The sequence below is a fragment of the Heptranchias perlo genome, chromosome 18, assembly GCF_035084215.1.
Source record: "Heptranchias perlo isolate sHepPer1 chromosome 18, sHepPer1.hap1, whole genome shotgun sequence".
NCBI classification, from domain to species: domain Eukaryota; kingdom Metazoa; phylum Chordata; class Chondrichthyes; order Hexanchiformes; family Hexanchidae; genus Heptranchias; species Heptranchias perlo.
In genome coordinates, this window is record NC_090342.1 from 38,826,902 (window position 1) to 38,928,338 (window position 101,437).

The 101,437-nt window shown below is 41.6% G+C and overlaps 1 protein-coding gene across 2 annotated transcripts; it reads right to left on the reverse strand.

The window, feature by feature from the left end:
- Positions 1–2,514: 2,514 nt before the first annotated feature.
- LOC137334773 (protein Wnt-7b) lies at positions 2,515–91,713 on the reverse strand. Of its 2 annotated transcripts, XR_010966232.1 has the most exons (5): positions 91,135–91,713; positions 81,430–81,656; positions 17,658–17,929; positions 7,424–8,976; positions 2,515–2,807 (listed from the first exon to the last, which is right to left on the reverse strand). XR_010966232.1 is itself a non-coding variant. In XM_067999742.1 (4 exons), the coding sequence occupies exons 1-4, from the start codon at positions 91,203–91,205 to the stop codon at positions 8,497–8,499; spliced, it is 1,050 nt and encodes a 349-aa protein (XP_067855843.1). In that variant the 5' UTR covers positions 91,206–91,713; the 3' UTR covers positions 7,302–8,496. The 2 variants fall into 2 exon arrangements, 1 of the variants encoding a protein (XP_067855843.1); XM_067999742.1 differs by lacking the exon at positions 2,515–2,807 and having other exon boundaries at positions 7,302–8,976.
- Between the last annotated feature and the right edge of the window lie 9,724 nt (positions 91,714–101,437).

Here is a 101,437-nt window from a genome sequence, read left to right on the forward strand (position 1 = left end):
CCCACAATGTGTTACCGACCTTTCACTCAGTGTAGATCATGTTACCTTTTCCAATATTTAAAGACGTAACAGGATAATTTAGTTTTTTTTTAAAAATGAGAAGTTCATTGTTTTATGTTCATAATTGAATTCCTGTAATTAAAATATTCTGTGAGGTTAGGCAGTTTTAACATTATTGTTGCATGGTTATTAAAATTCAGCTCTTCTGTCATGAGTTAAGCTGACATGCGATCCTAGGATGCTGGCCCCTGGCTCTATGATCAAGATGAACTTGCATTGCCGGTTCAGTGCTGGTGGAATTTGCAACTTGAGCTGCTCAGGTAAAATCTTGATTCCCCCCACAGAGAAATTCAAATACTGTATCGCAGAACCAATTGTGTGACGGACAATTATTGTCGGGGGGTGGGGGAAGTAACCATTGGGAATCTCCTGTTTAAACCTTCTGTGATGGAATTTATAAGGAGCCTTATCTTTCAAGGACTATTGCCTTTAATTCTTTCAACATTTTTCCTCTCCTCTCCTAAATGTTCCATGGGTACTAAAAGCCTTCTTTTACCTTCCACAAATGATCATAATTAATCTGTAAGCCTACATTTTTAAAATTAATTCTTGAGATGTGGGCATCCCTGGCAAGGTTGGCATTTATTGCCCATCCCTCGTTGCCCCGAGAAGGTGGTGGTGGTGGGCCCCCATATTGAAGTGGTTTGGTACAACAGTAGCTTGCTAGGCCACTTCAGAGAGCAGTTAAGAGTCAACCACGCTGATGTGGGGCTGGAGTCACGTGTGGGCCAGACTGGGTAAGGACGGCAGGTTTACTTACCTAAAGGATATTAGTGAACCAGTTGAGTTTTTAATACAATCTGACAGCTTCATGGTCACTTTTACTGATACTAGCTTTTATTTCTAGATTTTAAAATAAAACAATTCAAATTCACAAACTGCAATGGTGGTATTTTAACTCATGTTCTCTGGATTATTAGTCCAGTAACAAACACTACACTACCGTACTGTTAAATGATGTCCAGTTTATTTTACCACAAAGGGAACAGCTCAGCTGAGACCTTTCCTGATCTGACCCATTGTCCACAAACACATTTTCCAGCAGGGATCACTGGGTAGCTATCGGTAACTATTTTTCCCTTCCTAATCCAGGGACACTGAGTAAATAGGTAACACCCCTAATATATCAGTTTGTTCTGATGATAGCCTTCACATCTCTGGGTCAGAAGATTGTGAGTTCAAGCTTCTTACCAGAGCATGTAATCTGTGCTGATACTCTCGAGCAGTATTGAGGGAATGCTGTATTGATGCTATCAATACAGAAGCTATCCTTCAGATGAAATGTTAACCTGTCTGCTTGTTCCACTGATTGAGGTGAATGATAAAGACCTATGTCACTATCTGAAGAACTGTAGGGGAGTTCCCCACTGGATGACATTCCTTCTTCAACCAATACCACCTAATTGGCTGCTCCTTCATCTCATGGCTCCTTGTGGCACATTGCTGGTGCAGAATAGTTGCCTTGTTTGCCTAGATAATAATCACTGTGCTTCAAAAGTAATTCATCACATGAAGTGTTCTGATATGATACTGTATAAAGACAACTATATCATTATCCCCACTCTGGTTGAGAGCAGCTAACTCAGCACAAACCAGGTATCCTACCTGGGATTGTTGCTTGTCTGTATGGTGCAGTACCTCACAATTCAGTGCATTAACACTCTCAGCCATCGAAAGAGTTGTTCTTTAACTTGCTTAGGAACAAGTCCCAGTTTGGATATTCAGCTCACTTGATTTCAAATTGACCAAAACCTATCAAACATGAAGCTCGAACTAAACCACCAAAACCTCCTGTGATCTCCTCAGTTGTAAAGTGGAAATCCATTGATTAAACAATTCCACTGTTTTAAAAAGCCGATGTTTGCATGTCCAATGAGTCATTTCATAACCAGGCAGGTTCTACCTGTAGTCTGTGTCTGATTATTGAGTCAACAAACTTCACATTCCTTTGTCTTTTTAGTCTGGGCTAATACTTGTTCCTCTTTTTAAATGTGTGCAAGAGGAATTTTGCTCCAGGGACTGAGTGTATTTTCATATTTGCTTCAGACAGATACCTTTGGGATGCACTCAAAACAAACATGAATAGGGTTAGAGGCGTATTGTGAACATGGGACACGAACAGTAGTGAATTCCCTCATGGCAATGTTTGGGGAACAAAGGGGTTAAGGGAAAGGGGGATTTTGAGGGGGTTAATTGCACTTGTGCAGGGATGAGAGATTACTGTAGCTCCCTGGCTGGGAGAGCAGTGATTCTGTGTTTCACCACTCCTGTCACTTTTAGCCCTTTTTTTCACTCTCTCTTTTCAGTCTGGGTTTTATTTAAGCAGCAGACACGTTGTCCCCGCGGTGAATTAGACCAGAAGCATTAGCTTGCAGAATATATGCCAATGAGCTAATGATTCTGACACTTTGACAATACTAGCCTTACAGCAAAGTACCCACACAGCAAAGCCTGTTTTTGTATCTCATATTTTTTTTAATGGTGAAATGTTTGTCAGAAAGAAACGGATTTATTTTCTGTCAATCCAGGCTATAATATCAGGGGTTATCCGGTTCCGGTCCTCAGGGCTTCAGACAACTAACAAAACACATCTTATTTCTGCTCCGATAGTTCCCTGTTATGCCTTTCAGATACAGGAAAAGTAGTGAAAGCATAAACCAGTTGAATGTGGCAGTGCCGTCTGCCATTCATTGCTTATGAAGCACCACGTGATAGGCCTTCATTTTCGAACAAAAATAAAAGTGTACCTGCAAAAATGGGAATAACAATTTTAAGAAAAACAAGTTACAAAGAGGTACGTGGTTATTTGCAAGTATATAAATAAAAACATCAAATAGAAAAATATTCTCTTTGAAAATATATACTTAGTTGGGTTTCTAAATGGAGGGAACATGCATTGCCGAAAAGCAATGAGAAACTTTTACATGCCAGGCAAAGTGCTGCTGTTCAAACAAACTGCTTTGGATCTGAGTTAGCAGAATGCTGGAGTATCTCTTGGTTGGTCTATATGTGAGACTGAATTTTATCATCACTAAATACACACAGATCCAAAATGCATGATGCTAGCCTTTCAATCGTTGCCAAAAATATCTTTTTTTAAAATCCTAAAAGAACCATCACACATCTTAGCCAGAACTTGCAAACCTTATCGACCAATTAGGTGGTGTTTGCATTTTATTCTAGAGGGTTCCAGCCGGGAATATGAGTGTTCCTTCCCTTTATGATATCATGAACTTCAATGAGAGACTGTCCCCTCCCCCGGATTATTTTAATCAACAGAAATTGCTGAAATGATCAGCAGACTTAAAGCAGGATATTTGTGTCAAATTCTTTTTGGTAAATATATTTTATATATTTCTTTTTTCTAGGTCGTCTTCTGCTAGTTTCACCCAGTTTAAATGGCAGGCAAGCAGGGAACTCGTTCCCAGACCTGTGGCTCCAACAAGTAACCAGCCTCTAAAGGATATAATTGGAGTGACTTGTGCACAGATTTTTTTTCTTCCTCTGGGGGGAAGCCCAGGCCACTCCTGAGCACTTATTCCATCCAACAGTATGGCCAAGATTGGCAGCTCACTGTGTGATGAATTGTGTCCTACCACACTATGGAACTGTCCAGTGGTGATGTAATTGTAAATGTTAAATAGTCCACACTAGTTCTGACTGACGTCTATGGGGCTACCTTAACATCTGTGAAATTTGGGAATTAACACCTCGGGAGCTGTGTTAAGTAACTTATTCCTTTTTGCTTCTCAGTTAAATATTGAAAATAAGAAAAAGATCTGGCCGCCCTTAATAGATTCCAAACCCATAAAAACTAAGTGTCTGAGCTTAAAGCAGGTCCAAAAAGTTAAGTCTGTTTCCCAATAAATCCTACTGTTAAAACTGAGAGTTATGTACAGTCCCGCAGCAAGAACTCCTGTAGAGCTTTGTGCATACTCAGAGAAGCAAGGCAGCCTTCCCATTGTCACTGAGCAGCACATCAACACTATACTCTAGTTAGGTAATTTTCAATATTAAACAAATTACAAAAGAAAAGTTACAATTTGCGTCCAGAATGCACCATATTTTAGTGACTTTATAACAACTTTTTGAAAGGGGTATGAGTCGTCAGAAGCGTTGCAACATGAGACTTTAAAGCAACTGACAGGTATCCAGTGGGAGTATTTGTCAGTATACCAATGTCCTAAGCCATGGGTTAACTGTCTGTGAATTCCCACAGGATGAACGTCAGATGGTATGTCTCACCTCCCAGTGTCTTGTTGCAGAGAAATATTGGCAGAGGCCTTGGAGTAGGTCCCATCAGCTCTACCCTGTCAAAGTGAGAATAACCTGTGCTGCGTGAACCTATAAGAGGGTGGGAAAAGTGAACAACAGGATAGAGAAGCTGGAGGAGGCCATGTTGGATTTTTGTTTCAATATAAAGCAGTGACTGATGCAGTCAATATTGGGCCTATTGAATGTTCCTAGTTTAATAGTGGGGGCCCTAGTTTAATTTCTTCCCCAAACAAATTATATTAAAACAATCATGAGTTTCAACTGACAGGAGATGGGGAGAAGGAATTAAAATGGATTGAGAGATTATTTCAGCTCTAAAGCATAACTTTGAAGCAACCTCCCAACTTGATGAATAACCTTAGTACCAAGACATTTGATAAAACACACCTACTGACAATCCCAATAACATTCCAGTGCGGAGTTACAAGGACAGCTGTCTCTTATTTAAATATTTCTGGTGTACCATCAGTGTCCACAGGACATTCTCTGTCTCGATGGATGTAAATAGGGAGATTTATTTTTACAGTGTTGCTGCTGCTCCATTCTCCTCAGCGTTAAAAATGCAAGTAAATCACTTAAAATTTGAATGAATTATGTAGCAGTTATTTCCATTTTTTTCCAAGGGTAACCTCCACCCTCTAATGGTAAACACATGCAATGCAGCATGGGCCTTGATGTACAGCCTGAGCTACATTTATTCTGTTCCTGTTCTGATTTGAATTTTCTACTGGCAATAATTGTGATGATTTTAAGCTGTTCTGTTTGCAAGAAGGTGCAAAGTAAACCCCATCATTAAGTGCACAAGTACAGGAAAATATTGGTAAAGTAAGAACTCATGTCTCGTTGCAGTGTTGTTCAACTGTTTTGAACCAACACTGATCCAGCTGCACTAGGAATATACAGGCACAACACTAGCACAGGACCAGGGTCCACAGGACTGAGTTGTTCGTTCCACCCCAAACTTCCCCCTCCCTTCACTCTTCTTGAGATGATGACTCATGCTAGGATATAGTACCTTGGGTGTTCGATATCCACCGGCACTTCACCCAAGTAGCCGTTCCTCTTACGTGAGCCTAGGCAGTGGGTTTCGGCCGGCAATTTGGCCATGGTGGACACCACGGCAGAGCCCGTTCCTGATCTCACTTGACACACTTTCTAGCTGGAGTTTTTTCTCTACCTGAGGGCACTGAAGACAATTGTAATACCCCTATTTCTGCTCCAGCTGCCATCAGCAAACTTAGATCACAACCTCCCGTATGTTTAGATGATCCTTGTACCATATGATACATTTATCCTTGAGCAAGCAGGGATTTTTTACACAAATATTCACTGTGGGTTAATTCTGAAGATTTACAGATTATTGCAATCTCCAGAGTAAATGGGGCCACATATATCTGAACTGAGTTATTTTTAATGAACAAGCTACCCATTTCAGTGTCTCTGTGGTACTGGAAACAGACCACAAACTACTTATAATTCATCTGTGCTGGAAAAATGTATTTAAACTAGATTTGGTCCAATATTATCATCCTCTGATGTGTAGCGTTTGATTTTTCAAACATCCAAAAACTTTATACATTTCACCTGTTGAGGATGTGACACAGACAACATATCTCACACTTCTAGTATGTTAATACAGAAAGGCCTGAATTCAAACAAGTTCAGTCGAAAGCTAATGAAGTTTTAACATCTCCTCCAATCATGCTCTCAATCTTAAAGGTTCTTTGAAGGCTGTTTGACACTCTAGGCACTGTGTCATAGTACTAAGTCTATGCAGTGTTGGGGTCAACTTGGCACTTAATGTTTCCTTTTTTAAGTTTTTGTTTTGATTGATTAATTGAAAGGATTGAATTGTGAAAGAGATAGCTGTAGTGGCAGAACTCTGGATGCCTACAATGGTGAAATGGGTATCAATACAGCCTCGACTGGTGTCCATAATGAGAAAATGCGACTCGCTTTTAGAAGAGTAACAGTGGAAGCAGTCTTCCTGTCAGCCGACACAGGGTGACACTGACATCAACTGTGCCGCCATCCACAGTCAAGACTATACCACAACTAGGTGAAGGACAGTGTCAAAGCAGGAAGGTACCAGAGACAGTAATATAAAAGGAAGGAATGTCATTTTCAAAATCAGGGTTGGACAATGCTTACAGTTGGTTATTGATGTAAATGTTCCAGTGTGGAAACTGTATGCACCAAGAGAGGAGGAATTGTTGGCAGATATTCACTTGAAGACAACTGTAGCAATTATGAGTCATCTCATTTCTATTTCTCAGGCATGCCGTTGTGCACAGCAGGGCTCTCAGACGTGGCTTTGATGCTCTGGAGATGGTTTCCCAGAGGGCACCAAGTTCAATTCCCAGCCTTGCCTAGAAATGTTAACTCAAGTGATTTCAATAGGGGAATGCCAACAGTTTCTCAGCATGGCTTGCCAGCTCTGTGGTGCTTTAAGTGCTCTGTGTCCCAGGGCAGAAAAATTAACAGGGTTTATCCTACTGCCTGAGCAACACATACCTTCCACTGGCCAATCCTGAAATGACAAATCTTTTCGTCTTCCTGACTGAAAAGGAGGCAAAGCAGCAGTGGGGACCTAAAAAGGGAACTTTGGGAAGGGAGAAAGAAATCTATCTCATCAAAGTCGTATGTATAAAGCATGTAGGACTTTAGAACTCAGGGTTAGTGTACCTGAACTCTCTGCTCCAATAATGGACCTCAGTTGGTCAGTCACACAATGTGGCACATCTTGCACAGCAGGTCAAATGAGAAAGCACCCACTAAAACCCACAATGCATTGCATTCCACTTAATGCAAGGGGCAGGGGAACAAAGCTACATATAGACCAACCAACGGTCAAATTGCATTACAGTCATTTAGTGAAATATAATACTTATAGCAATAACCAACAGAGCATAATTTCAGTCAAGATACCTATTCTAGGATGTCCCCATTCTGTAAAATGCAACACGACAAGAGACAACTGGAGAAGCAATACTAATCAAATTAAGTACCAATGTATTGTCCTGGGTAATAACATTTCCTTAACTATAAAAACATTCTTTTTTTTGTCAATAATTATGGTCAGCCATACCTGTAGCATATAATGTCCCTTTGTCCCAGCATTCAGGAACTTCCTTTCAAAATAAATTAATTTTTTTTACAGTATTTGAATCTATGAATATCTTGATGTAAATTTTAAAGTTAAACTGTTCATGAGTCCCTCTATATCATTCAAGCTGCGCTCCCTGTTAAACTATTGGTGTATATGCGGATTAGTGTCAGAAATATTTGGGGAAATATCCAAATGAACGTGTTATAAGTCAGGAAAGAATCTAACAAGTTTACATTAAAAAAAACATTACAATATTACTACCCGTTAGTGCTTAGTTTTTTTCATTCTATAACATAAATAAACATTTTTTTCTAGGTATCCAAACAGCTCCAGTGAGACTGGACAAGACAAATATTTAGTCATGTTCAAACAAAACAGCAGATTGATCTGCATGTCCTCCTGTTTTACTCTGAACCTCAGCACATCTTTTCTGGGATGATGCAGCTCAGTCATTTCCAGTTCTTAATAGCACTGAACTATATTTTTTTCCTTTGCCATGTGATGACTCTCCTAGTGCCCAGTTACTCACTCCAAGTGCTTCATGCACTTTTTTTTTTGCATGTGAAAGTATTGTTTTTGTTTTCTCAAAGCACAAGATTGTGCTGTAGTTGAGCAGAATTTCTTGTGGAGAATGTGAAAGTGGGGAGAGATCGTAAAGTGCATGCTATTCTGGGAGTTGTAGCTTGTTCACCCACTACTTGCCGTACAGATGTCAATAATACTGCCCATAAGAATGGACTGCAGCTCCCAGAGTGCATTGCAATTGTTGCAGACTTGCACTGGCACCAGTATGTTAAATTGCATCTGACGCTTGTTTTATGATGATCATGAGGTGGAAACATCAGCCAATCAACCTGCAACATCCTTTCAAGCAAAGAGTGGATTTTTGTGAAGAAAAATAGATGTGCAAAATGATGCTGTGGTGAGTTGATATTAAATTCCACTCTTTTTTTTGACTCCTTCTCATTTCTTTCCTCTCTTGTTTCTCTTTCGTTGTGTCTCTTTTCCCCCTAGGATGAAGTGTATGTCTTTTTTTCTGCCAGGGTAATTCCTCACTTGCAGGTGAACACTTCAGTCCTTTCGCTGCATGTGTTGCACTTGACGAAGCAGCACCAGTGGAACTTGCAGTTGCACTGCCACACTTTGGTATACTGGTGGGTATTATAACCTCGACCACAGCACATCAGGTCGCAGCCATCTCCATGATGAGAGGTGCGATTACATAACCGTCCCTGTGTGCCCACACTCCCCGTTGAGCTGTCCTCCTCGCAGTAATTCGGCGATCGCTCTATATAAACTAGATCTGTGTCCATGGGCTTTCGATAGGTCCTGGGCTTCTTGATTTTAAGAAAGGTGGGCTGTCGTAGTCTGGTGGCCCTTACCGCTTCAACATGAACAGCCTCGCTGTACTTTTCTTTCAAGATGTATCCAATTTCTCGGAATTTGGGAAGAGTTGTCCAACACGTCTTGGTTGTGCACGAACCAGAAACACCGTGACATTTGCATTCCAACTTCATTCTTTCTTCCAGAATCTATTGAAATTGAAGAATAACAAGTGTTACACGTAAATATTAAACCACTGACACTGTGTCCTTTTTCGATGTCTTGACTTCAGTTTTGCTTTATTTGAGATTTGATCAGTGCATGTGAGATGATATCCCCGGTTGCTCTGTCGCTAGTATTGGGGACGCTATTCTTTGACTCAGAAGCAACATTTGCATCATTTGCTTGCTTGTAATGTAGAAATGTAAAACGTTTGTTAGTTGACATATTTGAGTAGGTCGGCTCTGCCACTGGAAGGGGGTTGTTTTACCTGATGCTTTGACTTTTTGTTCAAAAAAAACTCCCATAAACTTTGTCTTTTTCAGCTAATTTTGCAGGATTTGCAGGGAGAACAACTACTTAAGAACCAGGATGCTAACCAATTGGATAGATGAAGTGTTCCACTGTGGGCTCTGCAATAAGAGTTTGGCGTCTGACTATGGGCCCACGTCCAGAATGTTAACCTGTCTTTCTCTATTCAGAAGTTAATGGACCTGAATTTTCTGTTTTTATTTAAGATTTTGGTCTGCTTTAAATAGATGAGATTGAGTTGAACCCACTCATTAAATGAGACACCGGTTACCACAAGTTTTCTCCTACTGATTGATTCCTTCAGTTTCTCTGTTCCTTCGTCACTTTACACAACCGTTTCTGTGCCTTTTTTTCCCTCCTGACCACCCCCTTCCCCCCCTTTATTGTATAATCACTTGGTCCCTGAATTTCCCTTGTTACTATCTTGCACACTTGTTTCCTCTTCTTTATGTTTGTTACATTTGAATTGGCAAATTGTATATAGTGAACTCAGAAGCCATCTTAATGTACATTGTCATTTCCCAGTGAGGGACCATCTAAAAAGTCTCGGCAAGTCCTTTAAACTAATTTCTTTTAATGGTTGGTTAATTTTGATACCTTACTTTTTAAAGTTGTTTGACTTGCTGCACCCAATGGCAACACCAAGCACTCCTGGGTCAGATGTACCACGGCTCAGCTACAGAGTAAAGCTTGGTCTCCTCTCCCCAACCTGTGAACAGCATTCCTTACTGCACTAATGGGAATGGTTCAGTTTCCCACACTAGTTTGCCCTCCATGTTTGAGGTACTTGTACACCGGCGATTGCTAAGTTTGCATTCTAGGGGACCAGCATCAGTACATCGACTGCTAAATCACATTCCCTTATACCAGCAACAGAATCATAGATCCATTAAAAAAAAACTGGGTCTAAGATTCTGCCACTGGAGGCCCCTTTAGCAGTCGATACAGATTTCCCAGAATCTAAACTAAACAAGCTCTACAAACTGTCTCGTGGTAAATTGTGTTGGTGCTGGAATTGATCCTTTAAATCTCAGGTGTGTTGAGGTGGATTACAACTAGTGAGAAAAAGCAGGTTCTTGTAAGGCTGTAGTGAATTCACAAACTTCTAGGCTACACTGAGAGACAGAAAGCTAATTAAAGCATGCGCTGAGTTTTTCAATTGGACCGACTTACACTCTCACATCACAAACCTGTGTCTTTAACATGAGGTTCAGGATGAGCCAGTTTTCCCATTTACTTCAGCTAACTAGCTTCCGTCTGCTTTCCAACCCCTTCCCCTGTTGACAGTTAAGAAGTTTCAATTGGTTTTCAGAATGTTTTTTTTGTTTCTGCTTCTTTCGGTTGATAGTCAGGAATGTGGGATATGCCTTGAGGAATGTGAGTTGTTTTTTGCTCTGTTATTTTATTGCTGTTTAAGAATCGGTTCTTCAACCCACTCATCTCTTTGGTCATCCAGGGGTCATTAATTCCTGGCAATCAGTGGACTCCAAACATTACATTAATATGACCTAATACTATGCACATTTGAACAGGAAATAGTTTGGCATCTGAAACATTGGGATAATAAGTTGATAATGACCACAAATTGGTTAGATAATAAGCAGGTTGCAATGTATTCCTTCTCTTTTTTTAAATATATTTTTCGATTGTTTTACAACCCAGAAGCTGCCTATGATACAGTACCATCCAAACTAAATAAATCCCACCCCAAATAAATACAATAGTCAAGTACCCACCATAAAATTATACATGACCAGTCTGTAATGGGTGTGTAAAAATTGTATTTTTAGCTCTTTAAGTACTAGGTGGGAATGTTCATACTTACATGCACTTAGCTGACACAGCAAAGTTTAAACAAACATCTGGACTTCGGCAAATTGTAATTACAAAATTATGTCACAGATCACTTCTCCTGTAACAGATACTGACATTCTGAAAGTTTGATTAAAAAAATGGAAGGGTTTGGTTCCATGCTCCTGCTATGGTGTGTCCATTAAAGGCAGGCCAAAATTCACTTTGTACGTGGCTCTTAATGCCACACTCACTAGCCAGCCAGCTGCGAGTTACGTTAGCTGACGGATTGACTAGCCAAACCAAAAGTGTACAAGCCAAATTCCTGCAGAATCAATGGTACTAATCTCATCCCATGTTTTACTTCTATAGCCAGTGGTGAGAAAACCCATAGCCACAGTGCAGACTGCCAGCAAATAGCAGTAGTGTAGAGTTCTGTTAGAGTTCATGCATCTTTCTTCAGAAAGTATTTTCAGATGAGCACACCTTTCATTGAAATTTCCATGTTAACATGTCTTCTGCTTTATACTGCAACTGCTAACTAATGCATATTTTGTGTAAGATTTGCTTTTGCCCTTTTTTCTTTCATATCCTGTGCCTCTGCATTGTTTCCACCTTCACTTGTTCTTCCTTGAGACAGAACAGAGTGGGACTTACACTTCTCCACTGGCACTGTTCATGTTACTCTAACAGCTAACAGAAGACTTGCATTGTGGGGCCCAATCTTTTCTTCCCCCACACTCCCTTTAACCATTCGGGGTGGGCGGAGTGCTGCACACACTTGAGGCGAGTTCTCTAGTTATGCTGCTGAAAACTGCCAAAGCAAAACTGAAACCTGAGTGCCAGCTTAGCTAAGTTATAGCACACTCACCTCTGCATCAGAAGGTTGTGGGTTCAAGCTCATTTCACAACCAGAGGACATAATGTAGGCTGACACTTCAAGTGGACTTTAAAGCTCCCATGTCACTATTAGAAGAACAGCAGGGAGTTCTCTCTATGTCCTGATCAACATTCCGTCCTCAAGTAACATCATCCAAAAAAAAATTAACTCATTGTGGGATTTTGCTGTGCACAAAATGGCTGTCATGTTCAGCTACATAACAACAGTGACTGCACTTCAAAAGTAATTTACTAAGTGTGAAGTGCTTTGGGGTGTTTCTGAGACACATGATAAGGTACTATATAAATACAAGTTCTTTCTTTGAGATTCAAACCCCAGCCCCTCAATTCCTGAATTGGGTCCAAACCCCTATTAGTGGAGCTGTCTGCTGAGTGAGTATATTCATATATTAAAATTCTATTGTATTAAGTTAAGCAGTTTAGTAGCACAGTACTACCTTTATGACCCAGAGATCACAGGTTCTAATCCCAGGTTAGCCTGACAATCAAGTCTGCCTATCTTAGCTGTGACAATAGTCAGCTCTTGGTGCACTGTTTGTATGGTGTTACATGATAATGGGGCATCCCTTCATGTGAGGAGGTGTGAAAGACTGAGCAAACTTGGCACGACAAATGGCCTTTTACCGCTCCATGCTGTGGAAGAGTCCTCATTCTAGCAACTTAGCTCAGAATTGGGGAAACTTGCTTAATGAGAGCAGTGAATTTAAATGTTGGTTGCAGCTGGCTTTTGAATGAAGTTTCACTGGACTGATTGTCCAACACCTCATCCACACTGAGGATCAAATCATACCCAACACCTTATAAGTAGCAGTATAGATTTATAAGTACAGTGCTGCAAACTGATGGCATAATGGTTACGAACATACAAATTAAGAACCGGAGTAGGCCATTTGGCCCCTCAAGCCTGCTCTGCTATTTGATAAGGTCATGGCTGATCTGATTGTGACCTCAACCCTACTTTCCCATCTACCTACTATAACCTTTGACTCCCTTGTTAATCAGGAATCTATCTAACTCAGCCTTAAAAATATTCAATGACCCTGCCTCCACCGCTCTCTGGGGAAGGAGTTCCACAGACTCACGACCCTCTGAGAGAAAAAATTTCTCCTCATCTCTGTCTTAAATGGGAGACCCCTTATTTTTAAACTGTGGCCCCTAGTCTTTCCCACAAGGGGAAACACCCTCTCAGCATCTACCCCTTCAAGTCCCCTCAAGATCTTATATGTTTCAATAAGATCACCTCTCATTCTTCTAAACTCCAATGTATACAGGCCCAACTTGTCCGACCTTTCCTCATAAGATAACCCCCTCATCCCAGGAATCAGTCGAGTGAACCTTCTCTGAACCGCCTCCAAAGCAGTTATGTCCTTTCTTAAATAAGGAGACCAAAACTGCAGTATTCTAGATGTGGTCTCACCAATGCCCTGTACAACAGTAGCAAAACATCTCTACTTTTATATTCCATTCCCCTTGCAATAAATGACAACATTCCATTTGCCTTCCTAATCACTTGCTGTACCTGCATACTAACTTTTTGTGATTTATGTACTAGGATACCCAGATCCCTCTGTACCTCAGAGTTCTGCAATCTCACTCCATTTAAATAATATACCTTTGTGTCATCAGCAAATTTAGCAACTATACATTCGGTCCCTTCATCCAAGTCACTGATATAAATTGTAAATAGTTGAGGCCCCAGCACTGATCCATGTGGCACTCCACTCGTTACATCTTGCCAACCTGAAAATGACCCATTTATGCCTACTCTCTGTTTCCTGTTAGCTAACCAATCCTTTATCCATGCTAATATGTTACCCCCTATATCATGAACTCTTATTTTGTGTAGTAGCCTTTGATGTGGCACCTTGTCAAAAGCCTTCTGGAAATCCAAGTACACCACATCCACAGGATCTCCTTTATCTACGTTGCTTGTTACTGCCTCAAACAACTCTAATAAATTAGACAAACACGATTTCCCTTTCACAAAGCTGTGTTGACTGCCTGATTGCATTGAGGTTTTCTAAGTGCTCTGCTATAACCCCTTTAATAATAGATTCCATCATTTTCCCTGTGTCAGATGTTAAGCTAACTGACCTGTAGTTTCCTGCTTTCTGTCTCCCTCCTTTCTTGAATAGAGGAGTTACATTTGCTATTTTCCAATCTGATGGGACCCTTCCAGAATCTAGGGAATTTTGGAAAATTAATACCAATGCATCTACTATGTCTGTAGCCACTTCTTTTAAGACCCTAGGATGAAGTCTGTCAGGACCTGGGGACTTGTCAGCTTTTAGTTCTAATATTTTTTTCCGAACCTTTTCCCTGGTGATTGGAAATGTTTTAAGTTCCTCCCTCCCTTTCACCTCTTGATTCACAATTATTTCTGGCATGTTCTTTGTATCCTCTACAGTGAAGACGGACACAAAATATCTGTTCAGTTCATCTGCTATTTCCTTATTCTCCATTATTAATTCCCAGACTCACTCTCTAGAGGACCAATGCTCACTTTACTTACTCTTTTCCTTTTTAAATGCCTGTAGAAGTTCTTACTATCTGTTTTTATATTTCTAGCTAGATTTCTCTCGTACTCTAATTTCTCTCTCATTATTCTTTTAGTCATTCTTTGCTGTTTTTTATACTCTGTCCAATCTTCTGACCTGCCACTAATCTTCGCGGAATTGTATGCATTTTCTTTCAATTTGATACTATCTTTAACTTCCTTAGTTAGCCACGGATGGCATGTCCTTCCCCTAGAGTCTTTCTTTCTCACTGGAATGTATCTTTGCTGAGTGTTATGAAATATCTCATTAAATGTCTGCCGCTGCATCTCTACTGACCTGTCCCTTAACCTAATTTCCCAGTTCACTTTAGCCAGCTCTGTCTTCATGCCCTCATAATTGCCCTTATTTAAGTTTAAAACACTAGTCTCAGACTTACTCTTCTCTCCCTCAAACTGAATGTGAAATTCAATCATATTGTGATCACTGCTACCTAGAGGCTCCTTTACAATGAGGTCATTAATTAATCCTGTCTCATTACACATTACCAGATCTAGAATAACCTGTTCTCTGGTTGGCTCTAGAATGTGCTGCTCTAAGAAACTGTCCCAAAAGCACTCTATGAACTCATCTTCCAGGCTACCTTTGCCAATCAGATTCTTCCAATCTATTTTTAGATTAAAATCCCCCATGATTATCGCTGTTCCTTTCTCACAAGTCCCCATTATTTCTTCCTGTATATCCTGTCCTACAGTGTGGTTACTGTTGGGTGGCCTATAAACTACTCCCACAGCGACTTCTTGCCTTTACTATTTCTTATCTCTACCCAAACTGATTCTACATCTTGGTCTTTAGAACTAAGGTAATTTCTCTCTATTATACTTATGTCATCCTTAATTAACAGAGCTACTGCCCCTCCACTTTTTCCTAGCTTTCTGTCCTTCCGAAATGTTGCCTAAAGCAGGGTGCCCTAAACAATATGGTGTGTGATGCACTTCTGGTGCAGACTGAGCACGCACACAGGCACCACACCATATTGGGCCCTGCTGTGCCATTTTGCGCCCGATAAATGGGCGCTGCGCAATCAAATTTCTAGGCTAATATGTTCTGGTGGTATTAGTTGAGGGACGAATATTGGCCAGAACACACTGCTCTTCTTTAAATTGTACCATGTGATCTTTTACATTGAGCTGAACAGGCAGCCGGAGCCTTGGTTTAATATCTCATCCAGAAGAAGGCCCCTCCAACAGTGTAATGCTCCCTCAGTACTGCACTGAGGTGTCAGCCTGTATTATGTACTCAAGTCTCTGAAGTTGGGCTTCAATATGCACCTCTGGTTCAGAGGAAAGTGTGCCATTGAGCCAGGCTAATTAGTTTTAAATCAGTAAGATTGGCTGAAATTTGGGATAAAATTGTTCTGATTTTAGGTTTAATAATCAGAAGTAAATTCACTGTTTAAGAGTTAGGTTCAATGTTGCAATTTAAGCAATCCCAATTTTAATCCATGGTATTTGTGTAGCAAATCACAAAATTCCCAGAGAAATCTATGACTTCATTTAAAAAAAACCTGTAACCTCAGCCATCCTTCCAGAGCATGCCACCTCCGTCAGTGGACGAGCGGGCGCCTCCGTCAGTGGACGAGCGGGCGCCTCCGTCAGTGGACGAGCGGGCGCCTCCGTCAGTGGACGAGCGGGCGCCTCCGTCAGTGGACGAGCGGGCGCCTCCGTCAGTGGACGAGCGGGCGCCTCCGTCAGTGGACGAGCGGGCGCCTCCGTCAGTGAACGAGCGGGCGCCTCCGTCAGTGAACAAGCGCCCGCATCCTTTATAGACAGAAGTCAAACACCCAACGTTTGCACAAACGCACAATTCCATTTTGTGCGACACTGATTTCATTTTCTCAAAATCTTGTTCTTGCAATTTTTCTAATTTTAAAGGGAATCAAACTAAGATTTCCTTAACTATGATAGGGTGCCAACTGGACTCAGTTGGTTATACTCTCATCGCTGCGTCAGAAGTTTGTGTGTTCAAGCCCCACTCCAGCACTTAAAACACAGAATCTAGACACAGTCCAGTAGAGATTTTGAAGGATTGCCGTATTGTTGGAGGTGCTGATCTCCAGGTGAGATTTTGATCCAAGGTCCCATCTGCTTGTTTCAGTGGTTGAGGCAGACATTAAAATTTCCTTGGCACTCTTTGAAGTAGTGCAGAGAGTTTCCCTGATGCCCTGGCTAACATTCACCTTTCAACCAACACCAAAAAAGATGAACTGATTATTAATCTCAGTTCTGTTTGTAGAGCTAAAATAGCTGCTATCTGTGCGCTTTAAAGTAGTTCATTGTATGTGAGGTACTTTGAGATGTTTCTGGGAGATGTGATAAGGCACCGTATAAATGCAAGTCTTTCTTTTCTTCTAGCTGTCTTCAAATATCAGGTTTGTAACCTGAGTAGGTGCTCCCTCCATCCCCATGATTAAATTACATGTCTTTTCTATTTTCACATTTCTGCTCCTTCCTTGGCCAAGTGCCATATGCCCTTCCCTAGCTGAGTGTGTGGGCAGGTGACCTGCCCTCTTTGACAATCTGCTGAGAATTGTATGGAGGTGGCAAGCAATGTGTTACCCTCTGATATTCCTGCTTACCTCATGTTGAAGCACCTGCTCTCACCAGTGGTTTCAGTTTAAATATTTAGCAGCGACTTTTTTTTTGCGGGGGGTGGGGGTGGACATTTTTTCCTGTTTTGTTCAGATCCAGCACAGATTAACAGAGCTCATGTCTCTCAAACACACACTGAAAGTACTAAGTAGAACAACTCTAGAAATTCTTAGCCTAGTTCCTGTCGAGCCTGAGTCTACAGTGTAATTCTGTCCTTAAAGTTGCTGCAATTGAGACTAATGCTGGGCAGTCTCACTAAGAGAGGGCATAAAGATGGCAATGTGGGAATCCTGGTGTATAGAACTTGACGTCGTTACAAAAGCTTGAGGGGGCTCTGAACTTTATTTAACCCATGCTTTACTGGCATTGAGAGTGCTTGAGATGGACGTGGAGTGCAAAGAAAAAAGAATTCCACCTTCCAGCACCTCACTGATGAGAACAAATACACACAAGAAAAAAAAGTCTACATATTCATCATACGGATTGGAATTGAAGTTTTCCCTGCCCTAGATACACAGATACCTTTCTCCCAGCCTCATTATTATGCAGATTCATCAGCCTCCTGGCATTTTTTTTGATCTCCCTCGCATCTACGAATTTCCTTGAGAACTCGATTCCATATTTGATGTCTGCAGAGCAGCCTCCCCATTTCCAGCCTTCCTCCTGGTTGTAGTAGCCCTGCTTCTCTCGGTCACAGCCACAGTTGCTCAGGTTTCCTTGACTGCAGGCAGCAGTCACTGCATGAGCGACACCAGCTGCGGTAATGGCATAAGTGAATGCTGCTTCTCGGCTACCTGCAGACACAGGATGGCAACCATTAGGATGTCAGGTACCTGTGTTTTTTAAAAATCTATAAAACTTTTAAAGCATTAATGAAACAGTGCATGGTTGATAGTTCATTTAATCACAGAATATCAGACAATCAAACACACTGAATGACAATAGGATATTCTCGCTCTGTTCTTGTGGAGACCATTCGCTGAAGTTCTTCGAATGTTTGAAACCCTGGAATGGAAAGTAATCACAGTGCATCATCTCAAATGAAAAGAAACTCTCCTATCATTAGAAGCAAGAGCAAGCTTTCATTCATCCATCTATCTATCTAATCTATCTAATCTATCGAATCTATTTAAATGAAACAGGCTGGCAGCAAGAGCAATTGTGGCTGAGATGATTACGTTCTTTAATTGGAGATGGATAAATAAATGTTGGGAAAAGGATAGGTGGTTCTAGGGATAGGTATAGACTCAGATGATCATTCCATGGATTTAATGATTCCTGTGCTGTGGGCAGGGGGTGCCCAGAGGACAGCAGACCACTGTTGATAATTGGAGTTGTAAAGATGGATCAATATCCTAGAGGTTTTTTTTTGTTATTATCTTTGAAGCTCGGGGAATTTTCATGCAGAATTTCCCCTCTGGAGAATAAATGTTAGGGTCAGAATCCACAATAGGGTGTATTGTACCTGATGTATGGGAACACAGAGGAGTGAGCTTGATAGCTAATGGCTGTATTCTCTTTCCAAGTCAACAATGGAGATATTGGGATGGGTGATCAAAAGCTTGGGCAAGGAGGCGTGTTTGGTGAAGAGGTGGGGAGAGGTTTTGGGAGGGAATTTCAAAGCATGGGGTTCAACTTGGAAGCAATTGGAAGGAGTATTTAAAAACTAGTAACATTCAAAACAAGTGTGTTTACAGGCCTTCAATCATGGCTGACTAAAACCCTACAATAATTCTGAAACCTCAAGTCATGTTTAAGCATTCTCCACTCCCCTAGTTGGTGGTACAGTATTAAATCAATGGGAGTCTGTTTCTCACACTATTGCTACTGGAACACCATGGAAAATACCAACAGGTTTTATAATCTCTCAATCTATTGAAATGTTGCAGAGTGCTGTCACAGTGCACATGGCTTCAAAGGAAACCTTGGCTAAACACAATGCACTGACACAGCCCTGCCAATAAGACACTGAAGTTAGTTTGGACTGCAGTAAACTTAATTTTGTCTGGACACTATGGTCATTGCTGGCAGTAAATCTCACACCCTGTATTATTGACAGTAACAACCCAAAAATGCCTGGAATGAGAAAAGGCTATTCAGCCCATCAAGACAAGTTGCCCTACAATGGACTCAACCCTGCCTATTCAAGTTGCCGAGCGAAAGTTTGCATCAGGAAAATGACAACAACGTGAAAGACATCCCATGGTATAAATCACAGCCCTGGTTGCTCTGCTTTACCTCTGGCAAAACATCCTCAAACTGGAATTCACATCCTCTGTGTACAACATTGTTTCTTGAAGGAAAAAAACAAACCTGACTCATGCAGAAGTCTTGTGTCTTATCAAACTCAAAAGGAGAATTTTTCTAAAGGAGAGTTTTTCTGTGGGAAGTGCTTATAGATAAATCGTGCACCCCAGCCCGTGATTTACTATCCATTAACTTTAATGCCAGGCACACACAAGTGACAAATTTACCCTTAAGAAAAGGCCTGTTAAAAGGCATATAAACCCCTAGTGAATTGCTTCTGTATTTATTCTTTTTTTTAAAGTATTGCACTTCCTCTGACTTACTGCTCCTATGTCTTATCCAACCTATAAAATGTGACTAGGGTAGTTTTAGTTGGTATCCATTGGACTAGTGATGTGTTATTTTTCACCTTTTGGGAGTGAGAGGGGAATGTGGTTAGTATCCTACATATTCTCCAGTGATTGATGTACCTTTCATGGCTGATTGTTAAAACTTGGCGCCCTAACCCTTACACAACAATACAAGAGCCCAGTGTAGGGAGTCTCTGCCCCGGCACCCTCCCCAGAATCACTGGCCTTGTAACGGGCACGCAGCGGTTCTGTCCCCTTACAAGGCCAACCCGAAAATCCCGGAAGCAGCAAAGACCCAGCGAGACCTGCTGTTTCCCAGTGGGTTTTACCGGACTGTCATCCGTTATGGAGAGACTCCTGCGGAGCCCCCGAGGAAATGAAAACTGGCTTTTAGCCATCGACAGAGAACAAATGTCTTAGGAAAAAATCCCCCCGCCCCACCCCCACCTGCTGTAGCAATGTACAACCCAGGCTATCCTCATGCTTTAAGTAGCATGTTAAAGAGTAACCTGCAAAGAATTCCTTTGCTGTGGTCTTGGCCGAGAAACATTGTGTAATATGAAGGAAAAAAAAATCAAACACGGGCAAATAAAATATAAATATAAGATTTGTTCTACGTGCTTATGTAGCAGTGATCATAGACTTTGCTGCAGAGAGAACAAAGCCTGTTTCGCTAAAGATGGTCTTGGCTGCATTCTCACCATAGGGCACGATTTCAAAGAAACCTCCTAGCATGTCCGCAGTTACAGAAGGTCTGTGTAAAAGGAGAATTCTCACAAGCCAGACAAACACCAGCTATGACATAGTGTTTTCTACCCTGCTGACTCCAGGACTTCATTGTGAGAATACTAATTATGTTCAAAAGTTGGGGAGCCTCGGCTGGGCTGAAGAAAAAGCAGGTCATCATAAAACACAGAACAATATACGTGGGGGGGAAGCATAAAATATCTAGTTTGTACAAAAAAAAACCTCCTCCTCTTTGAGAAGGCGATTCCAAGACAGTAATCAAATCTCAGGATTCAAATCTCGTCTTGAGCTCTGAATACAAATTCTGATTCGCTTATCATCACCTGAACTCCAGATTCAGGTTCAGATTGTAATTTCCCCTCCAGGTATATTTTTTTAATGTATTTCTATTTTTTGGATGTGCTGCCTTGCTGTGTCATGTGTGCCAAGAGCAGTTCATAAAATCATTATTTTAAATGGGAGATTCACCATTTGCACCTTTCTTTAAAAAATAAATCTGTATGGACAGTTAGATAAAGTTAGCAACAAAAACAAAAATGCTGGAAACACTCAGCAGGTCAGGTAGCATCTGTGGAGAGAGTAGCCCAGGACGTTTCTGGTATTGGCCCTTCCTCAGAACTGTAATGTCTTGCCTGTTCTCTCTAAAGATGCTGCCTGACCCGAGTGTTTCCACCATTTTATATTTTTGTTTCAGATTTGCAGCATCTGCAGTATTTTTCTTTTTGTAAATAAAGTTAGAATTCATTAGTTAAATGGCTTGTGTTTTTGTTCTATTTCTTTCCTTCTACGAATGATGTTGAAATAGCTAAGGATGAAGTTGAAAGAGACTTAGGAGTTTTAGTAGTCTTACGCTCAACGTGTCCAATCAATGCAGAGCAACGATCAACAAAGCCAATGGAATGTTGAACTATGTAGCCAAAAAAATAGGATACATTTCAGAGGAAATCATGATCAGACCGTACAGTGCTCTGGTCAGGCCACGTCTAGAGTACTGTGTCCAGTTCTGGTCATTGAGATGCAGGCGAGACATTCAAGCAGTGGAGGCAATGCAAAGAACAACCACAAGGCTGATCCCTAGTTTTAAAGGTCTGTGTTATGATGAATGAATGAAGAGATTTGGGCCTTTCAACCTGGAAAAGAGGTGCCTGAAAAGTGATCGCATAGAGATATTTTTGGTAGTTAATGGAATGGAAAAGGTAAATCTGGTGATAATATTTTTTAAATAAATTGTAAGAGTGGGACAGAGGAACACAGGTTCAAACTAGTAAAAGGTAAATTTAGAACAGATATCAGGAATAATTCTTCACACAAAGAGTGATTAAGACTTGGAATTGATTCCCAGATAGAGTAGTAGAGATGGAAACCCGGGAATCATTTAAGAATTGAATGGATGCTGTAATGGGGCAGATGTTTTAGGGTCTTTCTGGATGAATGAATTAATATGGGCCAAATGGCCTTCCTTATCTATGATTATCTTTCGATTTTGTGTTTTTGAATATTGTTTCAAGGATGGGCACCAGTGATTTCAGTGGGAGAACTACTTGGAAGGACTTACTGAACTCAACAGGCTGAGGGAGCTGAATTATTATAGAAAGGTAAGGACATTAATGCAGAGAACCAACTGGCAGCAGTTACTGAGTCCAATAGATAAGTTAGTAACACAGGATACTAGCTGGAAGTAGTTACAGAACATGACTATATGAACGAGTTGAATTAACACTGGGAGGTGGTCATTCACAAAGGAGCTGGCTTAACACCCCATTTCTGGTTGAAAGACTATCTGCAAGTGATGATTCAGTTCCCGTACAATGTTGGGCCCAATAACTCTTCCCTTCTAGGCCCTCCTGATACTGTCAACTCTCCAGTTTAAAAGGTATCATTGAGCTGTAAAATGTAGTTGACAACATTTTCTTAAGTGTCTAAACGTATAATAGATTATATAATTTGCATCAAAGATCGTTATCAAGTTGGCTGTATCTTTTGATACTGCACATCAGAAAGCACTTCTGCACTTAAGACTGGGTTTTTGGTGAGTACCATCAACTGACTTCTGTGTATTATTCTCTCATGTTGATAGTGTCCTGTGTATCTGATCTCCTGTAGGCTTGTTGGAGGTTGGAGAAAATCAGCTTCCAGAGGGCCAATAGGAGAGAAGTGCAGGAGAATCTAAACATTCTTCAATTGTTTTTAAAAAAACAAGTCATTGGCCTGTGAATAGAATGCTAATCCAGCCCAATTTTACCTTACAATGCAAATGCATTAAACTGGCTCGGTGTGTTTAGAAGGCCATCAAGGAAGGTTGGAATTGCAGTTGAAATCAGGGTACCCACAAAAAAGTAGGTCTCTGTTGCAATTGGTCCTATAAAGGCTGATCAATTTGCCAGCACTACAGTAATGTAATAGCACCTATATTCATTCACCCACCCTCTGCAAAACAGCAGCAATACCCCTTTCAGATATAAATTCCTACCCGCCCCCCCCCCCCCTACAAAATAATCATATTTTTATAGAAACAAGTAAATTGATATTAATCACCATCCTTAAATGTCTCTAAATCACCTTTTCTCTTTGTTGGAAAGATACCGGCTTCCCTTTGTAGAATTTTAATCTTACACATATAAAAGTGCTTTTCTAGAGTACTACACACCCCAGTGCCAGTTTTGTATGGACATCACATGGATACTGGTCGTTGCAGTACATTCGCTGCTCACAAACAAGATAAATGTGGTGTATGTATATTTTAGTCTGTTGGCAATGCACCACATCCTCGGCTGAGAGGCTGGGGTCTCCTCCCCCATGTTGCTCAAGAGATGGTTGCTTGTTGGAGTGTAACAGCCACCTGGGGTGGTTCCTCTTCCAGTTTCCTTTCTCCTTTGCCTGGTTTCACTGGACACCTGCCCCCCCCCCCTGCCTCCACCCAAAACTGATCCTACATCTAATATAAGGGATCATTAACAATAATTTGCTGTTGCAGTTTATCCTCTAATTTTTTTTACTTAGGTTACTACCTTGTAACTCACTATCCTCCATATAAATTGTGCTTCAGCCATTTCTTATTATGTGTCTATCTGGATCTTTACAGTCCAGATTGAGGGCAGTTTGTAGACTAAATAAAATTTAAATTAGTCCTTCAACTTGCTGCTAGATATCTATTCTTTATCTAATGTACAATCTGTACATTTTTGTAACTCCAGTGGAATGTTGCAGATCCACCCTGCCCCATTATTCTCCAAACCCACACGCTGACAGACACACACACACACACACACACACACACTGCTGTAATATCCATTGTTTCAATCATAGATGTCAAAACTTTATACTATTCTTTTCTATCCAAACTTGTTATGTAGCCACTCAAACCTTAGTGCTGGGAGGCTAAGACATATCATGCTGCAATGTATCCTCCTCCATGATCCCTGCAGAGGAGAGGCGGGGAGTGGTGGAAGAGAAGAGGGATTTGTGGAGTGCTAGATCTAAATTTGTGAACACCATTCTACATTCATTGAAAAATGTCTTCCCAGCACTTAGCTGTAGCTGGGGTAGATTTTCCAATCTATTTTGTAATAATCTTCTGGTCTCTTCAACTGCCTTGAATAACCGGTTCTTTACTCCTAACATCGTGAAATGTTGTCATGGCAATAATACTTTGCAAAAAGAGGATTCCATTCCACATCATAGTTTATTCTTCCTCATTCTCTTTGCTTGAATCTGATTTCCATCTGGAGATACAGGAACTTGATTTCCTGAAGTTTTTACTTTTTAAATATTATGAAGTTCTGACTTGGTGCTTGAGTTGATGCTTTAATTTTGCAGATTTTATTACACGATGAAAATTAAAGGAAACAACGTACAATGTCAGTGTTGCTGTGGCTTAGCATACTTCCCTCTCCCCTTCTGATCTGTATTAGAATCCAGCTTAGATGAGCTGTAATGGTCCCAAATAAAATAAGTTGGGCAGTTTCAACCCAATACCTTTTATAGCTGCGGGTTCACAAAACAAAGTTACCCACAATTCAGACCAATTAGTAATCTTATTCGGGGAATACAGGTTAGCTGGTATGGAAAATTAAAATGTCCCACTAACAAACTGATTAGAAATTTAAGAGGGTGTTTTACTCTGCATCCAGTCTAAACTGTTCCTGATCCAGGCATGCTAGATGCTGACACTAGGTGGGAAAAAGAATAATTCTATTCCCTGTTATTGGAATCTGTCATCTCATCGAGCATTAAAAAAATCACCAAACAACAGAGTTTGTTCTGTGCAAATGGAAATGAGTTTATGCCCAGATTGAAAAATATTCTTCATCCAAGCCCATTGTGTACATTAACTGGAACAAGACCCAGCGTGGTCACTATTGCCAACATGTGGTTCAGAGGCACAGTGGGCCTGAACATACTATTCAGTCCACTGACCCTGAGCCTTTCAGCAGAACATGCAATACTTTCAATGTCTTAAGGAGGTGATAAAGCACAGGCAAAACTTCCAAGAGCTAACTCTGTGGAATTTCTCAAAAACTGATCAAGCAAAACTCAAGGGTGTTAATCCAGCACAGAGGAGAATTCCATGGCTCTTATTCAGTAGAATTTGTGAACACCATTCTATAGTCATAGACAAATGTTTTCCCAGCACTTAGCAGTAAAGGGGTAGATATTCTGATCATTCAATTTGTTATAATGTTTGGTCTCCTCAATGTGTGTCTATACGTCTACGTATCCTTATGCTTATCCTTGTAATGTCCAGATGTCATCTTTTCTTTAAAGGCGTTTGAAGCATTAATTGCTTCTGATGGGAGTCTATCTATCTACTACTCCATTTGAGAAGGGAGAAACTTCAAATATCAGCTCTTGCTTGAGACTTGCTGGTTTTGTGCTTGTGGCCACTATTTTTGGGAGCAAGTTTAATTTAAATTACCTGCTCACAGATAGATGGTATTTATTCCAGAATAATAATACTTGGGAGGCGTCAGTGGACAAGGGTGAGGTACCAGTGGATTGGAACAGGCCAACACGGTGCTCACGTTTAAGAGTGACAAAACAGATACAGGCAATTACAAATCCATTAGTCTTACTTCAATATTTTGTAAAATAATGGAATTGTTATCAGGAGTAAACTAGATGATTATCTGTACAATAATAACCATGTAAAAATCAATATAGATCCTGGAAAGGATGATCCTGCCTGACCAATCTCCTTGACTTACTTGAGGAAGTGACAATTCAAGTGCACTACGATAAGCCCTACAATGTGATTTTCAGGATAAATCTTGACAATGGATAAGAAATTGGCTGATAAGAACATAGAGGGTGCTGAAGAGATTTACTAGAATGGTGCCAGGGATGAGGGACTTCAGTTATGTAGAGAAGCTGGGGTTATTCTCCTTAGAACAGAGAGGGTTAAGGGGAGATTTGATAGAGGTGTTCAAAATCATGAACGGTTTTGATAGAGTAAATAAGGAGAAAATGTTTCCAGTGGCAGAAGGGTCAGTAACCAGAGGACACAGATTTAAGGTGATTGGCAAAAGAACCAGAGGCGACATGATGAAACATTTTTTTAGGCAGCGAGTTGTAATGATCTGGAATGCACTGCCTGAAAGTGTGGTGGAAGCAGATTCAACAGTAACTTTCAAAAGGGAATTGGATAAATACTTGAAGGAAAAAAATTACAGAGCTATGGGGAGTGAGCAGGGGAATGGGACTAATTGGATAGCTCTTTTAAAAAGCCGGAACAGGCACGGTAGGCCGAATGGCTGCCTCCTGCACTGTACCTACTATGATACTATGATAACATAAGAAATAGGAACAGGAGTAACCATATGGTCCCTCGAGTCTGCTCCATCATTCAATAAGATCATGGCTGATTTTGTACCTCAACTCCACTTTCCCACCCTATCCCCACATCCCTTAGTACCCTTAGTATCCAAAAATCTATTGATCTCAGTCTTGAACGTATTCAATGACTGAGCATCCACAGCCCTCTGGGGTAGAGAATTCCAAAGATTCACAACCCTGAGTGAAGAAATCTTTCCTCATCTCGGTCCTAAATGGTCAACTCCCTTATCTTGAGACTATGACCACTAGTTCTAGACTCTCCAGCCAGGGGAAACAGCCTTTCAGCACGTACCCTGTCAAGCCCTCTAAGAATTTTATACCTTTTCATGAGATCACCTCTCATTCTTCTAAACTCCAGAGAATATAGGCCCATTCTACTCAATCTCGCCTCATAGGACAACCCTCTCATCTCAGGAATCAATCTAGTGAACCTTCGTTGCACCCCCTCTAAGGCAAGTATATCCTTCCTTAGATAAGGCGACCAAAACTGTGCACAGTAGTCCAGGTGTGGTGTCACCAGAGCCTGATATAATTAATGCAAGACCTCTTTACTCTTATACTCTAACCCTCTTGCAATAAAAGCTAACATACCATGGTATACCATGATGCGTGGAATACAGTGGGTACTTGTTACATGAATTATTTCAGGATCGGGGAAGTAGTGAGTGAGGTTTCTCAGGGCTTGGTGCTGGGACCATCACTGTTTCTAATTTGCATCAATGATTTGTATTTTGAAACTCAATGCAAAATGGCTAAATTTGCAGATGATACAAAATTATGAGGGGCAATTGATTCTGAGGAGGCAGTTCAGAAATACAAAATGAGTTGGACAAAATATGTAAGTGAGTGGAATAATGGCAGATGAAATATAATACAGACAAGTTTGAAGTACTGCACCTAGGAAGGAAAAATGGGCAACACACATACTCTGTGAATGGTGTCAAAATAGCTACGAATGAAGTTGAAAGAGATCTAGGTGTCATAGCAGATTTGACACTGAACATGTCAACCGCTGCAGGGCAGCAATTAACAAAGCCGCTGGAATGTTGAACTGTACAGTCTAAACAGTAGAATACGAGTCATAGAAAATCATACTCAAACTGTTTAGTGCATTGGTCAAATCACATCTTGAATACTGTGTCTATATCAGATCATCATAGGGGTGACATTCAGTTGCTGGAAGCATAACAGGGAAGAGCTCTAGCATCAGATGTCTGAGCTGAGGAAAAACTCAAATAAAGTGGCCATTTGGCCTTGAAAGCAGACAATTGGAAGGTGATCTTATAAAGGCATATAAAATAGTGAATGGCAGTTAAAGTAACTCTGGAACATTATTTCAAACTGAATTGCAAGAGTACGACCAGGGGCAACAGGTTCAAACGAATGAAAGGTAAATTTAGGATAGATATCAGGAAATTATTCTCACACAAAAAGTGACCAACATATTGAATAGATATCCAAATAGAATAGTGGAGGCAATAACCCTGGAATTATTTAATATGCAATTGGATGCTGCAATGAGTGAACTATATGGTCTTAATGGACGATGAATTTAGATGGGCCAAATTATCTTCTTTATTTGTATTTACCTTGTGATCTTTTGGTGGTATCTGTGCCGTTAACTATTTTAGAGACCTGGATCTTATCCCTTCTCAGTCTTCTCCAAAGTTTGAATTCAGTTAAACTCTTCTCTTAATTAAGTTCTAATTCCTGGAATTATCCTTACCATTCTTCTCTGAACCCTCTCCAATGTAGGATGAAAGTAGAATGCTCAAAATTTCCCATAATATCTCAAGTATGATCTCATTAAAAAGTTATTCTAGATTAAAATAACATTTGACTTACAATCAGAAATCCTTGCAATTCGCCTGTTTAGTCATTGCTTCACACAGACTGGACTTTTTCAGTGAACAATCAAAGAGGCACAGACAATGTGAGATGTGTCAGAGTTTGTAACATGAGAAGTAAACTGACCAGAATAATAGCATCAAAAAGTTGTTCCAGACTTCAGAGGTTTCTTACCACATATTAGTCATGTAGAGATGCTAATTAAGAAGAAGAACATATATTTATACAGTGCTTTAGCAACTCCTCAGGACAAATCAAAGTTATTCACAACCAATGAATTCTTATTGAAGTTCAACCACTGTTATTACATTGGTAAATATGGCAGCCTTAGAACTATAGTTTACCGCACAGAAGGAGACCTTTGGCCCATCATTTTGAGTGACCAATTGCACACAAGGTCTCACAAAAAGCAAATGAGGTGGATCTTTTGTTGGTGATGTTGGTTGAGGGAGGAATGTTGGCCAAAACACTGAGAGAGCTCTCTACCTTTCTTAAAAAAAATGCCATGGAATTTTTTTTATGTCTACCCGAACAGATGGATCGAGCCATTGTTTAAAGTCTAATCCAAAAGATGGCATTTTCAACAATGCAGCATTCTGTCAGTACTGCACTGAGTTATCAACTTAGATTATGTTTTGAAGTTGTGGAGCGGACATGAACTCACAACCTCCTGACTCAGAGGCGAGATGCGGCAAACTAAGCTAAGCTGACGCTTAAATGCCTCTCCGGAAGTTCTGGATTTACAAAATTCTAAAGTGTAAGTCAGGTTAGTAACATTCTGAAATTAGAGCTGATTTCAAAAAGCAATATAGACTGTATACGTTATTTTCAAAAATCATTTTACAAGATGGGGCTCTCCGAACAGTCACTCTCCTGGAAAGCAAGGTTTTGAAGGTTATGATGTTATTAAAGGACCTGTCTCCTCGGGTATTGAGTGAAGTCAGCCAGTCCTGTGAAAGAGCATGCTCCTACAGGAGAGTTCCTTGATGTTGCCATGGTAACGTGTTCAGCATTAGACAAGAATGACAGCAGAGAAATCAAATCTGATGTGATTGAATAGACTCGAAAATAGGATCTTGCATGAATCCAGGGAAGACTGAGACTATTCTTAGTAGGATTCTTGTAAACTCCATCAAACCTATAACAATCCAATATTCTGATTGGCTCTTCTCTGAATGTTTTCAAATCATAGTGTCCATCACCATCCTGAAAGATATTGGGCACAAACAACCAAATGTGGATCAGGTTTACTTCGCTGATCTTGAGCTGTAGTATCTTTTCACCAATTGAAAGTATATTTGTGGTTATGTTTATCCTTTTATTTTTTGCAGGGGAAGGTTGGATGTAGGTTGGTGGAAGAACTGAGTGATGATGAGACATGGCTTGTATTCTATTCTCTATACAATCTCCGTGGTGGCATAATACTGAGTAGGTGCTGGGCATTTTCTGACAGAGAGGAACAGGGAATGTGATAGAACATAAGTATTGGCACACTCACACATTTCCCAGCAGAAGGTTTCAAAGCACCACTGGGAACTTCTGGGATCTTTGAGGCTTGAGGATCAAGAATTGCTATGGTAATAGGAGTGGTCAGGTGTTCTGTTTGTGGCATGTAACATTCTTTGACATTTGACCTGCAGAACCTATCCTAACTACTAATTGCTATTCCAAGAGTGGAGCCAGTGTGGCAGAAAAGGTTATGGAAGCTCAGCAGCAGTGATTAGTGTTGTGAGGGAGACAGTAACTTTAACAGATCAAATCCATGAAATGCTAAAATGGTATCCTCTATACATTAGTATTAGCTGTTGAATACTCTGTGCCTACAGTATGCAAACTGGATGGACAGTAGTGATCTCATCAGTCAGTGATCATTCAGAGTTGATTATAGTCTGTAAAATATCCTACAGGGGAGGTGGATGTGTTCATAGCAACTGCACACAACAGTCTGAACAGTTGCTGTAACTCCAGTGGGAGTCATTACAGCAGTCAAATATTCCAACAGTGAGCTGTTTCTCTTATTACCTTCCTCTCTTTTTCTTGAATTACTTTGCACTTGCTCAGCTCCTCCTTCTTTAGTTGAGGTACTCTCTCCTCAAACTTCTTGGGACGCTGTGTCAATTCTTTCTTGTTTGCAATTATGGGTAAATAATGACACTCACAGTTCTGTGTGAAGACAGCTATATGATATTTTTAAATTTAATTGGTAAAACTAAAGCCACGGGCCATTGTTAGATAGGAAAAGCAATTAATTTGTTGTATCTGTAACAAAATCTACCCACGTGAGCAAAATGTGCTCGGAGTGGAAGAACAGCTTAGTATCATTCACAGTATTTAAATGGCAAAAAGAGCAATGATGTAACTCAATGCCTGACTCCAAAACAAAGATAACACGACTAACTTCATGCTGCAAATTGTTCATTTGCACACTGGAAGGAATTTATGATGCTGTTCTTATGCACCAAAGTGCCTACAAATTCCTGATTATTTAAAAAAATGGGAATGCAGGCAGCTTCTGGGTGGGAATGAGTTAAAGATCTGCAAGTCTTTTGCTGCAACATCTAATAATTCTGGAATGCAAACACAAGCAACAGATAGTCATCAATGCTGATACCATCACCCCAGGCATCGCACAAGGTGCAAGATTGCAGATAAATCACTGGTTTGAAAAACACTTTGAATTTTAAATTCCAAAATAACCCCTGAATGACCAAAATCTAAAATATAACAAGATGAATTCCATTACGCTATATAACTCTGAGTATTAGACAAGTAATAGACAAGAGGAGAAGAATAAGCCAGGAAAATAGATGATAATTAGGTTTACCTCAGTTGTTGGTAAACTTGTAGAATCCATAATACAAGATGAAATTAGTGAGCACTTAGAAAGGTGTGGGTTAATCAGCAGCAGTCATCATGGATTTGTAAAGGACAGGTCGTGCTTGAATAATTTAACTGACTGTTTTGAAAAAATCGTAGTGTATAGATGAAGAGAATCTGGTGAATGTTGTATATTTTGGTAAAGTGCCACATAAGAGACTTATTATGAAAATTAAAACACTGGTATTAAAGTGACAGGGATAAAAGGGATTGTGAGGTACCAAAGCAAGGAATTAGGGGTAAATGGGTGTTTTTTGGATTGATGTAATGTGCCCCCCAGGGAAATGTTACAAAAACATCACAAGACTCTATGTGAAGTCCCAGCTGTTTTTTTGGATTAAAACTTTCTCTTGACTGAAGTGTCAGCAAGTCAATGAAAAAGAGGAAGGTGTGGAGGTTTCACAATGCCTTATTAGCACCAGACTGATTTCTAATAACATGTTCAAAAAGGCTGTCAGAGGGAGATACTTGCAGTACAAATGATCTCCCCCCTACCCCCCTATCTCCATGTTGAAGGTCTGAATCTTAGATTTTTTTGGAGATACCATCATTTTGATTGTGAATTTAGCCCCAATTCAAAGCGCCCCTTGTGCCAGTGAGCAGTTCTGACGATGTAAGTTATTGGTGTGTCAAGCAGCAATTGTATACAGACACCAGACACATCTGGTACCCTTGTCAACTTGTGCACAGCAAGGTCCTATAAACAGTCATTGAGATGAATGATGAGTTAATCTGTTTTGGTGGTGTTGGTTGAGGGAAGTTCACCAGGAGAACTCCCTGTTTTTCTTCAAATAGCACCAAGGGATTTTTTTATATCCACCTGAATAGCCCTGACATGCAGCAGGCATTCAAATTTCTATTAATGAGTGTTCCATGGCAACATAGGGCACTGAGTGGCACAGTGGGTTGGGACATTTTAGCCAGATTGAAATGAGGACAGTCCTTCTCACAACCAAATGGGTCCTAAAGAAATGAGTTTGGGTAATGACAACCCAGTGTCTCATGGCATTGAATCAACAACAAAAAACTGCCCCACGTCAGCATCAAATAGGAGTAAACTGGCCATCTCAAAGAGGCTATGAATACAGCAGATGAAGGAAATGGGAATGTTGCACTGCTACAATTTAATTATGTTAATAATGGATACCTAGGTGGTAATTAGAAGGCATTAATCTAAATGAGGTGTTCAAATGATTAATATATATATATATATATATATATAGAATTTAATGGATACCCGGGAGTGAGTTAAAGGCTGGAATGTAAATGAGGAATTCAGATGGTTTATTTATGGAATAATGGATACCTGAGATTAAAATTCAGGGTCAAACCTAATCAAGAGATTCAGTTGATCAATGTATAGAATAATAATAGGTATCCAGGTTGGATTCTGATCAAAGGGCTCTTATAAGCTGATGTATAAAATAATGCTTATCTGGCAATGAGTTACAGGCTGGAATTCGATCAAAGGAATTAAATATATAACAATAATAGATACCGGGGTGAATTTAATCAAGGGATTCAGACAGTTTTTGTTTGGAATCATGAATACATGGGAGTGAGTTATAGGCTATAGTAATGGATGCTTAGAAGTGAGTTGGAAGATCATCGAATCATAGAAATTACAGCACAGCAGGAGGCCATTGAATCTATCGCATCTGTGCTGGAGCTAGCTCTTCAACAGGAGCTATCTACTGTAATCCCATTGCCCTGCTCTTTCTTTTATCCCATTTTCTTTTAGATTTTTCCTTTTGAAATACTTATTCAATTCCATTTGAATGATGTTATAGTATTTGTCTCCGTAGAAAGTTGTGATAAAGCATTCATTGTTCGAATAACTATTTCTGGAAAAAAAAATCTTCTGCTTTTCCCCTACATTCAGTGATAATCCTCAATCAGTGATACTTGTTATTAATTCACCAACTAATGGAAACAACTTTTTCTACTTACCCTCTCAAAACCATTCAAACCTTTAAAAACCTCAATTCCAACCTCAACAACAATAACTTGCATTTATGTAGTAGCCTATACTATAGGAAAATGTCCCAAGGCGCTTCACAGGAGCATAATCAGACCAAAATTGACATCGAGCCAAAGAAGGAGATATTAGGATGCGTGACTAAAAGCTTGGTTAAAGAGATAGGATTTATGGAGGGGTCTTAAAGGAGGAAAGAGAGGTGGAGAAGTTTAGGGGGGGAATTCCAGTGCTTACGACCTATACGGCTGAAGGCACAGTCACCAATGGTGGGGCGAAGGGATTGGGGGATGGGTAAGGAACCACTATCCTTAACTTTTTCCAATTCATGAAAAAAGCCCAATTTTTGAAACCTTTGTATATAACTATGACTTTTCATTCCTGGTATCATTCTAGTGAATCTTCACTGTAGCCTTTCCATGGCTCTCATGTCCTTCCCTATAATAGTGCCCAGAACTACACGCAATACACCAACCGTGGCCTCACCAATGTCTTGTACAAATTCAGCTTCACTTCCCTGCTTTTATATTCAGTGCCCCTTTGTATAGAACCCAGAATCCTATTTTCCTTTTTTGTGGCTTTTGTACCTGCAATCCTACCTTTAAAGATCTATTCATGTGGTTTTCCGCTTTTACGTTCAGAAAGATATCTTAACCTAGTTTTCAATAGCAATAAGCGTTAGTCTATTCTCTATAAACAATTTCCATTTACTCTATTTCTCAGGGATTTCTGCCTATCGTCCACTGGTTACAGCAGGAGAGTGGAACAACCTCTACAAAAGTGTCAGTGTACATTATATTGCAGGATATTCACCAGGTAACTGTAAACATGCTGTGCTTATCTTTTAATTAAGAAACACACCCAATAAGTCACAAGGGGGAAACCTTGATACTTGAGTTCTCCCATGTTGAAAATGTCATTCCCACTTCTGAGTCAGAAGGTTGTGGGTTTAAGCACCACTACAGACTTGAGCATATATCTAGGCTGACACTTCAATGCAGTACTAAAAGTGCTGTATTGTTGGAGGTGCTGTTCTTTGGATGAGACATTAAATCAAGGTCTCCAAAAACAGATCAACTGGTTATTCATTAATTTACTGTTTGTGGGACCTTGCTTAGTGGAAATTGGTTGCTTCATTTGCCTACATAACAAGAGTGACTACACTTCACAAATAATTCATTGGTTGTAAAGCACGTTGAGATATCCTGAGGATGTGGTTTGGTGCTGTATAAGTAATAGTTCTTTCTTTATACAACAACTTAAGTGAACCAGTTTAAACTGTTGGCATCCTGGCATTTGTTAGACAGTCAGAGCTGCTGGTAGTTTTAGCCTTATGATTGACAGGCTCTTGAAAAATGTATGACCACCAATTGAAAGTGAGTTCTATGCTTCACCATAACTGCTGTTCATACTGGCAAAGGCATGTCCTCTGATGCGTGCATGACAGGTCTCACTGATAATTTCATGGCTGACAATGCCAGTGTTCATATTTCATTGTGAAATGAAGAACTTGCTATTGATGCATATTGGCACATATTTCGAGTGCTTATCCATAAGTTACTTAATTTCACCTGCTCCTTGATCAACATTTTTTTTGTAAGTGAATGAATAATGCCATCCCCTCCAGGATCTCCTCTTCCATTACATTGATGACTGTATGGTGCTACTTCTTGGTCTCGCTCTAATCTTGGGCATTTCATTAGCTATGCTTCCAATTTCAACCAATCCTTCACCTTCTTGGCCTCTGTGACTCCTCCTCTTCCTAAAGTTTTCTCTCTCTATCTCTGGTGATGTGCTTTCCGCAGACATCTTACAAACCCACTGACTCCTAGAATACCTGGTGTATGCTGCTTCCCACCCCGCTTCCTCTAAGGACTCCACCCTGTTCTTGCAGTTTCTCAATCTGAGTCACATCTACTCTGATGACTCTCCCATCCCCACCAGGGCTTCTAAATGTTTCCTCAGCCAAGGATTCCCTTTTGCATTGGTCAACAGGGCTCTTGACTGGATCTGTTCCATTTCCCTTGCTTCTACTCTCATTCTTTCCTCCTCCTCTCTCAACCATGACAGAGTTTCCCCCTTGGTCCTCACCTTCTACTCCACCGGCTTCTATATTCGCCAGTTCATTTACCACCATTTCTGCCATCAACAACATGATCCCATGACCAAACACATCTTCCCTTCCTCTCCCCTCGTATCTTTATTTTACCCACACAATGTATAGCTGTGTGTATGATATACAGAGGATAAAAGACAATGGATTGCGCAAACAGGTTAGAGAAGAATGCAGCAGGGTGAAAAGGAGGCGGAGTGGTAGCTAAATGGAAAAAGGCTTCAAAAGGTTATTGAGAGGGCAGTGGCTGGATGTATAACTTGGAATTGTAGGAAGGATAGAAGTTGGACAGTTTGGATGACGGGGAAGGTAACAAGCAATAGAGATAAAGGAAAAGAACTCCAATGTTATCAGTTGTCTGGAGATGTGGGTAGTATAAATCAGTATAAGGAGAAATTAAGAGAATGTAAAAGGGCTGTTAAAAGACCAAAGTGAGTATATTAAATTAGAATAGCTAAAGAAATTAATAGAAATGGGAAAACAAATAAATACTTTGGTGGGGGGGAGTTAAACACCAGAGTATTGAGACACTGGCTACAGAAACAAGAGTCATGACTGATGAAAATATGGACATGGGCAAAACGTTAAAGAAGTTCTTCAGTTCAGTATTGATAAGTGAAAAAGCTATATAGGGACCAAAGCAAAATGGAAGTACCAAGAGACAGATTGAGGTGTGCAATGGAATGAACTTTACTATGATAAAAAGGAAAAACTACAAATTTTGGAAATCTGAAATAAAAATAGGATATACACAGCAAGTCAGTCAGCATCTATGAAAAGAAAAAAAGCAGGTTATGATGACTCAAGTCGATATTCTTCATTGATATTGAAGACTGAAAGATAGATAAACATTTTAGTAAAGCTGGAAGAAAAATTTAAATGGAAAAAAAAGTGATGTCCATACAAACAAAGGAAGAAAAAATAGTGAAAGAGAGAAAATGCAAAAGCAGCAGATCTGAAATTTAAAATAAAAATGCAATTGAAACATGGTGGATCCACCAGTGGCAAAGAGAAAAAAACAGATCCACACAACAAGCTCAGAACACTGCCAGGATTAACGTTACTACTGAACTGGTAGCTGGATACTTGAATAGGATCCAAGTAATTAAATAGCCTGGGCCAGATGGGATACACTCAAGAGTTCTAAAGACAAACTAGCAACAACACTAGCAGGGACATATTTAGGGATTGGCTCTAAAGAGGAATAATACTAGAGCATTGATAAATGGCACATATATTGCCCTTATTTGAAAAAGAAACTAGAGGATATAGCCCAACTATGGAGCAATTTATCTGACATCAAAATTCTGGAATCAATTATCAAGGACAAGGTAGTAGAGCACTTAAAAGTATTAAAAAAATGGAAAGAGCTAACATGGATTTACAAAAGAAAAGTCAAGCCAAAGCAATTGAAGGAAATGTTTTTGATAAAATAACAAAAGATCTGGATAAGGGCAAGAATGTAGATGTAATATATTTGGATTTTGATAACGTTCTTGATAAGGTGCCTCATAGAAAGCCAGTACACAAAATCAGTGCTCATGTTATCGGTGGAAGTATACCAAGATAGATTGAAAATTGGCTGGGTAAGAGGGAACAGAGTGTCTGTGTGAATGGGAAGTGATCTGGACAGAGAGGAGTGATAAGTGGAGTCCCATGGGACTCGGTGCTTTGACTGGTATTCCAGATATTTGTAAGTAACCTGCAAGAGGTTACCAGTAACTACATCTCAAAACTTGCAGATAATTCTAAAATAGTACGGTGGTGGATGGGAAGAAGCTACCGAATGACCTAGATTGTTTGGAGGAATGGGCAGACATTTGACAAAGTCAATTTAATGTGGATAAATGTAAAGTAATGGATTTAGGGACAAGGAATAGACAGAATGATTATACAACTAGTGGGAAAATACCAACTAAAGTCATAATAGATCCCTCAAAGCAATATCTGGCAGCTGTCAAAAGAAATATGGGGTGTTGGGCTGCCTAAAAGAGGAATGTAGATCAAAGGAAGTGATTTACTATCATATGGAGCATTGGTCAGGCCCCACCTAGAGTACTGTGTGCAGTTTTAGAACCTATGCCACAGAAAGGATGTAGCTGAGCTGGGGAGGTATAAAATAGAGCTATTAAGATAATAAGGGGACTGGAGACTAAAACATAGACTGAAGGATATGGGATTATTCTTGTTGGAAATGAGAATGTGGGTGCGGATTATACGATTGAGGTATTCTAAATAGTAAGGCTCAGAAATAAAAGAGCAGTCCGGGTTATTTGTATTGGCATGAGACAGCTGAAAGAAGGGGTGAGTTTAGGCCAAGCAGCGTTATATTCAGGCGGCTTATAAGGGAACATTAGTTTCCTGACAGGGTAGCTGGTTATAGCTGAATGAGGCAGGTTGTGGAGGAAAGTAGTTTAGATATCGTCAAGGCAAAAGTGGACATGTGCCTTGATGAGAAACACGTTCTCAGATACAACAGCTAGGACAGTAGGTGGAGCTATGTCTTTTCCAGCCTTGAGCTTTCTCTATTTCTACGATAGCAAGAAAATGTTGCAAGGTGGCTAACAGAATATGGGAACTGCGTTGCATGGAGGTTAATGAAGAAGAGAAGATAATAGGAAGATCACATTGCATGGAAGATAATGGTGGGTCAGGAGGATGTTCAACAGAGGATAAGGGAAAGTTGGGGGTGCATCATACAGAGTCCACTAATCAGAGGCTAATGAGGAACAGGAATGTGTCCCATAGAGGATAATGGAGAGCTGGAGGTGGCTTACGCAGAGCATAGTATAGAGCTCTGAGCCCACAAAACAGGATAGTGGAGAGACCGGAGTGTGTCACGCAGCAGTTAAGAGACCAAGGAACCCATTGGATAGAGGATAATGGCAAACTGGGATTTTTACATTGAGGATAACTGACAGAGGGTTTAGGCAGAGGATATCAGAGAGCTGTGAGTGTTCTGCATGGAGAAGAACGAGGCAGTAACAGACAGTACAGATGATGCTGTCAAGTGTAAAAGGGAAGTTTGCTTATATTGGAATCCTAGATGTCTTACTATCTGGAAACATACCTGCACCATGTTGTTGTATGTTCTTTATGCAGAAATATTTACCTTCTTTATGAAAATCAATAGTGCTGGTAAGCAAGCAAGTTTTCTCATGAACAACTGTGCCACATAACTCATCTGGAGTTACATAATACCACACGACTCATATTGCAGTAATGTGGACATTTACAGAATATTACAGGAAATAACTTGGCTTCTCTAGTAATTGTATCAATCAAAGTGTGTTTAATTACTGCTCAAGTAGCTCACAAGGAAGGAGAAAAGTGTCTGAAAGATTACCAGAAGCTGGCTGGGTACTTTGCTTTGGACTGCCAGCAGAGGAGGAGCATGGCTGCAGGTATCATGTATCGCTGAATGGCACTGGTACAGTAATGCCACCAGCTGGCTGCTGCAGGCAGACCATTAGCGTCATAGAATCATATAATGTTACAGCACACAAACCGCCATTCAGCCTATCAAGCCTGTGCCGATGCTATCTCCATATGAGCCACCTAGTCTAAGCCCACTCTCCTGCTCGCTCCCTCATATCCTTCGATATTTCTCTTTTTTTTCAAGCAATTATCTAATTCCTTTTTAAAGGAATATATAGACTGCATCAACAATTGTTTGTTGCAGAGAATTCCATTCTACCAACCCACTGTGTAATTTTTTCTAAACTCCCTTCTTGTGATTTAAAAAAAAAATTGTGCCTTCTTGATCTCATCTCAGGGATCAGTGCAAATAATCTGTCACTATTTTAATCATAAGTCTTCATAAACTTGAAGACCATTATCGGATCATGCCTGTGACACTGCCACCTTGTGCACTTTATGTTGTATTCTTGCATGATCATTGCTTGAGTTCTTCTGTTCACATACTCATCTGAGAATTGATGAAATTCAAGTGATGAAAGTAACTGAGCAGCTCTCAAACTTCATCTCATGACCTTCTAGTTGAGAGCCAAGCACTTGTACTTTATGTGAAATTGCATTTGGAAAACTCCAGCAGGCAGCGGGCCCTAAGGCCAGCAGCTGGGAATACAGACTGTACCAGAAGTTGGTCTTCATTTGGGGGCACTAGACCCTGCCAGGGGGGAGGGCCTTTGCCAAGGGTGATCCCAGGCCAGGTGCTCTAGTGACTGGGCAGGCACAGCACAGTTCACATGTGCTGTTCTTGTCTCACACCAAGAGAGAGGCCCAAACAAATCTGCCTCAAACGCTTTTATTTAAAGGGGATCGCTGCATGAAAAGAAGGAGGTAAGTAATGGTTTTGTCATCATCCAATGCTAGTGATACAATTTGCAGCAGTTTAGATCATTTACTGGCATGTTTATGAACACATGTAAAAAGATTTATCAGACACTGATTCCCAGCATGTGATTTCTCCATGGTCCAAGAAGGACATAACTCTCGTATTCTGTGTAGATATTCTTACAGCCTTCCATCTATTTTTAACCAGTCCCTTATCCAGCTCTTTATTGGATGTGTTAATTGATAATACATTAGTTTTACTGTAATTTTATTCTACGTTGGAGCGGAGGGAAGAGAGGAAATTGTCGTCAAAACTTTAGTTTGCATGAGGTGTTCACGGTGGAGTGCTAGGGTGCCAGCTTGATTCTCCCACATCAATGAATTCCTGATCTGAGCCACATAGCTATAAAAATGTTGACTAGCAGCCAGGTGCTTCCCGAAGTGAATGGAGGAGCTGTCTGTTGGGCTCCTCTCTTGTATATTCTGACAATATTTTTAGACTATTAGAATCACCTGCCCAGCTTAACTGCTGTTGTGCAATGCCTGGAGAGATAAATTAGCTAAATGGAGATGGCTTGCTATGCTTCATGAAAATGGCATTGATCCGGATAGAAGCTCAATGCCATTCGCCCATATAGCAGAATTTCAGAGGAGCCTGGTACCACTCTCCTGTATATTGTTGAATGTACAGGGAAATGGTACTGAGTTACTCTGATATACTGGTATATACAGAGCATATTCTATCATATTCTGGTCCACAGCAGCATGTCCTAATACTTCAGTTGATAGCATATTAGAGAAACTCAGTCCCATTCTCCTATATTAATACCAGCATATGAGAAACTCAGCGTTATTCTGGAGTGTATACCAGCATATCAGAGAAACCCAGTACCAGAATATTGGAGACACTCAGCATCATCAGAGCTGCCTAGACCCTAAGCTTTGGAATTCCCTCCCTAAACTTCTCTGCCTCTCTATCTCTCTCTCCTCCTTTAAGACACTCCTTAAAACTTACCTCTTTGACCAAGCTTTTGGTCACCTGTCCTAATATCTCCTTATGTGGCTCGTGTCAAATTTTGTTTGAAAATCACTCCTGTGAAGCACCTTGGGATGCTTTACCACGTTAAAGGCACTATATAAATGCAAGTTATTGTTGTTATTGTTATACATCAGAGTACAATCAAAACCTAGTATCATTCTACTCTGTAGATATCAGAATATCACAGAAACCAGTATCATGTGCTGATACATCGAAGAAGCACAGTTTCCTTTTCCTGTTTACCATACTATCAGAAACAGCTATTTTTGATTTAGTTACGAGTAATAAACCAGAAATAGTCAACGATCTGGTAGTAAAGGGGAATTTTGGGAATACTGTCCAGAATATGATTAAATTTACTATTAGGTTTGATGGGGATAAGGGAGGATCATAAACCAAGATTTATAGATTAACGAAGGCTAACTTTGAAAGTATGAGGGCAGAATTGACTACAACAGAGAAAGAAAAATTGTTAGTTGTTAAATCTATTGTCCAACAATAGAATCTATTGAAGATGGTAATTGTTGGATTACAAAACAAGTAAAAATGAAAGATGTGCTTCCGGGGAGATGCAGCCATGGTCTACAAGAGTGGTCACCAGGACAATATTAAACAAAGTAAGTTTTCTACAAGGGCGCAGATGAGGGACAAAAGGACGCTGAGAAATTAAGGAGGACAAAGAGGGAGAATGGAGAAGAAATCTTGCAGGGTAATAACAAAGGTTTTTTTTTGGAACAGCAAAAAAGAGAGATTGGTAAAGAAGGAAGTGGACCCATTAGAAGCAGGTTTAGATATGACGGTAGTAGAGAAGGGCATGGCAAACTGCTAAATGAATATTTTGGTTCAATCTTTACAGTGGAAAAGAAATATACTACACCAGAGGTACATGGGAGATTAGAGATTAGTGAAGGGGAGAAACTTACAGAAAAAAGGATACTGGATAAAATAATGGACTGAAGCCAAATAAACTTCCAGGTCCAGATAGTTTCTATCTGAGGATATTAAAACAAATAGACAAGGAAATTGGGGATGCATTATTAGAAATTATTTGAAGCTCACTGGATTTGGGGGTATCACTGGAGGATTGGAGAATTGTAAACATTACACCACTATTCAAAAAGGGAGGAAGGGACAAACAACGTAACTGCAGTCCAGGGAGTTTAACATCAGTGCTGGGGAAAATTGCAAAAATCCATTATCAGAGAGCATTTAGTAAAATATAAACAGATTAGGAAGAGTTAGCATTGTTTTGCGAAAGGTCGATTGTACCATTTCAGATACTAATAGTTTTTGTATGGGGAACAGGGGAATGTGATTAAGTGGATTGCTCTTTCAAAGTGCCAGCACAGGTACCATGAGCAAAATAGCTTTCTTCTGTGTTGTAAAATTCAATGATTCCATGTCCTTTTCTGGAGCAACTGAGGTGCTGGATAGAAGAGGATCAACGGATGTCTGTTGCAAAGTTAGCATCTGCCTTAGCTATCCTCTTGGGTCAGTCATGGCTCAGTGGTAGCACTTTCACCTCTGCGTAGGAAGGTTGTGGGCTCAATTCCCACTCCAGAGACTTGAGCACAAAATCTAGGCTGACACTGTTGGAGGTGCTGTCTTTCGGATGAGATGTTAAACCAAGGCTCCATCTGCCCTTAGGTGGACATAAAAGATCCCATGACACGACTTCGAAGAGGAGCAGGGGAGTTCTCCCTGGTGTCCTGGCCAACATTTATCCCTACACCAACGTGAAAGGCATTATATAAATGCAAATTCTTTCTTTTCTTTCTTTCTAATGGCATTGATCACTCCCGCAAGAGGACCCATGTCTTTGCATTCAGGACCTGTACTGCCCAATATCTAGTTTTATATGACAGTGTTACCATGGGATGTAACAATAAGACCCCATTATTCTGGTGCCATACCTGTGTTGGCAGTGGATTTGGACTCTGTATCATGCAATGTCTTGCATTCCCTCTCGGCACCATATCTAAGGCAAGCTCTGTGGTAATAGCTCCTGTTTGGTGATTGGATCCTTCAGCCACATCACATCTAAGTACCCAATGGGCTTTAAGGCAGCTGTGCAACAATATGGTAGGACTGCCAGCAATAGCTTAGAGCGTATCGTATGGTGATCTGTCGAATATTCTGCTTCTCACAAAGCTCTGGTGATTCTTGTATCCTGCACTTCATTCTGCCAGACAATCAATCACATGTTAACTCTTGGATCTATGAGACACCCTGGATGTTTTATACATGTCTGGCTGGCAGAAGACTGTGTTAGTGATAACCAGCTCATGCTCAATGTATTTTGTCATAAGGAGATCATTATTAATGGTTTTCTCGGCACCACTGACACAACTCCAAATGATAGCATCCTAGCAACCTGTTACCCATGATGATCAGTTTGTCTGGTGATGGTGTTGTAATAATCACTTCATCTGGATCACTATATCTCTGTCCCTTTGCCTCATCATTGTTCATCATCATTGGTGCACAGGCATTAATGCTAGTGGCATGGTGCTTCTATTTCATTGGTAATCTCACAGTCATCGAGTAGTGATTGATGCCTTTTGGCAGACTTTAATTTCATAGTAATGTGGCTCCACACTATAGGGAGGATGTTGAGGCAATATAGAGGGCACTGTTCAGGCTCACTGGGATGCTGCCTGGTATGAGGAAATACAAAGAAATGCTGGAAAAATTGGTTCTGTTTGTGTTAAAGGAGATAATGGGGTGATTTGTTAGAAATGTTTAAAAATACCATGATGGATGGACAGAGTGTGTAGAAGAAAGACATTTTCCAGTGGTTGAAGAGTCTAGTATGAAGGGGCTCAGATATAAGATTAAATGTAAGAGATTTATGGACGTTATGGGAGGTTAGGGAGGAAATTGCGGGTCCCCTAGCAGAGATATTTGAATCATCGACAGCTACAGGTGAGGTGCCTGAAGATTGGAGGGTAGCAAATGTTGTGCCTTTGTTTAAGAAGGGAGGCAGGGAAAAGCCTGGGAACTACAGACCAGTGAGCCTGACATCTGTAGTGGGTAAGTTGTTAGAGGGTATTCTGAGAGACAGGATCTACAGGCATTTGGAGAGGCAGGGACTGATTAGGAACAGTCAGCATGGTTTTGTGAGAGGAAAATCATGTCTCACAAATTTGATTGAGTTTTTTGAAGGGGCAACCAAGAAGATAGATGAGGGCTGTGCAGTAGACGTGGTCTCCATGGACTTTAGCAAAGCCTTTGACAAGGTACCGCATGGTAGGTTGTTACATAAGGTTAGATCTCACGGGATCCAAGGTGAGGTAGCCAATTGGATACAAAATTGGATTGATGACAGAAGACAGAGGATGGTTGTAGAGGGTTGTTTTTCAAACTGGAGGCCTGTGATCAGTGGTGTGCCTCAGGGATCGGTGCTGGGTCCGCTGTTATTTGTTATTTATATTAATGATTTGGATGAGAATTTAGGAGGCATGGTTAGTAAGTTTGAGATGACACCAAAATTGGTGGCATTGTGGACAGTGAAGAAGGTTATCTAGGATTGCAACGGGATCTTGATAAATTGGGCCAGTGGGCCGATGAATGGCAGATGGAGTTTAATTTAGATAAATGTGAGGTGATGCATTTTGGTAGATCGAATCGGGCCAGGACCTACTCCGTTAATGGTAGGGCGTTGGGGAGAGTTATAGAACAAAGAGATCTAGGAGTACAGGTTCATAGCTCCTTGAAAGTGGAGTCACAGGTGGATAGGGTGGTGAAGAAGGCATTCGGCATGCTTGGTTTCATTGGTCAGAACATTGAATACAGGAGTTGGGATGTCTTGTTGAAGTTGTACAAGACATTAGTAAGGCCACACTTGGAATACTGTGTACAGTTCTGGTCACCCTATTATAGAAAGGATATTCTTAAACTAGAAAGAGTGCAGAAAAGATTTACTAGGATGCTACCAGGACTTGATGGTTTGACTTATAGGGAGAGGTTGGATAGACTGAGAGTTTTTTCCCTGGAGAGTAGGAGGTTTAGGGGTGATCTTATAGAAGTCTATAAAATAATGAGGGGCATAGATAAGGTAGATAGTCAAAATCTTTTCCCAAAGGTAGGGGAGTCTATAACGAGGGGGCATAGATTTAAGGTGAGAGGAGAGAGATACAAAAGGGTCCAGAGGGGCAATTTTTTCACTCAAAGGGTGGTGAGTGTCTGGAACGAGCTGCCTGAGGCAGTAGTAGAGGCGGGTACAATTTTGTCTTTTAAAAAGCATTTGGACAGTTACATGGGTACGATGGGTATAGAGGGATATGAGCCAAGTGCAGGCAATTGGGACTAGCTTAGTGGTATAAACTGGGCGACATGGACATGTTGGGCCGAAGGGCCTGTTTCCATGTTATAAACTTCTATGATTCTATTTAGGAAAAAAGCAGGAGAACCCTTTTTACACAGGGTTGTGAGACTGGAACGCACTACCAGATTGAAGCAGAGACCGTGTTGACACTTAAGAATAGGTTAGATAGGTGGTTGAAGGAAAGGGAACTAAAGAGATACGGAAACAAAGCAGGCACTAATTAAGACTACTGCTCATATGGAGGGTAAACATTAACATGGACTGTTCGAACCGAACAACTTGTTTCCATGTTACAATTTCTATGTAGTTTTATGGTATGTCATTGTGAATCACAAATCAACCACAAGTACAATTTGCATTTATATAGTGCCTTTCATGCAGTAATATGTCCCAAGGCACTTCACCGGAGCGAAACCAGACAAAAATTGACACCGAGCCAAAGAATATTGGGACAGCTTGATCAAAGTGGTAGGTTTTAAGGAGCGTCTTAAAAGAGGAGAGCGAGGTTGAGAGGCAGAGAGGTTTACGGAGGGAATTCCAGAGCTCAGGGCCTAGACGGCTGAAGGCACAGCCGCCAATGGTGGGGTGAAGGAAGTGGGGGATGCACAAGAGACCAGATGAAGAAATGCAGAGTTCTTGGAGGGTTGTAGGGCTGGAGGAGATTACAGAGATAGGGATATGGCCATGGAGGGAATTGAACACAAGGATGAGAATTTTAAAATTGAGATGTTGGTGGTCCGGGAGCCAATGTAGGTCAATGAGGTGATGGTGAAAAGGACTTGGTGCATTAGGATACAGGCAGCGGAATTTTGGATGAGCTTAAGTTTATGGAGGGTAGTAGATGGGAGGGAGGCCGGCCAGGAGAGCATTCGAGTAGTTGAGTCTGGAGGTAACAAAAGCCAGGATGAGCGTTTCAGCTACAGATGGACTGAAGCATTGGCAGAGACGGGCGATATTACAGAGGTGGAAGCAAGTGGTCTTGGTGATAGAGAGGATTATGGAGTCAGAAGCTGAGCTCAGTGTCAAATAGGATGCACTCTTACGACTGGGTAGGTAAGAGTAGAACTGGGTGAGGGCAGACCCACTCAGCTGGACAACGAAGGAGAGGAGTTTGAAGAGGATGTTGTGGTCAACCGTGCAGACAGGTCAAGCAGGATGAGGAGACATAGTGCGCCACGGTCACGGTCACACGGAATGTGACTTTGATTAGGGCCATTTCAGAGCTGTGGTAAGGGTGGATACCTGATTGGAGATGTTCAAACATGGAGTTGCGGGAAAGATGGGCATGGAATTGGGAGGTGACAACATGTTCAAGGACAATAGGTTCAAATCCTACACCAGCAACATGCAACTCTTCATGTACCTGACCACTCTGGATGTAAATAGTGTCAGTATCATATGCAACCAACAGTCCCTCTCCAACCAGCAGTGCCGACGACATAGTGAGCCAGTTCTCATGCTACCAGCACATTTCTCTATTCTGGTCTTTCTGTATTTTGCCTGTCGAGAAGAGTTCTGCTGTTTTTTTGCTGCCTGTTTTATAAGAGTAAAGGGTGAACTACAAGCCATGGTTATCTGGTATGACTGTTGAGGGCCTGACACCTTTTCTAGTCTCCTCCTCATGTTGGGTGGACAGTGCGAACCCTCAGTAGAGCAGCTGAGTCATCTGGGGGATGGATGCTGCTGCCTCAAACAGCCAGCACTGAGCAAGAATGGTCCCAGACTGGCTGAGCGCAGGTCCACAGCTATGGTTCTGAGCATCACAACCCTCTGACACTTCACCGATTGCCTATTGCTGTAGGGGTTCTCTCTCTTCAAAATTTAATCCATGAGCATCCACAGAGAATGCTCAAGTGCTCTTCACCTTAAGCACTAGAGACCATTGTAGCTGCGATCCATGGTTTGCTCTTCCGGTAGTTCTAAATTCTCTATGTGGAATGGTCAGATTGTGCTTGGGTGTTAACCAAACTTCCCAGGAATTACTGTTATTTGCCTGTCCTCTACTTTGACTTTCCTAGCATGGGTGGTCCTATTGGTAGCAAGGCTACTGCTGGCATAGCTCTTCATGTTATGGAGACACACAAGGTCCTTCACCATGTTTAGGTTACAGACAAGAATGAGACAGCAGAATACCAAAGCCATCATACCTAGCACAAAGGAAGATGGTAGTGGTTGTTGGAAGCTAATCATCACAGCCCCAGGACATTGCTGCAGGAGTTCCTCAGGGCAGTGTCCTAGGCCCAACCATCTTCAGCTGCTTCATCAATGACCTTCCCTCCATCATAAAGTCAGAAATGGGGATGTTCGCTGATGATTGCACAGTGTTCAGTTCCATTCACAACCCCTCAGATAATGAAGCAGTCCGTGCCCGCATGCAGCAAGACCTGAACAACATCCAGGCTTGGGCTGGTAAGTGGCAAGTAACATTCGAGCCAGGCAATGACCACCTCCAACAAGAGAGAGTCTAACCACCTCACCTTGACATTTAAAGGCATTACCATTGCTAAATCCCCCACCATCAACATCCTGGGGGTCACCATTGACCAGAAACTTAACTGGACCAGCCACATAAATACTGTGGCTACAAGAGCAGGTAAGAGGCTGGGTATTCTGTGGCGAGTGACTCACCTCCTGACTCCCCAAAGCCTTTCCACCATCTACAAGGCACAAGTCAGGAGTGTGATGGAGTACTCTCCACTTGCCTGGATGAGTGCAGCTCCAACAACACTCAAGAAGCTCAACACCATCCAGGACACAGCAACCGCTTGATTGCCACCCCATCCACCACCCTAAACATTCACTCCCTTCACCACTGGCGCACCGTGGCTGCAGTGTGTACCATCCACGGGATGCACTGCAGCAACTCGCCAAAGCTTATTTGACAGCACCTCCCAAACCCGCAACCTCTGCCTCCTAGGAGGACAAGGACAGCAGGCACATGGGAACATCACCACCTGCACGTTCCCCTCCAAGTCACACACTATCCCGGCTTGGAAATATATCGCCGTTCCTTCATCGTCACTGGGTTAAAATCCTGGAACTCCCTACCTAACAGCAGTGTGGGAGAACCTTCACCGCATGGACTGCAGCGGTTCAAGAAGGCGGCTCACCACCACCTTCTCAAGGGCAATTAGGAATGGGCAATAAATGCTGGCCTTGCCAGCGACGCCCACATCCCATGAACGAATGAAAAAAGAGTATCATTTCCTGAATACCAGAATATATGGGCACAAACTATCCAGTTATAAAAATGAATAAACTCAATGCTATAAGTGCTTGCTATAAATTGAAGTGTCTCTAACCATGATGAATAAAACCCAGTGTGAAGGTGAACAATGGGGGTGATTTTAAACCCCAAGAACGGGTGGATTGGGGGCGGGTGAGAGTTGAAAATAGTTGTTTTTTTGAATCACAACCACAAAATTTTCAGACTTTGCATTCCCAATTTCCGCACCAACGTTAAACCTGGAAATAAAGCCGGGTTGCGGTCGCAACCCAAAAAACAACTATTCACCCCCAATGTGTTTGTTGGTAAATTTGCAAAATTCAGTATGAGCTGGGATGTGTACTTACAAGTATCAGCCTTGGATCAGTGGTGGTACTTGTGCCTCTGAGTCAGAAGATTATCACTTCAAGTCCCGCTCCAGAGGCTTGAGCACATAATCTAAGATGACACTTCCGTGCAGTGCTGAGGGAGTGCTGCACTGTTGAAGGTGCTGTATTTTAGATTGAGACGTTAAACTAAGACCCCATCTGCCCTCTCAGGTGGACATAAAAGATCGCATGACACTATTTTAAAAAGAGATCTACTGGTATCCTGGCCAATATCCTTCCCTTAAGCAACACTTAAACAGGTTATCTGGTCATTTATCTTATTGCTGTGTTGAAATTGGCTGCTGTGTTTGTCTGCATTACAACAGTGACTACACTTTAAAAATACTTTATTGGCTGTGAAGCACTTTGGGATGTCCTGATGATCTGATAGGCATTATATAAATGCTAGTTCTTTCTTTACCTCAACATTAATTGCCCAAAATCAACTCCTGTGAGTAATTCAGAATCAGAAATTGGTTTTCATTGACAGTGACCTCATCGTGGCACAAGCACCCCATAGCAACAATCAGAACCTCTGATTCACAGGAGCGCCCATGATATTTAACACAGAAATATGTTAACCAGGGAGGTTAAGATTTTAAATCTCTCGAGTTTTTTTAGGATAATGGAAATGAAAAAAGTTGGGCCAGAAGTTTACTTTCTGCCACTGGGTATCACTGATTCACTTGACGAGCACACTGGATCCTCAGGATATGTTATTGTTGGGAACCTTACAAAAAACATGGAAATGAACAATGTGCGACAGAGAATATTTTATATATAGTTTATATGGTTACCCTTCATTTGTGAGAGAACCACAATGTGTGCTCCATGATACTGAAATATATGCAGGAGTTTTAAAGAGATGGTGAAGGTGTTTGATTTCTCTGTTACTGAGGAAACTGCAATTGATGTGTGGTATACTGGAGTGTTACAGAAAATGTTAGTCTAGTTTCACTATTGCAGAGCTTTTGATGAAATCATTGTGTGAATAGACTATTCACCGCAACTCATTAATTCAGTGTTAGTCACTATTTTTTTGTTTGTCAAGGGTCACCACCCCAAGCAGCTTTTTGCTGGAGGACCACCCTCAGTAACACTCCTAAATGCTGCATTATACAGTGATGGGACCCAGGTCTGTGTCTGCAGCTTCCAACATGTTGAGCTATTCAACTCAGTTGCTGAGTGGAGGCCAAACACTTCTCCACAGAAACAGAGTAAAGAAAATAACAACCAACTCTAAAACCAGTTGTTTAAATGGAATGATTGGCTTTAACGTTGTAATGGGAGCCTTTCATTTGCTCTCTGGGTGTTTTCTCTTTGTTTTCTCTGGCTGAAGAGCAAGAGGAGAGGGAACAGCACTGAATTCAGTTTTGGTGATATCTCACATGGAGGCCCAAAGGTACATAGAGCAGCAAATCTGCCAATGGGCACAGGTGAAGGGGAGGGAAGCTGTAAGTGGCCCATGAGCTGTATTATGAGTATTGCTGCACTAATTATTTAGCTCCTCTAATAATGAGAGTGCGCGCACACACACACACACACACACACACACACACACACACACACACGTTCAATAGATTAATGTTTATTCAATAGAAATGTTAGGATTTTAAGAGCTTGGATTAAATTGTTATTTTATGCAAACAAGGGAATTTGATCTTATTGATCCACAGATTACAACTGTGTTATTTTTTTAAAAAAGGATCTAAGGTGAGAATCAAGGTTGCATTTTTAACTATTTAAAAAGTGTAATTCTAAAAGCACTTCCTAAAATAACCCTAACCAACTGTAAAAAGTTACTCAGTTAATAATCTGTTTTAATTACTTAGATGCTTTGACTCAGAGCTTCTTTTGTTTGTTTTTTTAAGGCTGTCAATCAATCATCACTGCATGGCCTGGACCACCTCCACCAGTCTGACAGCAGCCTGAGCTCCTGACTGCACCCACACGGTTGACTGATAGCTCTGAAGGTGAACAGTTCAAGCTGTTCAAAGCAATCACAGAATAAGGACTTCTATACTAGATGTGTTCAGAATAGGTCTTCACTGAGTTTTATTCCACCAATTGGAGGCTGATTTTTCCCTGAAGTTAGAGCTATTTTGAGGTGTGTTTAATGTTCTCTTTGTTTTCTAGAGTTGATTCAAAGCAGGGTTCTGTTATAGATGGAAAGCCGGTGCTGTGGAATCCACTCCTATATTCCGGGGGAGATTCCAGTGCAACAGACAAGCAACAGTTTCCTACCTCCGCAAGACCTTCCCGAGTTGCTGCCATAAGCAGAATTGTAGTAAATGGGTTTAGGAATTCCATTTGGAAAAACTAGTGTTCTCTAACCTGGATCGCTGCTTCTGAGAGAAATAAGGTGCCTTGTTTCATGTGTTCTTGGGGGTGGGGGTGGGCGGCAGGCAGCAATGATGCTACTTTGCTTTCACCTCTGAGACTGGGTGATGCAGGAGGTTAGTGCATAGTCCTTTCACCTCAGGGATCTGCACATAGCCCAGGCTAATGGGATGAAATTTTCTCCTTGATGCCTGTATGGTCCTAAGAGAAACAAGTCTGGACAGTCTCATCCAAGTTACTCAGGAATGACACCGCACTATAAAATTGCTCATAATCTGACAGTCTTGCTAAAGGCCACTGAAAGGGCTGCTGCAGGAAATGGGAATGTCACAGTGGTGCTCTGATAGGTGCTCTTCTGAGGCCTGGGAAGAGCAGAGGAGCTTTATCCTCTATCTAAACTGTGCTGCGCTGCACATGACTACGGAACATCTGATGATGATACACAGTGTTAAAACTGGAAACATTTTCCATGCCCAGTACAATCATCGCTCATCTTAAACAGAATATATATATATATATATATATATATGTGTGTGTGTTTTTAAAACCAATCATTCAGGTAGAGCATCATGGTAGTTGCAGTATTGTTTTATCCAGTCTCAGGATATAATATGGAAAAGTGCCAGTGGAAGCCTGACTGCAAAAACTGAATACTTAACCAAAGAACAAACCAGGGTTGCCTCCCCCTCATGTGCCTCTTCAGGTGTGAGTTCTGTGCCTGTTCACTCAAGAGAGAGAAAGTTACCGACTGAATTGTTTGGTACTTTCACTTAGTGCGATAGCAGTACGTTCAGGCTGTGACAGTATGCTCACGCCTCCAGTATAAATAGTTTGATGGCGTCACGGAGGAGTGTTGTTCAAACATAAATACAGGTTTGTGTTGGGGTAGAGCTGAAACCTACAATTACATTTTTTAGACATTAAAGATGCAGCTACTGAACTGAATGGAATTGTCTTAAACCGCAGCCTGAGTTTTTCCAGGTACGAATGCAAACAGTGCCGAACATTTGGGAATATTAAGGCTCTAGAGATAGAAGGCCCAGCTTCAAAGTCCTTTTTTTTCCCCTGAAGGCATTGCTGCTAAATGCACCACCCCATGAGGCACTGAGACATCCAGACTGGGAAAAGTTCAGATTCAATTCCCAGTCTGTGCTGAGTTAGCTGATTTCTGACAGGGTGGCAGTAGCGGGTGCTAGAATTGGCCTGCAGAAAAGTGGACATTGGGTGAGGCAGGATCCAGCTTGGCTGGGACATTCCCCCATGATTAAATAACCTGCTGATAGGTGCCGTATTGGATCCCATATGAAGAATGGCCACTTTTATCAGAAAGCAGCTAATTCAGCACAAACCAGGGATCGGACCTGGTCTAAAGGCTTAATGCCGTACTGGGCAGTGCGTTCACTAAATGGACCAATAGGGAACTTGGATTTCAACCCAAAGTTTGACTAAAGAGCCAGCAGCTAAAGATGACCACCAAGGATTAGATGTAATCCCTGCCTATTCCCATTGAGATCTGACATATACATGAGGCGAGTCGTGACAGAGATTGGACACAAACCCAATATTGGACTCTGTCAAAACACAGCCAAGATCAAATGCATAACCCTCACTCCCCTTCAGATCGGCAGGAAACAAGGTACAAACCAGTATGAATTTTTATCAAATAATTAAAACTCAGAAATGTGACATGCAGTTCTGCAGCTACTGAACAGGACAGTCACCAATGTCGGCCATGTTGCAAATGATTTTGGAAAATGAGTTGGTGAGGGTGCATATCGCTGCCAATTGACTCATTCAGCACTGCTCTTCCACTTAAAGAATTATTCATAGAGATGACTTATCCTTCTACACTATTATTCGTGCGCATTGTTGGGACTGTTGAGCATTGGCAATTAAAGGCCCCTATTACAGAATGTAATTTGCATTCTCCTGTACTGTAACCATTCACCGATAGATTACTGCTGTCCCTTTAAGAAAGTTCGAGCTAGCGCTTTAGAATTTGGAATTGAGTTCCCGAAACACAGTTGGAGATTAGCGCCTGTTGGCTAGCCAATTGCACCATTGGAATAGACTGTGTACAGCTATGGGAAAATACCATCACGGCTGAACAAACCAGTGAACGGATGGGTGTAAAAGGTCTGAAGTATTTAAAACCGGTTTTGCCACATTTATTTCAAACAAGTTTACCTCAACTTTAAATCAAACAAGGAAGTAGAAATTTGAAACAATGCCTTGCAGAGTGGCTACACTCCCTGGGACGCTTTGATCTTGTTCTGGCTTCACTGCTCAAGACTAAAAGTGTACGTCAGTTGTTCACCGCAGTACCAGTGCTTGGCTACTTTTCTAAATAAGGTATTTGCTCCCCTTCCTCCTTGTGTGGCTTTCTTGCACCAAACGCTATGCTCTGGGTGAGTGGATGACCTGCTCCCCAGCTCCCACCAATGGCTCCCCATAACAAGCCACGACACAACAGTGGCACACAATAGATCTTCTACCAGTTGAATACTTTCTCTGAGCTGTGCAGCTATGGGGAAGTAGTGGATTGAGGGCAGGCTCCAGACCATAAGAAGGACCCATCCCCCAACGCACGTCTCCCTTCGGTTGCTCCTAGACACCCAGGAATAGATCAACCCCAAGACCCCGTCACCACCCCTCCCCCCTCCCGTTCCCCAACTAGCGATGACGCGCGTCAGGCTTCAGGAAACGGGTAGCATGAAAGTGTCTTAACAAGAGTGAATCTTACCCAGTAACCTTCACAAAGACATGCTGGCCTTAAACTATCCTAAATGAAGCTGGTTATCAAGCATGCATTAGAATACGGTTCAAACTAAAAGCAAATGGCCCTGTAGCATTGTGAGAATAACAATTTCTCAAAAACACACTGATTCTAAATCACTCATCTGTAGCCCCGGGGACACAACAAGCTGATAAGCAACCACTCAACTGTAGCACCTAGAATATAACAACAGGCCGATTCTGAATCACTTGTTTGTGGCACTGAAAGTATAGTATTTAATAATCAAGCAGTGAGGTAATTTTCATATATCTGATTCTAGCGGGTGGGAAGCGGGAGTTGCATGTCCATCGCTGCTCACTGGCATCGGTGTTTCAGGGTCCGGCCTCATTGAAATTATTTTGTCGTGCTGGGGGAGAAGCAATCCTGGGGGAGGGCACAAGGGGACCAGCAGTGAGTGGGAAGATTTCTGTGGGCACAGGAGAAGCATTCATGCGTGAGTGTCACAGTGGGTGTTTGGAGCAGCTGGCACAAATCCCTTTATGAATGGCTGGTTCAGCCGTTCAATGCTCAGTTCCACTTGCTCACCCAGTGAGACACCAAAATTGCACCAGGGTCCTACATACGGTGTGGAAACCCTATTTGCATATTTAATAGGCTCCTGCCTATTTCAGGCGGGGGCACGACTCGCCTGTGTCCTCGCCCGCTCCAAAATAACGGCAGGCCTGGCGTCGGCAGGAGTGGGGGTGGTAAGGGCTCAGTAACACCCTGTTCCCACCTGAAAACAGGGACAAAAATTGGTACCACTGTTTCTAAACCAGTTATATATAACACTGAGAGTATAACACAGATTCACGACACCTGGAAACTAAACTATTTGTCTGGAATACTGAGTGTAGCACACTTCAAAACAACACACTGGGTATGAATTGCTCATCTGGAGTACTGTGGCTATAACAATGTGTCACCACATTGCACTGATTCTAAACCATGATCAGGATTTTCCACTGGAGTAAATCTGGCCTTCTAGCTTAACTCCAACGGATGAGTGTGGAAAATCTTTGGGAGCCATTTCACTGGGTCCTCAATCACCTTCAGTACTTGCCAGAAGTGACGGGGGATGAAGAATATATCAGGCTAATATAGGCTGACACGTTCAAAATAATGACAAATGACAGGAGTATGTCACATGACACATTTGCTGTGATTTGCACCCCAGTAAAGCTGGGCACTAGGAGCGACTCTGGGTTCCTGATGTGCAGGGTTGCTATGGTGCCGAGGGTGGGCTTTTAAAATTTGAAGACAGCTGCCAGTCTTTGTAATCAATCACAGGGTGACTGGTTACATGGGCTAAGGTGAGATTTTTTAAAATACTTATTAACACTTGGGTCCAGCCCCAGAGAGCACTAGCCACACTACACCATAGGCATCTGTGGCCTGCTGCTGGCATTTATCGCCCTCCCCCTCCCCCTCCCCCCAGCCAGCGGTGGGCTCCCCAATAAAGAGATGAATCCCACTGAATTTATACAAATTACCCTGACCCCAGAGAATCAGAAGGTGGAATACCCACCCTTCTGAAGTTGTACCAGGATCCCATCATAGCAGAAAATTGTGGCTAGTGTGTCTATAACACTGGAAGTGTAACAGGATTCACAGCAACACACTGATTGTAAACAATCATCTGTAGCACTGAGTGTGACAAGCTTCACAGAAGCACGCTGGTCCTAATCCACTAGTGTGTGGCATTCATAAGAGCACACTGATTGGAAACTAATGGCCAGTGACACTAAGAGTATAACACTTCACAACACACTGGGAACTAATGGCCAGTGACACTGGGAGTAAAACATGCTCAACAACAATCTGCTGACTATGATCCAATTGTCTGTTGCACTGTGAGTATAACACACCACAACATGATGTTAATCATGAAGCACTTGTTTGTGGCACTCAGGCTATAACATGCTTCACAGCAGCATGCTGGAGAACAACTGGGAAATAGTGAGCACAACATAGGTTCAAGGTGAAAATAGAAAAGGATAATGAACAACAAAAGATAAGAGAGCTGGACCTTAAAAAAGCAAATTTCAATGAAGTAAAGTAGGATCTGGTCCAAATTAACTGGGCAAAAAAGTTATCAAACAGGAATCTTTAATTATGAGATGCATAAATTACAAAATAGATATATTCCTAAAAGGTAAAAAGGGGTGCAGGGAAAGATTATTTCCCCTGATTGGAGAATCAATGATGAGGGGGTCGTCAATTTAAAATTGTCACAGAGTAAGAAGAGAGGCTAGGAAAAATGTCTTTATGCAGAAAGCTATTAGAGCAAGGAATGCTTTGTCACAGGGAATAGTTGAGGCAGAGACCATTGCTTCTTTTAAGGGAAGATTAGATAAACATTTGAAGCAGAGAAAGATACAGGGCTATGGGGAAAGAGCAGGTCAGTGCGATTAGTTCTGGATTGTTCTAGGAAAGACCGGGCACAGACAATGGGGCAAAAGCCTCCGTCTGTGCTGCAAACTTCTATGGTTCCAAACCAAGCAGATGTAGCATGAGACCCACCTCCTGCTCCCTTAACCCTATTCCCACTAAACTGCTGACCACCCAACTTCCCTTCCTGGATCCCATGTTAGCTGATATTGTTAACGGTTCCCTCTCCTCAGGTACTGTCCCCCTTCCCTTGAAATCAGCCATCATCACACCCAACCTTGACCCCTCTATCCTTGCAAACTACCACCCCATCTCCAACCTCCTTGAATGTATTGTCACCTATCAAATCCGTGCCCGTCTTTCCCACAACTCCATGTTTGAATCCCTCCAATCAGGTTTCTACCCCTGCCACAGAACTGAAACGGCCCATATCAAAGCCACAAATGACATCCTATGTGACTGTGACCGTGGTAAACTATCCCTCTTCATCCTTCTCGACCTGTCTGCAGCCTTTGACACGGTTGACCCCACCATCCCACTCTTAACGCCTCTCCACCGTCGTCCAGCTCGCCTGGTTCCATTCTTATCTATCCAGTCATGGCAAGAGAATCAACTGCAATGGCTCCTCTTCCCATTTCCACACCGTTACCTCTTGAGTCTCCCAAGGATCTGTCCATGGCTCCCTCCATTTCTCATCTAGATGCTGCCCCTCGGCGACATCATCCGAAAACACAACGTCAGATTCTACATGTACGCTGACGACACCCAGCTCTACCTCACAACCATCTCCCTCGACCCCTCTCGTTTGTCACATTGCTTGTCCAACAGATGAGCAAAAATTTCCTCCAACTAAATATTGGGAAGACAGAAGCCATTGTCTTTGGTCTCCGCCGCAAACTCCGTTCCCTAGTCACCAACTCCATCCCTCTCCCTGGCCACTGTCTGAGGCTGAACCAGACCATTCACACCGTTGGCATCCTATTTGACCCTAAGATGAGCTTCCGACGACATATCCACTCCATCACCAAGACCGCCTATTTCCACCTCTGTAACATCGTCCGTCTCCGCCCCTGCCTCAGCTCATCTGCTGCTGAAACCCTCATCCATGCCTATGTTACCTCCAGACTGGACTATTCCAATGTTCTCCTGGCTGGCTTCCCATCTTACACCATCCATAAACTTGAGCTCATCCAAAACTCTGCTGCCCATGTCCTAACTCACACCAAGTCCTGTTCACCCATTACCCCTGTGCTTGCTGACCTAATATGGCTCGGTGTCAAATTTTGTTTGATAACACTCCTGTTAAGTGTCTTGGGACGTTTTACTACGTTAAGGCGCTATATAGATGCAAGTTGTTGTTGCTGTTGTAGCAGAAAGAGTAAAATGCTTCAGAAAGCCACTAGTCTATATCATTGAGAGCATAACCTGCTTCACAATGATACGTTGAACAGGAGCTACTCATTTGTAATATAACAGACGTCACCAAATACACCATTCTAAACCACTCATTTATAGCACAATGTATGACATGATTCACAAGGACATGCTGATTCTAAACAAAACTGGTAGCACTGAGAGCATTTTTGCAGATAATAGATTTTTTTTTGGGTCCTTTATCACTGGCCACATTACAACAACAGCAACAACTTGCATTTACATGACACTTTTAACAGAACATTGCCTCAAGACACTTCACAGAAGTATAATCAAAATAAAGTGGATGCTAAGCGAAAGGAGGAGATATTAGGAGGGGTGACCAAAAGTTTGGTTAAAAAGGTGAGTTTTAAGACCTTATCATAGTAGGTACAGCACAGGAGGAGGCCATTCAGCCCATCGTGCCTGTGCCAGCTCTTTGAAAGAGCTAACATAGAAACATAGAAAATAGGTGCAAGAGTAGGCCATTTGGCCCTTCGGGCCTGCTCCGCCACTCAAAATGATCAGGGCTGATTGTCTAACTCAGTACCCTGTTCCCGCTTTTTCCCCATATCCCTTGATCCCTTTAGCATTAAGAAATATATCTATCTCCTTCTTGAATGCATCTAATGACTTGGCCTCCACTGCCTTCTGTGGTAGAGAATTCCACAGGTTCACCATCCTCTGAGTGAAGAAATTTCTCCTCATCTCTGTTCTAAATGGCATACCCCGTATCCTGAGACTGTGACCCCTGGATCTGGACTCCCCAGCCATCGGGAACATTCTCCCTGCATCTAGTCTGTCCAGTCCTGTTAGAATTTTATATGTTTCAATGAGGTCACCTCTCATTCTTCTAAACTCTAGTGAATATAGGCCTAGTCGACCCAATCTCTCCTCATACGTCAGTCCTGCCATCCCAGGAATCAGTCTGGTAAACCTTCATTGCACTCCCTCCATGGCAAGGACATCCTTCCTCAGATAAGGAGACTAAAACTGCACACAATACTCCAGATGTGGTCTCACCAAGGCCCTGTACCACTGCAGTAAGACATCCCTGTTCCTGTACTCAAATCCTCTTGCAATAAACGCCAACATACCATTTGCCTTCCTAACTGCTTGCTGCACTTGAATGCTCGCTTTCAGCGACTGGTGTACAAGGACACCCAAGTCTCGTTGCACCTCCCCTTTTCCCAATCTATTACCATTCAGATAATAATCTGCCTTTCTGTTTTTACAACCAAAGTGGATAACCTCACATTTATTCACGTTATACTGCATCTGCCATGTTCTTGCCCACTCACCCAACTTGTCTAAATCACATTGGAGCCTCTCTGCATCCTCCACACAGCTCACATTCCACCCCAGCTTTGTGTCGTCTGCAAACTTGAAAATGTTACATTCCGTTTCCTCATCCAAATCATTGATATATATTGTGAATAGCTGGGGCCCAAGCACTGATCCCTGCAGTACCCCACTAGTCACTATCCAATTTGTCAATTAGTCCCATTCCCCTTAAAGGAGGAGAGGGAGTTGGGAGGCAGAGTGATTTAAGGAGGGGATTCCATTACACATAGGGTTGTAGTTAGATGTGGTGAGGTGATTGTTCAAGCTCGATAGAATGTGCATTACCATCTGGGATAAAAAAGGGTCACTTTAGATACATTGACCCTGAAATTCCACAAGGCCATTTACACCGCTGTTGCGCCCAAGTCGGAACTTGGGCCCACCAATGCTGTCCACACAGACCCCTCTGTAAATTGTGGGCTCAGCTCATTTTAATATCCATTGGTGGTTCAGTGGTGCAAGAGGGAGCTTGCAAATTTAGAGCACAGCCTTTAAAAAGCCAAGAATGGTTGAGAATTGCAGCAGCTGGCTGGGGAAACAGCAGGTAAGTAGGAAAATATTTGGCACAGTGAACTGACTGCCAGATAGCAGTAGTAGGTGGCTCATGTGAGATTTTGTGGCATTATTAAAGCATGTCTTCAAGTGGCGGGCCTGACAGAGGCACTCGCAGAAGGGAGCAGAAAATTGGCACCCGAAGAATGGAGGCAGAAAAGAGCCCAGAATTTTAATGAGGTTGACCTTCAGTGTGAAATGCAGCAAAGGAGAGAAAGACTGCAGGGTGCCCATAGAGGAAATCTCAGAAAAATGTCTTGTGTGCCATGTGGAAGGAACTGGCAGCAGCACCGAGTGCTGGAAAAAGTTCTATAACCTAATGAGAGCAGGCAAGGTAACACATTGGCCTTTTCTTCCTTGGGAATCATGAGCATCTACACATTGTTCACCCTTTTAAAATTAATAACTCCCTCAGAACCTCCCTCACTGTGTAAAGGGGAGCTGCTTCACTAGCCTTCTTCCCCCATGGGACTTGCTTTTGCTATTTGGAGGCCAGTACGCCTCATATCTCTTATGCCAGGTCCCTTCGGTCTTGGAAAGTGGGAATCCCCAGCGTAGTAACTCCCTGCTCCCAACTCTACTCCCTTGCATCACTGGCTGTGTAAGGGGTGCATAGAAGTTCCACCCCTTATGATGCTGACCAGGAGCTCCCAGAGTCGGTGAGGACCCGGCCTGTTTCCAGGACGATCTGCGAGACCTCCACTGGAGTCCAGTGGAACTTGAGGATATTTGGGGCTGTGCTATTGAATTTGTACAAGTTATTGGTTTGGCCTCAGTTACAGTATAGGTTTGTGAGGGTATTCCCCACACTGTGACTTTCTCAGTCACACAGTTGTAGCCAAACTCCGAATGGAGGGAATAGATCAGCATTGGTGTGTGATGGAGAGTAGTTCTGAAGCTCTTTCCCAGTCACTGAAGGTACATGGTGTGGAAAAGCTTGAGGGGAGTGCAGGAAATAAGTTTAAAATAAAGTTGTTTATTCTAAAATTATAAATTTCATTTTAGGACTTTGCCAATGATTTGTTCAGAAGAAGTCTGAAAATAAGTGGAATGTGGCTCTATTTGTGATACAGTGGATTATTTTAATGTGTTTCCATATTCTTGTGATTTGCTACAATACATTTTTATATGTCTTGCTCTATTTAACACGGAGTGATTGACGGCCTGTATGTACTCAGACTGGCAAAGGTTCATAAGGCATGCAATGGTCAGAGTCGCCTACAACATCCCCCCAGTACTGTCACTTTTGCAACGATGCAACTCTGAACTGGTCACTAAATCTGCAGATTGCAAGTCTCCACATAATGGTTAGTTCTCTGACCAAGTCCAAAGGAAACAGAAATAGATCCTAAAGCAAATTACAGTTTATTCAAAAAATTATACAAAAGCATTGTACTTACATCATCCAAAGACAGTACAGCACCGAAACTCAAGTCCCATAGCAGTATTACACAGTAAACTTAAAGGAACGTTGTCCATTTAAAAAAGTATTTGGCATGCCCTTTTTCTCTTTTGGGAGGATGAAGACTATTTCATTCTTGTTGCAACATGATGTAACGATGCATTGACATGATTTACAGGATCACGTGTTTCTCAGCAAACTAAATTAATAAGAATTGGTGCCTTTGACCAGTAAACCACCAGGGAATCAGGACAGAACCAGGATCAGTGCCTTTGACCAGTAAACCATCACAGAATCAGGGCAGATCCGGGATCAGTGTCTTTGACCAGTAAACCATCACAGAATCAGGACAGATCCGGGATCAGTGTCTTTGACCAGTAAACCATCAGGGAATCAGGACAGACCCGGGATCAGTGTCTTTGACCAGTAAACCATCAGGGAATCAGGACAGACCCGGGATTGGTGCCTTTACCCAGTAAACCACCAGGGAATCAGGACAGACCCGAGATCGGTGCCTTTGACCAGTAAACCACCAGGGAATCAGGACAGACCCGGGATCAGTGCCTTTACCCAGTAAACCACCAGGGAATCAGGACAGACCCGAGATCGGTGCCTTTGACCAGTAAACCACCAGGGAATCAGGACAGACCCGGGATCAGTGCCTTTACCCAGTAAACCATCAGGGAATCAGGACACACCCGGAATTAGTGTCTTTCCCCAGTAAACCACCAGGGAATCAGGACAGACCCGGGATCAGTGCCTTTACCCAGTAAACCATCAGGGAATCAGGACACACCCGGAATTAGTGTCTTTCCCCAGTAAACCATCAGGGAATCAGGACACACCCGGGATCAGTGCCTTTACCCAGTAAACCATCAGGGAATCAGGACAGACCCGGGATCAGTGCCTTTACCCAGTAATCCATCAGGGAATCAGGACAGATCCGGAATCAGTGCCTTTGACCAGTAATCCACCAGGGAATCAGGACACACCCGGGATCAGTGCCTTTACCCAGTAATCCACCAGGGAATCAGGACAGATCCGGAATCAGTGCCTTTGACCAGTAATCCACCAGGGAATCAGGACAGGCCTGGGATCAGTGCCTTTGACCAGTAATCCACCAGGGAATCAGGACAGATCCGGGATCAGTGCCTTTACCCAGTAATCCATCAGGGAATCAGGACAGACCCGGGATCAGTGCCTTTACCCAGTAATCCACCAGGGAATCAGGACAGATCCGGGATCAGTGCCTTTGACCAGTAAACCATCAGGGAATCAGGACAGATCCGGGATCAGTGCCTTTACCCAGTAAACCACCAGGGAATCAGGACAGGCCTGGGATCAGTGCCTTTGACCAGTAATCCATCAGGGAATCAGGACAGATCCGGGATCAGTGCCTTTACCCAGTAATCCACCAGGGAATCAGGACACACCCGGGATCAGTGCCTTTACCCAGTAAACCACCAGGGAATCAGGACAGGCCTGGGATCAGTGCCTTTGACCAGTAATCCATCAGGGAATCAGGACAGATCCGGGATCAGTGCCTTTACCCACGGAACCCGCAGAGGGAGACTCACCAAAAAAAAGGACAAGAACCTTGCTTTATATCAATGCTTCAGTGTTTGGTGAGGTTATTGATCCCGTGGCATTTTGGACCTATGGGCTGATAGTTGATTAGCACATTGTAACATTAAGCTGCCAATTGTACTAAGTTAACAATTTTGATCCATTCATTACAAGGTGCCTGGAGTAAGGGGAAAGATCCTTTATTTATGACCAGGACATGTCTCTCTTACTTCTGCCTAACCAATGTAACCTAAATTCCCTCTGTACCCATGCACAAATATCAATGGGGTAAAATTAGCCATTTAAAAATGTTATTTCTATAAATTAGAAGCCACACCAGGCTTATCCTTTGTGCCTGGAAATTTTAAGATGACCAACAAGTGCTAGGCCATTTACACTGCTGTAAATTTTTGTATCTGTATTGAATTCACCCTGATCTCTTTGCAAACCAAAGAGAAATAGGATGTATAAACACCAGGCTTGGGGCTGCTGGAGAGAACAAGAAATAAAAGGAAGAAAGACATGACATGGAGGGGTGGATTTTAACAATGGGCGGACTTCGAGTGGGCACCAGGAGGAACGTTTGTGCCCCCCACCCACCCAAGCTATTCTGAGGGCTGGGCCTCTTTTCCATAAACCCGGTGAGCTGTGAATACTGTTCAGCCACTCATGCAGCTTGCCGGGAGGGGGAATACCGATGGCTCCATCTCGGAGCTGAGCCCAAAGTTTTCTCTGGAGGTGGGGGGAAACAAGCAAGGTAGGAGGCGGGAGGTGCAGAGACGGGCCAGCAGCAGGCCAGAAGGTTTTTGTGGGGCCAAGAAATAACGTAACACCTCAATGCCTGGTACCAATGGGCAGAGCATGCAAGGTGCCCCCTAAAAATCACATCAATGAAAATGAAAATCGGGTGGTTTCTATAACAGCCGAGTGATCCATTCTGCCACCTTAACGCCCATGCGGTGGAGATGAAAATTACCCCCGTGCTATTCTATATGTGCTTTTACTTATTAAAATGACTATGGATAAACTTAGTTTGGAGCCAAAAATTAACTTGAGTGTGGTCTGTTGCTATTTCCATCTTCCGAAATGATTAGGAGTGAAGTAAGAGTGCCAGTTACATTGATGAACAAAGCTGTGGGAATCCCAGGGGTATGAGTTCTGTGCAGTGGCAAAAATCTGAGAGTCTGCAGCATCTGGGATTGTCGAGAAGGGGTACACTATTATAGTGTACAGTGCAGTATTATAGTGTGCAGAGCAGCATTATAGTGTGCAGTACAGTGTTATAATGTACAGTATTAGTGTGCAGTACAGTATTGTAGTATTCAATATAGTATAGTGTTTTGCACAGTTACTGTTTTGTGCAGTATTGTACTGCTCAGTACAGTATTATAGCATTTGATGTGTTATAATGTTTGGTACAGTATTTGCTGTGTTAGTGCTCGGTGCAGTATTATAGCATTTCATGTTGTGTTATAATGCTCAGTGCAGTATCATAATGTTTGGTACAGTATTGTAGTATTTGCTGAATTACAGTGCTTAGTACAGTATTACAGTGTTTTAATGCATTATACTGTATTGTAGTGCTCAGTACAGTATTGTAGTTTTCAATACAATATTTTACTGACGCTTCAGTGCAATAATGAGGGAGTGCAGCACTTTCAGAGATGTTAAACTGAGGCCCAGTCTGCCCCCTCAGGTGGACGTCAAAGATCCCATGACACTATTCAAAGAAAACCAGGGAAGTTCTCCCAGTGTCCTGGGCAACATCTATCTCTCAACCAATACCACTAAAAACAGATTATTTGGTCACTTATCTCGTCGTTTGTAGGACCTTGCTATGTGCAAATTGCTGCATTTCCTTAGATTACAACAGTGACTACACTTCAAAAGTACTTTATTGACTGTGAAGTGCTTTGGGACATCCTGAGGTCGTGAAAGGCGCTATATAAATGCAAGTTATTTCTTTATTATAGTGCTTAGTGCATTATTGTAATATTTGGTACAGTATTGTATTTTGAGACAGTTATTGTGCTCAGTATAATATCATAGTATTTGATACAATACTCTAATACTGTCATATTTGATAGTGTATAGTGCTCAACAACAACTTGCAGTTAGATAGCATCTTTAATGTAGAACACTTCACAGAGGCGTAAGTGAAATAAATGCAGTATTGTATTCAATACAGCATTATAGTGCTCAGTACAGCGTTGTAATATCATAGTAGGTACAGCACAGGAGAAGGCCATTCAGCCCATCATGCTTGTGCCGGCTCTTTTAAAAGAGCTATCCAATTAGTCCCATTCCCCTGCTCTTTTCCTATAGCCCTGTAAATTTTCTCCCTTGAAGTATTTATCCAATTCCCTTTTGAAAGTTACTATTGAATCTGCTTCCACCACCCTTTCAGGCAGTGCATTCCAGATCATTACAACTCGCTGCCTAGAAAAATGTTTCCTCATGTCACCTCTGGCTCTTTTGCCGATCACCTTAAATCTGTTTCCTCTGGTTACTGACCTTCTGCCACTGGAAACAGTTTCTCCTTATTTACTCTATCAAAACCGTTCATGATTTTGAACACCTCTATCAAGTCTCCCCATAACCTTCTCTGTTCTAAGGAGAACAACCCCAGCTTCTCCAGTCTCTCCACATAACTGAAGTCCCTCATCCTTGGTACCACTCTAGTTAATCTCTTCTGCACCCTCTCTAAGGTCTTCACATCTTTCCTAAAGTGTGGTGCCCAGATTGGACACAATACTCCAGCTGAGGCCTAACCTGTGTTTTATAAAGGTTTAGCATAACTTCCTTGCTTTTGTACTCTATGCCTCCATTAATAAAGCCCAGGATCCCATGTGCTTTTTTAACAGCCTGCTCAACTTGTCCTGCCACCTTCAAAGATTTGCGTATGTGCACCCCCAGGTCGCTCTTTTCCTGCACCCCTTTAAAATTGTACCATTTAGTTTATATTGCCTCTCCTCATTCTTCCTACCAAAATGTATCACTTCACACTTCTCTGGGTTTAATTTCATCTGCCATGTGTCTGCCCATTTCACCAGTCTGTCTAAGTCCTTCTGAAGTCTGTTACTATCCTGCACATTGTTTACTACGTTTCCGAGCTTCGTATCATCTGCAAACTTTGAAATTATACCCTGTATATCCAAGTCCAGGTCATTAATATATATCAAAAAGAGCAGTGATCCTAATGCCTACCCCTGGGGAACACCACTGAATACTCCCTCCAGTCTGAAAATCAACCATTCACCACTGCTCTCTGCTTTCTGTCCCTCAGCCAATTTTGTATCCATGCTGCCATTGTCCCTTTGATCTCATAGGCTTCAATTTTGCTAACAAGTCTATTATGTGGTACTTTATCAAATGCCTTTGGAAAGTCCATGTACACAACATCAACTGCATTACCCTCATCAACCCTTTCCGTTACTTCATCAAAGAACTCAATCAAGTTAGACAAACACGATTTTCCTTTAACAAATCCGTGCTGACTTTCATTTATTAACCCATACTTTTCCAAGTGCTAATTAATTTTGTCCTGGATTATTGTCTCTAAAAGTTTCCCCACCACCAATGTTAGGCTGACTGGCCTGTAATTGCCAGGTTTATCCCTCTCCCTTTTTTTGAACAGGGGTGTAACATTTGCAATCCTCCGGCACCGTCCCCAATCTAAGGAGGATTGGAAGATTGTGGCCAGAGCCTCTGCAATTTCCACCCTTACTTCCCTCAGTAACCTAGGATCCATCCCATCTGGACCGGATGTTTTTCATGCAGTATTGTGTTTGATACAGTGTGATGGTGTTGGTACAATATTACAGCATTCATTAAGTATTGTGTTGGGTATAGCATTGTAATCGGTACAGAATTATAGCGTTCAGTACACTATTTCAGTGTTCACAGTATTAGTGTTTAGTGCAGCATTATAATGCTCAATACAATATTCTACAGTATTGTATTATTCAATAGACTATCATAAATCTAGAGAATGCTGTTGGTATACTGTTTGGGGGTTAACTGTGGATTACTGGAATGTTCCAATCTGCAAGCGTAGTGTTCAGCCTTTTCCTGGAACTCAAAAAATACCAGTACGATCTCATTCTTGAAGATTCACTCGGCACAATCTCCCCTCCCCAAGTACAGCAACAGAAGAAAACAATCCTAATTGACATGCCACAGGGTAAACAGGACCTTTCCCCCTTACCGCCACCCCCCCACTGCCCCGGCAGCATTTCCAAATCCAATTGATTCCCGAAGATCAAGAACAAACAAATTGCTTGGATCCATGGACCTGCAATGCTCCCAGAACAAGCAGAGGATTGCCAAGAAAGCTGAATGCACCAATTGACTTTTCCCATAAACACTGTGCAATCAAATTATACAGTGACTTTATATATACTATGCGTGTCCATTCATTGCAATCTTTAGGTGAAGTGGGTTAGAGGGCAGGCAATAATTGGATTGGGGCCACAGATTTAATTCAGTCCCATTTTCCAATGCCCCCAGTGGAGGGAGGTGTAATTACAATGTGACAAGTTTACATAGGTAGTTTCCATTATAAATATGGACATAGGAATTTAAAATGAAAATAGTTGACAGGAAGTGCTCGCAATAATAAAACTTTTTAGCATAGTCAATCTCCTGTGGTGTTGCACACGGGGAGTGAAGACCAAGTGTAGTCTTCAGGTGAAGCAGGATTAGACGCCATGGGATAAGGTGCACAGCCATAATTCAGTCCCCATTTTAAAATTACACACTCTGTCCTGATGGTTATATTTCCATTTTAAATTCTCATGTCATTATTTATAATGCAAACTGCCTATGTAAACGTGTCTCGTAATTGCGTTCTCTTGCCAGTGGTGATACTGCAGCTCCTCCACTGGTAGGCAGGTGTAATTACAGCATGACAAGTTTACCTAAATAGTGCATTTGGTCATGAATCCCTGTGTGCAATGCCATGGGAAATCATTTTTTATATGTATAATGCCAAAAGATGAGCTTTAATAGTGGTGGAGGAAGTGTTGCTGAAGATGTTTTGGACCAGTTCCTTAAAGGGGCAGCTCAGGCACTTCACTAAATATATCCTATATTAGCACTTGGCACACTTGTCTTTCAGGCTACACCAGTGTTTCTTCATTTTCACTGCCTCCTTCCTGCATTCATGCACTTTCTGGATTCTGCTTTTCTTCCTCCATAGTTAGACATTTTGCAAAGCAAAGTGATGGAGTACAAAGCACAAGATGATCCTGGAGACCTGAGTGGGGGGGGGGGGGGGGTGGTGGTTGGGGTGGGGGGCGTCAATGGCTGCACCATAGGGTTTCCTAATCTGTCCAGACATCAAAAGTGCTACCTCAAGATGCCAATGGCATGCCCAATAATAATCCTGGTGCTTGCATAGGCCTTATTGGGTCTACATTCTGCCTTTGCTTTTGTCTGTTGCAATGGTGTTATTAGTGAGGGCTGAAGACAGCATCCTTGGTTTCCACACTACCTTCAAATAAGCCTTGTACAGATGATTGGCACAAAATAAATGTATCGTGGGAGCTGCTGGGAGACTGCACATCAACCTCCTTGATTCTGTTCTGGTGGTTGCAGACCAGTTGGATGTCAAGAAACTAGAATCCCTTTCTGTTTGTGTAGGCCACAGTGTTATGGGCAAGGGACCAAATAGCTGCATGTCCATGTACTCATAGAAAGCCAGCAGTGCAGCAGAATTGCGCTCTCACCTGATGCTGCTGCTCAGTGGCAAATATTATGAAGATGTTGGCTCTCTGAAGGAAAGCATTAGTCACCTTCTTGATGCATTTGTAGGCAGCAAACTACAGATGTCCAGAGCACTAGCCTGGAAATTGAGGGCTGTGGTGATCTATCCACTAAACAGTGCTCGTCAGTAAATCCCAGGTAGCTAGTCCAAGGACATTACACCCAAGAGGTAGATTAGCCATGGGTCCAAGTTGGTACATCATTGGTGTCACTTTCACCATTCCTCAAATTGAGTGTTATGGGAGCACTGAATGCAATCCCCATTATTGCTGTGTACAGAACAATGTTATTATAAAATTAGCCGTTCCTTCAGGAGTCCCCACTACAAGAGATCCTGGTTCAGCAGCAACCCTTGAATTCTATGGGCAGAAAGAATGCATCGCTTGTGCAATGCAGAAGTTCACAAATATTGTTGATCTACTGTTAATCAGTAATTTTCTAGTATTCGTAGGCTTAGTGCTTACAATTTTGCTTGCATTCTGCACTTTAATGCACAGAATCCTTCTTGCACTGGCAGCTATATGGGCTGAAGTGGTCAATAATCAGGAAATATGCACTAAACCACACTCCTGATTTTACTGCTGCATTTCCTTCAATTACTGTTGGTATAAACCTTCACGCAGACAGTCATTTCCAGGCTATAGTGTTTAATACATTGTCGTAAGTCTACAAATTGCAGCTGGTGCAGTATTCGGGGTTAACTGCAGGTCATTAGATGTTGTTGGGTGAATTTCCACCTGCTCGTTATCCATCGAGATTGCTGATTTTACCTGTGTGTGTAAAACGGGCTATCTCCCACCCACACAGCAGGCTATCCAGTGGAGCATCAGAAGTCATCATCATCCAGAGCAATACTTAAATGGCTTAAGGAGTCATTTCATTGACCAGGATCCAATGACCAAGCGCTGGGGGTGTTTGTCATGAAATTCAAGAAAGGAGGACTGTCCTACTTCAAAAACATTGAGGGAACATTTTGCTGAGGGACTAAATGTTATGTCCAGAGCCAAGAAGACCTGGATACAGATCAGAATGAAGATGCTGGACCTGAAGAAAGCTACTAAGGTAAGGCTAAAGTGTAGTTTTCAATACCAAGTAACTGCCTAAGTAGGCATGCGATAAAGTGTAACCTCATAACTTGTAAACCTTTTTTGCTGAACCATCCTAAGCATGAATAAAAACTTATTCTATGCAGTCCTGTTATGAGAGAAACTCACTAAATGCAAATCCTTCATGGCCTTACTGCAGCATAGAAGAAATATAAACAGCAACTTATAACTCCAACTATGGTTACACAGAATTTCAAGAGGCTTGACAGAGAGAATCATTGTAAGCCAATTAATTGCATGACGCATGTTCATTTGGCATCAGACATGATGGTCTGGAGAATGGGCACCTGTGTGATACAATCTGTGCTACCTAAACTAGCAACATCTCATCACCCACTCAGACTTCCAGGTCCTCTTTTTATTTCTGTTTTTTTTCTTATTCTTTCCATCACTTTTTCTCCTTAACCACTGGTATAATGTTATGGTGTTCAGTGCAGTATAATAGTGTTCTGTACAGTTTTATAGAGTCCAATATAGTATTATAGTGTTCAGTACAGTACCAAAGTGTTTGATATGGTATTATAGTGTACTGTACCAAATACTTCATTACTGAACCAAACATTATAATACTGTATTGAACACTATTTTAGTGTTTGGTACAGTATTAACATTTTTGGTGTGGTATTATGGTGTTCAATGCTATATTAATGTTAGTGCAGTATTATAGTGTTTGGAATGATATTATAGTGTACAGGACAGTATTATAGTATCCAGTACAGTATGAGTGTACAGGACAGTATTATAGTGTACAGTGTGGTATTGTAGTGTTTGGAATGATATTATAGTATCCAGCACAGTATTAGAGTGTTCAGGACAGTATTAGAGTGTACAGGACAGTATTAGAGTGTACAGTGTGGTATTATTGTGTTTGGTACTGTATTATATAATATTACGAAAGAAAGAATTTGCATTTATATCGCGCCTTTCATTATCTCAAAGACATCCCAAAGTGTTTTACAGCCAATGAAGTACTTTTGAAGTGTAGTCACTGCTGTAATTTGCATACTACAAGGTCCCACAAACAACAATTAGATAATGACCAGATAATCTGTTTTAATGATGTTGGTTGAAGAATGAGCCAAACTGTGGCAAATGGAATTCAATGTAGACAAATGTGAGGTCATCCACTTTGGATCAAAAAAGGATAGAACAAGGTACTTTCTAAATGGTAAAAAGTTAAAAACAGTGGATGTCCAAAGGGATTTAGGGGCTCAGGTACATAGATCATTGAAGTGTCATGAACAGGTGCAGAAAATAATCAAGAAGGCAAATGGAATGCTGGCCTTTATATCTAGAGGACTAGAGTACAAGGGGGCAGAAGTTAAGCTGCAGCTATACAAAATCCTGGTTAGACCGCACCTGGAGTACCGTGAGCAGTTCTGGGCACCGCACCTTCGGAAGGACATATTGGCCTTGGAGGGAGTGCAGCATAGGTTTACTAGAATGATACCCGGACTTCAAGGGTTAAGTTACGAGGAGAGATTACACAAATTGGGGTTGTATTCTCTGGAGTTTCGAAGGGTAAGGGGTGATCTGATCGAAGTTTATAAGATATTAAGGGGAACAGATAGGGTGGATAGAGAGAAACTATTTCCGCTGGTTGGGGATTTTAGGAGTAGGGGGCACAGTCTAAAAATTAGAGCCAGACCTTTCAGGAGCGAGATTAGAAAACATTTCTACACACAAAGGGTGGTAGAAGTTTGGAACTCTCTTCCGCAAATGGCAATTGATACTAGCTCAAATGCTAAATTTAAATCTGAGATAGATAGCTTTTTGGCAACCAAAGGTATTAAGGGATATGGGCCAAAGGCAGGTATATGGAGTTAGATCACAGATCAGCCATGATCTTATCAAATGGCGGAGCAGGCACGAGGGGCTGAATGGCCTACTCATGTTCCTATGATAAATATTGGCCAGGACTCCAGGAAGAACTCTGTTGCTCTTTTCGAAATAATGTCATGGGATCTTTTATGTCCACCTAAGAGGGCAGACGGGACCTTGGTTTAACATCTCATCTGAAAGACAGCACCTCTGACAGTGCAGCACTCCCTCAGTACTGCACTGAGGTATCAGCCCAGATTATGTGCTCAAGTCTCTGGACTGGGACTTGAACCCCTGACCTTCTGACTCAGGTGAGAGTGCTACCACTGAGCCAAGGCTGACACTTCGCTAAAATATTCAATACAATATTATTGTGTTCAATATAATATTATATCCGGTACAGTATTGTAGTGTTCAATACAATATTGGTGTTTAGGACAGTATTATAATATTCGGTATGGTATTATAGCTTTTGGTGCAGTATTAAAATGTTCAATACAGCATTAAAGTGTTCTGTGCAATTTTATAGTGGATGGTACATTATTAAACTGTTTGGTACAGCATTACAGAACTTGGTGCATCATTATATTGTTCAATTTAGCATCATAGTGCTAAGGTTAAGGTTTTTTATGACATTATAGGATTCTCTACAGTAATAAGATTCTGTATAACATTGTAGGTTGCTCTACAGCATAATAGGATTCTCTACAGTATTATAATGTTCTGTACAGCACTATCTGGTTCTGTGCCATATCATAGGGTTCTACACAGTATTAGGGTTCTGTTCAATATTAGAGTTCCATTCAGTATTAGGGTTCTGCACAGCATCATCGGATTCTGGGCCATATTCTATGGTTCTGTACAGCAATATAAGGTTTAGTACAGTGTTATAGGGTTATTATAGCGTGATAGCATTGTATACAATATGATATGGTTTTTACAGCATTATAAGGTCTGTTCAATAAGATAGAGTTCTGTACGACATTTGAGTACTATAAAGTGTGGGGCTCTGTGCAGCACTATAGTGTTTGATACAGCATAATAGTGTTTTGTACAATATAATCTGTACAGTATTATAGGCTCTACTGTGTTTTACTGTTCTGCACAATATTGTACGGTTCTGTGCAATACAGGTTTGTAGAGTATTATGTTTCCTTTTACCATTTTAAGGTTCTGTACAACATGATATGGTTCTGTAGAGCATCCTAAATTTATGCATGATATTAGAGATTTCTACATAGCATTATAAGGCTAATTGCAGTATTACGGGGTCCTGTGGAACACTACAGATTTCTGTGGAGTATTATAGACTTCTGAACAGCATTACAAGGTTTTGTACAGCTTTGAGGTTCTGTACAGCATTATAGGTTTACATACAGCATTATACAGTTCGCTAATGCATTATGGTATACAGCAGAGTGTCAGTCTCTAGTACAATATTAGAGTACAGTAATAACATACAGCAGTAAATGGTCATAGGATATACAATATTATACTCTACAGTAGTTATAGGGTTACGTACAGAATTAAAGAGTCCTCTGAAGTATTAGAGTTCTAGTGAACAGGACAGCTGTGTTGTAGGATTTTTACAATGATATAGAGTTTATTAAAGTATTATAACAGGCCAGATTTTGCTGTAGCAGGGCATCTAACGGCATCTGCTGTTTGTTAGACTTGCCCCTGCACCCTACAGCTCAAAACATTTTTGCCACTAAGTTGCTGAAAGTGTGAGCTGATAATGGTGCAGCGAGGGAAACAGGGCATCTGGGACCTGAGTGAACAGGGCAAGCAACAGGATATCTCCTTAACCAAGGAGTGAGAAATAAACAGCTGAAGCACTGAGAAGGAAGTGCAAATTAGAATGGGTGAATTCAATGTCAAATCAGACACAGAAAGAGAAATAAAGGGAGGGACAGAAAGATTGAATTGAGAGAAAAAAGAAACAAAGGAAAAGTTTTTTAAAAGTGTATATGTTAAATTTGACACTTTTAAAATCTCCAACAATAATTAATACCTGAAGGAATGAAACTCCACATTTGTAATAATTAATTTTCAATGCCAGAGAGGTTGATTGGCAGTAATTAACAATTACAATGTTGTTAAAAGGCTACTTATGCTTGAAATGACAAGACTTAAGTTTCCATGGCGAGTTTAGTTCGTATCTACCGAGCAAATACAGCAACATCACGCCATTCAATGCATTTCAATGGTGAGGTGAACAGCGAAATGCCGTTTTCGCGAAGCTAACAGCAGAGCGGCGCAACCCGGACAGCAACTTTTGGGTATTGACATTTAACCGCGCATCTGCTCCTAACCCGAAGTTGCTGTACCATTTATGCATAAATAACGCGAGTGCCATTAGCCTCACCATTAGTTTCACAGCAAAATCTGGCCCAATCATTATAGTGTACATTAAAATATTGAAGTGCACAGTACAGTATTACAGGGTCCTGTACAGCATTATAGGGCTTACTAGTTTTATAGTGTTCAGTACAGTGTTCCGTTTAGTGTTGTGGTGTTCTAGTGTTCAGTACAGTTATATAGTGTATGGTACAGTGTTATAGTGTATATTGTGTTACAGCATTCAGTACTAGTGTATTTAACAGTAATAGTATATAGTACAGTATTATAGTATAAAGTAGAGCATGAATGTACAGTAAAGTATGATATATTCTAGTGTTATGCTGTATAGTGTAATGTTCTGTACATTATTATAGGGTTCAGTACAGTATTAAAGTATTCAGTACAGTGCTTAATATATAATGTGTAGTATATTATAATATATAGTATGCTGTATTTTATGACGAGGGTAATTTTTACATTCACCACTTGGGTGGTAAATTGGTGGATGGGTGAAGGTGAAAATTACTCACAAAATGTGTTGTATCATATAATATATGCTGTGCGGTAACACAGAATGTGGCATCTATGTTGTGATATGGTGAAATAGATATATATTACAGTGCAAAATGATTAAATGAATAATGATTTTGCCTAGTAATTTTATTCACTTAGTCATTCTATTCTTTTATCAGTTTTAACAGTTGCATCAAGTTTAGCAAAAAGTTAACAATGGAATGCAAACTGGACTGCAATTACAGTACTGTAAAAACAGTCACAGTTGTTGTGGATAAGAGTGTATTTATGTCATCTGCTTCATTACAATATACACATTACATGCAGCACAACAATTTTTTTTTAAAAAGGACATAAAATCTTTTTTTTAAAAGGACCTTTAAAAGAGTTTCTGCCTACGTTTGTTGCCATAGGGTTTATGGGTAAGGTTATAAGCATCACAAAGCTTGAGCATTAGCACCTGATGAGGCGGATTTTACACCTCAACAAAAGCGCTTGTAAACAGAGCTTAAAACATCGGCTTTAGTGAGGCAGTATAATACTGAAATGAATTATATATAGTATAAAAAGAGAAAGAAAGTTAATTTCCTTTCACAGGGAGCCAAAAAGCCATCTACTAATCTGCAAACTTTCTTCAATACCAACAATTGACCTCTAATTGTTCCATGATGATGCATATTTACAGCAAACAGTCTTTGTGGCCTTAAAGTGGCAGATGAAGTTAAACACAGATGCACCTTAGCACATTGTATGGTGTATATATAAAGACAATGCATTATCCAACTTACTATGACCAATGCCATGGGAGATCTGTTTTAATTATATAGTGTGCAGTATGTTATGATATATTATGCCATGTACTCTATAGGGTGTTGTATATTTTCCTGTATTGTGCTTTTACTGAAGTCAGTCATGTCATATCACACACCTTCAGCTCATGGGCTACTGTCCTTTATTAATGCTTCACCTTTATTACATTGCTTTTGCTACACACAGCTAGCTGCTGCAAAATAGTTTAATTTACAAAATAAAGCACAGATTATCAAAAGTAAAACATCTCTGATTATGAGTTTAAGGCAGTAATTTAGCATGAACATTCAGAAACCACTGGGGTTCCATTCAGCTGTTTGTGACAATATTGGAACTGCTGGATTGATTAAATGCATTTAACACACTGCCAGGCATCTCCTGCACAATGTCTGGAGCACACTGAGTCGATGATAGAAGGCAGGATATACAAAATAAATTGTTAGCAACAAAATCACAAGTGAATTATAGGAATTAGAGCATCAATACTGTTAATAATTTAAATGTTTCTGATTATTTCAAATAATGAAATAATTTAGGCCCTGAAATGACGTTGTTGGACATTAGCATGTGAATGTTTAATGCGTGTGCCTGAAATTCCTCTCCCTGCTATTTAAAATAGACGGGTTAACACCTCTGATAAAGTAATTGCAAGTGGAATTTCAGATGAATGCATTGAGCCTTAGTGCATGATTATCCCATGATTATCCCATGATGTAATATTAGGGTCCTGGTGTTTATTCTCGACTGGCAAAACAGAGACAATTGTTCAGTGACACCATGGCTTCAGTGTGGTTTATATATCCCCAGGTGAGGGACAATGAGAGTGTTATAAAGTGGTACAATGAGTTTGGATGCTATCCTTTGTCTCTGGCACCCGGGTTACAATCTAAGCTGGTGGGATGAAAGTCCCCTCCCTCTCTGTTGACTGGGAGGATTCTCAGTGAAATGGTTTTGTTACAGTCTCATCAGACTCTTTCTGGAATTGCATTCACAACACTACATTGAAAACTCACTCATTAGGATTGTTGGTGTAGGAAATGTAAAGTTCCACTGGTGCAATAGAGATTGTTAGTCTGAGGTTGGGGATGTGGCACATTATCCAGCATCTAACCCAGGATATTTGATCCTGATACTGATATCAGAGTAGTAAATAGAAAGATATTTCATTTCCCAGCACAGACATCCGTCACCCTGATGAGCATAAAATTCACAGCAGGGATATGTGATATACACAGGAGTGTCATTCACAGGTAAAGCATACGGTAATAAGTATTAGTAAAACCATCTTTCTCTGTCAGATGAGTCTTAGATAGCCCTACATCACAATCTTGTACAGCATCTCCTCTTGTCACATTGTGTAGAGCTACACAGAACAGAGCAGCATGTGGTTAGCTATGATAAAAGAAGATAGGAACACTGGTGTTGAAACTCAAATACGAAAGGTAAACTAAATTCTATATATTACAAAATATGTATGAAATGAGCTTTGCTTTTGCAGTTTTTAACATCATCTGAATCCCTGGACTATGTTATAGCACCTTTCCAATCACCGTTTATTCTCTGTATAATTTTCTTTCAGGCAAAGATAACTTGTAATGCCATCATGAGTTTTGGGGGCTTTATGATCTTACATCACATTTGTACTTCCCAGGTCCACTTCTTGGTTAGCTTTTTCTTCCCTTTTTGGAGGTGAATGAAATTTTACTTTATTTGTCCTATTGCTAACTTTCATCAGGGGCAGTCTGTTTTGTTTAAACTAATTCTCTTTTCCCTAACTTGTCTCCTCCTTTCCAATTTTTTAATTTCATTTGTATTTATGTACATAAATCAACTACTATTATCTATTTATATAAAAGTTTTGAATATGTCCATCACACTTCAAAATGTAAGAAGTATATTTAAAAAAGGGAAAGAAAGGCTTGCTATTTTTTCTGACTTTGAGTTGGGAATTTTTAGACATTTGACAATCTGCAAATTTCCCTCACTAATTAAATTATATCAACCACTTCATCACAGGGAATGCCTGAGCAGAAACCTTAAAGGGACAGGTCAGCTTTGTGAGAAAACAGCACTCAAACTACCTGTGAGCAGTGCCATGGGCAGATAGTTTTTTTTTTAAGAAACTGAAGCTTTATTATAGGTTTCATAGGTCAAATACGAAAGGTCATCGACCTGAAACATTAACCCTAGCCTCCTCTTGCCACAGTTGCTGCCTGACCTGATGAGTGTTCTCAGCATTTTCTGCTTTTATTTCAGATTTCCAGCATCTGCAGTGTTTTGTTTTTTGCTTTATTATAGCGAGGTAGAATTTGTCTTTGTGCGATAGTGTAAAACAGGTGATAGCGAATCAACAGCCCGTTTTACATCTCTAGGTTGAGCTCCCACACTGCAATTTCTAGCTGCTGAGCCACCCTATCTATCATTCTACCTCTCTTGCCCCGTTGTGTGCACCAGGTACACTAAGTTTCCACATTCACACATTATTAATGCAGTTAAAAAATGTGCAAATGCTCCTTTGATTCTCTTTTCCTGAAAAGCATTTTCCACCACTTGGTTAATGAGAGGTTTGCGTAACGTGTGTAGCCCATGTGAACACTTTGGTTCCCTATGTACACAGCATCTTGCAATTTGCACCAGTTTGTGTTGCTATTTTCAATAGTTGATTTGCCTGAGATAGGTTGTCTTGGAAACCAGCGTGAGTGGCAAAGATCTAAAAAATGCAAATATGTAGAAATCAGCTAGTTGGATTGTGCTTCCCTTATAGGTGGAGAATACTGGGGTCTGTGTGGGCTGAGTAACCCAGGCAAAAAGAAACTTTCATGTACAGCCCCTTGCTGGAGATTCGCAAGACACTTTTCTCCAAGTGTCACAGCTGTAAGGGATTTTCTATTCATCTCTATATCAGATAAACGTGCTATGATACAGACACTGGAATACAAAGGACACAAGTAAAAATTCCTGGCTAACACTACCTTGAGGATGTCTTGTCACTGATGGTGAGTCAAAGCTGTTCTTTCATGAGTGAGTTTAATTTCTTGTCTTTTTGAATGAGTGAAATAACCTCAGCATCAGTGGTGTGACAGTACTGAAGATTCTGTTTACTCTCTGAGCACGTAAGTCCTGATGGAACCTTATCATGCCTTTAGATGATTTCCAGAAAGCCTGCGTGTTACTGAAGGGAAAGGAAAAAGTACGAACTGTGTACTTTGCCGTGTTAATATTCCTTTTTGTTAGTCTTTGTAAAAACAAATCAAATAGTCACCTTTTTTTTATTTTGATGTTGGAAAACAGGTCTCCAGATCCCACCATTTAGTCTAGTGATACCATGCTGGTGACATCTATAACGGGAAACTGAGGGTGAAGCTCTCCTGGGTGATGCGCTAAGACTGTGCTGAAAAGCAGCTGTCTCTGCCACTTTTTTCACACTTTGACAGTTAATTGACAGCTGTAATAGACATCGTCACACTAAATGGGAACAACCAGGAATCTACTCCCAACATAAAAAGTTACTGTTTATATGGTAAATATATCTGTTTTATTAAAAGGTACCAAGGCTAACAGTGAGGGGAATTTTAGGGGGGAAATACTACCTTCCTGCACTTTCCTTCCCTTTTTACAGATGTTCTCCAAAGTGAGGCAATGGCCTTATACTTGAGTACTTAAAGTATTTAACTTAAAAAATATATCAGTGTTAATTTTTGTCTTGCATTGAGTGACCAGAGGTACCATTGTCCCAATGCCCCTGAGGTCCTGCTGAAAGCAACGTGCAGCAGAAGGTACTGGGAGCTGAGGCTGAGAGCAGAATGTGATGTTTCAGTGCTCAGCCTCAGAAATGACACAAAGCTGGCAGCTCCAATTGGATGGGCAATAGTTTTAAATTAGTTGCAGGAGGACAAATACTCAAGTGTAAATGCACTGACTGGCTTTATTCCACTATTCTCCTTTTAAAGAGAAGGTTTCTGTAGGGAACATAAGGGAACTTTCACTTCAGTTTCTTATGATCCATGAACCTGATCAGGGAAACGACGAGGGGAATGGGGCAAATGCACTGGTTTGAGCAATTTTTTACCATTCCATTGCCTATCATAGAAGTTGTATCTGATACCTGACTTTTATACTGTTTTTTTGCAGTAATTTTCCTTTAACAAGTTTAAGCAGTTACGCAGCCCAAAGCCTTGTTCTGCAGACACACCAGACAAACATTTCATTCATGTTGATACTCTCTGCCGACACCAGTCACAGCTGCTCACTATTGTGAAATGGAACAGAAAAACAACACATAAATGCAGCTCCCAACCTGCATGTACATGGCACTCAGTGCAGCTCGTGAACATACTGCTAGCAGCCTTTGAGAGAAGTTAATTCCAAACAGTGGAGGCATTCTGTCAGAATGAAGTTTTAGGACACAAGAAGTGGCAGGGAATGACTTGTACCCCAGACTTGCAACATTTCTGACATTCCTTACTTGCACATTGCCATTGTTCAAGTTTCAAATCTGACAAAATTATTACTGACACTCAGAGAATAATAAATACCTGACAAGGATTGAAAGGTACTAATCTAATATTAGTGATATCATAAAGTCAAAGAGCAAACAAATTTATATCCATTGCCTAACTCCTACAATCACGCTCGCCCCAAAATTAGAGTGCAGCATTTCAATTACTCTAGCACATCTATCTTTTTAATATATACTCTTTATTTTACAGGGTAGATTTATTCAATTCAAGCTCCATTTTTACACTAACAACAGGTATGTATGTATGTATGAACGACTGTTGGTTCACTCCATGTTTTCAAGTGTGATGATGTTCACACTGAAGTGGTGTGACCATTGCAACTTTAATAAGAAATAATTTTCCATTAAGAAATTGTCTACATTCTTAGAACAGTTCTATGTTTAAATAAAATGTACTACGATAATGGAAGTGCTGTTCTGTTACAAAACAAACAAGAATCACATAATATATACAAGGTGCGAACCTCTCCCTTTGTTGATCAGAAAATAAATATTGATAATATTAGTCACATCTTGTGATTCAGTCAAGGGTGCAGTTGACCCTTGACAACCTTAATCAACAAAAATCAAAAGCAGTAAACAATAGTAAGTAATAGTAAAGATTGTTTACATTATGCAAAGTAAAGCACACTGTGGAATATGTTCCAAGGCAGTAACATCACTATGGGGTGGGGAAAATGCATGGTGATAATAAAATTGAAATAATGAAAGCTTTATATTATCTCAACCCCACTACATGTTGCTGCTTTGCAACACACTACAAGATTGTGTTTTATCATATACAAACTATGTCACCTTGCCTTAGTGCCTCTGATACAAATAAGACCCTTGGGGGGGAAAAAACTCTCAGACATTAGTAATGCCTTTGTAGTTATTCTTATACTGGTGATAAGCAACATCTATACATCACATCAGGGAAAGGGGGAACAGCTATCAATAGTTTAGGAACATTCATATGCAGGAGTCACAAATTGGGTCATTGTGCTGGTTTAAAAGAATGTACCTATTATGTTCAGTCAAGGGTTAATGAGGTTAAGCACTTTGTTCTGGGTTTTCAGGCTAGTAGTCTACATTTCAAAAACTTTCCTTTTCTTCATCAAAATTAATGATCTTTGAAAGGTAACAAATTGTCATCAGTAATATGAAATCCTGCACAGCTAGTGTTTTGTGTGTATGGAGGTTTATTTGCAAGAAGCTTGTTATGGGATTGGTATCTGAAATAAGTGTTTACATCATTGGTCCATTGTGATAATGTCTGACTGAATTGTATGGAAACAGCTCAGATCCCAGATATTAACAATTGGTGGATTATCTTCATGATGATGTGATTTAAGATTGTGAGAGTCGTGTTATCCCTTTGATTAACCGTCCTGTCTTCAAACCAATTAAAAGGTATAAAACAGTATTGTGCAGTCTGGTGCAATGCTGATGTGCATTCAGATGCATTGGATTCCTTAAACAAGTGGTTTACATATTACAACCAGAAATTGTGATTTCAAGGGATTGCCAGAAGTAGCTGGGAAAAAATGGACTCTTTAAGCAGTAATTGTAGATGTAGGTGTTGTAAATCACTACTAGTGCTGTATATTATTTATATCTTTGCTTTTGTAAATCATCTAATTGCAAATAAAGTCGATGAGTAGTTTCAGCCTGTACAAAGTGGGTCTGGTATTTGATATCTTTGGCCTTTGGAATGACAGGAGACAGAAACCTAGAAATTACTTCTGACAATATCAGCAAATTCCTAACACATTCGTATGACATTCCTCTGCTCCTATTTTAAGGAAAACATTAGGAACATTGGTTCAGGAGTAGGCCATTCAGCCCCTTGAGCCTGTTCCACCATTCAATTAGATCATGGCTGATCTATATCTTAACTCCACCTACCATGCCTTGGTTATGTACCCTTAATACCTTTGCCTAACAAAAATAACCCATTTATTTTTAAGGGCGTATGCTGACATTAAACTAGCTGCTACAGCAATATCATAGCAACATGCTAATATTGTCAACATAATTTTCTAGTCTATAGTGGGCATCGTACATAGTGTGCAGTATAAGTGCTAAATAGGATAACTAATAACAACATGAGCTATACAACATAAGATGTTCACTACTTAATTATCCAGCCCATTTTTGGGTACTTGGCAAAGCGTTAGAATGGAAACGGTATTTAAACAAAACGACCCGTAAGGGCAGATAAATCCAGGTGTGCAATGCGGACAATAGCCAAAAGAGTCGCTCTCTTTACCAGCCCTGCTCACTGTAAAGTAACTGCACTGAGTTACTGGAGTCGGGATTACACTGGCCTTCATCTCCGATTTTACTCCCTAGTCTGATCTCAAAAGTTTACGTCGGCACCTTTTAGTCTGTTTGCTTTTACTCACCCACTCTGAGCTCCTGTCCGAAGACTGTTTTCTCTCCGAGTGCTGAGCAGTTCCACCGGCCGTACCTGAACTGATACTGACACTCGTTGATCCCCATCTGCGCCCCTTCCCCGATCACGATGATGGCATCGGGGCGGCTCTGACAGATCGCCCGCTGCCGGGGCGCCAGACCTGGGATCTTGTTGCAGATGATATTCGCTCCCAAGGCTACCACTGAGGACAACGCTCTAAAACAGAACAGTGACAGAGAACCAAAAAAAATCAAATCACAAAACAATGCAAGCCACGAAGAGCGAGTCAAGTCAAATCTCTGAGCAAAATCTCATCTGCAGTGATTCTAACCCAATAGCTTGGCTGAATTGGCACCCGTCCACATTCTGTCCAGAACAGACGATTACTGCATTGCACTGGACGAAAATTGCAGAAAGGTTTACATTCATGTGATCGTGTTACGGTTTAACACCGAACTACAAGACGAATGGGTTAAACTAGAGGGCACATTTCTACAACGTAGAGGTTTCCATTCGCTCCCGTATCGTGAATCTCGTTTTTTTCCAATTTCCCTGTAAGAAAAATAAGTAACCACAGATTTTCTGAAGGACCTGGTTCAAGAATATATAATTAGGCCAAAGAGAGAGAGAGTACGTGTGGATTAAGTTTAAATGGATGAAATTGAGAATGAGATTTTAACACAGGAATGTGGGGGTGGGAGAGGGAGAGAATTAGTTTCAAAGGGAGCCGAAGGTTGCACCGCACAGTGCCCTACCTGGATCATAGAGCAGGACTGAGCGAAGCCCTCCCCAGTTTACGAGCGCAATGTGCTTTACTTGTTCCCTCCCTTCTCTGGCACAAAGTAAATGTCAATCGGACAGATACATTTAAACATTTTAAGGGGGGAGGGAGGGGAGAGACGTAATACTTACTAACTGGTGGTGCGAATAGCAGGAGCGCAGCAAGTGGCAGCAGCTAACAACAGCTAAACCGCAGAGTATTACACAGGTAAGACCAGGCGTCTGATGAAGACCCGGGGACACAAACAATGCAATCAAAGCACCCAATTTCCAAGTATTAGAACTCACAGGCTAAACGACGAAGTTACGACATAAAATGGCTTAAAATTCTCGAGGATCTTTTTAAAAAAAAAATGGTTGTTCTGACTTACAGGTAACTTCCGCTGGTGAGGATTAGAAACATCTGCGGGTAATAAACTGACAGGAGCACACTGCGGGATAAAAAGATGATCATGGTCGCCCTCTGCGTCAACTCCTGCTGGTTTTGTTTGTTTTATTATAATAGAAATGATAGATGCTTTTTGTGAGCTCGTTCTTTGTGTAAGTCCTCGGTAATCAGTCTTGTTCAATGTCTTGTCGCTAGATTGGTGTTTTTGCTTCTCTTTCATGACGGAGCAGTGGTTTGCAGTTGTTGGGAGTTGCTGTTCGAATGGTTGAGTGTTTTGTGAGAGTTCATCTGCTCTCAGGAGACCGCCTGTTGCAATTGGGCAGACAGGCTAATCCCAGCCACTGCAATCCGCCCACTCCCTTTCAAATCACAATGGGGCAAAAATGACAATGAAAATCGCTCAGATCTGCTATAGACAGCTAGACACGTCCCACATCCACCTTACTCACTTTTTAAAGGGAAAAAAGAATAGTGAATAGATTTGGGGACGGGATACAATTCAACGCAAGAGAGCGAAATTTATCTTGTTTAAGGGGGAAACAATCCGTTTCCCTGGGTTCAGGGTAAAATGTTCCATTTGTAACGTTATTTTTGTAACTGCAATCGGAGGAAAGGTGGTTCTTGCCTGAATAGTCACATATTATTTTAAAGAATATGTTCCAAAAGCAATGGATGATGTGTGGATATTCTTCATCTTAACATTGACAAGTCTAATCTGATTCAAGAACGTGGTTTTGGAATCGTAGGCTCGATACATCTTGAGAGAGACAGTCTTGCAAATGCAACTGTTGTGTATGTGGATCCATCCACACACGGTTACTGCCAGCCTTGGATGTATACAACACTGGCGTGCAGCATATTGCGAGGCAGTAATAGACTTGAACGAATCTCGTGACATCATAAAATGTCCGATGGATCAGTGAAAGTCCAAGATGCACATGGGCCAAAAGTTATGACCGTGGGGAGAACCCTTGATACATAATTATTGCCTTAAACGTACTGTCTGCCATTTGATAATATATTGTCGGCGGTTTCAATGTCAAAATTAACTTCTTGTAACCACTTTGCGTTGACTATGCTGATTGGTGTAGGTGGAAGAGTTAAAAGGATGATCATGATGTAAAACCTGTTGGTACAGGACACCACGTGATTGCGTATACAGTACCGTCAACACCTACAATGTAATACAATATAACTGGATTGGTGAGAAGGGGCTTTTGATAGCGATTACTATGAAACAAGGTGTACATCATGTATAGAAAATACACGGTGGAGAATGGTAGAATACGTGGTGTGTGTTTATTTTATGAGAGAAAAAGAGCTCACAGCCCCTAACAGAAAATGTGCCCTTCGGGCAAGGAATGGCCAAACATCATCCATTGTTGTCATTATGACAATAAGTATAGGGGAGAGGTAAATGCTTCGTGAATTTTTTAGATTAATAAGCTTAAGCTTTTAATTTTGATAGTATGCTCTTGACAGCAGGTAAGGAAAAGAAAAGGTACATTATTATGAAAAAGCTGAGAACTATGAATAGGTCTTTACTCCGCAGTGCTGAATGTCACTAAACCCCATTCTTTATATTGATACAAGTAGAACTGGGAATGCACAACCGTTTATTTAATTTTTTCCTATCTTTGAAAAAGTTTAAACGAGAATAAACAGGAAATATAGTTGCATTGCTTCGTGGTGTTAAGGTTGCAGTGATGTAAGAACAACTATCACGACAATTTAAAGAATGACGCCACCTTGCTGTTGCAGATACCGGTTTGACTCTGGTACCTGCTTTATTGCAGCACCGAGTTATGATACCCTACTTGCACTACTTTCAGGTCGGGGGAAAGCAGAGCGCCGCATTGCACACTTAGAAACATGCACAGAATCTGCTTACTAGGCCTCCCAGTAACAGATACACAAAGCTGACTGTCATTTTGGGTGTTTACGCTTTAAAAAAGTGTTATGCCGCCCAGGGATTTTGTAAACTTTAACAACAAATATTAAAAGGTTAATTTCACATCAGTCGCAGTTATACTCCAGTCGGCGTAATGCTAATTTGGCTTCACTGGCACAACAGGATTTACATTACTGTGAACCCAAAACTGCTCCTGCCTTCGGACGCAGATATGTTGTCACTTTTGCATCACGGTGAAACCGTTTCCACTTAGCAGCGATGCAAAAGTGATGGTATACAACAACAACTTGCATTTATACGGAACCTTTAACGTAGTAAGACGTCCTAAGCCGCTTCATAGGAGCGTTATCAAACAAAATTTGACACAGAGCTACATAAGGAGGTATTAGGACAGGTGACCAAAAGCTTGGTCAAAGAGGTAGGTTTTAAGGAGCGTCTTAAAGGATGAGAGAGAGGTAGATGGAGAGGTTTAAGGAGGGAATTCCAGAGCTTAAGGCCTAGGCAGCTTAAGGCACCACCTAAAATGGTGGAGCGATTAAAATCAGGGGATCGCAAGAGGCAAGAATTGGAGGACTGTAGAGATCTCGGAGGGTTGTAGGGCTGGAGGAGGTTACAGAGATAGGGAGGGTGAAGTCTTGGAGCGTTTTGAAAACAAGAATGAGAGTTTTAAAATCGAGGTGTTCCTGGAATGGGAGCCAATGTAGGTCAGTGAGCACAGTGGTGATGGGTGAATGGGACTTAGTGCAAGTTAGGATATGAGCAGCAGAATTTTGGATGAGCTCAAGTTTATGGAGGGTGGAAGATGGGAGGCCAGCCAGGAGAGCATTGGATTCGTTGAGTCTAGAGGTAACAAAGGCCTGGGCATGGATTTCAGCAGCAGATGAGCTGAGGCAGGGGTGGAGACAGGTGCTGTTATGGAGGTGGAAGTAGGTGGTGTTGGTGATAGAGCGGATAACTCTGAATGTAATGTTTTGACCCACCTCTGTTGGCGCTAGACCCCCCTTGGATGGGATTTCACACTCCATGGACTTGACACCACATGGAGTGCAACTTCAGTACAGTGCAGGCTGGCTTTCTGGTGGAGATTCTGGGGCACTGTTTAAAATATTTTGAGAAGGGGACACTCAAACCACATTCTCCAAACATTCAAAATGACCTGACATGTGGAAAGGCCTCGGCACACGTGTTTAAGCACACATGCGCAGAGTTGTTTTGCCAGTAAAATGCGATATGAAGCCCCTCTGATTGGTTTCAGTCTAGTAGCGCAGTCTAACTTGCCCAATATTGTACATAATCGAGCACGTGCGCTGGCCAACCAAGACCTGTAAGAAACATCTCGCCAAGTGAGGCTGGATAACACCTGAATAAGGATCTAACGGTCTGGATTGGACCAAACTCTATTCCAATACTTATAGTAGGTTTTAAACAGAAATAGAAATTAATGCAAAGAGTGAAGTTACCAGTGGTAGCGGTGCGACTGCACCTGGCGATATGTGGGTTTTATTTCCTGTATTTACTCTCCACATGAACGTTATAAATGGTTCCTGAGGTCCCACGTGCTGTTTGTGTCAGGTCAATGCATAAAGCGCAGCGTAACTGTTAGTTTGAATTAGCTGATCTGAGACGATTCAAATTGAGGGATCACCTGGATAGGGTGATCTCACATAACTTTGGTTTCACGTTGGTTGCGTTATGACTGCAGCTGGCACGACGCCAACTTTTTAAAGTTTTTTTTAAAAATCAGCAGACCGCCGTCATGTTTTTAATGTTGTTGGGCCGTTGGCTCTTCACGGACGTGTTTTTTTTTAACGGCTTGGGGCAGCACTGAGCAGAGCACTCCGCGTGTGTTTACATCTGCATTCAGCTCTGCTCTACTTTGGATATCGAGCGGTGGAGAGGCGGCAGTATAACTCACCGCTGTAAAGCAGCTACCTGTATTGTAACGGTGCCGTTATCACAAAGGTATCCCGCCCTTGTGACATTAAACGAAACATCAAGGGTCGTGGTTTTGATGATTGGATTAATGAGGGTCAGGTGCTGCTGTAAAGGTGTTAGATTTATTTCTATCTGTAACCAATACAATGTCGAGCACTTGGCATTTCAGTGTGTGTGTAGAATGTGGAGTGTGAATTATAGGTGTGTAGCATGTGATGGGTGCTGGACGGTTGACAGATGTTGCACCATGAAACTGATCAGCCATTCGTTCAGAAAGACCAATTGCAGAAGTAGCGGATACGGGCAGGTAGATGTCGGTACCATTGAGCTAGAGGTAGGCGATACAGCGTCAACACGTAATGTGTTTCAGAACCATTTCTATAATTAACCTTTTAGTTTGTTGGCCTAAAGCCAACCAGCGGCGTAAAACAATGTTAAAAATACAAATGATTGATTTATAATTCAGATGTCTTATCAATAAACCGTTAAAATAAATACACCCGCACTTCAAATATAATGTGTGCAATCAAAATTGATGTTTACAACAAAATGTGTTGCTATATCCTATCTCTTTCTCTCTATCTATAATATACTGAAAGGCATCCATCATTATTTAAAACTTACGAAACATTGTAGGTAGAGAAATGGGGAAAGGGAGACTTAAGTGGGACACAAATTTCACGAAAGGAGCAGAGCGCCAGAGGTTTAAAGTTTGGGAGTGAACTCCAGTGATTTCTTAATACAGTACACTGACGAAATCAATCAGTAATTTACTGCGATTGAGGTTCCGTGGTCATAATGGGTAGGTACTCTTTAAATCTGCTGTCAGCCTATAATATAGACACGTTTTCTGGGACCACCGGAAGCCACAATTGCGGTTAAACACCTGGAATAATCTGCAATATAGACAGGCCGGCGTCTGTTAGTTTTCACGGCGTTTCAGCCATCCCTGAACAGAACCTTCTGGTGGAACTACTCCCTCAGCCGACCATTAAAGGAACATATATATTTGTGTTCCCAAATAACGCGCGCCTTCTTGTTTATTTTTTATTAGAAAGCCTTGAGGATTTAAACCATAATTTCTGGAATTATTTGCGTCCAGATGTGAGATGCGGCTGGATTTAACAAGTATCTTTCAGTTGATTACTTCTCAGGACCTGGGCCAGTAACATATCACTGAATCATATATGGTGCCAAGGTTTAAACTGTTTTAATTGCTGTACGTTTGAGAACTGGCTAGCATTACCTCTAGGACCTTACTATCCATTACCCTTAACAATGAAGCCCATTAAAATCATTTACAATTTGTAAATGATCAACGGTTTGCGCATTACAGGTAGCGCCCAGAGTGAAACACCTGCATGAGAGAGATAGCAAGTTTTGTGTACAACAGTTTGAGGAGGACCTCAGGTGGTCGTAATGTGTGTCTAATCTAATTGCTGATTTAATCTGTTTAACTGATCTCATGTCAAGCACAAAATCAATGAATTTGGGCCGCATTATTATCAATAAGCAGATTTAAACAACGATTTGATTTAAACCGATTAAGGCCACTTTTAAAACAGTCCAACAGATCTGGCCGCTGCAGTGTACTGGAAAAGAAGCGCAAGTTTAAATAGCAGCCGGGCTCATAAATAAAAGTTTTTAATTAAACTGTGAAATGTGCAACATTTCAGCATCCTGGGGAATGTATAGTGTTCGTTATAAATCAAACCGGCTAGATGGCCACCTGCTGAAACTGACAATGTCCAGGAGCCTGTCTGTAGTGGGGGTCACATCATCTCTGTTAATGGTCTCCAATAATAACAGAGGCGCTTCCTGCGGTGACAATCGGCTTTAAATAGTAAATTTAGTTCGGCACATTTTTTGTCTAAACAAAAAGCAAAATACAGCAGATGCTGGAAATTTGAAATAAAAACAGAAAATGCTGGAAACACTCAGCAGGTCAGCTTGTATTTTAGAATCATGGATCCATACAGCACAGAAGGAGGGCGTTCGGCCCATCGTGCCTGTTCCGGCTCTTTGAAAGAGCTGTTCAATTTTTCCCCATCACCCTGCAAATTAGTCACCTTCAAGTACATGTCCAATTGCCTTTTGAAAGGTCCCGTGGGATCTGCTTCCACCACCCTTTCAGGTAGTGCGTTCCAAATCTGTGTTTATTTTTGTCTAAAACCTTCAACAACTCTTCAAACCCTGTTAATATCTCTATTATAAACTAATACTTTTTTGAAGCTTGAACGGGATTTCTTCATCGGCGTGTGGGAATTAGCGGTATGGCATCTGGATAAATACCTAACATATATGTTATATTCGTTAAAAGGCAAAACGCCCATTCTTTTAATTGGAAAGATTCTGACGCTTACCTCGCTATTCAGCTAGTATGTACTGTATAACAGCTGGTAATTGGTTGGCCCCTGGGACACGAACGAATCTGAGTTATCACATCGACACTGTTAATGAAAATCCAGTACTGCCAGTTTAATGTAAGGTCCAGTTGCCCCTGTGATAGGGAAGTCACAATTAATGCGCCGGGCGGGAAGCTAATGTTAGCCAGTTGTATAAATTTGATGACCTTACTAAAGATTTTTTTTTAGAAGTTTCACTCTTTCAGCTTTCTGGCCCACATCGGATCATACATTTTATGTAGATAAATCATGCGCCCGTCACCAATGAGATGTGGCAACTCGACAGTAATGGCAGACTGTAGACGAATATTCTGAGTGCGTGACAGTTTGATTGTGGTCGCCACACGTGTATCCCAATGATTTCTAAACACATCATTATAAACAGCGCGCTTCGAAAAGACACGTTGTGAGTGGAACTTGCGGGCATCCGACCTGAGGAGGAACCACAACCCGGTAACTTCGTCCCCTCTGTACACAACGTGTCTTTCGGGCAGATATTGAGTCACATTATTCTGGCAAGGTTAATCCAAGAAAATTTATGTAACGTAGATACCACAGTATGGGGAAGGCTTTAACATAACGAAATAATTCAATGCGCGCCTTTAAGGGGCTCACAAATTCGAAGTGTGAAATCAGGACATCTAACTCATGCCGTGCACTAAATCTATCACTGAAAACCCCAAGCCGGATTGTATCTTTCAAACGTGGTTCAGTCAGTAGGTAAATGACAGTGTCTCAATCTTGCGACAAACCAACGGCATAACCACACAGCTCACATCTGTCACCCTATCCCCCGCAAATTTGGCGTAATTGTACCAGCCTTTGCATTTAACAAAGCTGTGTGTCAGCTATCAGTTTCCCTGATGTGTAATATACACGTGTTAATATCGCCCACACTGCCGCACTGCGCCATCCATCCCGATACGCCGGTATCTCGCCTGTCAATGTAGCCTTCTATCAACATTTTCTACAAGCCCAATTTTGTACCGGCCCGGGTCGTGCGATCCGATCTAATAAAGATTGAGCGTACACCTATTGCAGTTAGGAACTGGCACAGGTAAGGGTTGGATTTGTTAACAGAGGGGTGTTCTGTTCTCCAGGTTAGAGGAGAGAAATATACCACGAAAGAATCGGCACTGCGCATCATGGCAAGTGCTGAAATCCTGAAGAATTCGGTGGGATTTATTTTTTTTGACGCTTGGACCAGTTACCCAAATCCAGTCATTCCCTGTGGACCTGGAATGGGGATTTCAGCGGAGGCGGGTTGGTGCGATTCGGTTCTGAGCTTGAATCGGGTTTGCTATCCCGTGTGTCTTAGTTAATACCTTTCTGTCACAATATTTTCGTTTGTCTTGTTTTGATTTGTTTTGGCTAATCGACCTCCCTCTTCATCCAGCCCTTCTCCGCGGAACGCATCCGTACAATTACCAGATGCATCGTCAAGTCGTTTTGAGAGATGGGATTTAGCAGACTCTCAAAAAAAAGTTGTGCATTCTTCATACAAAATCCCACAACTATGCAGCGGCCAAAAGTATTTGAGTTCAGAGGGGATAACAGGTAGCAGCGCATTCTAACAAACCGGGACTGTTGGGTTAGTGCTGAGGAATGTGGAAATACAACTCAGCCTTGCAACTAATAAGGGCATAGAGGCAAAAAAGTTGGCAAATATTCATAAAAGCACAACCTATTTATTGTGAACAAGAAACTCCGCACAAAAATGATAAACTCAAGAGCCTGATTTCCGAATAGCAGGTGTTGGCCCGCGTACACATTTCTACAGCTTGGTCCTATTTTTCTGAATTCTGCTCTTTCTTCTCCAGCGGTCTGCCCGCGTTAAGCTCGACTTTCCTCCAATCTGTTGCATCAGAGGAGGGCAGACAAACCAGTTGTCAGGTAATTTCAACACGTATGTATGATGGATAGCATCGGCGATTCTGCCCAGGCCTGCAAGTTCGCTGTGCTTTGGAAACTGACTGCTAGAGATCTCGTATCAAGTGATTCATATTTTTTTATTTTGTTTTTGAGAGCGATTCAATATAAACTCGTTCATTGACCAACATTATATTTGGAAATAACCTCCTTACACGTGTGCCACCCAGACATCTCAGTGGATACACTGAGATCCAGAATATATATATCTATATATAATTATATCACACATTCGCCTTGGCATTACAGGGCATGAACTATCCGGCCTATAATCTGCTATCGGTTTTATTACAATTTCAAGATTAATTGACCCCCCACCATCAAATTGTTGGTTTCTCTACTTACCCTAACTTGACGTAGATGAGACCCAGGCAGAGAAAGACATACAGAATCCACCTTCGAAAGTTTCTGTGCATGTTCTAGAATCAGGGATTCGCCGGAAAGCCCAGATTGTGCGATATTGTTGTAATTAAAAAACACACACAAACCGCAAGACACACACAGACACAAGCAGACTCACACAGACACAAGCAGACTCACACAGAGCTAGCAACCCAGTTTCAGCGGTCGGGCGAGACTCAGATCACTGCAGAACCTGCTCCCTTGCGCAGTATCAATGATGGGACACTCAGATCCTTCCAATTCCATGTGGATCTCTTCCCCATTTGTATTCAGTTCACATAAAGAGAGGGAAACAGACTGACTCCACAGTGTAACCAAGGGAGGACACCAGCGGGTTATTCCAGGTCTGCTCAGGCATTGCATTGCATGTGTTGTTACTTGTCCCGAATTCTCCAGTGCTCAGCTACCTAGGATCTTTGTTGAACTGTTGGGGTAGTTGTAGGCGATCGTCCGTTGGAGTGGGTTTAATATATCTCGTAACATCGACCTCCGCCTGACGACAACCATTTACCTGCTGATATAGGTTGTTGCAGAGCGACACGATCGTCACAAAGGAGGGAAAAGAGGGAGATACAGACAGAGATACGCCTCTAATAAATCAAGATAGGAAAAGGGTGTCTGAGCAAGCTGCTGCCCATAGCTCATGAAAACACGTGTTACTTTTGTTCGAAAACCCCTTCGCTGCCAACTAAAAAGATAGAATGTGACAGGTTGTGTGAGATAGACGCTACTCTATTGAAAAGCGATTCTCGTTAACTCTCCCTCTCTGTCCCATTGCTTTGATTTCTTTTATGTAATACTTTAATGAAAACGTCCAAACTAGATTTTAAATAGAACACATAGCTTTATCTATGGTGCTGTATTAATGAGAGTAGCAATCCTGATTCTGACACATTTCAGAGAACCATTTATATCTTTTTATAGCATATGTAGGGAGAGACAAAGATATTACACGTGTATCCTGGATTGGAATGTTTTGCAATCATTTCACTTAGAAGGCGAGAGTCTGAAAATGAAATAATTCCCAGTAATGAGCACAAAAAATGTTATTAGCGGGAAAACAATCTTTTTAATGTAAGCAACACATTCTTATTTTAAAGTTGTTTGAAAGAGTATTGCTTGTGTTCGTTAACATTATTAACCGAGTTTCAGCTACAGATAAGAGTATTCTCAATGTGCTGTCTCCTGCAAGTAATGTAAAACGGTGATAGTCAGGAATTGCTGCAATAAGTCGTCATCCGGGAGAAATGCCAGCAGATGCCCTTCCCCAAAGTAAGCACCTTTATTCGGCAGTTTGATTTAAATTTGAGTTATGGGGAGGGGGGGTTATATATCTAATCCATCAAATATAAAATTAACCTTGTCTAAATTTAATTATTTTTGCATTAGCTTCACCTTAAATTTTAAAAAAAAATCTCCATCTCAGAAAAACAAGTGAAAGTCGGACTGTGCTGGAGGGAAACAATCTTGTGGCGAGCTACATTCGTTTAGTAATGTGACACAATCTGGTATAACTGGTGATAATCAACGTGGGGTCGAGATGAAGTGGAGGAGATGCTGTTCAAAGCGATAAGACTCTTTTTCTGAGAGTCAGCCTTTTCTTATTGGCCATGATGAGACCGCTCTTGTTGTCCAAATGTTTCCTGTCTGTGCAGATGGTGAAGGGCCCCATGTGTTCGGCACACGCCTTTCCAGAACATGCAGTGGCTTCAGGAAGAGAGCTGTGAGCGTGTCAAAGATTGGGCAGCCTGTTACTGTACATCATCTCGTTAGTCTAATGAAAGGTGTCAGTCTGAATATGATCTCCAACCCATGCAATTCGCAGCCACACACGTCATCTGCAGTTACCTTGAGTGTTGACACACAGATTGGTTCTTAACATACGAGCAATACATAATTCCTACTTCGGATTAAACAGTGTCAGTCACCCAGAGAACATCTGTACAATAATATATTAAAGTAGATCGATGGTTACATGTGGAAGATAAAGCATTGTGGGAGGCACCGTTTTGCGTGTGCTTATGCGTGTTAACATCTGTGTGTGTGTGTGTGTGTGACTGTATGTGTGTGTATCTGTATGTGTGTGTGTTTTTGTCTGTCTGTGACCAGTAAATTTGGTCGACCTGTTTCCCACACAGCAGCTCCCAGATTCTGCCGGAGTTCCGACGCGCTCCTTCATGTCATTTGTATCTGATCTTGGTAAATATCGCGCCATCATCTACCTGTTATCGTAAATTGTTGATCAACTTGAACCGTGTAATGCATTTCTTGCATTTTATACTGGAAACAAAAGTTGAAGACAGGCCGCACACATTTTTGACCTTCTCACGTTTACACTTTTTATAAAATATTAGTCCAATATTAGTCTTTGCTTGGTCTATCTTTCGCTTTCAGCCTCTACACTTCTTTCCTTCTCCCCTATCTTACAGTTTCCCTCCATCATTTTCTCCACCCCTCCCTTGTCATTTCCTATCAGCCCCATTCCATCTTTATCTCTTTCTTTATCATTGTTATTTCTATCTTTATCAATTTATTTTCTCCGCCCTCTCGCCTTCCTTTCCTTCCCTTTATCTCACCGCCCTTCCGTTTCTCCTTCTCTATCACTGCCCACTCACGCCGTCTCTCCCTTTCTCCATCCCAAGCCATCAGCCGTTGATCTCCCCACCCTCATTTTGGTATCTGTGTGATCACGATTTAGTGGGCTATCAGAATCACGGTTTTCCTGGGGCCCGGACTTTCTTTCCACACTTCAACCAACTTATTAAAGAATATATTTTAAATTCTCCTTGCTTGTTTTCTCACTCTCTGCACAGAATCCAATAATTCTACTAATTTGTACACTTTAATTGGATTCAGTAAAAGGAAAATTGTACGTGTGTCTGAAATGTATTTCATTAATACTCCCCGTGAACCTGGCCGAAGAGTCTCCAGCGAGAAGGACTCCTTTCTACGCCGGGGCAGGACAAGTTTTCTTAAATTACATTTTTGAAATGAAAGGTAATTGAACCGTCTAACGGGCTGTGACGGACGATCTGTCTGCTCAGATATTTAGGCATTGAGGCATCTGATTTCCCATCCAAGTCAGTCTTCCAGTGACAGCATTTTGAACCTTTTTTTTGGGGGGGGGGGAAGAGGATGGATTTTCTTAACTGAAAGTATCGCCCTCCTGTGGTGAGCGAACAACATTGCTACAATTCCTCAGTTGGAAATTTGGGTTGCAGGATAGATCTGATTGTAGGTCAACACTGCCATCTAGCAAACTAGTCGCTAAAACAGTTTAAATCGCTTCTGTTTACAGACATTGTTCTGACGCTTTTATAGTAGCTGATTTAAGCCTCAGTAGCTTCCAGTTAGAGATTTACTGTCAGTAGGCTGCGATATTAACGTGGCTCTCTATCTGCTCTGGAAGTTGGGGACCAGTGTGCTCCCTACTTTTCAGTCACTGCACAGCTGGGTTAGATCAACCCGTTAAGTTTCACCTGCCCATTCCACCTCATCATCTATTACAATGTGTAACAACAGAAACCCCCAAATAATGTCTCCACAGTATATAATTTTTCATCGTAAACAGCCTCACCACCTCTCCTTCAAAATCACTGTTGTTAATCATTTTCCGTATGCAACTAATTTTAGGCATCTTTTAAGAGCACCATAATGCAGATACCCCCACTCATTCAGTGCTCATTGACCAGTTTTCACATCTACACAATGCTGTGGAACACAGATCTCACTTAAGCATTTCACTTATCACCAGATTGGTTTTATGGTTGCACAGAAAGGTCTTCATATTATCAAATGCCTTCATTTCAATTGTTGTGTCCATTTAATTTATTTGCTTTGGGTGTTAGTAAGCAATTTCATCACTTCAGATTGGTTCAAGGTCAATTTTTGAGAGGTCCACATTGTCTGTTATTACTATTGATTTTGTCTTTTTAACATTTGAGGATATGGTGCTAAAATTGGAATAGGCGGCCCAGCAGCAAGAAAGGCTTACATGTATATAGCATCTTATCACATCTCTCAGAAACATCCCAAAAAGCAGCACATGCAATGAACAAATTTGAAGTGCAGTGCCTATTCCTATGCACTGCACTTCAAATTGCAGCCTGCAATTTCTGGACAACAAAATCCCATAAACAGCAATTAGATGAATGAGCAGTTAATCTAATTGTGTTGGTTTGAGGGAGGAATGTTGGCTGGGACACCAGGAGAATTCCCTACTCTTCTTCAAATCGTGTCACCATCCACCCACTGGAACAGTATTACAGGGACTCAGTTTAACATCTCATCCAAAGGACAACACCTAGAAATATATAGAAGTTACAACACGGAAATCGACCATTCAATTTGATAGAGGTATTCAAAGTCATGAAGGGTCTAGACAGAGTAGATAGAGAGAAACTGTTCCCTTTGGCGGAAGGGACCAGAGGACATAGATTTAAGGCAAAAGAACCAAAGGTGACGTAAAGAAAAACGTTTTTACACCGAGTGGTTAGGATCTGGAATGCACTGCCCAAGGTGGTGTTGGAGGCAGATTCAATCATGGCCTTCAAAAGGGAACTGGATAAGAAGTTGAAAGGAAAGAAATTGCAGGGCTACGGGGGTAGGGTGGGGGAGTGGGACTAGCTGGTTTGCTCTTGCATGGAGCCAGCACAGACTCGATGGGCCGAATGGCCTCCTTCCATGCTGTAACCTTTCTATGATTCTATAACCCAACTAGTCTTTTTGGCGCTTACACTCCAAACGAGCAAATAGTTTTAATAACATTTACTCATCCTGTTCCCATTTCCTTTCAGCCACCTATCTAATCTAATCTTAGGAAGAAAATGGCTGACCTCAAGGCCCCAGCTGCTCTTGTCCTCGTGCACTGCATTTTGCTCCTGCACACAGAGTATTTCTTTCTCTTTTTTTTCCTTTTTATATTTAGTAACAAATAATTTAGCCAGTTCCAGTTCCCTATCAGCAAATAAAGAAGGGAGGAAACTGCTGCAAGAGAGGATAATGGAAGGTCAGGAGCAGCTGGGAGCATAGGCAGTCATTTCTTTCTTTCCCTGACTGCTAGCTTGCAAAATTGTCCTTAGTATAAATGGGCAGTTTCAAGAGCCAGAAAGAATATGCATGTTGGATTCATCTGGTCACTCCCCAATGCTAAAAGCAATGCTGAATGGACCATTTGATTCCCCTGATTGAGCCTCTAATGGTACTCAGAGGAACAGACAGAGCCTTCAGAAATCTGCTGTGGGAATCCAAAGGAGTAAAAATATATCTTTTTTTTCTATTCGTTCATGGGATGTGGGCGTCGCTGGCGAGGCCGGCATTTATTGCCCATCCCTAATTGCCCTTGAGAAGGTGGTGGTGAGCCGCCTTCTTGAACCGCTGCAGTCCGTGTGGTGACGGTTCTCCCGCTGTGCCTTTAGGAAGGGAGTTCCAGGATTTTGACCCAGTGACGATGAAGGAACGGCGATATATTTCCAAGTCGGGATGGTGTGTGACTTGGAGGGGAACGTGCAGGTGGTTTGTTCCCATGTGTCTGCTGCTCTTGTCCTTCTAGGTGGTAGAGGTCGCGGGTTTGGGAGGTGCTGTCGAAGAAGCCTTGGCGAGTTGCTGCAGTGCATCCTGTGGATGGTACACGCTGCAGCCACAGTGCGCCGGTGGTGAAGGGAGTGAATGTTTAGGGTGGTGGATGGGGTGCCAATCAAGCGGGCTGCTTTATCTTGGATGGTGTTGAGCTTCTTGAGTGTTGTTGGAGCTGCACTCATCCAAGCAAGTGGAGAGTATTCCATCACACATCTCCGAATATTATACACTGAGAGGGAAGAGGAATCAGCAATATTGCAGCTGACTCCTTACCATATGGCCCTCCAAGCAAAGCCAATAGGTCACTATCACAGGTTGACCCCCTATACTTTTTCTTCTCACCAGCATTCATCATTCCCTGCCCATCATATTGAGTGGGTGTGCTTTCAGGCATCTGACAATCTCTGTTGAGCTGGCCATAAAGACATGCACAAGTACAGCAATCATTCTCCATTCAAACCTTTTCGCTGGTGACATGGGCAAGATGGGAAACATGCTGTGCGGTAAATTTTTTTTAAAATGTATTTATACAGTGTCTCATTATGTTATTGAAACATCCACTGAATAGTGGAAAGGGAAGGAAGATATATGTAGACAAATTAGAGAAAAATACAGGGCTATAATAATGGGTGACTTTAATTATCTAAACATAGACCAGAATTTTGACCCTGAGCTGAGAAGGGGGCGGGGGGTCAAATCGCAGACGGGAAACCCGGAAGTTCGGGTTTCCCAGACTTCCTTACGATTTTGACTTTTTTTTTGTCAGTTTGCCGTCCGACTAGCCTGCCTAATTGACAGGCTGGCCTCAGTCGGACGGGAGCAGAGCAAGGAAGAGGATGTGAAAAGCTAAGTCTTCAGGTAAGTCTTAGATTGTATGGATGGGGGAAGGGCATGGGTGGGCACGGGGGCATCAATGGGCATGGGGCACCGATGGGCATATGGGTCGTGGGGGGGGAAGTCAGTCATCAGTGGGGAGAAGTCAATCATCGGAGGAGTCAGTCATGGGGGGAGGGATCGGGGATCAGTCACTGGGGTCAGTTATCGAGTTGGGGGGTGTTGGGATCAGGGTCCATCGCGGTAGTCTGCAATCATTGGAGGAGGGGTCAGTGATAGTCGGGGGGGAGGAGTTCGGGCAGGGGGTCCGCAATCATTGGCGGGGGGTCCGCGATCTGTTGGGGGGGGTCCGCGATCATTGGGAGGTCGCTGCAGGTAGGCTTGTTGGGCCTGGGGGAAGCACTCCTGCTCCTCTGGGCCCACAAGTTGTGCCAGAAAGGCATTTACCTGCTATTTCGGGCCTACTCGCCTCCTCTCACAAGGCATGAAGGAGAAGGCCCGGGAATCCCGGCGCCCAGAGGTTGCAATTGCAAAACCTGAAAAAATGGAGGCCCGCAGCCTCCTTGAAAGGTTTTAGTGACCAACCCGCCTCCTGGGAGCCAGTTGGTTGCTCGCCCCTTGTCCCGTCCTGGTCATAATGGGCGGGTTGGGGGCGGTCTGAAATTGTTGCAATTTTCAATGCCCCCTGCCCCCAACCCACCCATTTTTCACAGTTAAAATTCCGCCCATAGACTTACGTAAGATTAATGGAAGTGGCAGAGATGCAGAGAAGTTTCCACAATGTGCCCAGGATTGCTTTCTAGAAGAGTATGTTTTGTCCAGCAAGGAAGGAGGCAGTGCTAGATACAGTTCTAGGCAATGAATGGAGCAAGTAGGCAATGTAAGGGTAGGGGAACAGTGACCATAACATCATTAGGTTTGATGTAAAAGTTGAAAAGGAGAGAGAACAGTCAAAGATAAAGATATCTGACTGAAGAAAACAAACAATTTCACTGAGGGTAGAATGGAACTAGCCCAGAAAATCTGGCAAGAAAAGTTGACAAATAAACCAATGCACAAGCAATGGCAAATCTTCAAACAGGAGATGAACAGGGTACAGACTAGACAGAAAGGTCGAAGTAAAGGTGATGCAGCAAAAGCTGGAGTTCCTTTGATGAGTAGGGAAATTAAAATTAAATTGAGATTTGAAAAAAGATCAGATCTAGGGCTAATATTATAAAAGAAAATCAAACTAATTATAGAGGGGTAACAAAAGAGATTTGAAAGGCTAAAAGGAATTACGCTGAAAGACAGGCAGATAAAGCAGGTAACTAAAGATCAATCACCCTAACATCGGTGTGGGCACATTTCTAAAGGCAATAATACCAGTTAAAATTCATACTCATGCAGGGAAATGGTAATGGGTTTTACAAACATATAAAAAGTTTTAAAAATAATTAAAGGGTGGGACAAATTAAAGATGAAAAAATAAATCTTCTTTTGGAGAATGAAGGAATGGCAGAGATATTAAACAAGTACTTTGCCTCGGTTTTCACAGTGGGAATTGAAAGGGTATAAGGGGAAGGTGAAATAATTAGACAGGATAACCATTGAGAAAGAAGTAGTAGTGAAAAAATTGGTGGAACTCAAAGTGAAAAAACCTCCAGACCCTGATGTCATGCATTCTAGAATGCTGAGGAAAGATAGAAAGCAACTGGCAGAAGTTTTGACCACAATCTTTTAAACATCCTTAGATACAAAAGTTGTGCCAGAGAACTGAAGGCTTGCCAATAAAACACCTCTGCTGAAAAAGGAAGAAAAGAATAAACCTGTTGACTATAGACCATAATCAGTCTAATATCAGTCTCCATAAGCCTCCAGAGGCTATAATGTGGAATAAAATTAATACCAGAGAAATAAGGGTTAATTAAGGAGGGCCAACTTGAATTTGTAAAAGACAAATCATATCTGACAAATTCAACAGAGTCCTTTGAGGAAATAACAGAGTATATGAATAAAGGAAATGCCTTAGGAGTTGTGTGTATGGATTTTCAAAAGACATTTCCTAAGGTGCCAAATAGCAGGCTTGATGATAAAATTAAGGCACATGATGTTAAAGGGATGTGGCAGCATGGATAGGAGAATGGTTAAAAGAGAGAAAACAGAGAGTAGGGATTAATGGATGTTTTTAGACTGGAGGGATTTTTTTTTATTCGTTCATGGGATGTGGGCGTCGCTGACGAGACCAGCATTTATTGCCCATCCCTTGAGGTGGTGGTGGTGAGCCGCCTTCTTGAACCACTGCAGTCCGTGTGGTGAAGGTTCTCCCACAGTGCTGTTAGGAAGGGAGTTCCAGAATTTTGACCCAGCGACGATGAAGGAACGGCGATATATTTCCAAGTCGGGATGGTGTGTGACTTGGAGGGGAACGTGCAGGTGGTGTTGTTCCCATGTGCCTGCTGCTCTTGTCCTTCTAGGTGGTAGAGGTCGCGGGTCTGTTGAAGAAGCCTTGGCGAGTTGCTACAGTGCATCCTGTGGATGGTACACACTGCAGCCACAGTGCGCCGGTGGTGAAGGGAGTGAATGTTTAGGGTGGTGGATGGGGTGCCAATCAAGTGGGCTGCTTTGTCCTGGATGGTGTCGAGCTTCTTGAGTCTTGTTGGAGCTGCACTCATCGAGGCAAGTGGAGTCCTTCAGGGGTCAGTATTGAAACCATTGCTCTTCTCGATTATACGTATGATCTAGACTTGGGTATGGGACACGATATCAAACTTTGCAAATCACACACAAGTAAGTGTGGTTAACTGTGAAAACACTATAAATGACTTAAGGATAACATAGGAAGGTCAATAGATTGGGCAGATAGATGATGGATGAAATTTAATGTGCAGAAATATAAGGTGATATAATTTGGGATGTGCAAGGTTCGAATTTCACCTGCATTATTCATGACCTTTTTACTCATTTTGACACTGAGCGCAGAGAACAACCGCAGAAACTGGTATTGAAATTATTAAGCACTTTATTTTACTCCCAAACGACAATAAGCAACAATTCAAGATTATGCCTACAACTGCAGAATATGGTTCAGAACGCAGGGTGATCAAGCCGTTGTTCTGGGAGATCTGAAGTGTCTACCGAAGTGAATCTTCCTTGTCTTCGTCTTCTTGCGTGTAGATCTCAACACTCAGTGATTAGCTATTCCACTAAGTGCCTTTGCGCTCTCCTGTTGGCAGTATCTCAGTTTCCCCTTTTTATTCAAACTGGAAGCGAGCCTGATTGATACCTTATAAGGAGATATTCTTTATCTCCCACCTCTGGCTTCTTGCTACCATATATTGTACCTTCATCCACGCTTTTGTTACCTCCAGACTTGACTATTCCAATGCTGTCCTGGCCGACTTCCCATCTTCCACTCTCCGTAAACTTCAGCTCATCCAAAACTCTGCTGGCTCTATCCTGACTCGCACCAAGTCCTGTTTACCCATCACCCCTGTTCGCTGACCTACATTGGTTCCCAGTCCTGCAATGCCTCAAATTTAAAATTGTCATCCTTGTTTTCAAATCCCTCCATGGTCTCACTCCTCCCTAGCTGTGTAACCTCCTCCAGCAGTACAACCTTCCAAGAACTCTGCATTCTTCCAATTCTGGCCTCTTGTGCATCTGCCGATTTCCTTCGCCCCATCCTTGGTCACCCTGCCTTCAGCTGCCTAGGCCCAAAGCCCTGGAATTCCCTCTCTAAACCTTTCCGCCTCTCTACCTCACCCTCCTCCTTTAAGACACTCCTTAACACCTGTCCTAATATCTCTTTATGTGGCTTGGTGTCAAATTTTGTCTGATAATGCTCCTGTGAAAC

Excerpts from the sequence above, each read along its gene's own strand:
- LOC137334773 (XM_067999742.1), bottom strand. The coding sequence starts at position 91,205 with ATGCACAGAAACTTTCGAAGGTGGATTCTGTATGTCTTTCTCTGCCTG. Across the intron at positions 81,657-91,134 it reads CTCATCTACGTCAAGTTAGG|AGCGTTGTCCTCAGTGGTAG; the intron begins GTAAGTAGAGAA and ends GTTCTGTTTTAG. Across the intron at positions 17,930-81,429 it reads CGGACAGGAGCTCAGAGTGG|GTAGCCGAGAAGCAGCATTC; the intron begins GTGAGTAAAAGC and ends CTGTGTCTGCAG.